Source organism: Pongo pygmaeus, chromosome 11, assembly GCF_028885625.2.
Source record: "Pongo pygmaeus isolate AG05252 chromosome 11, NHGRI_mPonPyg2-v2.0_pri, whole genome shotgun sequence".
Taxonomy (NCBI): domain Eukaryota; kingdom Metazoa; phylum Chordata; class Mammalia; order Primates; family Hominidae; genus Pongo; species Pongo pygmaeus.
This window is the reverse complement of record NC_072384.2, coordinates 135555333-135699511: the sequence shown is the minus strand read 5'-3', so window position 1 is coordinate 135699511 and position 144179 is coordinate 135555333. Positions and strand designations below refer to the sequence as shown.

The 144179-nt window shown below is 49.1% G+C and overlaps 1 protein-coding gene across 4 annotated transcripts; it reads right to left on the bottom strand.

Annotated features, from left to right (window-relative positions):
* Positions 1 to 39439: 39439 nt before the first annotated feature.
* SH3BP4 (SH3 domain binding protein 4) lies at positions 39440 to 143021 on the bottom strand. 4 transcript variants are annotated; one of them, XM_054478159.2, is made up of 6 exons: positions 142833 to 143021; positions 99445 to 99518; positions 59475 to 59724; positions 51260 to 53619; positions 42367 to 42555; positions 39440 to 41495 (listed from the first exon to the last, which is right to left on the bottom strand). In XM_054478159.2, exons 3-6 carry the CDS (start codon positions 59590 to 59592, stop codon positions 41271 to 41273), a joined length of 2892 nt encoding a protein of 963 aa, XP_054334134.1. In that variant the 5' UTR covers positions 59593 to 59724; positions 99445 to 99518; positions 142833 to 143021; the 3' UTR covers positions 39440 to 41270. The 4 variants fall into 4 exon arrangements, with proteins under 4 accessions (XP_054334134.1, XP_054334139.1, XP_054334140.1 ...); XM_054478164.2 differs by lacking the exons at positions 99445 to 99518; positions 142833 to 143021 and adding an exon at positions 66783 to 66937; XM_054478165.2 differs by lacking the exons at positions 39440 to 41495; positions 42367 to 42555 and adding an exon at positions 48248 to 48666 and having other exon boundaries at positions 142833 to 143002.
* Between the last annotated feature and the right edge of the window lie 1158 nt (positions 143022 to 144179).

Genomic DNA, 144179 nt, shown 5'->3' with positions numbered 1-144179 from the left:
GCTTTCACATACAGTCTGCCTTTTGCCCTCATTGGTATTTAGTCATTTTCAGTCAAAAATATTGAGCCTATATTTATTAAATATATTTAAGAAATTTAATAAATACATGAAATGCAGTTAATAAATTTAATAAATACATGAAATACAGTTAATAAATTTAATAAATATATTTAATAAATATAGGCTTAACATTTTATTAAACAAATCAGTCCTTTTATTAAATAAATCAATCCATTTATTAAATAAATCAGCATTTATTGAACATTTTATTAGCATTTACAGTGACAATAAAAGGGGGACTAGACACAGAGAGTAAATAAAAGCATATATGTTAACCTAAAGAATTGGAATTGTGATCTGTCATTCTTTTTTTTTTTTTTTCGAGACAGAGTCTCACTCTGTCACCCAGGCTGCAGTGCAGTCGCGTGATCTCGGCTCACTGCAACCTCCACTTCCCAGGTTCAAGCAACTCTCTGCCTCAGCGTCCCAAGTAGTTGGGATTACAGGCAACTGCCACCATGCCTGGCTAATTTTTGTATTATTAGTAGAGACGGGATTTCACCATTTTGGCCAGGCTAGTCTTGAACTCCTGACCTTGTGATCTACCTGCCTCGGCCTTCCAAAGTGCTGGGATTACAGGCATGAGCCATCACGCCCGGCCAAGAGCTGTCATTCTTTAACAATGATTCTCATGTGACTACATACACTGAGCCTCAATGCAAGTCAGCCTCAAGTGCAGCCGGGCTGGCCACACAAGCAGGCGCCCCTTGGGGGGCAGGGCCCTGACCTGGGTGAATTCTTTGCACCCCAGCTCTGGTTTCCAGAAATCCGATTTTGTTATTACACTGACAATGCTGTCTTTCTCAAGGACAGACACAAGTTAACTAGACTCATAAAAACTGATGTGTAAACCCTAAGGCTTATTTATCCATCAGTAAGAAGAGAGGTTATTGTTGATGGGACAGAATGGTGTCCATGTGACATGGCTCAGGGAACACTTTCTTCTGTAGGCTGGTTGCCAGGGCAGCTGGAATGATGACACTGCTTGACGCACAAAGAATTGGAAGAAGGTTGACCTTGGGATGTTCCTCTCATCCTAGGGGGTATGCACCAAGGATGCTTGACTGCACAAACCCCCTGAGGCAAGCCTCATTCAGCCCCAGGGAGCTAGAACGGTCCTGCCAATGCTTGTGTCTAGGTTTCCACACCTGCCCAACACCTTTTCAACTCCAGCATGACCCAGTTCAGTTGACTGGGTTTCTTTTGATTCATTTAAGATCCCGTTCTACCTTGCTTCCTCAATGTCACTGCCAGCTGGTATCTGATGTGCTCCCAAACTCTTCATCCTCATCTTCTGGGAAATCACCTAAGTTTGCTGCCTCAGTGGCGAATGAAGTCCAGGGTGTGGATTTTACCAGCACTACTCCAGGTGCTTGGAAATCCCCATCAGTGCTGCCTCAGGTTCTGGTTATCGATGCACGTATTGGGTGTCTACAGACGCTGGCATAGGCTCTCTGAAATGAGAAATGGAGATTTGGGGGAAAGAAAGCTCTTTTAAAAAATAATAATAACAGTACTTTGTTGTGTTTTTGTTTGTTTGTTGTTTTTTTGTTTTGGTTTGGTTTGGTTTTACATTGCCACGGGTGGACCTCTAGTAATTCCTCCCAATCCCTCATTCTGCCGCAGCTGCTCATCAGCAAGATGAGGTAGATGGTTGCAGAGCAGCGCAGGGACCCAGGCACAGACAGTGAGGCCTGCCCGCCTGTACCGGCAGAAGCCAGCAGGTTACCCAGAGCACACTCTTCCTTGTTTATATTGGATCACTCTGGTCCTGATGAGTTGAAGAATACCTGCAATTATCTCCAAATTCCAATGGGTTCTTCCAAGGCTTCAAAGTACAAGGAAACCCACTGCGGCCAAGGGCAGGCATTCAGCTGCATGGAAGGCATGGGGCCTCATTAAGAAGAAAGCAGTTTCAAACTCTCACAAGCTTCTAATTTCATTTAGTGCTCATAATCACCCCATGGGGCAGACAATCCATCCCACATGAGAGACGAAGGCACCAGTGATGAAATAAAAGCCTGCCCAAGGTCACTCTGGAACTGAGACTGGGACCGGACCTGTCTCCAAGGCCAGCACGCCCTTGGTGTGCCGGACCTTGATGCACATGGCAAAAGAGCAAACAGGATTTGCTGCATCTGTGAGGACTCCCTGGTGCTTGTGGGGAGGAGGAGGGAGCATTGAGCTCGTGAACAGCATGAAAAGTCCAAGCCTTTGCAAAATTATTGAACTTGTGGAATTTGCATGGCCTTCAACAAATATGTATTTAGATCTTGCCCTCTTCTGCTAACAGAGTCCTAAGAGAACTAAACGTGGGGTTGGGATTCCAAATGGGCCTGGAGGACGCCTGCAAGGCTTCCAGGAGAGGGGCCTCCACCTCCTCACGTTCTTGGCGCCTGGCGGGGACTCTGTGGTCACTGTGTCACTCTCACTCACCTCTGGAGCGATTTTAGGTTTTTGGAGCTGAGGAGCTGCCCCCAGAAGACCCACTGGCTGGGCAGGAGCCTTCCTGGGATGGCTGTGGGCTGAAGGCTGCCCTCTGCCCCGGTGCCACCTTCTAGGCAAATGCCGGCTGATGGGGACTGTGTTCCCAAAGCCGTTGTTTAACGGTGACCTGGCAGCCTGGTCACTGAACTTCCCTGCAGTCAAACGTGGGTGTTAGGAAAGGATTTTGAAAAACACTCATTCCACAATGTGGCTGCCAGGGTTCCACACTGGAGGGGTGAAGTGTTAGGGCCAGGTCCTGTTTTCAGAGACTCTCAGGTTGGGGAAGGTGGAGCTTGTTCTTTTGACGAGGGGCATCCACTCTGCCAGCCTCCCGCCCCATGCCACTGCCTCTGTCCTCCAGCCACGCCCTGAATATATTCTTATCTGAATATAGTATGACATTGATGGCTACGAAATGGTAACTTTTTTCTAATTCTATTGTTTCTTACCTATTTATTACCTGAATTGTTCTGTAAAGAACATCTGCCCCCCAACATCACATTTTTTTGGAATTATTTTGGATTTGTAAATGCTTTTTTAAAAATGAAATGTGTTGTAATCCATTTTTAGAAAACACTCAAACCATCCCAGATGCTGCCAGTTGGAGGCCCTTTAAGTCTGCTAATTTCACATTCTTTGCTTAGTCTTTGGGTACACCCTTCCTTCTAACACTAGAAGACATTTCAGGCTGACCTCACACTTTCCATGCTCCAGGCCTGGAATCACCCTTTTCCCCTTTGGTGGAGAAACCAAACCAAGGTCTGATTTCTAAACACCATTCTCCACCAATGGGACTGGGCACAGTGGCTCACACCTGCGATCCCAACACTTTGGGAGTCCGAGGCAGGAGGATCGCTTGAGCCCGTGAGTTCAAGACCAGCCTGGGCAATACAGTGAGACCCCTGTCTCTACGAAAATAAAAAAAAAAAAATTAGCCAGGTGTGGTGGTGGTGGGCACCTGTAGTTGGGAGGCTGAGGCCAGAGGATCACTTAAGCCCAGGAATTCAAAGCTTCAAAGCTGCAGTGAGCTATGATCGTGCACACCCCTGCACTCCAGCAGAGTGAGACTCTGTCTTAAAAAAAAAAAAAGAAAAAAAGAAAAAAAAAGAAAGACAGAAAGGCAGACAAGAAGGAGGGAAGGAAGGATGGATGGATGGGGGAGGGATGGGGAGGGAAGGAAAGAAGGAAGGGAGAGAAAGAAAGAAAGAGGAAAGAGAGAAAGAAGAAAGAAAGAAAGAAAGAAAGAGAAAAGAAAGAAAGGAAGGAGAGAAAAAGAAAGAAAGGAAGGAAGGAAGGAGAGAAAGAAAGAAAGGAAGAAAGAAAGAATGAAATAAAGAAAGAAAGAAGAAAGGAAGGAGAGAAAGAAAGAAAGGAAGGAAGGAAGGAGAGAAAGAAAGAAAGGAAGGAAGGAAGGAGAGAAAGAAAGAAAGGAAGAAAGAACGAACGAAAGAAAGAAAGAAAAAGAAAGAAAGAAAGAAGAAAGAAAAGGAAGGAAGGAGAGAAAGAAAGAAAGGAAGGAAGGAGAGAAAGAAAGAAAGGAAGAAAGAAAGAATGAAATAAAGAAAGAAAGAAAGAAAAGAAAGGAAGGAGAGAAAGAAAGGAAGGAAGGAGAGAAAGAAAGGAAGGAAGGAAGGAGAGAAAGAAATGAAGAAAGAAAGAAAGAACGAATGAAAGAAAGAAAAAGAAAGGAAGGAAGAAAACCAACCAAAGTCTGGGTGGCAAGTGTGCTCTTTGCTGCTATTGTGTCACTGTTTCTCCCTTTCAATGGGCAGAGATATGAAACATAGTTTTTTTTAATTAAAATCATGAGTTCATGTGATGATGCCTTTACCTCCTACCTCCAATCCCACACCAACAGGTTCTTCACATTCCCACACCTCATATATGTTTATCTCTCTTCTCGCACTGTGAGGACCTGGGTTTCCAATAACTACATATTTCTTCATTTGCCCAGTCCTACAAACCCACAAAATAGTTTTGTAATTACTACACCAATGTCACTGCTGAAAGCAAACCTATTAAGTAAATGTCAACATTTCTTTGAAGCTCTTTTGTCCTTAAAATCTATCCCACTGGAAGGTGCACAATCAAAGTACACTTTTCAAAAGTCACCTGAATTAATTGTTATTTTCCTGTGTGGTTAGAATATCAATTTGGCATATAGTTAGGCTCATCTGGGTTTTTTGTTTTTATTATTATTATTATTGAGATGCAGTCTTGCTCTGTCACCCAGGCTGGAGTGCAGTGGCATGATCTTGGCTCACTGCAATCTCCACCTCCCGGGTTCAAGTAATTCTCCCTGCCTCAGCCTCCTGAGTAGCTGGGATGACAGGTGCCTGCCACCATGCCCGGCTAATTTAGTATTTTTCAGTAGAGATGGAGTTTCACCATGTTGACCAGGCTGGTTTTGAACTCCTGACCTCAGGTGACCTACCCGCCTAGACCTCCCAAAGTGCTGGGATTACAGGCGTGAGCTACCGAGCCTGCTTGGCTCATCTGTTTTTGCTTGTAATCAATTGCATTTGATTCCAATAACAAAAGCCAAGGAAAAATAGAAGAGTGTCACCTTATATAAAGCATGTATAGAGCACCGTGACAATGGAAAATATTACTCAAGATATTAAAGTGGAAATTTCAATTTCAATTAAAGGTAAGATGTTTCTCAAGAGATGTAGTGCTATGAAATTATCTGGACTTAGAGAACATTGGTACTTTGATTTTCCTTCATTGTTTTCTTGGGCAATTCTCAGAGAGCTAGGAAGACTTAAATAGGGCCAGATGTGGTGGTTTATGCCTATAATCCCAGCAGTTCGGGAGGCTGTGGTGGGTGGATTGCTTGAGCCCAGGAATTCAACAGCAGTTTGGGCAACATAGTGAGACCCCATCTCTAAAAAAACAATTTTAAAAATTAGCTGAGTGTGGTCACACACCCGTGGTCCCAGCTACTTGGAAGGCTGACGTGGGAGGATCGCTTGAGCCCAGGAAGTTGAGGCTGCAGTGAGCCGTGATCATGCCACTGCACTCCAACCTGGATGACAGAGCAAGACTCTGTCTCAAAAACAAACAAACAAACAAAAAAAGAGTCACACAATCAATAAGAGCAAAGACGAACCCTGAGATGTAATCATGGATCAACCAAGACAAAATATTACCTGCTGAAAGAACACAAAGGCACCTGGTGATTTCTGTAGCTTAACAAAACAAAAAAAGATTAAAACTCCATATCATTGGAAAGTCAGACTTGCCAGGCATTTTTGACTGGCAAACAGAGTAGGAGTGACAAGTGAGCTGGAGCCACAGTTTTGGCCATTTCTCCCTGAGCTCATTTGCCATTCTGCCATTTCTGCTGGAGACACCACTGCTGTTTGATTCGCATACTGTTCTGGCCACAGTTTGGCAGCTCAGTTGCTACTTTAAATCTTTATTTTCCCTACATGTAATACATAATGTTAATTAAAATTTTGATTCCCATGGGATTCACAAATTTCATAATTTAAAAACTTTGTGTAATTTCTTTAATTGGGATTCAAATAATGCTGACCTCCCTGAGGAGCTACTGTACATGAAGCTGAACTAGTAATAAAATTAAAATGTCAGATGAGAGTGAAATATACTTTTCTGCCTTGATACACAGCTGAATACTTGCACACTGTGAATCCAAATATGTTCCCCCGTGTTTCTTCTTAAATTTACCTAGCAAGGCCTCTATTCATCATCATGTGTTTCCCTGGAAACCATTGATAAGATTTCAAAACACTTCAAAACAATATAACCCTTCTCTAGAGATGTTTCCTCGGTTGCTGAGGAAACCTGTCTCTCTTATTTTGGTTCCGGGAGTGGAAAGAATGAAGATTCCTATGCCAGGAACAAAACCATATCTAAAAATTTTTGAAGACAAGACCTGCCCTGAATAGGAGGATCTTCAGGTGCTTCTGTCCTCCACCCACTGGATTTTGTCTCCTGCCCTCTTGTTAAGGTCCCTCATGCCGCAGGATGAGGGGGCTAAGAGTTCTCTCCCCTGCAGGCCCAGCCCTCACTCACAGCCTCCTCCAGCCCAGCTGGAGATGGAAACTTTCGGAAAATGTACAGGTAGTGCAGTGTGGGGTAGTTGCAATGCAGTGTGGCACTGTGAGTCTCTGCGTCTCTATCTGTCTCTCTCTCTTCTCAGTTTTTCATTGTTATCCCAATAATTAATGGAAACCAACCCTGCAAAACCCGGCCCCACCCTCTCCTGCCCCAGCCCACCTTCCTGGTTGTGGGAAAAGGCCTGGGGTGGAGACAAGGAACAGCTAATGCCACAGGGAGGAAATGAAAGCCGGTCGGGAGAGGGAAAGCCTCAAAAGAAAGAACTAAATTAAAGCCTCTCCCATCCCCTCTAGCCAGGGGTCAGCTCCTCCAAGTCCCCAGGCAACAGAAGTGAATGTAGCAGCTAAGGTCAGCATCTGGTCAGATGGTACAGCAGGGGCCCTAGGAACTGGGCAGGGCCAGGACCACTGAAAGGCTGCCCCACCAGCGGGGACCAGCAGGATGAGGACAGAGATGGGAATGGGAACAGGGAGTGGGAGAGGCGAGGTAGAGAGAGCTGTGTGGAGACCCACCTGGCCATGTACGCGCAGGAGTGGGCACTTGGCCAAGGCAGGGGTGGGACTTCTGAGTTACCAGCGTTCACCCGCGCTGGTGGGAGGACCCATGGTGAGGAGGGGCAGGTGCAGAGGAGGGTGCTCCCGGGATGAGCCCAGGAGGAAGGTCCAGGAGTCAGAGGTCTCACTCTGTAGCTCAGGGAGAGAAGGCTCCTCACAAAACGCATGACTCCACTTTTTAGAGGAAGCACCAAGATTTTCAGGAAAGCAAAACTGTGTATAACTCTTAGAGAAGGCACCAAGATTTTCAGGAAAGTAAAACTGTGTATAACTCTTAGAGAAGGCACCAAGATTTTCAGGAAAGTAAAACTGTGTATAACTCAGCTCCATTGGCCTGAGTTGGATTTGGCATCACGCATAATGCTTGGTTCCCCCAACTCTTCTCTTAGAAGGGACAAGGATTTGGGGGCAGCATCAGGACTCTCACTGCCTGGGAGGATAAAAGAGGCCTTTGGAAGCCTGCCTGCTGTGGGGCACATAACGACGACCAGGACATGGCTGGGTCCCGGGGAGAGCCCAGCCCGGAGCAGGTGTGGAGGGGGCAGGTGGGCAGGGCCCATCAGAAATGTCCAGATGACACGAGGCAGGGGTGTGAAGGGGAGCACGTCCACTGCAGGTGGGGATGTATCATGTGGGAAGCAGCGTTAAACTACGCCTGAAATCATATTGACTGTTTCTTACAAATGAGAAGGAAGAAAGACCCCCCAGGAACAGCGTGGTGGGGGAGGTTGAATGCCCAGGTGTCTGCAGCTCAGGGTCTGTGAAGGTGGAAGCCACAGGTGGGCCCGAGCAGGTTCGAAGAGCCTGCAGTCACTGTTGATAGGCAGGGGAGGCCAGAAACCAGGCAGGGGAGCCCAGAAACCAAGCAGGGGCATGACAGCTGCGAAATGTGCCTCCCTTGGAAAACGTGCAGTATCTTCCTTCTCCCCAAGAATAGAGATAAAGGCAGGATTTTGAGGAAAGGCAGGCAGGTGGAGGGGGATTGTTTGGGTTCATGGATTTCTGCAAATAAGAATATGTCTCCGTGGGAAGGTAGGCGGGTCTGTGAGACGCACAGTGTGTGGGTGCAAGGTGGATGTCTTAGGTTACACCTGACACCCACATTCCTTTTATTTGAGATGACGCCTTGCCAGGCAAGCAGGCAGCTGCCCCTTCTACATGGACAGGACATTCTGTTCCACAGAGAAAAGCTCGTTTGACACCACTTCACATTCCCTCTTGCTTCCTCACAGTGACAGACCCGGGATTGTCCCTCGCTTCTGCATCATCAGTTCCTGGATTTTTTCCATTAGCAAATGCACTAAAAACAAACAAACACACAAAACAACATCCTGGCCCTGTTCACGCCCCTCTGCTGCTGCCTTCACTTTCTTCCCCCTCTGCAGCTCAGCTTCTTGGAGGAGCTGCCTCTGCCTGCTCCTGCACCTGTCCTCCTCCCGTGTCATAGTCTCCCTTTCTTTGCTCGGCTGGGCCTCCTGTACCCGGCTGGATTAACCACAGTCCTTGCTCCCCGACATGCCCTCATCGCTGACCCATGGATGGTGCACATTTGGATTTTTACTTATCTAGTTATTTTTAAGCACCAGAAAATTCACCACCCAAAACAAAAGCTCTAACTTTGACATCTACCTTCCTGTATCAAGATGGTTCTCCTTTGACCCTCCTGCATTTCTCCACCTGAGGCTAATCATCACCTGAGTCCTGGCTTTCACTGGCCTGCTTTCTTTTTCATACAGTTTTATTGCTGGTATTTATGCCAATGAAGACTTCATCTGCCCACTTGTCTTTTGACTGAGGCATGAGGTTGTTTCCATGTTTTTGCTAAAACCAGCAGGGCTGCAATGAACATCCTTGTACATGTTTCCAGTTGTATGTGACTGTTATCTCCTGGGTTTTTCTCTCTTCTTTTAAAATTACTTTATCCAGAGCTGCTTTCAGTGGACACATGTCTGTTGTTTTCCACAACAAGTGTATCTCAGCATTTCCCCCATCTCTCCTGTGCTCTCTGCCATCACTGTAAGTGGTCACATCCTCCATCATACATGTAGCCATTGACCTGGTGGCCTCCCTACTGCAGGGCTTATGGCCAATGCAATGATTCCACCATGAGTGTTTTGATAATGTGACTTCCTTTGTCTTCAGATTTGTTTTTCCTTTCTTCCTATGTCATCACAGATCACTGAAAAGTAGAGTAAGTGAAGTCAGTGGCCAAATGGAAATCTTTCAGCCACCTTCACTGCATGTGCCTTGTATTCATCCATTCTCACACTGCTATGAAGAAATACCCGAGACTGGAGTATTTACAAGGTTTAATTGATCCACAGTTCCGCATTCCTGGGGAGGCCTTAGGAAACTTAGTCATGGCAGACGGCCAAGGGGAAGCAAGGCACCTTCTTCACAGAGCGGCAGGACAGAGTGAGTGCAAGAAGGGGAAATGCCAGACACTTATAAAACCAACAGATCTCATGAGACTCACTCATTATCACGAGAACAGCATGGAGGAAACTGCCCCTATGACTCAAATTACCTCTACCTGATCTCACCCTTGACATTTGGGGATTATCGGGATTATAATTCAAGGTGAGATTTGGGTGGGGACACAGAGCCAAACCACATCGTGCCACTATGGGTTCTCTGTTTGGCATATTTGTATAGATCTGCAAATAATTGACTATTTATCGCTGATTATCATTGAAAGATGCTTCTTTGGCTTTTCTAGAAGGAATTGGAAGAGTTCAGGATTTCTTCCACAATAATAGATGTCAAGTAAAAGAGAAGGAAAACAACATAAAAGAAAAGATACAAAATAAAGATTTTTATCCTTGCATGGAGGCAAGGAGCAGAGTTCTCAGTGTTTCCGCTATTAGTTGCTAAGGGACAAAATTCCCCAAAACTTACAGGAGGAAAACAACAATCATTTTATTATTATCATGGATTTTGTGGGTTGGGAATTGGGGCAGGGCACTGTAGAGTTGGCTTGTCTCTGTTTTCTCTTTCACAGTGTAAAAGACTTGAATGACTGCAATCTTCTAGAAGCTTCTTCACTCACATCTCTGGTGCCTGAGCTCGGCTGGGACTGCTGATCAGAGTGTTTCCACACAGCCTCCCCATGTGGCGTGGGCTTCCTCAGAGCATGGCAGCTTCAGAGGCATTGGTCTTTTTACCAGGCAGTCAGGACTTCAAGAGCAAATGCTCCAGTGAACAAGGCAGAAACCACATGGCCTTTTAGCCCTGGCTTCAGAAGCCACACAGCATCACATTTGGCCTGAAGAACTCTAAAGACTTGATCCCACTGGTCATGTTCTTGTGGGACATGAGAGCTGGATCCAGCACCTCTAACTCAGCCCTGTGTGGAGAAGGGCTGACTATTGAGATGCAAAATTGCTAAGTGGTTCATTTTCTTCTAATGTCATCATTAATTATCACTGGGACTTGGCAGCTCCTCCCTAAGATCAAATGGGTTGGAATTCACTTGGAATCTATTCTAATGAGAAAGAAGACAGTCTTTAACTGTGATAAAATAGTGTTTGGGATCCACTGACTCTTGGTTGGAGAGAAGAAAACCACATGAGAAGCTGGCAGAGGGGAAGTCAGAGGAAGGGAGTGGTATCCAGAGAAATCCAATACAGCTGTGGGCTCAGGAGCTGAGTAGGAATGATGGTTTCCTAATTGTGAAAACAGGAACAGGTGCCATTACAATGCTACGCCAAAAATAAAATAAAAACATGATGTGAATGCTTAGTAATAGAACACTATCTTTGTGCTGCTTGTTTTCAAGGTGTGTATATTTCTCCCTTGGGGACCTTTCTGAGAGGTGTCTGGGATCCCAGGCTGGTACTGGGGGCAAAATTCCACCTTAACAGTATTCCAATGTCATCATGATCCCCAGGGGCATTCCCAGAATGGTTGAACATCATTGCTGCGATGGTCACAGATCTAGCTTGGGCCTGTCCCTGGCCACTCATCACAAGATAGTGGGTGACTAGTGTTGGAATTCCCCTCAGATCAGTGAAGGGCAAGAACCAGTTAAAAAATTCACCAGAGTCCTACATGCATCCTTGATCAAGACCTGAGACTCAAGGGAGTTTCTCTGAGAGGAAAACAGAAATAATGCCAATTGAGAGTCCTCCCCAGTCCCTGGGCAGCTGTTCAAGTCTTTGTTTCCTACCCAATTCCTAAACATATTCCACAAAGAGAGATACTTGGATTACTAAAATGATTTTTTATATTTTTAAAAGGCCTTTTGGAAGAACACCCCTTTGGTAGCCCATGGTTTGTACCTCTCTGAAGGTTCCAATCCCTCTGCTTTCTGCTGCTGTTTAGGCAGGAGCAGAGCTCCAGTGGGTGGGGTTCCCTGTCCTCATACCATGATTCAGATGGATCTGACAGGTCTGTATGTCTTGTCTATGTGGCCTGCAGACTGACCCTATCAAAGACATATTTGCTGAGAGACTTTGGAGCTCCCTGGGAAGTAACTCATCCTAAGAGGAAAGACGGTTGAAGAGCACACGAAGGTACCTAGTGAGTGAGCTAGGTGAGGATCAAGGGCTCATTTTGGTTCTGGACAGCATCTATCCCACAAACTGCTCTATGGCCCAGCCCACACAGACTCATGTCTGTGCCTTAGGAAGAGGGTTCTGAAATAAACAAGTGAAAAAAAGTGAGTAAGAATGAACAGATTAACTGTTTCACTCAACTCTCATTCTGCAATGTTGACTGTGGGAGGGAAAGCATGTTGAACTGGTGGCCCTGCAGATGGTTTCGTGGAGGTTTCATGGTGACTCTTGCAGCTCTCTTGCAGCGCTGGTGGCTTCAAAGATGTTGATCTTGATGTGGCAGCAGACATCTCAGCATGGAGCCAGAATCCAGGTAGCACCTGGATCTCACACCTCCCTGTAGCCTGGAATGTGGGGACAATTCCCAGGAGTAGTGTATGGGATGATTTCTGCATCAAACAGTCCAAAGGGCTTGATGGGAAGGGCAAGGCCAGGACCAGACCAGACCAGATGAAGACCCGATGGGGAGGCCTGACCAGGAGTCAGGGCACTAAATCACAAAGAATCCCCAGAGCTGCCAAATGAGCAATCAATTTACCAACTAACACACACAAGTCTATTTTATCAGCTATCAAGTTCACAAAGATATTTTAAATTTATAATCCCAAGGGAGAGCTAAAACCATGAGGTGAAAAGTTGATGGGAAACTTTATAATGGATGGATCAGGCTGACAACACCTGATTCCTCTCATTTATCTTACGTCACCAAAGGTGGGACCCCAGACATCCTGTGCCTCTTGACTCTCGGCAATAAGTTTCTAGTGTCACCTGTAACGTTTTATTGTCCATAAATTGAACAACCTGAGCTGAATTGAGCCTCTAGATCTAACTATCCATCCATAGGAAATATGAGGGTTGGAAGACAGCCTTAAATGATTCCTCAACGATTCAACCAGCCCAATCCAAAAGTGAGACATTCTGTAAGACGAATGACCTGGACAACGAGCTGATTGTTTCCAACAAAGAGCTGGCGTGGAGAAACCAGAAGAAGAGTTAAAACCATTAAGATCACAGGAGAATTAAGAGACATATCAGCTAAGAGCAATAAATAGCACAAATGAACTGGAAAAAGACACTTTCGAGACAACAATCAGGAAAACTGAAGATAGATTGGTTATTAGATAATATTAAGGAATGATTACTAATCTTTTGGTTATAAGATGGTGTTGTGTGTGTGCATGTAAGCATTCATCATTTATTTGTTAGAGATAAGCACTGGAGTATTTTTCAGTGAATGATATGGCATCTGGAATTTGTTGTACATGCACCAGTTTTGGGAGGACAGATGCAACACAAAGAACAGAATGTGGGTAACTGTTGGAAGGAGTGATGGGCACTAGGGGTTCATTATACTATTCTCTATACTTTTGTGTATGCTTCAATTTTTTTTTTTTTTTTTGAGACAGAGTCTCTCTCTGTTGCCCAGGCTGGAGGGCAGTGGTGCCATCTCAGCTCACTGCAACCACCGCCTCCTGGGTTCAAGTGATTCTTGTGCCTCAGCCTACAGAGTAGCTGGAATTAATAGGCACATGCCACCACGCCCAACTAATTTTTGTATTTTTAGTAGTGATTGGGTTTCCCCATGTTGGACAACCTGGTCTTGAACTCCTGACCTTAGGTGATCTGCCTACCTCAGCCTCCCAAAGTGCTGAGATTACAGGCATGAGCCACTGTGCCCGACCTTGAAATTGTTTTATATTAAAAGATCGTTTTTAAATGTCACCGTGGATTAGCAAAGGTGTGGAAAGACCTGTATTAGTCTGTTTTCATGCTGCTGATAAAGACACACTCAGGACTGGGCAATTTACAAAACAAAGAGGTTTAATGGACTCACAGTTCCACGTGGCTGGGGAGGCCTCACAATCATGGCAGAAGGTGAAAGGCACATCTCATATGGCGGCAGACAAGAGAAGAGAATGAGAGTCAAGCAAAAGGGGTTTCCCCTTATAAAAACATCAGATCTTGTGAGAATTATTCACTACCATGAGAACAATATGGGGGAAATCGCCCCCATGATTCAATTATCTCCCACCAGGTCCCTCCCACAACACAGAGGAATTATGGGAGCTACAATTTAAGATGAGATTTGGGTGGAGACACAGAGCCAAACCATATCAGGATGTGTCAGGCTTTCCTATAGCAGATGTTGAGAAGCAGATCATATGAGGGTGATGGAACAAGACATGCCTCAGAAAAGACTAGTCGGGGAAGGGAAGTGGCACCAGGGATAGGGGGTAGGGGGGAGCAATATCCAACAAAGTCCCCTGGAGGGTAAATGATATGATTTGGCTATGTCCCCACCAAAATCTCATATTGAATTGTATCTTTATAGCAGAGTGAAAACAGGCTAATACAAACTTTGACTCCACCCCACAGGAGAACTCCAGAGGGAGGGGAGCTCATACTTTAGAGTTGCCTCAGTCAGGGGTAAAGAGTGTTTATTCTTAAATTATACACGTGGAGTGTATACACATGGCAACCACACTAGGAAGTCAATTCGCTGGTCCATTGTTTTCCCTAGGTGAGGGAGGCATTTTAAATTTTCATCTTTATACTTTTGCAGATTCTCAATAATGAGTGTATATTGTAATTGAAGAAAAATGATGAAAGATACATAATACAGATTTTTAAAACTTAATGCAGCAGCCAGCATGCTGACAGCACGGCTGGCTCAGGGTGACAATGTCAAGCATGGACATGGGTGCTAGATTAGAAAGAAGGTGCTGAAAACACGCACTGGTTTGTGGGTGAATCCAATGCCTTTGATGTAAATGGGACTCACAAGGAGAGAAGCAGATTTTGGAAGAAAAAGATAGTTCTGTTTGGACGTAGCTAGTTGAAAATGCCGGTGAGTCTTCAAAACTACAAAGAGACACCACTTCACACCCACTAGGGTGGCTAGAATCAAAGTGAGATAATAACAAGTGCTGACAAAAATGTGGAGAAATTGAACCCATGTGCACCGTTGGTGGAAACAGAAAACAGTGCAGCTGCTATGGAAAACAATGTGGCAGTTTCACCAAAAAACAAAGATTGAATTAGCATATGATTCAGCTACTCCATTTCTGGGTATATATTCAAAAGAAAAGAGTGCAGAGTCTCCGAGAGATACTTGCACACCCAAGTTCATAGCAGCATTACTCACAATAGCCAAAAGGCAGAAGTAACCCAAGTATCTGTCAACAGATGAATGGATAAACAAATGCAGACTATATTAATACATACAGTGCAAAGTTACTCAGGTTTAAAAAAGAAGGAAGCATTAACACATGCTACTGCATGGATGAATCTCAAAAACATTAAACGTTAAGCTAAGTGAAAGATGCTAGTCCCAAAAGACCACATATTATATGATTCCATTTATATGAAATGTCCAGAACATTTCTACAGAGGCAGAAAGCAGATTAGTGTTTGCCTAGGGCCGGGGGAGGGAGCTGGGAGAGCAGCGTTCGATAGCTAAAGCTTATGGGGTTTCTTCTGGAGGTGATGAAAATGTTCTAAAATTGTAACGGTACTCGCATATACTTGTGGATATACTAAAAATCATTCAATCGTATACTTTTACTGGATAAATTGTGTGATATGTCAACAATAAACTATTAAAAATATACAAAATGAAACATAGAAAACTATAAGCCTTTCAGAAAGTGATGCAAATTCAGGACTGAAGTGAGTGTGACTCAAATATCAGTCAAAGACATATGAAGGTTTCATTTATACCTATCTCTTTGGAGACAGGGGTCTTAATACCCATGCTTTGTGATGCACTTTTAGTGAAATTGAATTTGAGTTGCTCACTTTTTCAATAATTAATTATGCACAGAATCAATTGCATTAGTAAAGACCCAAACTGCTGGCATGGACATGGCGGCAGTCACCTGCCTACCAGAGGCTGCCAGCTGCCAGAGCCGTTCTACAGGCGGAAGGGGTTCAACGAGAAATGCTCATCATATGGCATTGCTCTAGGTTCCGCCAACCACACGTGTGCACAGAGAAACTACCTTGTTCTCAGTCCATTTGGATAATCCACTATGCTACATCAATCCACGAATGCCTGACACACACACATGCATGCACACTCACTCACACACATACACTTCACATATACACACACACATACACTCGCACATACACACACACATACACACACACTCTCACATACACACACATTCACATACACACAGCACACACACATACACACTCATACACTCATACACACATTCACATACACCACACACATACACACTCATACACACACATTCACATACACACACCACACACACTCTCACATATACACACTCACACACACTTGCACATAAACACACACATCACACATACATGCACACTCTCGCATACACATTCACACACATGCACACACATTCACATACACACATACACATTTATACACACATTCACATACACACACCACACACATATACGAACTCATACACACACATTCACATACACACACACGACACACTCACATCCACACACATACATACACACACATACACAACACATGTACACACACACTCACAAACGCACATACTCATGCATATACACTCACATACACACATTCACAGGCATACACACACTTACAAGCTAACTGAACTAGGGGATGACAATTGCCACAAGCTGACCCATCAGATTCTCTTTCCTGGGATCTTTAAATTTGTGGACACTAAAACTAACCTACCAGGGACAAAGCAGGAATATCCTGTTGACTTGAAGGCTGGGCCACCCATTTGAGGATGGCCACGCAGGACCACGTGCAAATGTGTGGGCTGGTTGGTAGCAGGTAACAACGAAAGAGATGGTGGTAAAGGGAATTGACCAGACACAATGTGATGTCACCGCTGCCTTTGTTCCTGACAGCTTTCCCTGTTCAGTCGTTCCCGAGTCCTGACCATGTTTCTTGCCTTTAGGCTGCATGAGGTACCTTTGTCTACATTGTAAGGCTCTCTTGACTCACCTGGTTGAATGGGCTTCTTTCTAGAAACCAAGTGTGATGTTGTGAAATATACATTTGGTCTTCCTCACTGTTTCCTAACACGCAGCTCCTAAAATCCTTGGAATCTCCTGCATAAGAGTGTCTTTTGTATGCTAATGAGGTGACCAGTGGCTGGCCGTCCCTAGATGGCTTCAGGATGGGAGCTGGTCACAGGAAACACCAAGGTATGCTTGAAGGTTGGGACTTTCAACTTCAGCCTGCAACCTCCAGGGAGAGGAGAAAGGCTGAAGGTCGAGTTGATCATCAATGGCCAATGATTCATCAATCATGTCTATGCAATGAAGCCTCCATTAAAACCCAAAAGGACTGGGTTCAGGAACTTCCCGATAACTGAGCATGTGGAGGTTCCTGAAAGGTGGTGTGCCTGTGGAGGGCCTGGAAGCTCGGCACCCGTTCCCCCATCCCTTGCCCTATGCATCTGTTCATTGGTATTCTTTGTAACATCCTTTATAATACAGTCATGTGCCACGTAATGACAGACCACATGTAGAAGAGTGGTGCCCTAAGATGATCATACTGTGTTTTTACTGTACCTTTTCTGTGTTTTGATATGTTTAGATACACATACACTCACCAGTGTGTTATAGTTGCCTACAGTGTTCAGTACACTAACATGCTGTACAGGCTTGTAGCCTCGGAGCAACGGGTTATACCATATAGCCTAGGTGTGTAGTAGGCTCCACAATCTGCTTGTGTGAGTACACTCTATGATGTTTGCACAATGACAAAATTACCTAATGACACATTTCTCAGAATGTATTGCTGTTGTTAATCAATGCATGACTGTGTAACAGTGCATGTGTCTCCCTGAGTTCTGTGAGCTGCTGTAGCAAATTAATTGAACCAGAAGAGGGAATCATGGGAACCTCAATTTATAGTTAGTAGATCAGAAGCACAGACACAACCTGCGCTTGCAACTGGCATCTGAAGTGGCGTGGGGGAGAAGCCTTGTGGGACTCAGCCTTCAACCTGTGAGATCTGACGCTACCTCCCAGTAGAGAGTGTTAGAATTTAACTGCATTAGGGACACCCAGCTGGTGTCCACTGCAGAATTGGTTGCTGGTGGAAAGAAATCCCCACACATTTTGATGAACAAGGGTCACAGAAGTATTGCGTGCTGACTGTGCTGTGGTGAGTAGAGAGTAGGGGAAATGGAGTCTGTTTTTTCCTCTATCCTCTCACCAAGTGATTCATGATTGAGACTGAGAGGCTAATTGTGTGACTAACACATTTTAAGAAGACCGTATTTGGTCCATAAGCCACATGTAGAACAACCAGGAGAATACGGTGAGAATGAGAAGGGCAGAGAACAGAACCTGCATCACCCAGCAATTCTGTTCCTAGTTATTTACCCTAGAAAGATGGAAGCGTTTGTCCATACAAAGACTTGTCCATGAATGTTCACAGCAGTGTTACTCATGATAGCCTGGACACAGGAACACTCCAAACGGCAAATGTAATCAGCAGAGAAACAGATCAATTGTTGTATATTCATGCAGAAAGACACCCCACCTCAATAGAAAGTAAACTACTGACACATGGACAATGTGGATAAAACTTTAAAACTTCCTTCTAAGCAAAAATAATGATTTCTTTTACGTGAACTTTTAGAATGATAATCCTTAGCTATATTACAAGAAACTGATTGGTGGTTGTCCGGGGCTGGAGTCAGGGAATAAGATTAATTGCAGGGGCCAGGAGGAACCTTCCAAGGGTGATAAAATTATTATTCCTCATGGCTGGAAGCAAGGATCCAGCTTTACCATTTCTTAAAAAAAAAAAATCATGGCCGGGCACGTTGGCTCACACCTGTAATCCCAGCACTTTGGGAGGCTAAGGTGGGTGGATCACGAGGTCAGGAGATCGAGACCATCCTGGCTAACACGGTGAAACCCCATCTCTACTAAAAAATACGAAAAATTAGCCGGGCTTGGTGGCATGTGCCTGTAGTCCCAGCTACTCGGGAGGCTGAGGCAGGAGAACGGTGTGAACTCGGGAGGCGGAGGTTGCAGTGAGCTGAGATCACGCCACTGCACTCCAGCCTGGGTGACAGAGCGAGACTCTGCCTCAAAAAAAAAAAAATCGTTTGCCAGTCTAGAAGTCTCTACTAAATGAGCAAGGCAGAAATGAAATCTAGACAAAAATAGGGTCAGTGTTTTTCAGCCGGTATGAGGAATATCTAAGGGAAGAGGCTGATTTTCAGCCAGTGTGAGGAATATCTGAGGGAAGAGGCGATTATTACTCATGACATACTCTTATTTCTTCAGCAGTGATCTTTGCAGAAAAAAAAATGGAAAAATTAAAAAGAGACATAAACCAATAAACAAGAATAGGAAAGGAAACAGGTTCCTATAAGCCTGAAAGACTTTTGAAGAAAATGAATTCCTTAGAATGAATAGTGAGCAAATTAACTAGTGAAAAGCTGACGCATCCTTCCTCCCCAGCCCTGGCCAACAGTAGGTCCAGAGGACGTGGTCTGTTACCTACTTGCAATCACATCAGGATTCAACACCTTGTAAACGTGCATCGTCTCATGCCATGTCTGGAGGGCTTTGAATTTTCACCAACATCACTTGAGTGGATAGGTATTGGCATAACACCACTTTTATTAAGAGTGCGAATGCAAAATAAATGAGCCTGTTCAAGAGCAGTGGACGGAGATGGAGAGGAGGGGGAGGAAAATCCCCAGATGTTTTTCTTTTAGGAAACTGCCCTCTCTCTCAGGCTCTCAGGTCCAGAGCCAAGCAGGCTTCCCTAGGTGCTGGGTGAGTTGTTGGCCTGGCTGAGATCACGTCGGATTTTCCAGGGTGGACAACGGCATGGCCTGAAGTGAAGGTCAGGCCGGGGGATGCCAGCCAGCTGTAGCCAGTTGCTGTCATGAATGCAGCCATACCTCCAACATGCCAGGCCTGCCTCCTTGCTGATTTCCACTTGAAACACCAAGAGTCAAATCATTTCTCCTTATGTGAGGTTCAGGTTGACTTCTCCAAGGCTAGATAATGTTCTGTCTTTCTTCATTCGACTCTGGATATGTATATATAACTCAGGCAGAAAAAGCACAGATGGATGGTATCTGTTGCAGAGCAAATTGTAGCAAGTGCAGTTAAAGGCCGTGAGTTTTCCCAGAAGACTAACAGGAACTTCAGCCGAGCTCTTGGGGTCTTATGGTGGCCTTTCATTTTTGGGCTATGAAGCCACAGGTACTTTAGACACAGGTAATATTAGAACCAGGCACCTCCAGGCATTTTCAGGAACCCACCATACATCCAGGCCTCTGGGTATGAAATTGTTTTATCAAATATGATAATAGTTTTGTTCCTTTAAGCAACTCTAAGCACCAATAGAGGATGCTGCTTAAAAGTGACATTAAGAAAGGTGAATGAGCCCTAAGAGCTGGCTGACTTCTCCAAATGGGGGAAGCCCTCACTGTAGCACCGACAATGACTGGCTGTTTGCATTTGGAAGCAATCAGCCAAATAAACACTGTGTCCAGCTCCAATTTTGAGCTCCACGGGGTTGTCAGATCAGACCGTCCATAGAGAATTTGGATGGCCCAGCAATGGGATCCTTCCTTCCCTCTTTCCTTGCTTCCTCTTCCATTCCTTCTTTCCTACTCAATGTTCAGTGCGCTAACCCCTATACTGCCTGCCAGGGATGCAATGGTGAGCACAGCCAGGTGGGACACCACCCAGAATCTCATGGGGAGGTAGCATTAAGGAAACAGTTATATTAAAGATGGTGTAGGCTCATGCCTGTAATCCCAGCACTTTGGGAGGCCAAGGCAGGAGGAAGGCTTGAGGCCAGAAGTTTGAGATCAGCCTGGTCAACATAGTGAGACCCTATCTCTACAAAATATTTTAAAAATCAGCTGGGCTTGTTGGTGCATGACTGTAGTCCCAGCTACTCGGGAGGCTGAACAATGGGAGGATATCTTGAGACCAGGAGACTATGGCGGCAGTGAGCTATGATGGTGCCACTGCACTCCAGCCTGGGTGGCAGAGCGAGACACTGTCTCAGAAAAAGAGAAAAGAAAGACGACGTAATTATAAAACAAGGTAAGTTGTCCAGAGTAAAGGGTTATGGGGCCTGTGACACTTTAACAAAGAAGCCTCCAGGGGTTCAGAGGGCATCCCTAGGGAAGTGTTAGAGGGAATGACCTAGGGGAGGGGGAGGAAGGGGTGTGATGGAGAGAGTCATCTCCGGGGATGGGACCCCACCGACAGCCAGAGAACCAAGAGCAGCTCCCAGATGTGCTTTTTCATGTGTGAAATGTGACCCTTCCGTTCATCTTGTTCTCACAGAGGCCTCTGCTAAGGAAGTGACATCCAGCTTGACAAGATGTTATTTTGAGTCCTCTGCAGTCCATTCAGATAAGAGATTCTGGCTGCCTCTAATCAGAGTGAGCAGGCCAGGCAGTCACCCTGTAAATGTAGGCTGACTTTAACAATGGCACTTGCGGGCCCCTGCATTTTTGATTGCATATCTCTTTAATTTTTTATACAGCTCCCACAAGGACATTTTAAAGCTTTACAAGCTGTTTGCAGGATGCCTCAAGATACTCGAAAGCATCAGACTACGTGAAATATACCTGTTTTAAAATATTGTAGAGAGAGCTGTGATAAACAAAGCATATGTTAAAGAAACATGGCTTTCAATTTATCCTCACAACCTTAATGGAAGAACTAATATTTTCCCAAATTACAGCTTTTGAATTGCCTTACCGCTATTTCTTTGGGTGTATAGAAAATGTAAATCAAAGGTACTTCACATAATTTTTTAAAATACCATCTTGTGTAACAATGAAAGAGTAGCCATGATCCAAAATCATTCTCCAATAATTTCTCATAAAAGGCTGAACAAGTATCTGTGTATTTTGGATTTTCTCTATTGGAAACTAAAAAAGAAACCTTCCTTTTTTTCTTAGACTGTGGGTTCTTGCAAAGATATACTCAATTATTTTGCCTCATGTATTAAGTCATATAAATTTTCTGATTCCGGCAATTTCCACCACATTCAGAACAATCATTTCATTGCAATAAACAAGAGGGAAAATTTGGAGACTGTACTTTCCAGTAACATCTATTTAAAATACAAAGGTCTCAGGTTAAAATTTTGGAATTAATGTAAAGAACACGGAAAATTTTCAAGGAAGAGAATGCTTTTAAGTTTATATTCATAATAGTTTCTGGTGAAATGTTACTATCAATTAGTAAGTTATTGTCCTTTGGAGAAATATCACACTGCAAATATTCCATTCTTGTTTTTCTTTCTTTTTTTTTTTTTTTTTTGAGATGGGGTCTTATTCTGTCACCCAAGCTGGAATGCAGTGGCACTATCATAGCTCACTGCAGCCTTGAACTCCTGGGCTCAGAGGATCTTCACATCTCAACCTCCCCAGTAGTTGGAACTACAGGTGCTAGCCACCGTGACTGGCTTTTTTTTTTTAATTAAGTTTTTTTATTTCCGTAGGTTATTGGGGAAGAGGTGGTGTTTGGTTACATGAATAAGTTCTTTACTGGTGATTTGTGTGATTTTGGTGCACCCATCACCTGAGCAGTATACACTGAACACAATTTGTGGTCTTTTTTTTTTTTTTGAGATGGAGTCTCGCTCTGTTACCCAGGCTGGAGTGCAGTGGCGCAATCTCGGCTCACTGCAAGCTCCGCCTCCCTGGTTCACTCCATTCTCCTGCCTCAGCCTCCCGAGTAGCTGGGAATACAGGCGCCCACCACTACGCCCGGCTAATTTTTTGTATATTTAGTAGAGACGGGGTTTCACCGTGTTAGCCAGGATGGTCTCGATCTCCTGACCTCATGATCCACCTGCCTCAGCCTCCCAAAGTGCTGGGATTACAGGCGTGAGCCACTGTGCCCGGCCAATTTGTGGTCTTTTATGCCTCATCTCCTTCCCACCCTTTCCCCCTGAGTCCCCAAAGTCCATTGTGTTATTCTTATACCTTTGCATTCTCATAGTTTAGCTCCCACTTTTGAGTGAGAACATATGATGTATGGTTTTCCATTCCTGAGTTACTTCCCTCAGAATAATAATCTCCAATCTTTCCATATCGCTGTGAATGCCATTAATTCATTCCTTTTTATGGCTGAGTAGTATATGTATATATATGAGATACATGTATATATCTCACAGTTTCTTTTTCCACTCGTTGATTGATGGGCATTTGGGTTGGTTCCATGTTTTTGCAATTGTGAATTGTGTTGCTATAAACGTGTGTGCAAGTATCTTTTTCGTATAATGACTTCTTTTCCTCTGGGTAGATACCCAGTAGTGGGATTGCTGGATCAAATGGTAGTTCTCCTTTTAGTTCTTTAAGGAATCTCCATACTGTTTTCCATAGTGGCTGCACTAGTTTATATTCCCACCAGCAGCGTAGAAATGTTCCCTGTACATCACATCCATGCCAACACCTATTATTTTTTGATTTTTTGATGGTGGCCATTCTTGCAGGAGTGAGGTAGTATTGCATTGTGGTTTTGATTTGCATTTCCCTGATCATTAGTGATCTTGAGCATTTTTTCATATGTTTGATATTCATTTGTATATCTTCTTTTGAGAATTGTCTATTCATGTCCTTAGCCCACATTTTGATGGGTTTATTTTTTCTTGCTAATTTGTTTGAGTTTGTCGTAGATTCTGGATATTAGTCCTTTGTCAGATGTATAGATTGTGAAGATTTTCTCCCACTGTGTGGGCTGTCTGTTTACTCTGCTGACTGTCCCTTTTGCTGTGCAAAAGCTCTTTAGTTTAATTAAGTCCCAGCTATTTATCATTGTTTTTATTGCATTTGCTTTTGGGCTCTTGGTCATGAAATCCTTGCCTAAGCCAATGTCTAGAAGGGGTTTTCCAATGTTATCTTCCATAATTTTTATAGTTTCAGGCCTTAGATTTAAGTCCTTGATCCATCTTGAGTTGATTTTTAAGTAAGATGAGAGATGAGGATCCAGTTTCATTCTCCTACATGTGGCTTGCCAATTATCCCAGCACCATTTGTTGAAAAGGGTGTCCTTTCCCCACTTTCTGTTTTGTTTGCTTTGTTGAAGATCAGTTGGCTGTATTTGGGTTTATTTGTGGATTCTGTATTCTGTTCCATAGGTCTATGTGCCTATTTTTATACCAGTACCATGCCGTTTTGGTGACTATGGCCTTATAGTATAGTTTGAAATCAGATAACATGATGCCTCCAGATGTGTTCTTTTTGCTTATTCTTCCTTTGGCTATGTGGGCTCTTTTTTGGTTCCGTATGAATTTTAGGATTGTTTTCTTCTAATTCTGTGAAGAATGATGATGGTATTTTGATGGGAATTGTGTTGAATTTGTAAATCACTTTTGGCAATATGGTCATTTTCACAATATTGATTCTACCCATCCATGAGCATGTGATGTGTTTCCATTTGTTTGTGTCATCTGTGATTTCTTTCAGCAGTGTTTTGTACTATTCCTTGTAGAGATCTTTCACCTCCTTGGTTAGGTGTATTCTGAAGTATTTTATTTTTTTGCAGCTATTGTAAAAGGGGTTGATCCATGCAGTTATCCTGCATAGAAAAGGCTTAAAATTCAAGGAAACTCACAGGAATAAAGTTGATCTTACTTCATTCGACTTGAACTCTGTGTAGATGGAAGTCTTGTGCCCCACATGCAGTCACTCTCTACACTCTTAAAGACTTATTTGGTCATTTGGTTCAAGATCATTTCTTGTCGATTCAGCTCCCACTTTCTCGGTCAATCCACCAGACTCATTCTCTGCTCCACCTGTGTCATGTAGTTTTATCAAAATAAAATTTGAGTAGTTAAAAATTGTGTCAGTAACTTCATCTTAGATTCCAGTGGCACTAGCAAATGCAGGTTGTGAGTCATACCCTCTGGCTGCACCTTCACAATGGGGTATTAGGCCAGTTTTTAGCCCCAGTTGATCCAGGAATCTGTGCTTGCCAGCTCACAGGGGAACAAAGCCATACATGGCAGACTCCACTCTGGGCCTGAATAATTTCTCTACACTTCTATTCTTCCCAACAAGCAGCACCTCTAGGGGTACATGGTTAGATTGTAACCAATGAGTGAACCTAATCCTCCCCACCTCACCCCAGGCTCCCTATAACCAGGGGCAGCCATGGGGCACAGCTCTGCTAATGCAATACAACAGAATTCCACTGAATGCAGTCACCTGCAAGGTCTTTGTTTCCCTTTCACAAAGAGACAGACTGAGCTGGCAGAGCCCCTCCCCTTCCTCCTGCCTGAAAAATGGGCCTGACACCCAGAGGTGCAGCAGCTGTCTTGACTGTGGGACAAAGCTGCACTCTAAGGGAGGCTATGCATTCTGAGGAAGGGACGCTCACCCACCCTGGACAACACATTAGGTGAGAAAATGAAACCCTTTCTTTGCCACATCTGCTCTTGGTTGGGTTCCTGCTGCAGCCAGTGGAATGCAATCCTGCAGACTGGTAGAGGTGCAGGTGCCTGTTGTGGGTGTGCTTTGCCTGATGTGTATTTGCTGAGAACATCTGGGCAAGGTGTGCCTGGGCATCACAGCCAGTGAGTTGGTCCCTGGAGACTAATGGCCTTACACCTTCATTTTGTTTAGCTTTGTATGAGACAGTCCCTCACCAATACTCATTAACATTTGAACAATATACTGACATCCTCCTTTTCCTACCTCCAGGCTAATGGTTATTAAGTTTTGTGGATCACGAGCCTGTGTGAGACTCTATTAAAAACTCTCGTGGATCACGAACCTGTGTGAGAATCTATAAAAAACTCTGGATAACCTCCTCAGAAGATGCACAGGCCAAAATTAACAAAACACTTGTGCATCATTTTGAGGGTTTCGTAGACCCCCTGATATGGTTTGTCTGTGTCCCCACCCAAATCTCACCTTGAATTATAGCTCCCATAATTCCCATGCGTCGTGGGAGGGACCTGGCAGGAGAAAATAGAATCATGGGAGTGGTTTCCCCCATACTGTTCTCATGGTAGTGAATAAGTCTTATAAGATCTGATGGTTTTAGAGGGGAAACCCCTTTAGCTTGGTTCTCATTCTCTCTCTTGTCTGTTGTCATGTAAGATGTGCCTTTCGCCGTCCACCATGGTTGTGAGGCCTCCCCAGCCATGTGGAACTGTGAGTCCATTAAATCTCTCTTTATTTATAAATTACCCAGTCTCGGGTATGTCTTTATCAGCAGCATGAAAACGGACTAATACACCCCCTAAAGCCCATCCATGGACCCTGGCTGCAGAAGTCTTGTAGGCATACACAATTAGTTTTGATTATCTGTCTGTATATGCCCACTTTGTTGATTAACAACATGTTAATTAGGTACTTGTTTGATTTTTAATTTTGCAAATTGGGATATTTGCTCTATTCCTTCAGTACTTACAGCCAATTCTAAATTGCTCTCATTTCATAAATTATCTGTCGCAAAAAAGTCTGTAGAATTATGAAAATTACATTGGCACTGAGAAAGATGCTAAACAACATAAAAGGATACACAGTGGAAACTGGGTCCTTCTCCAAATGTTGATCTGCAGGTCCCAGCAAACCCATCACTAAGTTTCTTGAGTGTCACTTTAGAAATACTTCACGTACAGCTCTATTTTTTTTTCTTTCTCTATAAATGAGATATTTTATACTCACTGCTCTCTTTTTTCCTCTTACTGTATCTTGGAAAGCCTTTCACACCAATAATTATAGAGCTGCCTTTTCCCTTTTAACAGTGGAGCAGGATGCCATTGTATAAATGTAGTGCAAGCTATTTAACTACTCCATTATTGATAGACATTTACGTTGCAGCAAATTTTAAAATCACTCTTGGTTCAGGAGGTCTGTGGGCTGTCTCCATGCCAGCCATCGGAGTGTGCAGAGAGAATACAAACTAATTATATCTGCTTGGCCAAAGGAAATGAAAAACAAAAAGCATCAAATCGACGGCAAATCTTTCTCCACTTCTTACTGTCCTCTTCATGTCAGGAGTGAGAAATTACAATTTTTGCTATTTATCCCTTTGGAATAAGTCCCTATTGATTTCTCCTGCTGGGGTTTTTGACTCAGAAAACTATCACCTGAGCATGATGGCAGCAGGATACTGCATGCACATTAGAGCTTTGGAGCTGCATTTAGATCTCAGCTCCACACTTCCTAGCTGTGTGACCTTGGGAAAGTTACTTAACCCCTCTGTGCCTCACTTTTTTTTTAAATTATACTTTAAGTTCTGGGGTACATGTGCAGAACGTACAGGTTTGTTAATTCTGTCTACTTTACAGGCTATTGCCAGAGTCACATGAGCTAAAAATCTCTAAAGTGCTTAGGACTGTGATGGGCACAGGGTATGTGCTAAGTGAGCCGTGGCTGTTATTAGTCCAGGTGGCCTAGGAATAAAACTGGAGCCACTTTTGCTTCTGTAGTCGTGGTATTGCCCAGGGTAAGGAATGCCAGGAACTGGGCTTGTCTCAGAACCCTCCTTGACCCTGGTGGAGACACACACACAGACACACAGACACACACACACACACACACACACACACACACGAACACCTCACCTGCATACCTCCCAGGGACTTACAGAGGCCTACTACGCAGGTACCAGTGTGCAAAAGGGACGTGGGCAAAGTCCTGTCTGAAGATTGGCATCAGCCAGATGTGAGGACTGTGGATCTGCCCATGTGGTACCTTCCACAGAGACAGGGAGCCTCTGTCCATCCAAACAGCCATGGCCCTTAGTCCCTGAACACATAGCCTCAGGTCAGCCCCAGGCCTTAGCCTGGCCAGGGGCACACACTGTCCTGTTTCGGAGTTTCCAGCAAGGGGATAAAAATCACTCTCTCAGGCCAGGTGCGGTGGTTTATGCCTGTAAACCCAGCACTTTGGGAGGCCAAGATGGGCGGATCACAGGAGGTCGGAAGTTCAAGACTCCCCTGATCAACATGGAGAAACCCCATATCTACTAAAAATACAAAAAATTAGCTGGGTGTTGTGGCGCATGCCTGTAATCCCAGCTACTCGGGAGGCTGAGGCAGGAGAATTGCTTGAACCCAGGAGGCGGAGGTTGCGGTGAGCCGAGATCGCACCATTACACTCCAGCCTGGGCAACAATAGCAAAACTCCGTCTCAAAAAAAAAAAAGAAAAAAAAATCACTCTGTGATGCACAGAAAGCCTGAGACAGACACTAGGTAGAGAGGGGTCCATTGCTAAGCCCTGGCTGGCTTCTTTATCCCTCTCAGCAGGGGCAGCCCAACAGGTCCCAGTCACGTGGTCTGCATCAAGAGGGCTCCCTGAACACAACTGCCTGGATTTTAATTAAAGTTCAGCAGGAGGTGACTGCAAATCCGAGGATGATTGGAAGCCAGGAGGTGCAGAGGGAAGAGGCTGGAGCTGTGGCTGCTGAAATATTTAGAAATCACAAACAGAATCCCCCTCCTCCCCTCCTCTGGTGACATGGAAGTCATTCGTTTCTTTTCTATCTAGAATTTTACCAAAAAAAAAAATCAAAACTGGAGCTTGTCCTCACACTTTAGGACATGGAAGAATCCGATGGAAAGCTTGCTAAAATGCAGATTCCTGGGCCTCCACAGGCATCGGATTCAGGAGGCCTGGGAAAGCCTTGGAAGCTGCATTTTTAGCAGGCTTTCTCCGGCTGAGTTTTTTTCAGGAGCTCCATGGGCTACACTTGAAGACACAGACGAGTGGTCACAGCAACTATGCTTTCAGAATGATATTAAATAGTGGAATTCTTTCATTTTCTCCAGATTACTAGGCTGGTAGCCAGTCAGCCTCTTCTCAGAGCTGTGAATGAAAGAAAATACATGGAAATCCAAGATAATAATTATATTTCAACCAGAGCTCTGTTGTAATCTGGCTGACTTGCAAAATACCCAAATAAGAGAATTTTATAAAAATTTCAATAATGTGGCTGGGTGCCATGGCTCGTGCTTGTAATCCCAGCATTTTGGGGGTTTAAGGTGGCAGGATGGTTTGAGGCCAGTAGTTCGAGACCAGCCTAGGAAACATGGCAAGACCTCATCTCCACTAAAAGTTAGAAAAGAAAAAATTTAGCCTGGCATGGTGGTGGCACACAGCTGTGGTCCCAGCTACTTGGGAGGCTGCAGTGGTAGGATCACTTGAGCCCAGGAGGTTGAGGCTGCAGTGAGCCGTGATGGTGCCACTGCACTCCAGCATGGGCAACAAGAAAGAGACTCTGCCAAAAAAAAAAAAAAAAAAAAAAAAAAAAAAAAAAAAAAAATTCAGTAATGTAAGGAAACCATATTTTTAAAAAAATTTATTTATTTATTTATTTTAGAGATGGGGTCTCATTATATTGCCCAGACCGGCCTCGAACTCCTGGCTTCAAGCAATGCTCCCATCTCAGCCTCCCAAAGTGTTGGGATTACAGGCGTGAACCACTGTGCCCAGCCTAGAAAACATATTTTTAAGACATTTTGAAAATATTGATACTAATAATGACACTAAGAAACTGCTTTGTTTGAAGTGAAGTGTGAGTAACCATACAAAGCTCTTTCATTGAAGGAGAGAAAGCTGCCTGACTATATCAAAGGACTTTAATATTTGAAGTAGAATTTTGGAATATTGTTACATGCACGTCACAAACAGAAAATGGAATTGTTTTTGCTTGGATATGAATTTCTGAATGCAAAAAAAATTATCCTTGTTTTGATATTCTTGTGCCTGGCATAGTGACATCAGCCTTTGGTATATCTCTGTATATTTTGTACAAACCTAATATTTGAAAAATGATAGCTGTCTCCCAGGTCCTGGGAAAAAATCCATAAATCTCCAGGGTCTGTGTGAATTATTTTTAAGTAGGTCAAGTGCCCTGAGTCCCTCAACACACATCCCCTTTCCTGTCTTTAATTTCTCAGCTCATCTATCACGTGGAAAATGTGATAATGAAGAATATATAAAGGTGTTGTACAAAGCTCCTGGAAGAACTGGAATCTGACTTTCTAAAGAGATTTTTAACGCATAATTATATACTTAGGAATTCACTGGCTGTGCAAAGAATCCACCCTGTCCAGCACTCCTATAAACAGGCACAGAGTTGCGTTTGTACCTGTCAATGTTACAGGTTGTTATGCTGATCTGTCGGTGTGAATTTTGCTGTAAATTCCTCATTCTGTGTATGTTGGTTCTAACCAGGCTCAGGATAAAAAATGTAAGTGACTCAGTTCTCTGGACCTTTTCTCTCCTAGACGAAAAGGATGGCTCTGAGCCTCCTGGAGTTGCCAGGCAACCTCCCTACCCCACCTCTACCTGCCTTGGGCTAGCTCACGTGTTAGGGGACTGTAGAGAGAACTTTCAACACCCAGAAAGCTCACCTGAGGCTACAGATGTCCACCAAGTGTACCCACACTTGCTATTCTCGCCTACGTGGAATCATCTACACCCTGGGTGTGAAGTGATTTTGCACTTCGAGTGCAGAAAAATATGTGGGTGTGTGAAAAATAAAGCAAGCACTTGTTATTCCAAAGTGTGAGTTTCAGCTGAGTTAAACATACGTAACATTATAGCGGGAAGACCAACAAACTAAAAACGAGTAGAGATGAAACTTTCTAGAACATGGTCTGTATTCACCCACAAAATATGTATTTGTTTGATTAAGAAAGAAGGAGTCGGCTGGGGGTGGTGGCTCACGCCTGTAATCCCAGCACTTTGGGAGGTAGAGGCGGGCAGATCACAAGGTCAGGAGTTCGAGACCAGCCTGGCCAACCTAGTAAAACCCCGCCTCTACTAAAAATACAAAAAATTAGCCAGGCATGGTGGTGGGCACCTGTAATCCCAGCTACTCCGGGGGCTGAGGCAGAAGAATCGCTTGGACCCAGGAGGCAGAAGTTGCAGTGAGCCGAGATTGTGCCACTGCACTCCAGCCGGGGCGACAGTGCGAGAATCCGTCTCAATAAAAAAAAGAAAGGAGCACCACAAGGTACTCACAAAGCTATTCGGGCACTGGGACCTGGCCTCCATGCCCCTGAGGGAATTTCTCTGAAGATTTCATTCATCCAAGAATGTATTGAGTGTGAGTCCAGCGCTGTGACATCCTCCTTGTCCAGTTCACAGTCTGTGGGGTACACCAGGCAAAGACTCAGCTGTGATACAGAGAGATTCAAGTTCTACTTGTGGTGAGGTCAGAGAGTTATGGGAAAACAAAGGAAGGACCTTTTGCAGAGGCAGCATCTGAGAAGACTCACCTAGGAGCGTGATTTGCAGAGCTGAATCCTGAAGGAGTAAACAGAGCAGGAAGTCAAGGTGTTCATTTGAAGGCAACAAAATTGCCAAGTGTTGATTCTCCACCAAAGGGGCTTATTAAAGGAGACTTGGGCAATTCACAACAGGGTTGGGAGAGCTGAGCTCCACACTCAGTGCTAAGCTTCCAGGAACCCTGTCCAGAACTGGCCTGGTGACAAAAGCGTGGCTGCAGTGGGCGTGCGTGGCACTAGAGCAAACTGCCATGGCCGTGTGTCCCCCATGGACTCTCGGCCGGGTCAGGAGCTCACCCCCGGACCACTGCTGCCCTGACGCTCCCGCCAGCTCTCTTCCCTCCTTCTGCATGAATCAGAGCCTCAGAGTCCAAGCTCCACGTGGTGGATTCTGGTCATACGCTTATATTTAGCTGCTAGGGAAGCTGTGAGTTTGTGTTTTAAGGGTCCCAAATATAGCAAGAGAGTTTCCAAGATGCTGAGCACACAGAAGATATGACAAAGGCCACCCTCCCAGTGAGGGCAGAAATAGCCACAAGGGCAGACAGCCGTGGAAATGCGGCAGGCAGGCATCCCGTCTCTCCCTCCCTGTGTTCAACAAGACAAGTCCGGAACAACGTGTGATATATTATTGGCCAGCCTTTCAGCTTGCCAAGCAAGGCATTAAAACACCAGAACAACTCCTGCCACTACAATCCCCTGTCACCTTCAGTCACCACGATATAGGACATTTTAACACCAGAAAGGAGTGAAGGGCTTAATCTCAGGATCAGAGACAGTTATTTGATTTGCATCAATGTAGCTTCATGAAAATCCTCTGTGTGCTGTCTTTTCTTCTCTCACTTTTCACGTACCAGTGAAAGCTTCATCGGGACCCACAATGACCTCCAAGCTGGCATTTGGGAGCCTCCATTCATCGGCTTAAACCAGGGGACTGCTGATGGCAGAGGCTAAGCAGGAGAGGGATATGAATCCTTTTTTTTTTTTTTGAGTCAGAATCTTGTTCTGTTGCCTAGGCTGGAGTGCAGTGGCACAATCTCGACTCCCTGCAGCCTCTGCCTCCTGGGTTCAAGCGATCCTCCCACTTCAGCCTCCCTAGTAGCTGGGATTACAGGAGTGTGCTATCACACCCGTCTAATTTTTTGTGCTTTTAGTAGAGATGAAGTTTCACCATGTTGGCTAGGTTGGTCTTGAACTCCTGATCTCAAGTGATCCACCCACCTCAGCCTCCCAAAGTTCTGGGATTATAGGTGTGAGCCAGTGCACCCAGCCTGAATCCACTTTTTAATTTATTTTATATTTTATTTTATTTTAAGACGGAGTCTTGCTCTTGTCGCCCAGGCTGGAGTGCAGTGGCGTGATCTCTGCTCACTGCAACCTCCACCTCTCGAGTTCAAGTGATTCTCCTGCCTCAGCCTCCCAAGTAGCTGGGATTATAGGCACACACCACCACACCCAGCTAATTTTATATTTTTAGTAGAGACAGGGTTTCACCACGTTAGTTAGGCTAGTCTCAAACTCCCGACCTCGTGTGACCCACTCACCTTGGCCTCCCAAAGTGCTTGGGATTACAGGTGTGAGCCACCGTGCCTGGCCTGAATCCATTTTAGAAGGACCTCTCTGGGGGCCATGGAGGATGAGCTGATGGGACAAGGCTGGAATTGCAGTTACAGGGAGAGGTGACAGTGCACAGAAGTACAGCAGTAGCCGTGGAGAGGGAAGAAAAGAGGTGGAAGGCAGTTGAATCAGACGCCTAATGACCAACTCAATGGGTAGATACATGAGGGGCTGCTGACCAGGTTTCTACATATTTTTACCTTTTCTTCTGACTGGCCGTCTCTCAAAGGCCTTTACCCTCAGGTCCATGATCTTCCAGCTACACCTTAGATCCTCCCATTCAGAGCCCAGTCCTAGATCTGCTTCCCCTCCCGCTCCCCCATCTGTGTCTTACTCAGCTTCTCCCCCCACCACAGCCTCCACCCCTCCTCTCCCCCAGTCCAGCAAAGCTGTTCAACACAGCCTGGGCCACATTCTCCCAGGACACCAGTCCCTCTTGGCCTAACCCACTCCTGTCCAGCCAAATGGCAGACTGAGTTGACCCTCCCTCCTCCATCTCTGTCTGCCTTCTCCATTCCTGGGACTCTTCAGGCCGAGCCAGGCGTTGCTTGAAGGTCCCATGGCCTCTGCCTGCCTGTCTGCCATTCCAGGCTGCTCACCTCTGGCCCGTCTTCCCATCTCCCTTAGTCCATTTGCGCTGCTCTAACGAATGCCCAGCGCTGGGTGGTGTCAAGACAACAGAAATGTATTTCTTAGTTTGGAGGCTGGGAGGCCAAGATCACAGCTTGGGCAGGTTCGTGGGCTGGTGAGAGCTGCTCTCTGCTTCCAAGACGGAGACTTGCTACCGTCAAAGGGGAGGAATGCTGTGTCCTCAGCGGCAGGGCAGAGGGGCAAGTGTGCCAAACGCTACTTGAAATCTGTTTTTTTGTTTGTTTGTTTGTTTTTTCAGACGGAGCTTCGCTCTTGTTGCCTAGGCTGGAGTGCAATGGTGCGATCTCGGCTCACCGCAACCTCCGCCTCCCAGGTTCAAGCAATTCTCCTGCCTCAGCCTCCCAAGTAGCTGGGATTACAGGCATGCTCCACCATGCCTGGCCAATTTTTTGTATTTTTAGTAGAGACGGGGTTTCACCATGTTGGCCAGGCTGGTCTTGAACTCCTGACCTCAGGTGATCTGCCTGCCTCGGCCTCCCAAAGTGTTGGGATTACAGGTGTGAGCCACCGCGCCCGGCCAAAACCTCTTTTTTTAAGGGCCGTAATCGCATTCCCGACGGCAGCAGCCTTCCTGATCTCATCACTCTTTAAAGACCCACGTCTTCATCCCACTGCACTGGGCATTACTTTTTAACACCTGGTGTTTTTAGACCATCCAAACCATAGCTCATCCCACTCTAATCCCCCCTTGCCCTTTTAAAAGCAACTTACACTCCAGCTTCTCTGAGCTGCTCACTCTTCCCCAGACTTCACCTCACTGGGGAGGCCTTCCAGGCTACCCTGCTCCAGCCTTGCCCCAGCCAGTGAATCACTGATTTTTCTTCCCAGCACCTCCCTCTCCCTGATCATATGAATTTAGTTCGTTCCTATTTCCCCACTAGCATGTGGGCTCCATGGAGACAGGGACCCTAACCCCAGGCCTAGAACAATGCCTGGCAAATAGAAAATCAGTGTCTATCAATTAATAAACACCTCTCCCTGCCCTTTCTGTATCTTCTCAGGACCCCACCCTGCCTTGGGAGGCTCTTCTCACAGCCTTGGCATACTCAGCCGCGGTAGCATCCAAATCTCCATCACACAGCAGGCGCTCTCCTCTTCCTCAAGCACTTTCTCTGTCCACTGATGACAGTGCTGCCGTCTCCCTTGAATTTCAGGTGTTTGTTCCTGGGTCTTTTCTTCTTCCTTTTTTTTTGAGACGGGGTTTTGCTCTGTCACCCAATCTCGGCTCACGTTGGCAACCTCCACCTCCATGGTTCAAGCGATTCTCGTGTCTCAGCCTCCTGAGTAGCTGGGATTACAGGCACTTGCCACCATGCCTGGCTAGTTTTTGTATTTTTAGTAGAGACAGGGTTTCACCAAGTTGGCCAGGGTGGTCTCGAACTCCTGACCTCAAGTGGTCTGCCTGCCTCTGCCTCCCAAAGTGCTGGGATTACAGGCATGAGCCACTGCTCCCGGCCTGCTCGTGTGTGTTGATCTTCGTTATTGGATACAAACTCCTAGAGGCCCAGGAACCATCTCTTTTCTCCTTTGCTGTCCCTTGGACCCTCTGTGTGCCCAGGACTGACATGGGCCGACCTGTCTCTGATGAGCAGCGAGTCGGCCCTCCATCACACTGCCCGTAGCTCACTAAGACGTATGCTGCACCCTCCCAAAATGAAAATTACATTGAAAGTTGTAATATATATATATGACATAAGCACACAGATTTTTTAAAAAGCCAATTGAAATGGAAAATTAAGAAAGATGACTTTAGATATTTAAAAAGTCACAAGCGCAACCAATTAATTTCTTCACATTTTCCTTCTCCCTCATTAAGCAGAAAATTCTATCAGAGAAGTAAAGCTTTAAAAATACAATTCTTGCTAGCCTGGAGCAGAAAATACTAATACAAGCATTTAAAAAATGTGTATAGCAAATCTGGGTGACTTCAGTTTCCTAAGGACGAGCTCTTTTTTCTTTAATAAAGGGAAAACACTACATCTTTATTTTCATTAACCTGAACATTGGCGCTTCCTTCCAGAATGCACCTAGGCAAGGAACCTCTCTAATATTAGGAGTTCCTGTGATGTGCCAAACATAGAAATCTCTGATATTTTTATTTCCATCAATGCTTTTGCAGGTATCTAAATGCTCATCACTATTTTGAGTTTCCGGGGGATGTAAGATGAACTACTAGATTGTGTTATTTAATGCATAAAGAAGTACATATATTACACCACAATTTCTAAAAATCGTTGGTAATTGTATGTAAACATAATTGCTTTCATCTGTGATCTCAGGGTTTTTATGTGCATTTCCATAATACTGAGGAGTTTATAGCCTTTATCAAACTGCCAGAGGGGTTGACCTATAGCACAGAAAGAGCTAAGTTGTTCATTTCAATCTATTTTACATAAAGCCAAATTTTATTGCAGCATAAATCATGGACCAAACTGACAATGTTTCCCTCATGCCGGAAAATGATTCATTGAGGAATATAATGGTTCTTGGTATACACTTCAATGAGCTCCATCCCTGCAAGCTTCCTCTTTGACCTCTTAAAATCCAAGCTGGTTTTGATGCATTCATTGGTGGACAACTTTTCGCTCATCTCTTACATTGGTTGTAAACACAGCATGAAACCCATTCTATTCACTCCAATAGCCAAAGCCATCTTATTTGGAGATGGATTTCTATTGCAGAGATAGGAACAATTCCTTCAAGAAACCAATATTGATTGTACTAGGCTCTTGGGATTCAGAGATGAGCCAGGACAAGGTCGCTGTCCTTAAGGAGCTCAGTGTGTGACTCTGCCAGGTGGGGAAGGAAAGGTGCCACAGCCTGGACACAGCTTAGACCAACACAGGGAGGTTTACAAAAAGACGGTCAAGGGAGTGCTGGAGGAAGTCCGTGTATGCGAGGACACAGCAAAGCGGGTGAGCCCAGAGTTGACCACACAGCAGGATGCACGAGGGGCTCCTGTGAAAGGAGTCCTTTGTCCTATGGATAGGGGAGGACAGAATTGGAGGGAGGACCAGGGGGAAGGTGTTGGAGTAGCTTGGTCAAAAAGAAAGAGGATGAGCATCAAGGAAAAAAAGAAAGTCTTAATTCTGGTCATGGCAGTAGGAATGGTTGTGAAACCTATGAGTTGCTGGAATCTGGACCACTGATGGGGAAAGGTCCCAGGACCGAGTCTGAGCTTGGGCACTACTGTAGGGTGATGGATACTCAGAGGGACTGGGGGCTGGAGGGTTACAAAATAACTGACTTGACACATGCCCCAAGTGACTTGACAGAAAGATGACCAGGTGCAGACCAAGGCAAGAATTAATCAGGGACAAAATTGTCCTTTCCTCGAGAAGTCAGAGCCTAATTCTTTTCTAACTAAATCTTTTCTCCTGAATGAGGTCCTAAAGAACACCTACAAATACCATAACATCATGTTAATTATCATTCTCAACAACGTCAATGTCAAAATCAATATCAATGAAAAACTGGAGGTTTAACTGAACTGCTTGGGCTGGCCTCAGAGGAGTATTAGGGAGAAAAGTCATTTATATTCAGACTGGTATTGACCAATTGTGAACACGCGTAGGCCAAGAAAAAATAGTGTGAAAGGGATGTTCTTGTTGCCGGAAATAATCTGGCTGTGACCATCTCACACCAGTTAGAATGGCAATCATTAAAAAGTCAGGAAACAACAGGTGCTGGAGAGGATGTGGAGAAATAGGAACACTTTTACACTGTTGGTGGGACTGTAAACTGGTTCAACCATTGTGGAAGACAGTGTGACGATTCCTCAGGGATCTAGAACTAGAAATACCATTTGAGCCAGCCATCCCATTACTGGGTATATACCCAAAGGATTATAAATCATGCCGCTATAAAGACACATGCACATGTATGTTTATTGCGGCACTATTCACAATAGCAAAGACTTGGAACCAACCCAAATGTCCAACAATGATAGAATGGATTAAGAAAATGTGGCACATATGCACCATGGAATACTATGCAGCCATAAAAAATGATGAGTTCATGTCCTTTGTAGGGACATGGATGAAGCTGGAAACCATCATTCTCAGCAGACTGTCGCAAGGACAAAAAACCAAACACCGCATGTTCTCACTCATAGGTGGGAATTGAACAATGAGAACACATGGACACAGGAAGGGGGACATCACACACCGGGGCCTGTTGTGGGGTGGGGGGAGGGGGGAGGGATAGCATTAGGAGATATACCCAATGTAAATGACGAGTTAACGGGTGCAGCATACCAACATGGCACATGTATACATATGTAACAAACCTGCACGTTGTGCACATGTACCCTAGAACTTAAAGTATAATGAAAAAAAAAAAAAGACAGCATCTTTAACTTGGTTGCACCCTCGGCAATGAATAACACGGTTCTAAGCTTCAGTTTCCTTCTCTGAAAATAGGAATAATAATAAAATTAATAATAATATTTTTTAAAAAATAATAATCCGGCTGTGGTAGGGATGTTTCCCAGTTAAGAACAAGCTGCATTCCCTGCCAGCTTGTGGATTACATGATCATCTGGGTCTAATGTACCCGAGATGAGGGAAAGCAACACCAGCCACTCTAACAGGTAACTCTCACCTTCTCGGTGGCCAATCATAGTTTTATCTCTCTAGATACCGTGTGACAGATACTTTGCTGAACAGAGCTTACTGGGGGTCCCTAAGGGACCTGGGGTCCTTCTGTCTGCCCCCGCCTCACCTTTAGGGACTTGGAGTTCCTCCTGATCAGTTGGAAGAAGGGAGGATTTTTGGAAGGTTCCTCTGAGCTAGACTCAACAGCAGGTGGCCCATAGCATTTTGGTTCCCATCCCCCAGCTGGACCGCACCTGACTGCAAGGGAGATGGGGAAAGACAGCCCAGTTGCTGGCTCAGGAAGAGGATGGGTCTTGGGGGAACACGGCAGCCCATCAGAAGAGCTTTCTCCCTTTAAGAATTGCCTTCCTCCACCCTGGCTTTGCTTTGTGTTGGGCGGAGGGCACCAAGATAGATTAAACCTGATTTGTGCACCATTCTTCCCAAGCAGGCTATGCCCAAAGGGCCAGGCATGGAGCAGGGTGGTGGCTGAATTGTGCCTCTCAAAAAGACATGTCCAAGTCCTCAACCCCGCTGTGAATGTGACCCTACTTAGAAACAGGGTCATCATAGGTGTGATCAAGTTAAGATGAGGTCTTGATGGATTAGGGTGGGCTCTAAATCCTATGACTGGTATCCTTAGAGAGAGATTTAGTCACAGACACGGAGAACAAGCGACCATGTGATACCTTGATTTCAGACATCTGGCCTCAAAAACTGTGACAGCACACATTTCTGTTGTCCTAAGCCATGCAGGGCACTTTGTTATGGCAGTCCTCAGTTAAGGTTCCTGCCTGTCTTATTGGCTGTGTAAATTATGGGACCACATTGAGCCCTGTCCTCAACTGCAAAATGGGTATGAGGACCCAGCTGGTAGGTGATGCAGGGTGGAATTAACACAGGTACAAGCGGTGGAAAGCGTCCAGGTAACAAAGGGCTTATGCTCACTCCACAAGTCCCAGCCACGTGGAGGGTTTAGCCTCTCCTTGCCCCACGTACCCTGTGTCATCAACGCTGCCAACACACTGGTCCCCAGGTCTGGTCTGTTGGTCGTCTAGCTTGCTCCCACTCAGCCTTCAAGACTTGCATCAAAGTCATGTTCCCAAGAAAGATTTCCATAAGCCCCATTCCTCCCCCTACCTCCAGGTGGAGTTGGTCTCCATTAGGAGTCCTTCACTCCGTTCTCCCCCACAATACGGTCTTCCTGAAGCATGGTCTGCCCTTGTTTGCTCCAATCAGCACTTCAAGGCTGACGCCTGACACACAGAAATGACTCCATCCTAAACTTTCTATTGCGGGACTGGAGTTGCCAATTCACGGGACCCAGAAAACAGCAAGTCATCGATGTGTTTTCCTTTGAGTGCCTGGTATAACACCAATTCCCATTTGGTTAGTGGTGACTGAGTGACTCGTGTTTCAAGAGCAAATTAAATGAATAGCAAGAAAATAGACACCTGCCACACCAGCTGTCATACTGTCATCTAGGGGTGACTATTTTGGGGAGGCAGCCATTGGTCTATGTATAAATACTTACATTAGGTTTCATTTTTGATTTATTTAAAGTCTGGTTGGGTACAGAAATCACACACACACTTAACAGGTTAAAATATCCAAATAAAATTTACTGCAACTTATGTAGAATTTTATTTGTGCTACAAGACACGTTGCATAGGAAACTATTTAAAGCCCCTGAGGAAAAAACATCCATGGTTTAAGGTGCAACTGGTTTTGTTTCTTCTTTGGGGAAAAGGTGATAGATGATCTCTGGGAGAAATTATGGGGTGGAGTTGAGAAGCACAATCGAAGGTTATATGGTGGGATGATTGGCGAATTGTGTGTCCTGGTTCTTGCAGCATAAAATAGCTAGTGTTTGTTCTTTTTTTCAGTCCGTTGGTCTTCAGTAGCTGAATAAGTAGCTATACAACGTTTCAGGCCAGTAAGGGAGTATACATTGATTATACTAAGGAAGTAACATGTTTCAAGAAAGCAGTTTTAGAGAATGAGATTCGGGATCCCAAATGGTCCCTGACAACTGCAGGCACACAGGATGTGTCCTGGCACGTTGCTGAGGATCACCTCACTCTACTGATTTGCCAGTATCAGTCCATCCTCCTGCTCCCTTCCAACACGTGACATCTACGACGCATTGTGAGATTCACACAGCATGTCTGCACCCTAAAGTTATTAATGCAACACTGTGCCAAGTTCCTGATTTTATGTGAGACACATTTTCATTTTTACAAAATGCTCATCTTGCTCAGATGATCTTTACATTGTACAAAAAATGGTTTCATCTAAACTATTACCTCTCTCCGAGGAGACACAGGTACACCAGGAAGGAAGAGGGGTTAAGCCTTAGATGAAATGAAATGCAGAGTTTGGCAAATGGCAGCTGGCACCTCTGCACATCAGCATAAGGCGTTGCTTGTGAGGCCAACAACAGCATCTGCAATAAGCACGAGAGAGTCGGTGGCCACCAAGGCTCTGATTCGGTCGTGAAGTTTTCTTCCTGTCCACAGAAGAGGCAGCAAACTCTATGGGAAGCACTGCTTTGACCCCAAGGAAAAAACAGTACAATGGCCTCGTAGCAGCAGGGACCACCTCACTCTCAAATGGCATTGTTCTTGTCAATGACTAATTGCACACTGGCAGGGGCCCTAAAGACTGTCAACTCAGGACTGCTTTCTAATCTATTGGCAGAAACAGCTCAGGGCACCTAAATGCTAATGCGGGACTTCACTCTGCCCACTGAAGCTCACCAAAGATTCACATATTCTATGGATGGTCATTTACTACGAGTGAGGCAAAGCACAGAAGACAATCAAATCCGAGGAGGGAGCAGGACCTGGGGCCTTCTCAGAAAGAATGAGCTGTACCCGTTTACTGAAAAGCCACTTTTTCCCACGTGATTCACCTTCTTACACATGAGGAGTGAAAGAGGTCCAATAAGTGTCTTTCCGGGCTGAGTGTTGAAATGCAAAGTGTGGCTGGGAATCAGAAATGCCCCCAGTGACCTTTAAATACCTATATACATCTCTAACATAATTTAAAAAGGTCTATAACAACATAAAAACCTCAACAGCCTGTGCCCCTATTAAGTTTTCTTTTAAACCTTTATGGTCCATAAAAAAATTAGATACCACCTTTCTCATAGATCCCTTCCCCCCATTCATTAAAAAAGTGATTTTAAATTTAAATTTATACTTAACAAATAGAAAGCTATGTGATTGGCAACAACCTGCAGTAGGCAGTCCCTTCAGGCCTCTCCCTCGATGGAGGAGGGCAGCGCATGATGGGTGTAGCTTAGCTGGCAGGCCCTACATCTGTCTGAGCAGCCGCCCCTTCCTCCCTCTTCAGCTCCGCTGTGACAGCAGGGCACCCAGGGCAGAAGAGGGCTTGCACTCCAGAGCAGCAGGAGGGGAGGGGACCCATTCAAATCACAAAGTCATCCTGGTCTGCAGGGCTGAAGGCGGCTGCTCTCAGAATGTCCAGGGAGTTCACCAAGATCAGAGTCCCAGTGAGGTGCTTCCAGCGCTTGGTGATGGGGTTTTTCATCTTGTCCAGGCCCAGGTGCAGCTCCTGGATGACATCCCGGTAGCTGTCCCCGATCTGATGGCTCCAGGTGAGTAAGAAGTCATACGCAGGCTTCCACATGGCCTGGGAGGTGGAGTCGTAAAAAACAAAAGAAGGGAGAGAGGAAGAAAGATTAGGAGACAGAACGAGATTTGTTCCTATTACTTGGTGCAGCTTCTGTAGTCACTATTTGGGATACTCTTTCATGAGTGAGACAAGCCCACAGAAGAAACAGTGGAACCATCTCGGGGCCAGGGTCAGCACATTCCAGAGGGAAAAGCAGGGCTTTGTGCAAGAGTAGGTGTGCAACAAATGAATAAACAGAAAGGATTTCTCTTTTCTTACAATCTTTATGGTACTTTCTCTCTGTGCCATTTGTTTGGAAATTCATCCCATTCATAAAAGACAGCTTTGTCCTTGGGACTTCCTGCTTCTGGATCTTGCAAGCCTGAACCGTCTTCCAGGAAGCTTACTAGGGTGCCCTCCACAAACATACGAGAACACAAAGGACCTCTGAGCAAGAGCCCAGCCAACCAGCTTTGGCCCAAGTTATGTAACATACCAGGTATCACTCCAGTCCAGAGCGACTCACAAAGGCCTCTGTGTATGTGTTACTGCATTATTCAGTCCTACGGATGGTAATTTAAGATCAAAATGAAGAAGGGACAGGCAGTCCTGTTTGTCCTTCCCATGCAAGGGACAGGCAGTTCTGTTTGTCCTTCCCATGTCGTGTGGAACAGCCTTGACATCCTAAAGCCAAGGCTCACGACAACCAATCCAGAGGACGGCTCCCACTCAGTGAGGCGCACCCAGTGCTGGGCACATGCGTGCACATTTCACCTGTCACACCCTCACAGAAATGCCTCGAGGCAGACTTTTTACGGCTGTACTGCATGGGTCCAAGGAGCCCAGGGACAGAGGGGCTCGGTGAGCTCGAAGCTCAGCCGCTGCTCACCTCGCTGTCCACAACCCCGTTCCTGTCCCGGTGGGGAGACTCGTAGGCATCCATCTGCTGCTTGGAGACCTTGGCCAGCTTCTCAGCCAGCTCCCGCCAGCGCTGGGCCACCTCTACGGCCGTAGTCAGAAGCACAAAGTCCTGGATGAGTCTGACCACCAGGCCCTGGCAGTCCATCTTCAGTAGGGCCTGCAGAGGAAGAGGCACAGCGTGAGACAGTGTAGGGAGTGGGGCAGGCTCTGCTCCCCGCAGAATTCCAGCAGGTGGCGCAGGAATGGCCATGGGCTCTCTATTCTCCATGTTCCCTGGCCTACCAAATGTCCCCTGAAATCGATCACTGCCAGGACTCCCAGGAGAGAAGAGATGATGTGCAGAGCGTGTCAGGTTCACCAGTGTCTCCCTCCAAAGCCCACATCCACCCAGAACCTCAGAACGTGACCTTACTTGAAAATGGGGTCTTTGCAGATAGAATTAAGATGAGGACCTTCTAGATTAGGGGAAGTCACCAACGACTGGTGTCTTCATAAGAAGAGAAAGCAGACAGAGAGGCAGTGGGAAGAAGGCTGTGTGAAGACGGAGGCAGAGACTGGACAGATGCGGCCACAAGCCAAGGAATAGAAGGAGGGTTGAGCCAGTGGGGCCTAGGAGAGGCAGGACTGCAACACCTTCTCCCCCACCACTTCCAGACGGAGGCCACCCTGGGACCCCTGACTGAGACCTGCGGCCTCCTAAATGGTGAGAGGACAAGTGTCTGTTGTTTGAAGCCCCTTGGTTTGTGGTCATTTGGCTTGGCAGCCCCAGGAAGCTAACAGACAGGGTGAATATGGATTATATTTGTCACCACTCCCACTCTCTGGGGACACCAGAGAGAAACGAATGCATTTCACCAAAGGGACACCATAGCCTGAGGCCGAGACGGACGGAGGGCGAGCTGGACCTGCTGAGCGTGCGGTGCTGACATTGGCCAGTTAGAGAGCACTGCGGGCAGAAGGGACGAAGGCTCGGGGACTCAGACAGGGACCACCCAGGGAGAAGAAGACAGAGAACGGAAGAGGCCCGGGGCAGAGACAGAGGGTGTACCACCAAGAACCACGGTGACCAGGAGATCCACAGACCTCCCCCAGGACTGTGCAACACGAGAAAACAGTTTCCACAATTGGTGGGACTGCTCCCACGTCAAAGCTGCAAGAACTTTCTACTGTGTCTTTAGGACAGGGATTACTAATCACAGAGGAAGTCAGAGGGGAGGTAACAGGACAGCCAGCCCTGCTGGGACAGTGAAGTCCCAGCTGAGGCTGGAACAACCACATGGCCGCCTTGGGACTCAATTCCCTCCTAAAAACGGGGGCTGGATGGGACAGGCATTGAACATATGGCTCAACAGCCTAATATATCCGGGGGACCCCAGGCTGGGGTCAAACTCACATTTCTGGTTTAAAGAAACAAATCAAATTGGCTAGCAGGAGCCAGCAGGCCTGCTAGTCCTGTACACTGTGCCAAGTCACATGACTGCCACTGGGTGTCATGCAAGCGACTCTGGCGCCATCCTAATTATAAATGAGGCCACACATGGTTAGCGTGCGGCTCTGAGCCAGTCAGGATGACGTCATCAGGAAGGCAGGAGAGCCGCATGCTGGGTCTGATTCTTGTCTGAGTCTCCTCTGCCATAGAAGGCACAGCTCACCCCCACCCTTAAAGCTTTCTCTTATCCAACAATGGGAAAGGCTTGGCTTCCAGGGCACAGTGGCCCGAGGCAGCCCAGAGACGGTTTCTGAGGCTCCCGTGAGCCCTTGGACAGGCGAGTTGCTAAGAGGAGATGAAGTCACCAGGCCTGGCGTTCTTTCTCTCTGCGCTCTGTTTCAGCACCTGAGGTTGTCATTTTAGGACTCCAAAGTGTGCTAAAAAACAAACAACCCCCCACCCCCGCCAACCACACCGCTGGTACCAGCACTCTTTGGCCGACTATTTTGTGCCAATAGCAGGGTCGTCTTGCTAGCGCTCATGCCGTCGGCTGGGCTGCTTACTTCAAAGCGAGCCCAGCTGTTTTAGACTGAGCATTCTAATGTACACTTTATGTTTATTTGGGGGGAGTCTAACAATACAAAAAGGTGATCTTTTTGGCGACGTGTGGCATGCATTAGCCAGAGTAGGTGACTCACGATCCTTCTAGGTGGGCCCCCAGCATCTCAATCCATGCAATTTAAAAAGAACCAGGAGTGACAGATCATTCTGATGCCTCCCTAGATATGAGAGGCTGACAGCTGGCTACCAACGAGGCTGGCCAGAAGGGGGTTTGAGGACCTGGTGGCCGTTTCTGTTTTTGTAGAAGCTACTAGAAACCCAGGGCTTGCTGAGAGCCAGACACTGGGCTCCTCCACTCCCCAGAGCCTCCCATGAAGCAGAGGCTGAGTTCAACCCACTTTACAGAAGAAGCTGAGAGAGGGGAAGTGGGTTTCACACCTAGAAATGCCAGAGCCAGAACTGCCTCCGGGCACCCAACCCCAGCTCCTCCCTGCTGTGTGGGCGGCAAGGCATCTGTTCTACAGATAAGCACAGGAAGCCTGCAGACCCCAGGCTTGTCCTGGGTCCCACAGCTGGAAGTGACAGGCATGGAGGCAAATATGCAAACTTCTCAGCACTCGGCCAGCGGCCTTCCCAATTCCGTGAGCCCCACATGGCATTGGGAATTGAACCGAATGTAAAACTGGTCTGGATTATGCTTCATATCAACTATTTATATATTTCAGAAGAAGGTCTGTTTCAATTTGAATTTGGATATATTCAAAATAAATTGTTTTCAAAAATTAAATGTTGACTAGATTTGTTTCAGAAGATAAAAGCATACAGGTGTGTATTCACGTGTCAGGAGGGTGTGTAGTAAGCTGGTAGGCTGTCAGATCCTAATTTTCTTGCTGTGGTGGCAGCCTCGTCTGCGGTCCTGGGAAGGTGTGCTGGACCACCACAGGGTTTGACATGAAGTCACTCAATGTCCCCACTCAGCTCTTTCGTGGCTACTCAGCACACAACAAGCTCATCTGGCTGTGTGCACAGCTGCCTGGCTCCAAAGCGGCCTCATTTTCTAGGTAACAGAACATGTCAAAGTCACCTGCTTCTGACTCGAGTCATTCCTGGCACGAGTGATCAAAACCACTCTCTCCCCAGGGGAACTGGGTACAGGTCCCCAAGGTCCTGGGAAACACAGGTGTTCTCTGGCCCCTGGGAAGGAGAGCGTCTGGACTCCATCCAGGGGCAGCCAAGGTCCCATTTCCATGGATCCTGGATGAATGGAGAGGTCGGCACTTCCAACACCAAGAATGAAGGCGTCTCTCCCTCACTCACTTACACAACTTTTACTGAGCCCCGCCCTGGTTTAGTTTGTTACAAACCACTCACACCATCAACAAGGCATAATTGATGCATATTTTTAAAGGGCAAATTTTGGGTGCCCACCAATTCTTAGCAATAGAAAAATTTCACAGCAGGAGGCTCTAGCTCTATGAACCTGATCCTTGCAGCTTCCTCTTTTTATGGGCACACAGGTACACCAGGAAACACTCGATGGACTGATGCACTACCCTGGTTTCAGCTGGAATTTTGTTAAAGTGAGTACACCATGATTTCAGTCAGGGTGACTGAACTTTATAAAGGAACAGATAGTATTTTTGGCTTTGTGGGACCCACGAAGCCTGAAAGCCACAGACAATGCATATGGGAATGGGTGTGGCTGAGTTCCAACAAAACGCCATTGACAGGAATAGCAGGTCTGGGGGCCAGAGTCTGGCAACTTGCTTCAAGAGAAATTCTTGTCCAGCCACGGTGGCTCACCCCTATAATACCAGCATTTTGGGAGGCTGAGGTGGGAGGATTACTTGAGCTCAATGAGTTCCACACCAGCCTGGGCAACACAATCAAACCTTGTCTCTACTACAGACAAAAAAAATAATAATAAAAAATATTAGCTGGGTGTGGTGGCACCTGCCTGTAGTCCCAGCTACTTGAGAGGCTGAGGTGGGAGGACTGCTTGAGCCCAGGAGTTCAAGGCTGCAGTGAGCTGTGATCACACCACCGCATTCCCGCCTAGGAGACAGAGCGAGACCTTGTCTCAAAAAAGGGGTGGGGGGAAATATTCTTATAAAGTACAAAGAAATACAATTTAGGCTTTTTTGCTTCATGTTTATTCCACCCTGCTTCCTTCCCAACATGTCCCAAAACTGGAGGGGAAGCCTTCTGCACATGGCACCTGGACAATGGGCCCAGCCTCCTTCCCTCTCCCACGTTAACAGCCACAGGCTCTGGCTTTGGGGCTGCCTGGGAGGAATCCCTCAGGACCCCATCCAATGCACACTGTCCATCACCTCCTCTTCTGGCGGTTAAAGTGGGTCTTCTCCCAATTCACAGAGAGTCCCTTCACACCACACCATTCTTTCCCGCCCCAACGCGCCCTATGCACTTGCTAGCTTCCTTATTTCTGTTAGTTTCCAAGTCTCTTTGGGTTTATTCCGGCCCCCACTCCACTCCTAAAACAACCACCCTCCCTTGCTTTGCATCCCACAGCAACTCCTTCTCTTTCTTTCTCATAGAAACTTCTCTACAGAGCCCGACACACCTATTTCCCTACCTCCCGCAACTTGACCAAAACGCCCCTGCTACAGCCATCACCGATGGCTCCAGGTCACCACACCCCACGGCTTCGTTCTTATGGTGGATCCAGGACCAGTTGTGACAGCTCACTCTGGCCCCTTAGGAAGTTCTCCCTGGGCCTGAGGCCACCATGGGCTGCTTCTGCTCCCATGGCTGATGGCCACTGCCCACAGCTATCTCCAGCTGACTCCCCTTCCTTCCCCACCATGATAACACAGACCACGTGCCAAGTGCTGACAGTATCCCGAGAACTGGGAATAGTCTCCTGCATCAAAAGGGCGCTGTTGAATGACTTTTCTGATTCTTAAAAAGCTGGGTTCCCTTTCAAAGGCCTCCACCACTGCCAGATGCTGCCCCTCCTCTTTGCCTGACAGGAGCCCACCAACCACACAGTGTTTCTGGCCAGTCTACAGAGGATGCACAGCGAGGGTTTCATGTCCCCTGCTTCACCTCTGACGCGTCAGGGGGCTGAAAGAAAACCCTATCCTGGAATCATGCCACCGCCACCATTTTTTGTACATGGGACCCCTGAAGGAGCACAAGGCTTAAATGTGAATGTGCATGTTTCTCCTTTCATAAATATTCATGACTCCCCCTATGGCTTATTGAATATGTATATTTGGCCACCAATATCCATAAATTCTTGTTGCCTTTGCCCCTCCCTTGAAGTGTCTGTTTTTGGCTTCTGGCAGGAGGCTCTGCTTCCCAACCTGTCAGAATAGCCACCCGCAGGCTGTAACCCTTTATGAGGAATGAGGCTCTCCTTTCCAAAAGCACAAACCTTGTCATTCTTCAGCTGACACCATCATGGACAGAGGCTCTGGTGGGAGAGAGGTGGCCAGGACAGAGGGGTGCTCTGAGTGCAGCCACAGCCATGCTGCTGGGAAGGGGCAGGCAGAGGCACTGGGATGCCTCACACACGGGCTCTATCAAAAACAGGCGCAAAAAGAATGGAAAGAGGAAATGGAACCACAGAACAGAAGCACGGTATGGCCACGTGAGAATGCCTCCAGCTTGGATTCTTAGCCCAGCCCAAGGCCTGCATTCATTCATTCATTCATTCATCACTCATTCATTCATTCCTCACTCATTCACTCATCACTCATTCACTCATCCATTTATCACTTATCCATCTAGTACCTCAGTGTTTCTTATGTGCCGGGGCCCTTCCTCTCATGGGACCTATGTTCAGTTAGAGTAATAATGAGAAACAAGTGCACAAGAACATAAACAAACTTGTTTCTTTTCTTCTCTTCCTTTATTTTCAAGACAGGGTTTCAGTCTGTTGTCCAGGCTGGAGTGCAGTGCTGCGATCATAGCTCACTGCAGCCTTGACCTCCTGGGCTCAAGCAATCCTCCACCTCAGCCTCCCAAGTAGCTGGGACTATAGGTGCGCACCAACACACCTGGCTAATTAAAAAAAAAAAAAAAATTGGAGAGATGAAGTCTCACTATGTTGCTCAGGCTGGTCTTGAATTTCTGGGCTCAAGCGATTCTCCTGTCTCAGCCTCCCAAAGTGCTGGTATTACAGGTGTGAACCTCCATGCCTGGCCAAAACAAACTGCTTCTGATTCAAGAAACACCATGGAGACAGAGGATGATGGAGGGCACGGGGCTGCAGAGAAGGACGTCCTGGAGAGACGGCATTTGAGCCGGCAGCTGAGGGAGATGAGGAGGTCTGAGAAAGGGAGCTCCAGGAAGAGGAACAGCATAGCATCTGCAGGGGCTGGAGGCCAGGTGAGCTGGGTGTGTTCAGGGCAGGGATGCACGGAGCACAGTGGCCCCCACGGGTGGGATGGGTAGGGCCAGATCTTACAGGACTTTGTAGGGCAGGGGCAGGGGCAGGGGCAGGGGCTGACCCAGGAGAGAGGAACAACCCAGGTCTCATTTGATTCCTTTTTCCTTCCCATCTCCCTGCACACTGACTGTCTCAAACTCTCACACTTTCCCCATCATTTAAACACTGTTTCCAACCCAAGGCATCAGAACAAGGACACCGAAAGCTATGCTAAAAATGAGAGGCAGGGGGTGGCCTGGCTGTGACTCTCTGGGAGGGGCAGGTAAAGCGGTGGCAGAGGCCGCAGAAATCGTGGCAGCCCTGTGATGACAAGCGGAATAGAACAGCCAGTTTTCAGGGTCTCCTAATAAATGCTCTGGGAGAAATCCGTCTGTGGTTTCTATAAGTTTGGCCAAGATGATGACTGACACAGGCGTGGGGGGCGGGTGGGGACACTGCAAAACCAGTTTCACTTTATCACCACAAAAACTAACCTTGCCTCAGGGAGCCGACCTGGCCAAGGGCAAGTTTCACTTCCTCCTCTCTGGGTAGAGGAAGGACTCAGGCACAGAGGACACACCCCTCCCTGGAGCGGACGGGAAGGCCCACCAAAAAATCCCCTCCCAGAGATGCTCACCAATCGAATTGAAAGAGTTTGATCATTTACGTCTTTTGGAAAAAGATAAAAAAGCAGGAAATGAGTGTAAAAGCCACCTCCTTGGCGGTTATTTTCCACAGCTGGTGTGGTACTCCTGGTTGTGTCATTTTTCCACCTCTGGTGCAACGTCGAGGTGAGTGTCCTGGGCTCACCAATGCTGTCAGGCTCCACGACAGCACGCACGGCCATGGCTGCGGTCTCGGGGCTGCCCACACAAACGCTCTCACAGGATGGAGGTGCTTTGTCTGCCACTGTGCTGGGTGCACCCGTGAGGAGACCAGGCCACGGCCAGGCACCAGGTTCTGGAAAGTTATTTTACTGGAGAGCCGGGAGGTGTGCTCTGAATCACACACGGGTGATGGCTGATGGGAGGGACGCAGGCCATCCCCTCCCTGCAGGTGACCCCACGTGGGGGCCCGGAGGCTCCCCTGCTGCGTTTGTTCGCTTCTTCCCCACCCAAGTGCAGTGACTTCCTGGTTGCCAAGGTGGCCCCCCTGACGGCCGCTTCCAGTTCCATCTCCCTCCCCTGGGCAATCTCGTGGCTGCATGCTTCTGGCACTGCACACAACTGCAGGCCACCCAGAGAGGGTCTCACCCGACTCCTGCCCCACTCCTGCCGGGCTGCGTCCCTTCTGTCTCCTGGCTCAACATGGGCAGCCGAGCCGGGTATGTGCCACGTGTGACCCTTGCCTGCACACCTGCGTCTACAGGACACTCCGGGCTCTCCCAGACAAACAGGGCTCAATCCAGGGGAGCCGGGGAGGTGGCAGAAAGGCAGGGCACCGAGAACCACACCTCTCAGAAGCTAGGACGCAAGAAAGCCTGCGGGCTCAGAGGAACGAGGAAGAGCGGTACATGCCAAGGTCACAGGGTTTTCCCACAGGAACGAACACCAGCGATGCGCCCCTCTCCGGAGGATGGGGGTGGACTCCGTTCTATCACAGGGAGAAGTCCACAGGGACTCTCCACCACAAACACCCCTGGGGATGCCAGGACACGGGTACGGCTAAGCCTAGCCAAGGTAACCGCCAGGACCCAGCTCTGCTGACGGTGGGGCTGCCTGCGGGGAGCGGTGCTGAGAAAGCGTTGAGCAAATGCTCCCCAATTGGCTCGTGGGCCAGGGCGTAACCCACAGTCTGATGCTTACTTCCCCCTTTTATTTCTTTGGATTCCAGTTCACGGTTGTGCTGGCAAAACAAATGCTGTCCTCGCCCCAACTCAAACCAACACAGAGGCGGAAGTGGAAACAATACAGAGATGTTGGAAGCTTCAAGGAAGCAAAGGCGAGAAAAACTCACATTACAATGAACACAGGCTTTGGGGCAGCGGTTCTTGAGACTCTGGAATCTGACACCCTGTTGGGAATCTAATGAACCACAGATCTGCTCCCAAGAGATCTAAACTGAAGTGCCCCCACCCCCACCGGGTCCATTCTGGGACCCTCTTGGAGCTCACAGATTCGGTGGGAAAAGTGACTGGAATGCTCTTCTTTGCAGGGTCCTTGGGTTGTCTGGGGCCCCCCAGGATCCCCCGTAAACCCCTATCTCCAGATGCACACTTCAAACCCCACACGTATATCCCAGGCAGTGGGACATCAGCCACAGACACTGTCCTGGTGACTTACAACAGCATGGCCCACGCCCACGCATATTGGGAAGGCTGTGCTGAGTCGCATCTATCTCAGGCAGCGGGACATCAGCCACAGACACTGTCCTGGTGACTTAGGACACCATGGCCCATGCCCACATGCACTGGGAAGGCGGAAAGGCTTTGCTGAGCCGCATCCCTGAACACCCAGGCACCTGCTGAGCACTCACCATCACAAGCTCCTTCTGGAAGGACTTCCGTTCTTTGTTCTCAGTGTTGTTACAGTCCTCCTTCAGCTTTTCCAGGACGGATGCCACCCGCTCGGGCTCACTGTCCAGTTCCGCCCGGCAGAAAAAGGTGAGCGGCAGGTTCACGTAGCCCAGGGCGTCAGCGAAGGAGCGCCAGCTGCTGATGTTCTCCATGAGGAGGGTCCTCACAGAGGCATAGATGTACGTGAGGAACTTGCAGGGCCGCAGGATCTGCTCCAGCAGCACCGAGGTGCTCAGCTCGGGGCCTGAGCACAGGCTGGGCCGGGCCCTGCCGACCACCAGCACGTTCTTGGCGTGCACGAGGCCCACCCTGCCCTGGTAGTAGCCAATGTACCACTCCTTGGTCCACAGCTGGCCCCGGAGCCTGACCCGCTCCTCACTGAGCAGGGCGATCCCATCGCCCTTCTTGTACTCCAGCAGGTAGTGGTTCTTGTTCTGCCGCACCACAGTCTTGAGCAACTTACCAAACTTGAGGCTGGACACCGGGCGGTCCTGGAAAGTCGGGTACTTTGTAGTGGTGGCAAACGGGGACAGGATGATTTTCCCGACTTCGTTCTTCTTGAGAAACCTCCTTTGCCCGGAAGGCTTGATGGCACTTTTAGGGGGTGGCTGAGGAGTCTGGACACAAAACTGGGTGAGGATGGCCTCCTGGTCGTCCTTCACCTGAACCCGCAGCGTGAAGTCAGAGAGCTCGTTGGGGTTCTGGGAGGTGATGGGGAAGATCAGGCGGCTCACCTTGCCCAGCTTCAGTTGGAATCCTCGCACCACTTTGGCCTGCTCGCTGGCTTTGACCTCGTAATTTGTCATATTGGAAAACATACAGACCTTGAGATCCTGGGGCCTGGACAAAACGAACTGGTGCTTCCCCCACAGCTGCAGGGCCACAGGGGCAGGGTTGGGTGCCTGGCGTGTGACCTCGCTGACCAGAAGCGTCTTTGGGGCACAGTCATGCCCAAAAATGGTCACTACCGTCTTGAAGGATGGGTGGATGTGTTTAGGGCCGTAGAGCCCCACTGTGACTTTTTTATGGATGAAGTCCCACACGGTGGAAGGGTAGAGGATGCTTGGGCCATGGGCAACGATAGCCACGTACATACAGGGCTCCAGGTTGTGCAGCTGTGCCTGGACCGTGTCCCCACAGCTGCAGTTGAGCGGGACGGAGACATACGGCCCTTCCTTTGAGTCACTCCTCAGGCACTGGAGGCCCACTGTGCTTTTGCTAAAAACGTCATTTTTTATCTCAGCTGACACTTTCATCTCCAAGATGATAGAGGTTTTCACTTCCAGGTTGCTCAGCTTGACCTCCAGCACAGGGCTGATGCTGCAGGACCTGTCACTGTTGAGCTCCAGCGGGGGGTCCAGCAGGGCTTTCATGGAGATCTGCTGGGTCTCCCCAGGGGCGACATGGCCCTCGGGCACGTGGATGCTGATGCTGGTGTCAGGAAGCTGGACAGCACCCCCGGAGCTATCCAGCTTGCACACGATGTTTGTCTCCACGGCTTGGGTCTGGCCCCAACCAGGGCTTTGGCCAAGCAAGTCCAGGTCATGGCAAGACCGGGCCAGCTTCCGGTGGTTTAGCCAGGCAGTTCGAAAATCCTCCCGGCTCTGAAATTGCTCGGGGGCAGGTGATTTCAAGCCGGTGAAGAAACTCGACGATGTGGGAGCGTCGGACTTGGCTTGGAGGACGGAGAGTTCCGAGAGACTGTAGGAGCGCTTGCTTCTGAAGAAGGGGTTGTCCCGCCTGACCGGCAGCTCTGCATGGAGTCCGTTTGTGACTGGAAGCTCATCGAAGATGTTGCCAGTGCTATTCGTGGTGGCTGAGCTGGATTCAGTGAAGGAGGATGTGCCCGTGTCAAAAAGGAGCAAATCCACAGTACTTTTGGGATTCAGCTCATCCAGGCTGGGCATGACAGGCATGTTCCCATTCAGAAACGGGTTGGTCTGGACCCCATTCCAGAAAGGGTTATTACTGTACGTTCTGCCTGGTACTTTTCTGTCATCTGTCCATCCCCCGAGCAGCTCCAGCTCCTTGGCTACCTCATCTGGGCTGTCTGGAAGATTGTCAATCATACCGCTGTCACTCAGTGTTGAGTTCCGGTAGTTCAAGGGCTGCACATAGGAGGAGGGGATGTAGCCCATTTCAGTGGTGTTGTGTGCGTACCACCACTCACCACCAGATGTGTCCAAGACGTAGAGATGGTCACCCTTGGAGAACTTCAGTGTGGTGAAGTTGGTGGGGCAATAGTCCTTGATCGCAATCACTTCCTTTGCATTTCCGAAAGGTGTGGGGTTGTCTACTAGCAAGGCACTGGGAGAAGGCACTGTGCAAAACACAAAGAAAACAGATGGTGAGGGCAAGGCCGGCGGGGTGTCCAGAGAGCTTCCCAAAGGAGAGAGGAAGGTGGTAAAACAGACAGGTGGACAACAACCCAGGCAAGTCACCAACAGAAACAAACCAAAGTGAAATTCGGTAGGTAATTTACCTGGCCAACAAACTGGTTCCTGAGAGTACCATTGCTACTTGGTCACTTTCAAAATCGACAGCCTATGCCCGGCAGAAAGACCACAGAGGAGCCTCTCTATCACTCACAGAAAGGCAAATCAGTGCAATGGAATATTTAACATGCGCTATGCCCTAAACATCTCATTTTGGGCAACGTTAAAGTTCTTCTTAAAAGAACTGCTAGTAGATACAAAGAGAAACTGAATGTGATTAACTTAGAAAACACGGTGACATGATGAGTTAGGTGACCACTGCATGTGACCACGGACTGGAAATGAACAGCTTCCCAAAACTCCTGCGATGACATGTATGAGCTGATTCCAAGCTCTGCCTCTGGATGGAAAGGTTCCCTCAACCTGCTTCTTAAATTTCCAAGCTCCACCTGTTTCTCACCAAACTGTTTCCTCAGATAAAGTAAGAATTCTAAAGTCAGTTCCTCCAACCTCTTTTATTCTTATTTTACTTTATTTATTTATTTGTTTATGAGACAGTGTCTCCCTTCACCAACCAGGCTGGCATGTATTGACATGATCTCAGCTCACTGCAACCTTAGCCGCTCAGGTTCGAGCGATTCTCCTGCCCCAGCCTCCAAAGTAGCCGAGATTACAGGTGTGTGCCACCATGCCTGGCTAATTTTTGTATTTTTAGTAGAAATGGGGTTTCACCATGTTGACCAGGCTGGTCTCGAACTCCTGACCTCAAGTGATCCTCCTGCCTCAGCCTCCCAAAATGCTGGGATTACAGGTATGAGCCACTGCACCCGGCCCAACCTCTTTTAAATTATTATTCAAAATCACAACATGAAAACAGACTGTCTACATACCTTGAAAATGAGAGATTATGCCTAGTCATAGCTCATAGTATCATTGAACAAGTGTTGAAGCAGTCTGAAAAATTCCAACCCTTTAAAAAGTGAATCAAGTTAATTTACGGCTCCTGCCATTAAACTCTGTATGTTACCAATGCAGACGGCAATTGAAACAGCAAAAATAAGTCAGCTAAACAAGTGGTGTGTTTTGAAAAATAATGGATATGATTAAATATCCAAGTGTTTTCTCTCCCTCTCATACATGAGAAGGTATATTCAGAAAATGAAGAACATTCTTTCTGAAGAAAATAAGCATATATACTTCTCCCCAGGACTCCCCTCCCCTACCTCCCAAACTGCCTCACTTACGGAGTCTGCTGACATTCTGGCTTTCTGTAATAAACAATTGAAAGAAAGAAAGGAAACGTTTCTTTTCTTTTCTTTTTTTTTTTTTAAGTTGCCAAAGCAAATGACCAAAGAAAGGAATCCATTTTTAGTTGAACTAAACCTACATCTTTCTAATGTGATGAAGTCCACAGTCATCGTATTCTATCAAATTGCCCTCCCCACCCCAGAAAATCACCTGCCAGTTTCCTTTTCCTTTGAAAGGAAATAATCACACTTCCTTGGGAAAGTGTTAGGAAATCAGGTAGACAGTTTCTATTCATTTACATTAACTGGGTTACAGAGATGCGCTTAGCTGGGAGCATCCCTGGGCCTTGAAGCCCCACCTACCTCCTCCTGTGAAATTACAGCAGGCCATCTATCTGGGTGTCTCAGAGAACCCGGCTCTGGGATCACTAAACCTAGACTTGAATGGAGCCCTTAGAAACTGTGTGATCTCCAGAGCCTAAGACCCCACTCATGATGGACAAAAAGTATATTTCCTCAATGAGCTTTGGAGAGGACAAAATGCAAAGACGTGGATAAGGCACTTGTCATAATATTGCTTGACCCAACTTGAGGATACACAGGATGTTATGTGAAATAGACATCTCCTGGCCCCAATGTTATCTTTTTCCATAGCTCTTACCACCAACCACTACATCATGTACCTGATGGGGTTCAGAACATGCTACCCCAAAATATAGCACCATGCATATTTTAAGCTAGAGGAATTTGAGAAACCACAGGTGCAGGAAGGACTCCCTACCCGCCCCCTGAAGCAGGTCATAGACCCTCAAGTGGGAGGGGCCCTCCCTATATGTGGGGGACAGAGCATCCTATCTCCAAGGACGCAGGGAATCTGCAATGCCCAGGCCTTGCTGTCCTCCAGCTCATGACACTTGCTTATGCTTTTTCTTGTCCCATCACATTTTTCCAGGACTCTCCACACCTCATCAAACCCCTCAATTTTAATTACTTCTTTAAGTCTTCATTTCCTTATGAAGAAATAACACATCTGTAATATACATAGAACATATATTAAGTAAGTTTGCATGCTTTTCTCTTATTAATGTCTTTTGTTATAGGGGCCCAAGCCAAGAACTAAGAATTTTTCCTTCTCTACATACCTTATATATATATTTATATATATATTATTTTATATATAATAATATATAATGTATATTGTATATATAATAATATATAATGTATATTATATATATAATATATAATGTATATTATTATATATAATAATATATAATGTATATTATTATATATAATAATATATAATGTATATTATATATAATAATATATAAAACATATAAATTTTTAATATGTATATATAAATTTTTAAATATATATTATATATATAAATATATATATATATATGAAATGTGTGTGTGTGTGTGTGTGTGTGTGTGTGTGTGTGTGTGTGCGCGCGCGTGTTTCTTTTGCAGGGGGAGCCTCTATCTCCCCATTAGGGTATTAGCACCCATTAGAGCCTGTTTTATTTGCTGTTGTATCCCTGGGCCTCGTACAAGGCCTAGCACGTAGCGGGGACTCAATGAGTATTTGTGGAATGAATGATCATCGTGCGTGCGTAAACGACACAGAGAAGCCATAATCTATGCTATTGGATCCTGGTGTTGGTGAAAGCAGTGTCTGAATTCCCCCTGGCTGTGCCCTTGTGCTCTAAAAAAATCATAAAACCAACAAATTATTTAATATGAGATGGGAGTGAACCAAAACCTGTGAAAGAAAATGGCTTTGATGGAGAGGGGGGAAGAATTGATGTGGGTCAGGCTGAGGCCAGAGGATACAGAAGCTCTTCTCCCTCATTTCTGTTTTGCTAGTCATGATCTCCAGGAATATAAACCATTTTATCTCCTTGACACAATCTACAGGAAATGTCACATAAAGATGAAAACTAAATGAAAATTAAATAGAGCTTGCCGGCCATCAAAATCTTGCTAGAATCCCTCAAAAGTTATGTCCTTATTATGCTCCCTCAGAATAATTCCCTTACACTAGTTTCAAAATTAAGAAACCAAAGCAATCAAGAATGCTTTGTGCATAGCCTAGAACGTATCCATGAGAATTATCGCTCAGTTTTATCCAACTGAAGAATAAGAATGGTTTCACTTAAAATTCCCAGCACTCTCCTTGGAAGAGAAGTGGTAACAGATTTCACTCAAGGGATCAGGCTTAGCCAAGGGAAATCACCCCACTCTTCCTTTCCAGAACCCTAGGGAGGTGGACTGTTGTGTGATTCCCCCTTCTAGATGAGGCCCTCCATCAGTCAACTGCCACCAAGCAGCTGGGGACACTGGGGAAGGGCTTCCATCCCATCAAATGCCAGAGAATCCCTATCGAATTCTATCTTAATGAATTCTGAGGAGTGTTACCCAGATTCATAGCTATCTTGATTTTAATACAAAAAATCTCCCTGGGTGTTAGGAAGTTCAATGTACTGAATAATACATTTCCTATCCCTCTGCCTACGTTCTTCTGCAGGCAAAACATTCATCAGCGTAGAAGGTTTCACAGCAGAGATTTTGGCTGAAATAAATTCCCACCTTGAAGTCTGTCTATCACCGGGATGTGCGTGAAGCTTCTGGCTAGCACACTGCCTGGGTCACATGTGGCACCTTGGAGGTAGATTCCCCAGGATCTCTGGCCTTGCCCAGAGATCCCATGGTTCTGTCCACCTCAGATTCTCAAAACACCCTCCCCTTCATGTTCGAGGCTGTCCTCCTTCTCACGTTCGAGGCTGTCTTGTTTGCCTTCCTCCTCTAAATTTGGGATTCTTTTAGGGATAACAGCCAATATTTCCTCCAGAGCACTGTCATTATTATTATTGTTATTTAGACAGAGTCTCAGAGTGCAGTGGCATGATCTCGCTCACTGCAACCTCTGCTTCCTGGGTTCAAGTGATTCTCCTGCCTCAGCCTCCCAAGTAGCTGGGATTACAGGCACGCTCCACCATGCCTGGCTAATTTTTTGTATTTTTAGTAGAGACGGGGTTTCACCATGTTGGCCAGGCTGGTCTCGAACTCCTGACCTCGTGATCCGCCTGCCTCGGCCTCCTAAAGTGCTGGGATTACAGGTGTGAGCCACCACGCCCGGCCCACTGACATTTTTAAAAATTCACTTCACTTTAAGACTCTGCCCTCCTCACTTTAACACTCTGCCCAAATCACACAATTTATGCTCCCAAGTTCTAGCTTTGACTCTGATGAGTTGGGCTATAAAGCAAAAAAAAAAAAAGTCCATTAACAGAATCTGAAAAATAAATGCTTCAGTTATTTATGGCAACACCCAATCACTGTTGCTCTCTTATTAATAAAATCTCACACTGGCTAGACATTTCTTTTAAAGAACATTTACAGCAATGCTCAGGGATGCCAGCATCAATCAGAGGCAGGGAGAAGATGTTTGGGATAAAGGGGAAGGAGAAGCTACTCAATTAGACAGACATAAACACAGTGCATATACTTTTTGTACAGCAGGGTAGAGGATTACAACTTTATCTGGGGGATAGCGGTTTAGTTCAAGAAACATTTACTTAGCACTGACTTTAGGCTGGGGCTCAGGATACAAATGGTCAAAGTCAAGTTCCTATTTTTCAGCTGTGCTCCAGGCAAGACAATTTCAACAGCTAAGAGAAAGCCAAGGGATGATGATATTGATGATGATGGTGCTGTCACTGCAGCTGCCAAGCCCCAACGGAGCATGTGACAGAGACTGAATGTGGCCTAGGTTAGGGCAGATGTCCAGGAAGAAAATGACCTGCTAGTATTCACCTTGGTGTCCAAAAGATAGGTTTTCTCATGAACTCAATTTTACGAGGCCACTGGAGAAACCCGGAGACCCAGGGTTATTAAACTTTAGAACCACCTTCTAGATCAGGGGTTGGTAAAGCATGGCCCTGGGGCCAAATGAGGCTATCTGCAAAATAAAGTTGTCTTGGAAACACGACTTTGGCTATTTAATGACTTACTTCTGTGGCTGCTTTCATGCAATAAGGCAGCAATGAACAGTTGTGACAGAGATGGTATATGGCCTGTAAAGCTTCAAATATTTCCTATCAGACCGTTTGGAGAAAAGGTTTGCTGACCCCTCCCCTAAGCCACCTTTTTTCTCCTCTAGTGGTTCTCAATATTTCATCTATTTGCCACACTCTCTGTTCCCCTGGGTTTCTGTACTACCAAGCTCCCTACCACACTGTCACCGAATTTTATCAAGTAAAAAGAAACATACCCTGTATTAAGAAGGGGTTTCACTAATAAGGAGGAACCAAAAAATAAGACAAGTGACTATGATGCCAGGGCTAAATCTATTACCATGATGAAGTTTAAAGAACTAAACTTTAATTATCTGAATGCTAAACTGGCAATCTTTAAAGCAGAAAAGTTCTTGGGTCCCAACTTGCAAATCCCAATGTTCTCCCTCAGCCACAGTCCTGTTCCCCAGAAGCTCACCTTTGACGTCATTAAAGCTCGCCTCTGAAAACCCTTCGCTCAGGTCAATCAGGGTCCCCTCTGACTTGCAGCGAGGGAGGCCGTTGGAGTTGGCCGCTCGGATCCGCTGAGCCGCCATCTTGAAACTCGCTTCCCGGGTAAAGCCGCTAAGGCTTCATATTTCTTCCTCCAGTTATCCCAGCAGACGCTGAAGCTTCTGCCTCAAGCAAACACGCTGCGCGGCGGCATCCACTCGGCAATATGCTTCTTCCTGAAAGTAGAGGAGGAAAAAAAAAAAGTCCCTCGAGCAAGCGAAACATGGGTTCAATGGTAATTTTATGGGAAGTGGGAATCCTCTTTCTTCCAGGCGGTTCCAATGAGGATAGACCCATTTCATCTTTCCTGGCCCAACGGAGCAGAGCAGCGCTTGCTCCTTGGCCTCTGTGCCCACTTTGTGCTTGTCTCATTGGCACCCTGGGCACACACAGCCCACGCAGTGTTTTCTGGCTGGCTGTTTGCACCTGCTCTTCTTAGGGGCACAGGGGGTTTGTGAGATGTGCTTCGGCACCTGGCCAGTCCATTCACCGCAGTCAAAGAGGAGGACACAGCAGGACTGTACAGTCCACGCTGCTAGCTGCAGGGCTCGGAAAAGGAAAAATCGGCCTCTGCTTGTTCAGAGTGGCTGATCCCAGCGCAGGAGCAGTCATCATGGTGACTCGGCCCCGGGAAGCAGCCATCAATGAGCACAGCCCAGCAGAGGCCCCAAGGGTGATGCTCCCTACCCATCCGCTCCTGAAATCCCCCTGCACCCCAAATAAACAATTCTAAACACAACACAGAGTGGCCATAAGGTATTCTCAATGCAACGTATGCAGATGAAACCAGGGCATATTTACTGAACCACTGTTACTAAGCAGGAAAGATCTTTCCGTGGAAGAGACCACAAGAATCACCCCTAAGGCCTCTGCTTTTTCTTTCTGGAATGGCGCACAGACAGGACTGAAGCATGTGGGGGGTTCTGGATATGAATGAGGTGACTGGCTCTGAGCAGGCCCCTTCACCAGGGTCCAGGGAGAAGGGACAGGAACAGCAGTGAGTCGATTTCAAAGCGGTGAATTTCATGTGCTCTCCAAGAGAAACTGGCAGACACTGTCATAGCTGGCCACAGTACTTAGAGCTCTGAGCAGGCAAATCTCACCCCTACATAACCCGGCACATATACGATGGTCTGAGGTCTCTTATTCCTCAGTTCCTCTATCCAGAGACAGCTGAGAATGTAGCTTCTGACCCAGTGTGCTGCCTTTACCATGCAGAGACCCGGAGGCCCTGACACCACCCTTTGCAATGTTTCTGCAGCAGCCAGGTCGGAGCCTGACCATCCCCACTCTTCCCCCAGACTCCATGTGCAGGGAGCATGGCTTGGAGGGCCCCCCGTGCGGTGAACAGAGCCAGGCGTGTGTCCACATGCTGCTATAGGGACAATCTTGTGTTCAATATTTAACCCTGCCAAGTCTCAGCCACTGTCACCACTGCATCAGAAGCTGCAATCCCAGCTCTGAGTGACCGGCGGGCAGTGGCTCAAGGGAGGTGTCCTTTCCATCTCAAGTCCTCAGAAGGCTGCATTCTGCACCTGAACACTGTCTGGAGAGAAGGCAAGTGTTACGGACTGAACTGTGTTTCCCTAAACTCCTGTGTTGAAGCTCTGTCTCCTAATGTGATGGCACTGGGAGATGGGGCAGTGGGGAGTAGTTAGAGTTAGAAGAGATCATGAAGGTGGGGGCCCCATGATCAGATCAGTGCCTTTATTTGAGACACCAGAGAGCTTCCGTTCTCTCTCCCTCTACCACGTGAGGACACATGAAGCCAGGAAGAGGGCCCTCCTAGGAACAGAGCTGGCCGGAGCCTTGACTTTGGACTTCCGGCCCCTGGAACTGAGAGATGAGCCTCCCTTGCTGGGCCACCGGGGCTGTGGTGCTTGAATGCAGCAGGCGGCAGGAGAGGAGGGCGTGGCGGCCACCTCTCTGGGGAGGGGCAGAGCTGCCCTGCTGGGGGCCCTTCCCTTAAAAAACACCCACCTGAGCCCAGCCCCGCTGTCTCTCCTACCCAGCAGGGTGAGGAGGGGTGGAGTGGAGGCCAGCACTCACCCAGGCCAGTTATTCACAGGAAGGAATGAAGCTGTTCTCCCCAAACTGGGTGGTCACAGATGTTTCCATCTTTCTGTATGAAGTTACGACAGTCAGGTCTGCGCGCTTATTCCCTATTCCCGGCCCCTGAGAACTGTGCGTCGGGGAGAACCCCGGACGCCCTGGACCCAGACTCCCCGACTGGAAGTGATGGTGCTCAGGCCAGGAGGAGGCCTCCTTCCACCCTACACTCCACCCCTCTGCTGGGGTCTGGGACGCTGAGGCTCAGCACTGACGGCACAGCACCCTTGCCCCCTACCAGAAGCAGCGACCAAGTGGCTCTGTCTGCACAGCCTGCGTGCAGAGATGGATGAAGGGGTCTTGCCGCCACGTGAGAGACCATCCTACCACAGCCAGGCAGCCTGGCAGCCCCCAAATGCAAGGGCCGTGTGTGCCAGCCCCCGGGCTGCTTGGAGGCCACTGCGGAGACCCCAGTGACAGCCACCTCCAGAGCAGCCTGACTTCAATAGGCTGAGTGAGGAGTAAAAATCTTTCCCACACAAAAATGCGGGATCATTTACTGAAGAGAATCGATGCAGAGAGAAAACGAAGAGACCCATGAGTGGGTGAAGGGAGGAGCTTCAGGACAATCTCCAGCCCACAGCTGGTACTTGCCATGTGGCCTTTCACGTGTGACGGTGACAGTTCCTTCCAGAGAGTCTCCATCTGACTGCACCCGAGGAGGAGGAAAAATCAGGGGGTGTTAGCTGTGAGGGCAACTGGAGCCCACCTGCCCATCCTGTCAGGGACTGGGGTGCCCCCACCCCCACCAGTCCAGAGCTACTCCGAGGACTGCGCCGGGTGAGGCTCTGGGTCACAGTGGCCGAACGAAGACTCCTGTTAATCACCAACGTGTGCTCTTCCCACTGGGCCCACGACTCTCCTGCAGAAGGGAAAGGGCTGCCTCGGCCACCTCGGCCACCCCGCCCCCTCCTGATTATAGCATTGCCTGGTTTCCCATTCACCCCAGGAGGAATTATTTCATGGAGGATTAACAAAAAGTCCGTCTGGGCACAAGAGGGAGGCATTCCCAGAAGCTTCTTGGCATGTCCTGGCTCTGCAAAGCTGTCAGCAGAGATGGGCATCAGGCACCTGGGGCTCCACGCAGACTGCTCAGGGCATCGCCAGCCCTGGTGGGGCCTAGGGCGGTAACAGGAACTGTTACCTGGAGAGCACGACTGGCCACCTAGTGGGGCCCAGAGAGCTGCCCATAGAAGGTGAGATGCCAGTGAGTGTTCAGAGAGGAGGAGGAGGCGGCCCAGAGGCCTGTGGAAGGCCTAAGAACAGGTGGGCACAGTGAAGACCTGGCTCCACCAATGTGGAGGGGCTAGAGGGATGGAGGGGCTGTGGTGGAGCCTGCAGCGAAGGCGGGAGGCCAGGTAAGCGGGCAGAACGCGGTGGTGAAGGGTCAGTCTTGCCCAGGAGACCCTGGGAAGCCACTGCAGCTTTCCGATTGAAGAGGAGAACTCTGGCTGTAGAAAAGGGAAAAATGGAAGCAGCAATGTCGTTTTCTTTGAAAACTACTGACATATGGACTCCAGCGCCCTGGGAGCAGAAGAAAGAAGTCACAGAACTGCACACGTGCTTTCTGGAGATGCACCAGTGTTTGTGTTTATTATTGATGGCGGGGTGTGGCCACTCCCCTGAACCAGTGATGAGACAAAGGGCTAAAGTGTTTGCAGTTCTAGAAAGAGATCTGCAGTCCTCTCCCCATAGAGGAAACCATTCAAGGAAGACGAGTCAACAACTGTGGACCCTGCCACCCTCACCCCTTTTCAGGCCGACAGAAGCCAAGCAGGGAAGCCCCATTCCCAGGGCCCAGAAGCCATCATGTTCCCACGGGTACCACTGAGCTCACTCACAGGCAGCCCTCCCCTCCGCACAGCAGGTGGGAGACGTGTGTCCTGTGGCCCTCAGTGCTCTGTAAATCCCCAGATTGACAGCTTCCTCCCCAGGGCCAGAGGGAGGCCATCCTTGAGTGGAGCTGTAACACCCATCCAGACATTCAGGGGTGAGTAACAGAGGTGCCCACTGTCCGAACCCTCGGGGCCGTTTTTACAGTACAGAAAGAGGGCAGCCAGCCCTGGTGTGGACTGAGTGCAGAAGGCTCCCCACTCCCAAAACCTTCCTGAGCAGGTGGAGTCACCCCGAGGGCTGAAAGGGAAGCTCTGCTCCTCCAGACACCACCGCATCTACAGGGGGCTGGCACGGGATGGAGATTGCAGCCAGCATCCCAGGGCTGCCCTGTGTGCTCCTCACTGGGATGTCACCTCTGTCCTCTTTCCTACAGCAGAATCCTCTCCCCTCCCACCCCTCCTCCTCCTCCCAGCTCAGCCTGGTGTGGCCACGCTCACTGGCCACCTCTGGGTGATAACCTCTCAATCTCCCCTGGATCACCCACTTCCCCCGATGGATTCTAATAGCATCTAACGAACAGACGTGGATGCTGACGGTTATGTGTCCTCCCCTTACAGCACACATACAGGCTGCGCTCCAAGCTCCACCATGCACCATCCCACTGCGTCCTCAAGGGCCCTAGGCAGCAGGTACCAGACTTGGCTGCACTTTGCAGATTCCATGAAAACGGGCTTGGAGAGATCACTAAAGCAACTTGCCCAGGGTAATGCAGCCAAGACATGAGCCTGACAAAACACTCTCTGCTCCCAGTCTTGCTAACTATTTCTTCCCACGCCCAGAGTTGCCCAGGCCTTCGCTGCCAGTGGCTGCTGGGCCCCTGGAGGTCCTCAAGCTCCTCACCATCCACCTCTGCTGAGCCCTTGATTTTCTCAAAGCCATGCTGCTGCCCTGCTCGAACACCTCTGGACAGTGCTCACCGCTTTTAAAAAAATCAGTCTGCTCTCCCCTGGCCTGAGATGCAAAGCCCCCCACTACTCAGTCTCCGCCTGTACCTCCAGGGTTATATATCGCTGATCTCAACCCTTCAATCAATCACCGGCCACATTCGCTGGAGCTTGCTGTGTCTCCAGCCGGCCCAGCACCGTCCACCTCTGCATTGTTCCTTCAACTGCTGCTTGGAGCATCCAGGCCTCACCCAAGCTTCCAGGAGGCCCGTCTTCTCTCTCCCCATCTCTTAGCTCCGCTGTTCCCCAGCCCTGCAAGGTCCTAGAGTGACTCACCAGTGCATGGCCTGTGGAGCGCAGGTAGCCCAGAGCCCACGGCCCAGAGCCTCAGATCCGACTCGCCCATCCCGAGTGCCACACCCGTGAACTGGTCCTTGCTTTATTAGAAAAGGAGTATTGTAAAAGGCACAATGCTGTGATTGACTTTATAATGAGCTCCCAAAGGTTCATTATGCTATCTTTCCTAAAATTATGTACTTGTATGAAAATGTGCACAATAAAACATTTTTAAAATTAGAAAATATTAGGAAACATACATTAGCTACCTTCCCAGGCACGTACCATGACAGAGAACGGTGTGTCCGTGGGTGTGGCTATCTCCCCTTGGCTAGGAAAACTGCTAAGGAGCCACCAACTCAAATGCCCAGGCAGCCTGAGCCCCCTCAAAGCACAGGTAGACATGGCTGCATTCCCATTCTTTTGACAAGTGGCTCCTGAACCTCAGACTCAGACACCCCCCTGCCCACCAAGTGCTCCCTTCAGTACCTAAGATGCATCTTGAATTTCCTGGATCCAAAGCCAACTCTGGAGCTTGCCCCAAACCCCTGCCCCTGGCCTCACCCATCTCAGCCATGCACGGCAGCTCCATCCAACCAGCCAAGAAGCCCAACATCCCTCCCCGTCCTCCTTGCTCCATCCCTCTCTCATGCACTCCTGGTGGCTCCACCTGCAGAACACAACCTCTGGCTGACTTCTCCCCAGCACCTCCACACCACCGTCATCTCTCGACGCAATTACAGTCATCAGCTCCTCTCCAGCAGGCCTGCCTGCGGCCTGGAGTCCACCCCTCAATTAGCAGCCGGAACATTTTGAAAAGTCAGTCAGACGCCCTCCGGACTCTGTTTGAAACCCTCCAAAGGCTCCTGGGCTCTCATCAGCAGCTTCCAGTGCCCTAGAAGCCCAACATCATCAGCCCCTGTCCCATTTCCTGCTGTTCTCTGCCTTCCTCCACTTGACTCTTCTGGTCTCCATGAAGTTCCCCAGGTACCAAGCCCCTCCCACCACAGGGCCTTTGCACATGCAGTGCCCTCAGCCCAGAAGGTCCCAAGCCTAGACACGAGATGCTCTCGTCCCCTCACTTCATTCAGATCTTTGCTCAAATGTCAACACAACCAGCCCTCACCCCATCCTCTTTCTCTGCCCTTTATCACCGCTAGACACACCATGCACAGACTTGTCCCTAGCCCAATTTCTCTATGATAATCTGAGCATTCCCAGGACATAGGACCATCTGTTTGTCTTTTTCTGTTCCTGTCATGTGCATGGTTGGCTCTCAAACCCGAATGAATGAATGAATGAATGAATTTGGTTTCAACAAAGATGACTGTTTCAGAGGTACCTTGGTAGGTATCTCTGGGATAATCTTTAAAGGAGCCAAATGGCTGATGTGATAGGATTATACTCAGGAGGCTGAATTTAGAATTCTACTCTATTCCTGAAACCTAAGCCACACATTCTCAAAACACCAACAGGTTCCCTTGGTGGGCACCTCGGGTCTACCTGGACAGTCCAACAAGCTTGACCACCCTCTACTCAGCAGGTCCCAGTGGTCACTTCTCCAGGACAGCCTGCAGTTGCAGGGCCCACCCTTGGCAGGGCAGCCACCACTGGATCTCAAGACCCCCTAGAAGACCAGGCTCCATCTCACCTCTTCACCTCCCAGCCGAGGTCAGGTCTAGGAAGACAGGAAGACGCATTTGAGCTCATAACTGATAAGTTTTTCCTTTTTCTATGCAAAGGCTGATTCATTTAGAGACAAAAGAGGCTGCTCTTAGCTCCTCCCCAGGAACCAAGAGGGCAGCCTCTGAACAGACGACATCACTGCATTCAGAAGGAATCACTGACAGATTCCGGCGGCAAACTCAAGAACCCGCACACACCCCCTCCGCTACGGCTGCCATCACGCCACGCGCAGACTCCAGATCACAGAATATTCTCCCTGTGGCCTCTGCCAATGATCTGCCCCAAGGAACAATTAGAGAACAAACCAATCCAGAAAAACCAACCTAACGAGAGCGTGTCTGGGGCGGAGAAGGTCTTACGGGAACCTCAGGCTGAGTGCACAGACTGTTCATGTTCTCCTCCGTTCTCCTGCGGCCACGATCCTGAACGCTGCAGAAGGACAGCAGCCGGCCTGGAGGGGATCGAGGCATAAATACTGCCCTTGCTCCTCCCCTGCCAATTCCCTGTGTGCCTTGTTTAGGATGACTCATTCTCCATGCTTGATGATAATTTCTGGAGTATCATGTTGATTTCATCAGATTTCCTCCGGGTTAGAAAACAAAAAGCGTGAGATTCCACCTGCTCTCTGTAATTTCTGTCACCAGCTCTGTCGATGGAAACTCATCACATCAGCTCACCTCCCTCCCTGAGCAAGAGTGCATTCCGGACGACCCTAAAACCCACAGACATTCCGCCCCAGCAGGTCGGTCCTCCTGTTACTGACAGCCTGACACCCAGCACCCTGTACTTTGGACCCCATCGCTATAGTGGAGAAGCCTTCAGAGCCTGGGGGCCTGGGGTGGGTGGGAGGGACAACTGGCTTTCACAGAGTCACTTGATGGGACCACCAGGAGACCACGGGGTTAACACCCCAGCTCACTCTCTCATTCCAAAGGCAAAATCGTGGAAATCTGCCTCCTAGTCCTGACCCGACTGGTCTGGGCAACAGCCCAAGTGCAGTCAACACACGACTGGTGTCCCTGCCGGGATGCTTCTGGGCACGGCTTGGCAGGGAACGCGAGGCTCCGACTCAGGGCGAGGACCAGCCCAGGTGCAGTGAAATCCAAACCTTTCCCGCCACCTTAGCAGATGCCCCGCCCTGTTACAGAAGCCTGATCAGCAGAACCTTTCCTAATGCGCCCGGAGCACTGCCTATCGTCATACCACCCTGAACGCGCCTGATCTCGCCTAATGTACCCAGGGCACAGGAGGAACATGCTGCCCGGGGCTCGGGCGGGCTGCCTCTTCCTGGGGGAGAAAACAGCACGGCCCATCGGAAGGCACGGGCAGCCACCGACAGGCACGCCAGCCGATCAGACTCACTCACAGTACCCCTCTGGGTGCATTTCCCTAAACAACTGAGTTCAGTTTAGGAGGTGGCAGCGGTTATTCAGAGCCAAGGCCACGCCACAGGGTGAAAGAATGAGGAACGAGGGCAGGACCACGCGTTCCAGTCTGAGTTTGAGAAACGTGGGCATATCCCGGGTGCCACATCTACCTGGGACTACGCACAAAGGTCACCTTAGTGAACATCTACTGAGTGCCAGGCTGTAGCAACGAGGCTCTGTGCTCAAAACTAGGGACAGAAATAAATGGAAGAGAGTTGGTTTTGAGGGAACCCGTATTGGAGACAAACCAACAAAAGAATGGAAGACCTGGAGGGGAAGGAGCGCTAAGGTTCTCCGTGCCAGACACTGGGTTATAACTTGCACACATTCAAGGCTTAACTGTGGGTGCCAAGCTGGTGACTCAGACTCCAGAGATGCGGAGAAAACAAGGGCCATGAGTCGTCACTAGGTGCTCCTTGCTTGCTCAGTTTTTATTGTAAAAAGTGAGAGGGCTAGCGCAGCTGGAGTCACGATTCCAGATGTTTTCACCGGCCAGACTGAGAACATCTGAGGCTGGGGATCCCCCGACAGGTCAGGAAGAGGAGGGGAGGGCGTGCGAGTCCCTCTCCAAGGCCTCAGCTTCTTCTTACCTGGCCTCCTCCCTTTCCTGCCTCCCCTCTCCCCTGCTTCCTCTTTTCCTGGCCCCATCCCTCCCCCCCATCCCCTCTGTGGGGTTGTTCTCAGCACACTGCACAGACCCCAGAATCTCCTTGCATTCAAAGCAACCATTACTTCAGACTTCAGAGGCCCCCACAGTCTGTGGGAGACATTCTAAGCTTTCCAGATTCTTCACACCTTCCTCCGTACATCCCATGCACTCACCAAACACAGCTACTGTTTTTTCCAAAACATCTCCAGACCTCGTGCCTTTCTTCCCACCCACTTTCTTGAAGACCCAACAGGGCTCCCCATTTCTATAACATCAAAACCTACCGATTGGAGAATGACCCCCTGAAACAGTGCCTTTGCCTTTGCAAATGGAAGTCCACCTCTTTTCCTAGCTCTCCTGGACACATCGTCATCATCTCTAGGCATTTACTGCTTTTATCCCCGGCATCACACTGTTCATCATGCTTGTTATTTTTTCTTAGTTCCCTGACTACACTCGTTTCCTTGAAAGCTGGTGACTTGGCTGCTCTGTCTTTATAATTTTCCAGCATTGAGCGCAGTGCCCAGCCCAAGCTTGGATTGTCTCCCACAGACTGTGGGGGCCTCCAAAGCTTGGTGCTTGGTGCCATCTGTGGCACGGGATGACTGTTGTGCTCAGACATTAATTCAGCATCACGTGCATTCACGACCAGTAAATACACAAGGGAAAGCAGGACCCGGACCTTCCCTCGACTGCTTATCATTAAGCTGGAAAGACACACACATGAAACCAACACCACAGGAGAGGGGTGGGGGCCTCCACCATGTCTTCTGGGTGTGGATGGGACCGGAACTTCGCAGACACCTTGGCTCGCTTCCCTAGCGCGCTCCTAGGTCAAAGCTCTTCACCTACATCTTCCTTCCCCACCCTCACCCTGCCGCTGAGAATCACGAAGAGCTTACAGACACACCAGTGTGTACCTGTCAAGTGCTCATCAAGCCTGGGGTTTAGGCAGACGTTTGTGGCAATGGGCTGCTGTCAGCCCCCTTGAATCACATGGGAAGGCTGGCCCGCCCGTGTCAGACGGCTGACAGCAGACAGGCTATGAAGCAGGACCCTGTGATCAGCCCAGACCAGAAATACTTCCAAGCTCTGGTCCCCAGCCAGTGACCAGAGAGAAAAAGTGCAACTGTCTCTGAAGACGTTTTAAGAGCAGCAAGCAGAGAGCCCCATTCATTTGACTGGGGCTGACCAGAGGGCTGTACTCAGACTCCCAGCTCCCACCTGCCACTTAAGACCGCAAAGCATCGGCACTGGAAGTATTTGTGCCCTCCAAACACTACTCACTGACTTACCATCTTCTTTTAAAAAAAATCAAATGTTATTAATACTTCTTTATCAATCAACCTGCTTTTTACAACTTGATAGATCTTTTCTAGTACACATTAACTCAAAGGAATGTTTTAAAGTGCATCTTAGGTGCCATTCTGAAAACTGCAGAGCTAGCCAGCTCCACACATACATCTTACAGATGAGAAAACGGAGGCCTCACTTTTATTGAAAGGGGCTTTCCCTGATGAAAATGCTGGATCTGAGCAGGCTGGAGAGGGGGAGGCGGCTTCTAGGGTTTAATACTGTTCCTGATTCTACCAACAGTTCTCATTAGTGACACACACATGCCATGTCTGAGGCTCAAGGAATTTCATACTGTGAGGACGTGAGTGGAGCCCTGAAGCCAAAGCAGCCATGAGGATGCCACAGTCGTTGCAAAAAGCCACAAGCAGAAATCAAAGCCCACCCAGTGGATCTGCTGAAAAAGCGCCAACACACCCCAGGATGCCTGACCTGCCAAGCCCATGCATGCAAACTGTGGATGGGCCCTCAGGGCGTCGCTTAGGAGAGACGACTGTGCAAGGTGTCACTCCTTAGTTTATTGTTTTAGCCTCTGCCTCTCAGCCAGACCTTCAGCCACAAAGAAAGGGAGCAACTGCAGTTTTATCCACCAGTTTATCAAGAATCTGGCCTCTAAGCAATGAGTACAATTTGTGAATGAATGAATGAATTTCCTTACTGAAGAGCTCACATGTCCATGAATTACTAATCGAGATATCTAGAGCAACAAAGCAATGAAAAATCCATCCTTGACCAATATTTATTAAGAAAATGAGAGGGGACAGAATTCCTGTCCCTCCTCCCCTCCCACTGTCCCTCAATATACCCGTCCTTAGGAAATCAAAGATGTAGATAAAGTGTTTGGTGACATGGAGATGGGAGCAAGCTAGTTCCTCACACAGAGCTTGAGGGCACCATATCTCCAGAAACAGCCGTGCAGCCATTACAATTCTTCTTAGGCTATTTAATAGAATGGAAAATCCATACAACATAATATTTCAAAATTTAAATCCACAGATTGTATAATAAAATCTTCTTCTACTTTGTTTTCAAAAAAATACCTTTTATAGAAAAAGAAGAGTAAATTCCACACTGAATGCTGACTTTAGGTAGCAAGTGTATGAAGAGCTCTTTTCCTCTTCAAAATTTTCTTAATTTTCCTAAGATTTTTCTATAATCAAAAATGCTTTTTAGAAAATGAATTTCCATTCTTTCCCTCCCTCCCCCCGAGATGGAGTCTCACTCTGTCGCCCAGGCTGGAGTGCAGTGGTGCGATCTCGGCTCACTGCAACCTCCACCACCTGGGTTCAGGCAATTTCCTGCCTCAGCCTCCCAAGTAGCTGGGATTACAGGTCCCCACCACCATGTCCAGTTAATTTTTTGTATTTTTAGTAGAGACGGGCTTTCACCATGTTGGCCAGGCTGGTCTTGAACTCCTGACCTCAGGTGATCCACCCGCCTCAGCCTCTCAAAGTGCTGAGAGTACAGGTGTGAGCCACCGCGCCCAGCCTGAATTCCCATTCTTATTCTGAAATATGAGGCCTTGATTTCAGCAGGTCTTTGCAACTTTGTAAGGCCATGCTATGGGCAAGTGAAAAGGCGGCCAGCTGAGCTGATTCTGGACGCTCTCAGATACTTGACTGAGCACCTCTAATTGTGTACTAATCCCGGTGGATTTAACTCCAGGATTCCCAATTCCAGCTCTGTGATTTGGGGAAAGTCATTTTGCCATTACATGAAAATAAAGGTCCACCTATTTCTCCTGGCCTTATTACTCCACTAAGTAGGAGACGTGGGCTACTGGCTAGAAAGATGTGAGGAGGGACAAGGTCAAGGAGTGAGGCCCAACCAGACCCATAGGGCCCCAACTGCAACTCTGCAGAGGGAGCACCACCCTGACCCTGTTCCGCCCAGCAAGACTGCCACATTTTTGCTAGTGTAAGTGGCACAGCAATGATCATCTTTGTATCTAATCGTACTCAGTATTTTGGGTTATTTTCTTAGGACTGCTTTCAGGTAGAGTAGGAAGGGTTACCAAAAGCAGTCCTGGAAGACTGTGACAATCCATCCTCTCGACAGCAGCGGGTGTCCAGTTCTCACCCCTAACCAGCAGGTCAAGAAAAGCCTTGCTCATCTGACAACGAGGGGATGGGCCGTCAATGTCTCGATTCACCCGCTTTCAACATTTCAATCCACCCTCTTTTGACCATTAGTCAGAAATAGTTCAAGTATCAACTACTACTTTTTTTTTTGGAGACAGAGTCTCGCTCTGTTGCCCAGGCTGGAATGCAGTGGCACGATCTCGGCTCACTGCAGCCTCCACCTCCCTAGTAGCTGGGACCACAGGTGTGTGCCACCACACCTGGCTAATTTTTGTATTTTATTAGAGACGGGTTTTCAGCATGTTGGCCAGGCTAGTCTCAAACCCCTGACCTCAAGTGATCTGCCCGCCTCGGCCTCCCAAAGTGCTGGGATCACAAGTGTGAGCCACCATACCTGGCCAAGTAGCAACTACTTCTTTTGTCCTACCTTGTGGATTATCATTTTGCACTCTCTGCTCAATTACATCCTAAAATCTCAGCAGGTCAGCTGCAAATATCTCCCCCACTCTGTGCTTGCTTGCACTAATCCATTTGGTAACTTGATAAAGTCTCAATTATTTAATCATATCAATCTGTCCTTTGTCATTTCCCCTTGATGCATAGAAAGGCCTCCCTTGATGACAAATTCAATAAACATTCACATCTATTTTCCTTTACTTAAAAAAAAAAAGGTTTGTGGACTGACATTAATGTACAAAGAATTTATTTTGCTTCTTGGGGAGGGATGTTACAAAATTAACTACCAAACAGATGAGCAATTACTCCTGCATGAATTCCTGAACAATTTGTCCCCTTCTGACTCATGTGATGTCATCTTAATGCATTTTTAAACGTGTACAGACACTAGGGTCTGAATCGGGGCTGTTCTGTGTCATTAGTTTGCCTATATTTATCACAATATCAACCTTTATTTAACCATGATAGTTCTGCTGTGTTGGACTACATGGAAGGTCTGGCTTCTATGCACTATTCTATTTCAAAGTCCTATCAGTTATTTTTACCTTTTTTTTTCTTCCAAATAAACTTTATTATTATCATTTTTTTTTTGGAGACAAAGTCTCACTCTTTCACCCAGGCTAGAGCACAGTGGCATGATCTTAGCTCACTGCAACCTCTGCCTCCTAAGTTCAAGGGATTCTCCTGCCTCAGCCTCCTAACTGGGATTACAGGCATGTGCCACCATGCCTGGCTAATATATATATATATTTTTTAGTAGAGACAGGGTTTCACCATGCTGGCCAGGCTGGTTTCAAACTCCTGACCTCAAGTGATCCACATGCCTCAGCCTCCTAAAATGCTGGGATTACAGGAGTGAGCCACTATACCTGGCCCTCTTCCAAATAAACTTTAGAATAATTTAATAAAATGTCTCCCACCATCTAATTTCTGCAAAAACATATTCCCACTGGGATTTCCTGGGTACTGCGCTACAAGAAGTGACATCTTTATACTATTGCATCTTTTCTTCCACAAATGTGGCTGGGTCCCCATTGATTTAGATATGAGTCCCAGAGCAGTGTAGGGCAGAGACAGCCAAACTTTTCCTGTAAAGGGACAGAGAGTAAATTAAGCTTTGTGGGGCCATATATTCTCTGTCACAAAGACTCAGCTCTGCCCTTGTGGTCCAAAAGAAGCTGTAGATGATACAAATAAATGAGTAGGATCATGTTCCAACAAAAATGTATTTATAAAAAACAAGAGGCAGACTACAGTTTGCCCCTCCCTGGTGTCAAGATTATGAGGGTGGGACACTCTGCCTAGAGTCTGGCTGATGGACTTGGGGCCTGGGCACTACCAATCACCACGTGGGAGGCTCAGGGCAAAAATCACTTGACCTTGAAAGGAGTCCCTAACTGCAAAATGGAAACAATGAAAACACAATGAGATAATAGGTACACAAAAAGCACTTCTTCTAGGGTTGATGTTAACTGAAAGCACTAAAAATAACTGTTGGGTAACACCAGCACTACCGCTAACAACAGCTGTAGTAGTAACAGTAGTAGTCGGAAGAGGACTCAAAATGTTTTCTTTGCAGAAAACATTTTCAATACATTACGATATTTTAAATTTGGGTTTGGATGTTGTCATTGCCGTGAATGCCGTCTCTTTTTCCGATTATATTTTCAGGAGATTATTGCTGCAAAAGAGAAGTCACTTATTTTTCTTCTCTTTTTTTTTCAGACAGGGTCTCGCTCTGTCACCCAGGCTAGAGTGCAGTGGTGCAATTTCGGCTCACTGCAACCTCTGCCTCCTGGGTTCAAGCAATTCTCCTGCCCCTGTCTCCTGAGTAGATGGGATTACAGGCATGCGCCACCACGCCTGGCTAATTTTTGTATTTTTTGGCAGAGACAGGGTTTCGCCATGCTGTCCAGGCTGGTCTTGAACTCCTGACCTCAAGTGATCTGCTGCCTTGGCCTCCCAAAGTGCTGGGATTATAGGCGTGAGTTACTGAACCTGGTCAAGAAGTCACTTATTTCTATATCTAGGCATTTTCAATTCAGTAACTAAAATCTTGTTTTAAAGACACCCATTCCTACAAACCTGCTTCAGGGCAAGCCAGAGTCTGCCCAGCTCAGTGGTGTCTGTTTCACTGCCTTTCCCGTTCTTTCTCTTACGTCGCAAAGAAGAATCTTCCTAGATTTGGTGGCTCTCCCTCGGGGGGGGCCACAAACTCCAGCTTGAGTTTCTTTCTCGTAATCTGATCAATAGTCAATTCAAATATCATTTACAACAACATTTCCATATAGAACATGTAACTTGCTTTTCTTTGTCTCTTTTAAAGATTTTTTTTTTTTTTTTTTTTTTTTTTTTTTTTTTTTTAAGAATCTTTAGAGTATATTCTGGGAACTCTGGCCTCAGATCTCTCATCTGGAAAAGGAGGAATGGAATGGACCTCCTTCTAGATTGAGAAGGTAGCAGCAGCAGAAACAGTGGTGACAACAGAACTCACCCTTCCCTGGCCAGGCGTGGTGGCTCACACCTGTAATGCCAGCACTTTAAGAGGCTGAGGCGGGTGGATCACCTGAGGTCAGGAGTTCGAGACCAGACTGACCAACAAGGTGAAACCCCGTCTCCACTAAAAATAAAAAATTAGCCGGGTGTGGTGGTGCATGCCTGTAATCCCAGCTACTTGGGAGGCTGAAGCAGGAGAATCGCTTGAACCTAGGAGGCGGAGGTGGCAGTGAGCTGAGATCACGCCACTGCACTCTAGCCTGAGCAACAAAATCAAAACTCCATCTCAAAAAAAAAAAAAAATTCACCCTTCCCACCATCAAGCCCATCATCCTCACACAAGAGGCTTTCCCTGCATCTCTCCTTTTCTTCTGCCCCCAATCCAGCCCACTGTGTCCAGTCAGTGTGATCGCCAGTGTATTCCAGTCTGATCTCCTCTCTCTATTACCTGCTCCCGGCTGTGTGCACCGTCACTCACCTGAATGCCCTGCAGCGCCCTCCCACCTGGGCTCCCTGGTTCCACTCCCTCCACCCACTCACCAATAAGACCATTCTCCTTAGGGCACCCAGGGCTCTTTCAACAAATTAAGTCCCTCCAAGGGCATCTCGCTGCATTCAGAACAAAATTTCACCTCTTGACTAGGCCCCAAGGCCCTGCCTGACCTTGCTCCTTCCTGGTGCACAACGGAACTATTCCTGCCCCAGGACCCTTGCACTGGCTGTTCCCTCTGGCAGGCAAGCCCTGCTCCAGAACGTCACTTGGCTGATAAGTTTTGCCACCCAGATCGCAGGCCAGTGCCATTGCTCCAGAAAGGTCGATCTGACCACTTGCCACTGCAGCCTTGCTCAGCAGGTTTTGCTGTTTCCTCGAGGGCACATGACTTACCTCAATCAACTTTGTCTTTAGGTCTTGTCTATTTCCTGGCTCCCTCTGGAAGGTAAGCTCCATGAACAAACTCCCTGTTCCCAGATGTGCCCTGATTCCCAGAACAGCACCAGGTATGACTCAGTCACTCAGGAAAATGGGCTTAAAAAAGTAACTGGAACCCAAAGGCAGCATTGCACACCAAAGGGGCCTCCCAGAGCACCCCAGTCCTGCCTCCCTTTCTCCCAGAAGTACTTCACTGTGGAAACAATAGTCATCTAAATTACTCATAATAATACATGTCTTTTTTGCTCAAAACTTTCAGGAACGTTTGCTTGCAAAGATCATGGAGAGGTGGAAGAATGATTTACCTATTCAATAAAGCCTCTCTGAAGGCAAGCTTATGCCAGAATCATGCTAGATGCTACGGTAACTAATGTTGGTGTTTAAGAGGGAAGTGGCAGCTTTTCCTATTCACCTGCCCAGAGGCCTGAACCTGGCTATTGCACACTGGCCTGGGAGGGACAGCCTGTACCCGTGCCCCACAAGACTAAAATATGCACAGGGACTGCTGTTTTGTTTGATTTATTGGTCTATCAAGCCCCCTGCCCAATCCCCTGGCTTCTGGAACTGCACCTCACTCCCAGCAAGCACCCAGACTCTGTAGAATGAACTCAGGGCCATGGTCTGATACGAGTTACACGGAAACAATCATCCAACTCCCTCCCTCCTGCAACCTCCCTGCCCCACACCAAGGGTTTGGCTACACCATAAGCCACTTAGACCCGTGAACACAGGTAATCCAAGACCCTGTAAGCTCTCGTCTACCCTCACTCACCCTGGGCCATGGAGATCTGCCAGGGCCCCAGAATTAGGGCCTGTGTCTCACTTCCGTACAGAATGTTTATGTAGGTGGTGTTGACAGGACCCAAGACTCTAGGTACCTACAGTGCTTTCTGCTCCAGTGGACCCACCAAGAGTCCTGCTGCGTTTCAGAAAGAACCAAAAAAACTGGTTGAATATCAACCATTTGATGTGGTTCAACCTAAAACCAACATTCTAAAATAATTCATTACAGATTTAATGTGGCACTGCCTCTAATTTCCTGAGAGGGATTTTAACGCTGATAACACTACACCCATATGAAAAAGCAGGGGAGGGGGCCTGACACACGGCACCCAGTGAATGACACTGGGCCCCTGGGGGGCAGGGGAGATAAGCACATGTGCAGAAATATCAATGCTCACCCCATGTCGATAAAGCAACTTATGCCCAGTCACTCATCCTGAGAAGACAGATGGGAAGCCAGACACAAAAGCTCAAGATAACCCCACAGATGAGGGTGAAACTGATTAATTAAAGTCTGATCTATGGATGACAGAATGCCAAGCAGCCATTAATATGGCTTAGGACAGGATTTTTTTTTTTTTTTTTTTTTTTTTGAGACTGAGTCTCGCTCTGTCACGCAGGTTGGAGTGCAGTGGCACGATCTCAGCTCACTGCAACCTCTTCCTCTTGGGTTCAAGCAATTCTCTGGCTCAGCCTCCCGAGTAGCTGGGATTACAGGTGCCCACCACCACACTTGGCTAATTTTTGTATTTTTAATAGAGACGGGTTTCACCATCTTGGCCAGGCTGGTCTTGAACTCCTGACCTCATGATCCACCCACCTTGGCCTCCTAAAGTGCTGGATCTCACCCAGCCAGGAGAGGATTTTAAAATATGAGAAATGTGAATATATTAAATCTTAAAGTATTTTACCAAACAATATTATAGCATAGTCTCAATTTTCTTTGGGTACATGAGAAGGCTATATACCAAAAAAAAAAAAAAGGCAAACAGAAACTCGCTGCGGGAAGTGAGATCTGGATAATTTATGTTGTTGCTTGTAATTTTCTCTGTGTTCCCTGTATCTTCTGAAGTCAACGTGTTTTGTTCTTGAGGGATGTGTCACGTGGCATCCCCATCCTCCATAGACAGAAACCCGCATCTCTGCATTAGCTCGGAAGGGATGGATGGATGGATGGTTGGATGGACAGACAGATAGAAGGATGGATGAAAAGATGAGTTGCAGTGGCTCACACCTGTAATCCCAGCACTTTGGGAGGCAGAGGTGGGTAGATTATGAAGTCAGGAGATCGAGACCATCCTGGCCAACATGGTGAAACCCCATCTCTACTAAAAATACAAAAAAATTAGCTGGGCATGGTGGTGTGTGCCTGTAGTCCCAGCTACTCGGGAGGCTGAGGCAGGAGAATCGCTTGAACTCACGAGGGTGGAGGTTGCAGTGAGCCGAGATAGCGCCACTGTACTCCAGCCTGGTGACAGAGTGAGACTCCGTCTCAAAAAAAAGAAAAAAAAGAAAAAGAAAAGAAAGGACGAGTGAATGGGCGGTGGTGCTGAGGGCGGTCAGCTCCCCAGGCCCAGCTTAGCATTCAGCATCACCAGACACTTCCAGTCACAGAGGAAAGTGTTCCCTTTCTAAGTACAACACAGCAGTACACCCAGTACACCACATGCTCAGGTGACTTACAGGAAATTTGCCTGGCCTTCCAAATCTCTTCTTACACAGAAGCAGCAGCAAACAAAGCATGTCTTATTTTCATTCCTCAGATGTGCCTCGTGTTTTTGGCCCAAGTCTCTGTCCACGTGGTTACGTCCATTACAGCAAGCTCCCCTGGGCCCAGTGCAGTGGCCACCTTATCTACCCCTCTCCCCTCACTTCTCCTCCCCCGGCCCCCCCACCCCTTGCTGTGACATCTAAAGATGTCTCCAGACATTACTTAATATCCCTGGGTGGGGAAGCAACTCTCCCAGAATTATCGCTCTAATCTGAGCTTCTTAATCCCAGCCAAATGTGTGTCCCCCAAATCTCTGCAACGTACCCCCATGTGACTGACGCTGATGAGCACAGGGGACCCCACGAGGCCCCTCGTTTGCACCTTTCTCATACCGACCCAGCTCAGCCACTCTCAAGATTAACTAGCAAGGCGCCCATGGCTGTGGTCTCTTTCTGGCAATACCACGCAGGAGGACATCTGAGAGGGAGCTTCCCTGGATGACGTGTTACTCTTGAGACAGACTGGGCACCACATTAAACAACCAGCCTCCCAGATGGTTCACACCTTTATCTATTCTCAGCCAGCCCCATCCTCTGGCCACCCCCACCACTCAGATCCTCAAGAACCTGCCCACAGGCTCTTCCTTCCCAACCTTCCTCTACTCACCTGGGAAACGCTGGCTTACCAGAGTGGACTGTATCCACCACAGTCACTGAAATCCTCTCCCTGCCAGTCCTTCAGGCTAACACTGGACTCAAACCATCCTTGCATTCCCCACAGAGCCCTGCAGTCATGTCTAAGCACTGCAGTTATCAGCCACATGATCTGGGGAAGTTGCTGACCTCTGTGCCTCACTGTCCCCATCGGCCATAGGGAGGGACAACAGCAGCGAGGGCTCCCACGTGAGATAACGCGGCACGGGCCCGGGACATGCCCTGCAGAGGTTAGAAGTTGAGCCTTCTGCAGAGGTTCATCGTGACCCAGCTCACACCCAGGCCCTACATTTTTCCTCAATAATAGCTCAAAGTCTGTGAAAGTTTGTTTGACACACTCTTATTTTTACTCAGCCTTGCTGCTTCCCAAGTGTTCCACTGTGGTCTGGAATGCAAAGAATTACACCAGATTGGGTTAACAGGTGCTTCATTAAATTGGGTAGTATGATTTCTTTATTAACTACTAATCAATTACTAAATTTTACCTCCATTGACAGCTGTGCCCATTAGCTATGGGCTGCACTAGTGAAGGTTTAGGGATATTCACCGCACCTTATTTGCATTTGTTTGAGCCATTTAAGGCCCAAACAAGGGGTTAAAGGATAACCCAGAAATGCTTGTAAACAAGCACCTTTTGGCTAAAACCTAAATGCCCCCAGGCCAGGGAGAGGATAATACTGAGAAGTCACTATGTTCCCATTGTTTTAATACCCTTTGTCCCTTCTAAAGATGCTGAAGTCCTCATCCCCAATACCTGTAAATGTGACTGTCTTTGGAAAGAAGGTCTTTGCAGATGATCAAGTTAAGATGAAGTGACTGGGGGCCCTAATCCAATAGGACTGGTATCCTCATTTATACAAAGAGGAAATATGGACACAGAGAGATGCACACAAGGAAAGATGATGTGAAGACCCAGTGAGACAGTGACCAATCGCAAGCCAAGAAGGGATGCCGAGGAGTGGAAGCCAGGAGTGGAGAATGGGACAAATTCTCCCTCACAGTCTCAGGAGGAACAGCTCTGCTGATGCTTGATTGTGGACATCGGGCTTCCCAAACTGAGAACAGACTTCCACGGGGAAGACACCTGGCTGGTGGTGCTTTGTTATGGTGGCCCCAGGAAACAAACATTTCCCTAAAGGCTAAAACTGAGAAGGCTCGGACACATCCCTATTCTCAGAACTCATTCCCCTCAATGCCATGTGGGCGCTTCTTCCCCAGCGCCTCCAACATCTAACACAATGCAGACTCCAAGAGCACACAGAGGGCGAGCTCCAGAAACAGAGGGACGAGGCCTATACCGCGAAACTCAGGCGGCCTCCATGCTCGCTGAGTGGACTTTCCTAAGAGCCCAAAGTATCTGGCATCGCCCAATCCTGCTCGCCAAACATTCCTGAAGGATCAGGCTGATGTCGGCAGGCAACGGGTAATTACACCTCTATATCCACCGTGCAATTTACAAAATCCTGCTATGTCACCGTAAGAGCCACACAAAAGCATTTCTTTTTTTTTTTTAAGTTGATTAACATATACTTTAATAGCTAATAATATTATAATAAACCTTTTAGTAAATAAATAACAATTTTATAGAAAACAATAGTACATAATACACATACATTCTATATGTACATTGTTTATATATGGTAGATAGTAGTAATCATTTGCTTCTGAAATCAATCCTAGGAGGGGGTTAATATTATCATTCTGTTTTATAGCTGAGGAAACTGAGGCACAAAGAGGTTAATCTTCACACTCCACTTACTCACCAGGTGACCCTGGGCAAAGGCATTTCTTAATGGAAACCAAATCACTGGGGCTTTCACACTAACTTTCACTAAGATACTGGAGCTACCTGAACATTGCAATTAACTAGGAATGCACTCAAACCATTAGAAAATGGGGGGAGGGGCTTGGGAATAAAAAGACAGAGCAGAACGGAGACCCTGCAAGCGACTGCAGGCAAAACCCCCTTGCCCTCAGTCCAGCAGTTACCTTGGGAGCTCTCGAGGCAGTGTTGATCTCCCCAGAAAATCAAGTTCCTCCTGGTGGGGCCCAACTCGTCTGCAGCAGTATATGCACCAACTAACAAAGTAATTACTAATGCAAATGAATGCCCATCCCTAGTCACAGCTCTAAGATCAAACTCCAAGGAGAAATTTCCAGCAGCTGGTAGGAGCTGAGTGAAAACCAGCCAAGGGCGGGAGACCCCAGCCTGCAGGAGTGCTGGGAAGCACATGGACTGCCCAGACACCGGGGACAACTGGAGAAGGGGGAACAGCTCCATACACAAGGTTCCTGCGTGATTGTGGGGAAGACGGGCTGGACCTTCTGCACAGAAGGGAAGAAGGGCTGGCAGCAAACCACGCAGGCCAGGGAGAAGGCCACTCAGACAGCGGAGGCCTGAAGACCTCCTCCCTTCCCACACTGGCCAGATGTGCCCTGCAAGTCAGCATTTAGGGTTTTAATGTGTCTTCTCTCACAACTGAATCTCACCTCTGCTGATTCAAGATTCATTCTGGGAAAAGACCAGGGAACAGAAAGGCTGTTTTGGAAACATTTCTTTTTATTGTGAGTGGGCTGAAGTGTCCACAGCCTGGGAGAAAAGTTATGTCACCATCTGCATTTAGAGAGCGTGCACATTTGGCGTCCGGCCTCCAGTCCCACAGCCGAGGCACAGAAAGGCCAGCCCTGCTCCTGGAGGCCTTTGCACTCATCGGTGTGGTCCTTGGCTTTCTCATCTGATCCTTGGTAAAATATTAAAAACTCATCCCTGTCTCCTTCCTCCTGCTCCTTGGACCACAGTGGGGACTAAGTTGGGACAATGGCATGCCATGAGTTGGAAATGCATGTTGGGGTTAGAAGTGCGTAATGCACTCCGAGATGGAAACGCGTTGTAGGGTTAGATGTGCATAATGCACTCCGAGGAGTAAGGTGGGTGATGGCAAGGGCCATTGCACTCTGCAGGCACTGCAGCCCAGCCAGCCGGGCAGGTGAAAGCGGGGAACTATGAGCGAGGCTTGGGGTCAGGCCAGGCCTGCAGGCACACAGGTCACCCAGCAGTAAAAGGAAGAGCTCTCCCTTGCAGTGCGGCTGGTTATTGTCCCCACTCAGACACAAGGCGTGCTTTCTTTAGGTGGGATGTACAATGATCCAAACATGACAACCAGGATGAAAACTTGGCAGGTAACTCAGGTGTCCCCTTGGCTCCCATTTATAGAACGTTACAGGACACATTTGTAGCTACCACCCTTCTCAACCTGTGTAGGTGGAGCCTGGTCAGCATGACCTGTCTGTGGGGTGAAGACGCTGGGTCACTGGCTGTGGCTGTCAATCACTGAACTGTGCCGTGTGCAGCAGGGACCCCAGGGATGGTCTGCCGAGGTCAGGGCCCTTCCCATCCCAGTTACTGTTCTTGTGTCTCCTCTGGGCTGGCTGTCCCTCCCAGTACCCTGAGCCACTGTCAGCGCCCCGTAACATTCATGAGCAGCTGGAGGGAAGATGCCAGAGTGTTTAAACCAATAAGCTGCTCCCTGCGTCCACACTGAGTGTGTGGGCAGCAGCCCCTTGCTTTCCCTATAATAGGACCTAATCACTTTATTGTAACAGCTTATTGAATTGTGTGTCTCTCCAGCCAAGCTGTGCGCTCCGGGTCAGCAAGGGCTGTGCCTGTCTCTCAGAATCCCATCCCCCAGCCAGAGCCTGGAATGCAGCAGCAACCGCTCAATGGACAATAATCAACTGCAAGAAGGGCTTCAGGGTGGCTCCCATCCATCTCCTTGTATATGAATGGGGCTGCTTCCCAAAAGCAAGACTTCTTATGCTCATATCCTTCTCATTTCCAGCTGGTACAGACATATGTTCTGACAACCAGAGAGTTATCAGAACTGGAGTCTTCCTTAATGTAAGTCGAGAGGAAGGACATTCACTAAATACACAGGTACTGAGCCTTTGCCAGGAATACAAAGAAAAGCAAGACTGTCGCTGTTCTTAGCAGGTTTACAGAAACAGCAAAGACACAGACGAGAGCTATCATAGAGACTATGATCCAGGGAAGACAGTGAGAGCCACTGTTATGGGTGGAACTGAGTCACCCCAAAAGATGTGTTCAATTCCTAACTCCTAGTACCTGCACATTTTACCTTATTTGGAAATAGGGTCTTTGCAGATGTGACCAAGTTAAGATGAGGTCATACTGAATTAGGATGGGCTGTAACTCCAATCACTGGTGTCCTTATAAGAGGGAAATTTAAATCCAGTACAGAGACAGACAGAAGAGGGCCACATAACAATGAAGGCAGACATTTTTTGCAGGAACGCGGCTTTAAGCTAACAAAGACTGCCAACAACCACCAGAAGCTAGGAGAGAGAGGAAAGGTTCTCCTAGGAGAGGGAGGAAGGGTTCCAGGAGAGGGAGGAAGGGTTCTAGGAGAGGAAGGGTTCTAGGAGAGAGAGGAAGGGTTCTCCTAGAAGAGGGAGGAAGGGCTCTCCTAGGAAAGGGAGGAAGGGTTCCAGGAGAGGGAGGAAGGGTTCTAGGAGAGGAAGGGTTCTAGGAGAGAGAGGAAGGGTTCTCCTAGAAGAGGGAAGAAGGGTTCTAGGAGAGAGAGAAAGGGTTCTCCTAGAAGAGGGAGGAAGGGCCCTCTAGGAGAGGGAAGAAGGGTTCTAGGAGAGAGAGGAAGGGTTCTCCTAGAAGAGAGAAGAAGGGTTCTAGGAGAGAGAGAAAGGGTTCTCCTGGAAGAGGGAAGAAGGGTTCTAGGAGAGAGAGAAAGGGTTCTCCTAGAAGAGGGAGGAAGGGCTCTCCTAGGAGAGGGAGGAGGGTCCTCCTAGGAGAGGGAGGAAGGGTTCTAGAAGAGGGAGGTAGGGTTCTCCTAGGAGAGGGAGGAAGGGTTCTCGTAGGAGAGGGAGGAAAGTTTCTCCTAGGAGAGGGAAGAAGGATTCTCCTAAGAGAGGGAAGAAGGGTTCTCCTAGGAGAAGGAGGAAGGGTTCTAGGAGAGGGAGGAAAGGTTGTCCTAGGAGAGGGAAGAAAAGTTCTCCTAAGAGAGGGTGGAAGGGTTCTAGGAGAGGGAGGAAGGGTTCTCCTTGGAGAGCGGGGAAGGGTTCTCCTAGAGTCTTTGGAGAGACACAGTACTGCCAACATCTTGCTTTCAGGCTCCAGCCTCCAGACTGTGAGAATGTGTTTCTGCTTTAAGGCACGCAGTCCTTGGCACTGTGTTACAGCAGCCCTAGGGAACCAGTACGCCCTGCAACATTCATTGGCTGCTGGGTGTGTGTCAGGCACCATTCTAAAAGCTTTCAATGTGTTAATTCATTTGTGTATCACAAGTGCCCTATGAGACAGATAAGGATTATGACCTCTATTTCACAAATGAGGAAACCGAGATGCAGAGAAGCCAAGCCTCTAGCCACCAAACAGCTGGACCAGGTAGTTCTGGGGCCTACTGTGTGCACCTTGCCCTGCGGGCCTCCCAATGAAGCAGGCTGGGCCCAGCACGGGAGGTCAGTGCCACAGGACTCAGACAAGCAACTGGAGATGAAGTGGGGTGGGCCCAGGGACAGAGCAAAGGGGGCTCACAGAAACACCCATTATTTCTGGTGCGCAAAGGTGTACTGGCTCAAGGTTTACGGAGAAAACCTGGGGTGGGAGCCATAGGGACCGTTTGCACCATGGGGAGGGGTCTCTAATCTGCAAGTCAGGCTGCCAAGGAGGGGATGATACACCCTCAGTAGTTTGGGGGATCCCAAGGATGGGATGAAGGGTAGACAAGCAGGAGGTAACCCTGAAAAAAGACCCCCCAGGAAGCTCCAGCACTCACCAGAAGGAGGTGACTGAGCATCTCCATCACGGCAGGGAAGGTTTGAGGAGAGGCGAGACTAACACACTTTCCCAGGAGCAAGAGGCAGGTCCTGGGGGTGACATGGAGGTGGTGAGCGAAAACCACAAAGACGCTATTAGCTGGGATCCCCAAAATAGGCTGAATGTGGGCAGCATGGAGAAAACAGAAGGTAGAGGGTTTTCTCCTGGACATGCCAATGTGGGGTACCCCCAGGAGGAGCAAACACATGGCTCTGGCAGTGAGAGGTAAATCTTGATTAGATCTGGAATAGACATTTGGGGAGAGATCCGCAGAGAGAGGATGAGATCAAGGATATGGGAAGGAGGCAAGGGTCAAGGGCAAGACCCCAGAGAGCAGTTACCATCAAAGGCAGGCCGGCTAGCAAAGAGCAGACACAGATGCAGAGAGAGGCCAAGGAGAGAGAGAAGAAACACAACAGAGAAGCCGAGAAATAATGGAGGCCAACGGAAGGAGGTGAATCCCCAAAGCACTCTTAGACGTAATGACCTAGGAGCTCCGTCCTCCAGGGTCCCAGGCACACCACACCACGGCCCCTCTCCCAAACTCTCCTTTAAGATCCTCTTATCTCTGGCTCATTCAGTGACACTTTGGTCCTTTCAACCATCCCGCCATACTGGAGTGAGCCTCTGAGTTTTGTTCCTTGGAAGTGGAGGGGACAACTGCCTTTGCAGAGTGGAGGCCCACGGCAGACAGACACACACTGCAGGCCGGATGGCACCTGCAGAGCTCAGACGGTAGCTGGGCAGCAGGAGGGCCCAGACAGCACTCTGGGAAGCCTGGTTATCCCAAGTAATAGTGCTTCAGGTGGTAAGGAGGCAAGTATATTCTACCCGGAACCATTTCTATTTCAATAAACTCACCAATGGATCAGTGATGAACATTAAGCTCTCAGCTATGGGGAAACATTCTTATGCAAATCAGCTGATTTCTAGACAATCCCAGAGAACACAAGCTGTCCCTCCACCTGTCCCTTGGGCAAATGTCAGCCCAGCCCCTGTAAGCCAGCTGGAACCCCGGTGTTGTGCTAGTATGCTAGAGCTTACAGGACAGTCAGACAAAAAACAGGCAGGCAGCAGCCAGCTGCTCCCATTGCTTTCCTTTCTAAAGCAAAGCATAAATGAGCAAAGTGTGTGAATCACCCCGTTTTTCAATAGGGCCTCTGCTACAAACCCATACCAGGTGGAGATAAAATAGAACAAAACCTACCCAACAGGTTTCCCAGCAGGAGAATGAGTTCACCAGAGGCCAGTGGCCTTTTGATAATTCACAGCTTGTTTGCCTTGGAGTTTTTACAGCGACATAGGGAGAGATGCTTGGAAAGGGCACCAAGAGTGATCCAGAGCCAGAGGACACCGCCAGAACCAAGGGGAGCTTGGAGAAGCTTCTTTCTTGTCTCCAACTAGAAAGTACCTAAGGAGCATTATTCTACACAGAGGGTACCAAAAAGAGAATCAGGAGAAAATAACCACCTACAAGGAGAAGCGGTACAAGAGATAGCACCTCAAGCGTTCTCTGCCTCCTGCTTTATTTCGCCACGGTTCCTGAGCAGGCCTCGGCTGGTTCTTCCTGGCGTTTTCTCTCCGGCCCTCCTGGTGCCCTGCAGGGAGGCTGCAGCCCAGATCTCATGCCAGGCGACCACACAGCCCCGGCTGCATCAAAGGGCCTCCCTCCCACCAAGGGGCTGTCCCAGCCCAGGGCTTCAGGCTGGCTGAGCTGGGAGGTGAGGGTGGCAAACAGGCCTCCTTCCTTTCAGCTTATACACATCCTGCCGTGGCCCCTCAAGCTGTGCCACACCTCCCCGGGCACCAGCTCCCACCTAATGGCTCACGACACTGTTCCCACCCAGGCTGGAGAGGAAGGCCACACAGACGGCCAAGTCCCAGGGCAGCTTTCCTGACAGCTCTGAAACCTCCGAGCCACCCAGCTGCGACTCTCCCTTTCCCGCGGGGGTGCAGCTCACGGGGCATCCTCCACCCCCCACGCCTGGTCCTTCTTGGCCTCCTTCAGAGGGTCTCCTCACCTGCCTGCCTTGACGTCCAACCTCTCCAGTGTCCATCTCTGCTCTGCTGGTCTCCTTGCTGGCGCATTCTCCTCAGATGCCTGAGTCCACCCTGGGAATGGCTAGGGGCATCTCTGCTGATGCCCAAACCTTGTCTCTATCCTGCCTCCTCAGCACTACCCACAGCTGCCCCCACGGGCTCAGGATGGCCACAGCCTCTCAAGCACTGCACGCCTGGCCTCTTCTTCCCCACTTAGCAAGTGGCAGGCCCAGAAATCCCTCATCCTAAATTCCTCCTTCCTCCAAAACCAGTCAATCAATTCTCTAGGTGAACCAGCAGACTGTCTGGAAAACCATTTCTCCACCTTATCACTGCTGACATTTGGGGCCGGATCCATCTTCGCTGTGGGCTGTCCTGGGCACTGTACGACCTGCAGCAGCGTCCTCAGGCTCTACCCACTCCATGCCGGTTGGAACCTCCTCCCTCCTCCCTGCGTGGTGACAACCACAAATCTCCAGACATTGCCAAATGTCCCTGGGGGGCTGAGAGAGGCAAGGTCGCCCCAGGTGAGAAGCCCTGTGGTAAAGGATCAGAAAGTCAGTAACTGGGGCTTTTCAGGCCTTTGGTCTCCACTGCAACCTGCAGGAAGCAGGGAGGAGCTGCTCTGGACCCCACCTGCCGTCTCTCCATCTCTGACCAGCTCCCCTCTGTGCCCCCTGCCCCCGCCTTCCTGCAGGGACTCACCTGTCTCACCTGGACTCTCCCCCTCAACTGCCTCCCCTCCCCCTCCTCTACTTGATTTCACAGGTGTGGACTCACCCGACCCTAGGAAATGGAATTCATTTCCATTCTGACCGGGGGAAGATGACACCCTTTACCCGTGGCCAGGCCCTGTGCTAAATGTTCCGTCAGCTCGTTTAAGTCTCTGAAGCAGGTCCGATGAGCAGAGGAAATGGAATGGATTTGGGGAATGAACTTGTCTAAGGACACACAGATGCAGCGTGGCACCCCCAATCTTCATCACTAAACACCAGGTGCATCAGCCATGTTGCTGCTGTCACTGAGGTCCTGCCCTAGTCCCCCTCCCTTTATCTCCCCTAACCCAGCCGCTCTTTGAATCCCCAGGCAAAACCCAGATGGAGGGTCAGAGCTGGAGGGTCTTGGCAGCCGTGCAGCAGTACAGACGGACGCTTCCATTTGGGAACAGGCCTCATACCCTTGGCCTTGCCAGTCTCATCTGAGAGCCCGCGGGGTGCTGGCCCAGCAGCAATCTAGGCTGGGCAGCCCCTGGCAAAGCAGAGCGACGGGGTCCCCTGAGTCCACAGACTCCTGAGACCACAGGCCCCTGAGAGCACAGGCCCTCTGCTTCTGAGAGTCCTGCGGTCCCAACTGCAGCCAGCCCAGCACCATCGGGACCTTCATCCGCTGGCTTCCTTCTGGGAATGCTTTTGTATCACAGCTAAAAATCCATTAGGAATAAAAGGCACTATGCTTCGTTTCCTAAAAAATGCTACCCCACAGATTTCTGATGGATCCACTCTTGACCAAACCCACGATGCGTATGATACCCCCCAGGCAGCAAGTGGCCGCTCTGAGATTTTCTAAACACACCCACGCCCAGCCCAAAGGAAAAGGGCAGGAAAGAAAAAAGCCTCGCGGAACAAAGCCCGCGAAGACAAAGGAGACCAAGGCTGACTCCCATCTCCCACCTGCTGTCCTTTTTCCATCCTGTTCGCTAGGTCAGAAAAGCCGTGGCCGGCCTGTGCTCTTGGTACAAAGCAGGCCCCATTCTCAGGTCACTCCGCTCCAGCCAGCCCAGCACCATGCCAGGACAGGTGGCTCCTGCCCAGGATTAGTGGCTGGGGCCAGACAGCTGCAGGGGCTGGGCCGGCTTCCTACTCCCCCAGGGATCAAAACCTCCCCCTGGTGCCTCCCACAGCCAGGAACACAGGCGGGCACGCAACAGCGGGATTCCAACTGCAAGAGCTAAGAGTGCTTGGCTGTGTGTAGCCCCCACCAAGCCAGCCTGCCTGGGAACCTGGGATGGCCAGCGCTGGCTTGTTTACAATGGGCCACCCCTCCCAAAGCCAGCATGCTCTGGCTCTCCTCTCGTTCTGCCCCCACTGCATTTTGTAAGATGTGTGTGAAACCTGCAAAGCCTGGATCCCTGGGAGGGTTCAGCAAACATGTGCTTCCTTTGAAGCTCTGAAAGGCAGAAGCACAAGAGAGGCCAGCCTGTAGCCTAGACACAGGGAAGCCGAGATCAACAACTAAGGAGGGTGGTGGAGGCGGGGGTTCAGCAGCTTTCAGGGGCTCAAGGTACTGGGGAAGAGTTGCTAAAATGCAGGTTCTGGGCCTGCCTTGGAGATCTTCACTCAGCAGGGCTGAGACATCACTCAAGGTCCCAACAGGAAAGGGACAATTTACAACAGTGAAGGGACCCCTGGGGGAAGTGACGCCAGGGAAGTGGGGAAGGGGGAAGCCTCTACTGGAACCTGGGGGAGACAGGGACCCCCAGTCAGGGGAGCCGGCTTCAGCCCCAGGCGAGGGGCTCCCCTGACACCTCCCTCTCCACCGCAAGCCAGAAGTCAGGGGAGCCCCCTGGGGTGCAGCCAATTCAGACCACTCCCCGGGCCAACAGCACAGCAGGGCTGGGAGGGAGAGACAGACAGACAGACAGACATGGCCAGCACAGGGCACGCCCAGGAAGCTGCTTTTCCACAACAAGCCTCCTGTGTGACACCTGGGCAAACACCTGGCCTAAGTCTATTGTTGACTATCCTGCTCTCCACAAGCAGCGCTTCCTCGCTTCCTAGCAGTCCTGTGTTAACACCCAGGGGGGATCTGCAGGCGGATGGCACCTAACACAGGCCTTTATGTGACAGCGACCCTTGCTGGTCCACACCAACAGTGAGTTCAACAACATACCAAGCCCTAGCTCCTGGGAGATTCATAAAATCCTGGGGATAGGCATGGGGTGGAGAAGAAGGAATCAAAAGCCAGGGATCTCTCCAAGAACTTGGAAATGGGAGAAGACAGCTCTTAGAATAGAATTAGACCATCAAATACATGAATCCTAGAGCACCAGTCACAACAGCCAGAACGGGGCAACGACCCAAATGTCCATCAACGAATGAAAGTGTAAACAAAATGTGACATAGCCATACAATGGAATATTATGCAGCCATAAAAAGGAATGGGATTCTGACACATGCTGCCACGTGGATGAACCCTGGAAACACTCTGCCGTGAAAAGAAGACAGTCACCAAAGGCCACCTATTGTATGGTTCCATTTATAAGTCATGTCCAGAATACACAAATCCATAGGAATCCATAGAAACTGAAAGCAGAGCAGTGGTTGTCAGGGGTGGGAAGGACGGGCAGCGACTGCTTATGGGTGCCCTTTAGGGTTGAAAAAATGTTCCGGAAATTGATAGACGTGGTGGTTGCACAACTTTGGGAATATTCTATACAGCACAGAATTCTGACATTTCAAAATGGTAAATTATATGTTATGTGAACTTCATTTCAATAAAAGTTTTTTAAAAAATAATGAAACCCTGTAAAAAAGCAAAGCCACTCTAAAGAGGTCCAGTGCCACCGAGGCGACTACAGGCAATGACACCTTAAGAAGGTGCCCATGAGGAACGCATCTGAGGCTAAAAGATTATGCACATGCACAGAGAACAGTCTGGAAAGATACATTTATTAAAAGTAACTGTGACACCGAGAGCATATTTTTGTTATGAGCAATAACTACTAAAGCATAGAAAAAGAAAACCTATGTTTAGTTAGGAGTTAGGAAGGTACCTAGTCAGTCAGGCACAGGAAAAACGCCACCAACAGGGGAAGCCGTGGCAAACTTCACCAAGTGACGGCCAGGAGCTGGGAGCTGTTGGGGTGCTAACGGGGAGCCCCAAAGCCTGCAGTCCCACTGGAGCAATGCACCCCACAGAGGGCAGGTACCTAGGGCCATCTTGGGTGGGTTTTAGGACTCTAAAAACCCAACTCAAACCAGCTAAGAGAAAACAGGAACAGACTGTGGCCCCTAAAATCACACCGAGGTGAGGACAGGGGTGGGGCCATCCCTGGAGCCAACTGGATGTAGACACTCCAATCCCCCTAGCCTCTAGCGTCTGTCACCATCACTGTGAGTTCAGCTTCTGTATGCCAGAGCCACATCTCCCTGCATAGGAGCGTGACTGGGAAGGCGTCACATGCCCATAACTGCGACTTCTCACTCCCATTTTACAGAGGAGCAAACTGAGGCCCAACAGAGGTCAGTGAGCAGAGCCATGCAACTGTTTCTCACCAAGATTTGACCCCCTCCACCCACCAGACCAGAGAGTTTAGTTCCGGAGTCCAGGCTACACACAGGTGCTGGCAAAATGGGAAGAAAACAGGGTCTGCTTCTCAGCAGATAACAGTAAACGGACACTCCATCCTTCGAATGACCCTCATTCTGCTCTCATGTCCCTGACCTGCACAGTGAGGATGCATTATCTGCACCTCCAAAGTATCCCCTTTTTTCCTGTCAAATGAAAACATTGGTACCCTGGCCTCCGTGGCCTGGGTTTGTAGGATCTAAGTCCACCCTAGAATCTGGTGTTTCAGTGCCAGGCCCTGGCCAGGGGAGAGCTCTCCTTGGTCACGCTGGTTCCAGCCCTTGGGTACTGTTTCCTGGGTCCCTGCCACAGAGGACTGAAAGGACAGGGCCATGCTGGCCCTGCTGCCAGCCACGACCCATCCACCGAAGCCCTGGGCTTATTCGATCAGAAGCCTATTCACGTGTGATAGCTTGAAGATTTTCTAAAGAAACGTAGCATCCTAGTTGGGCAAACTATTTCATAGCAACTTAGATGCAGACCTGCCTCCTGGCACACATCTATGCCTGGGCAGATGGCAGCCAGGTTCAAGTTACTTCAAGTTCTTTTGAAATCAAGAGATCAAAGGCAGAACGGAATCAGCATTCCCGTTGGAGGTTCATCCGGGCCCTCCTTGGAATCTGCTACTGTCAGGCAACTCCTCCCTCTGCTGACAATTCTAGAATCTTGTGTGGCCTTCCGTCATCTGAACCCAGCCCATCTGCTCTAGGGACCCTATGTCACGGCACTGGGTTCAGAAGATTCTATTGGGGTCCATCTCTGCCAAATGCCTGACCCTTTTTGTTTTACTTGTTTTGTTTTTGAGACAGGGTCTCGCTCTGTCATGAAGGCTGCAGTGCAGTGGCGTGATCACAGCTCACTGCAGCCTTGACCTCCTGGGCTCAATCAATCCTCCCATCTCAGCCTCCTGAGTAGTTGGGGATACAAGTGTCACCGGCACGAGTGGCTATTTTTTTGTATTTTTTATAGAGACCAGGTTTTGCTATGTTGCCCAGGCTGGCCTTGAACTCCTGGACTGAAGTGATCCGCCCGCCTCAGCCTCCCTTGGATTACAGGCATGAGCCACCGCATCCGACTTGACCTTGGTTTGATGACTTCAGCTTCTCTGAGGCACAAGTTTCCTCACCTGTAAAACGAGGCTGCTAATGAACACTTGGCTCAACCCACCTGTCCTTGAGAAGATTACACAACATAACAAACCCAAGAGAGCTTGGCAAACTATAAACCACTGTGCACGATTTAAATATAAAATAAGCTTGCAGGAGAGTTCTTCAAACCCTGTATACTAACAGTTCTCTCCCACAGCTTCTTCTTCACCAAATCTGACGATGGCCCCAGAATTGCATCATTTAAAAATGTACTCTCCAGTCCAGTGTGGTGGCTAACACCTGTAATCCCAGCACTCTGGGGAGGCCGAGGCAGGCGGGTCACCTGAGGTCAGGAGTTTGAGATCAGCCTGGCCAACGTGGTGAAACCCTGTCTCTGCTAAAAATACAAAAATTAGCCAGGTGTGGTGGCACACACCTGTAATCCCAGCTACTCTGGAGTCTGAGGCAGAAGAATCACTTGAACCCGGGAGGCGGAGGTTGCAGTGAACTGAGATTGCACCACTGCACTCCAGCCTGGGCAACAGAGTAAGACTCCATGTCAAAAAAAACAAAAACAAAAACAAAAAACAAAACACCTCACCCTCCTTTGAGAGCCAATTCATAATTCCTCTTCAAATGCAGCACTGAAATGTCCAGGCCTGAACACCAAGTAGCCCGAACAGTCCGTGAGAACTCATCTCTCCAGTCACCTGTCCACAGGCTCCCTGGATGTTGCCTCTTGCCCTGGACTGTGGGTTTCTATTAACCTATCTAGGGCAGCACCTTCGACGTTCAGGTATTGTTCAGAATAAGACCAAATTCAATGAAAAACCTAAAGATAATTTTCAGAAGCCAGGTCTTCCCTGTTCTGTAAGCGGGCAAAGAATATCTCTACTTAATGAAAAGCACAAGAAATAAAAGCTAAATAAAGGGAAGGAGAGAGTTTTACACTGGTTTCTGTCAAGTGTCATCTCCGTTTCAGCTGTGCACTCCGGCCAAGACATTCAGGCCCCATTAGGTCCCGCCTGGGCTTATCTTATCTCCAAGTGCGATAGGCTTGTCTTAGGCCTTCCTCCAGCTCAGAGGTTGTTAACGTTTTTTGAGGGTGCAAATCATCTGAGGAATCTGACAAAGTCTCTGGACCCTCTCTTTAGAAAACCACCTCCATCTGTAAAGTTCTGCATGCAGTTTCAGGGGTTTCACAGACCCCCTCAAAGGGCCATGCCAAAGGAGCCCAGCATAAACACATCTGTTCTGTTACTGATAACAGTTACCTTCAGAAGACCAAGGCCGGGAAGAGCAGCAGATGCCCCAAGTCAAGCCAGAGCCTCTGTCTAACACTGTTTATAATTCATTTCTCAAAAACTGGAGGCAGAGACGAGGTTGTACATCCCAGCTCAGACACAAAAGTGGGCACTGTGTAAATGGGATTTATGGGCAATGATAAGGTAAGAAGGAAAAGAATCAAGTTGTGTTTACTGAGAGCAAAGTCCAGAGCTGCCTGGGGGAAGGAAAGGGGTCAGAAAAAGGTGATGCCTGCCCACGAGCAGCTGGGGCGATGGGGAGACACCACCAGTGCAGAAGAAGGCAGAACCCACACAGAAGCTGCTGGCAGTGGGGACAGGCCCCAGTGTGTGGGGCACCAGATGGCGGGTAGGACCCGGGACAAGTCCCTGGCCTTTATGTCTCTGCTTCCACCTCTGCCAAATGCAAGGCTGGGCTCTGCGATCTTTCAAGTCCCTCTGACCCTCCAACAGAATGGAAAGGAGATTCAGAGCACACCACATGTGGGACTACAGGACCCACCTTTACCCAATGGGGACATGAACATCGCAGCTTGACGTCCTCCGTGTCAGCGGCTCAGAGACAAAGCATCAGAGCCTGACCCCAAGATCCAGGCTTCCCCTTCTGGCTAAGCCTCCTGCTGACCTCTTCGAAGGAGGGGCCCCGTGTTATTGACTCTGGCCAGTGGATCATGCTAATCCCTCCTCTGACCTTCATATCCCCTGGAACCAAAGGGCGGGGCCGAGATCAGGAGAGCAACCTGCATGGGAGAACGGCATGAATGAAATGTCAGGGACAGGGGCGGCCCCCCTGGTCACATCAATAACATGTTAACAGTGAAGCCACACAGCTGAGGCTCGGGGGCCCTCCATAAGCAGGTGAGAGAAGTGAGGCCCAGAGAGACTACAGGACTTGCTTAACGTGATAGGGTTGCAGGGAGTTCCGAAAGGAAGGAAGAAGGGAAGGAGGGAGGGAGCCTGCAGAGAAGCCCAGCTAAGGATGAGTGAGTGCCACTTCCCCGATTGCCTGGGGGTCCCAGTGGCTGTCGTTGCCTGGCCCAGGCACACCCCCAGCCCGGAAACCCCTGTGGCCTCACCCCTCTCCAGATGGATCAGTGGTGGAGACCAGGTACAGGTGAATCAATCCACAGTGGACCCAGAGCTTGAGCTGGCCCAACCAGCTGCTTCTGAGACTTGGATGCTCAGAAACTCAAGAGGCCCAAGGGCAGGTCCTGCAAAGGGCTGCTGCACATTGGCTGGCAGCCACTCCCAGGCCAGGTGTGTGCTGGTGGTGAGTAGCAGAGGCCGGGTGACAGAGCCAGCTGCACAGGTGAGAGGAAAGTCTAATTTTTGATGACCAATTCATTTCTCAAAGTTTGAGAAGACTCACTATGCTCTCTTTCTGGATCATTCCAATAACGCTGCCCCCTTTTCTTCTTGAGCAAGTCTGAGGGTGTCTTCGATTCCTTTTTAGTCTCTGAGAACCTTCGGAGACCCAGGTTCCATCTTTACCAAGGAGGAAACTGAGGCCCAAGGAAATTGATTTATGTAACATGCTATTGTGCCAATAATTGAAATCTGTCTATGCTTAGTCAGAAGCTCTTTGCATAGGTATTTTTCTGACCCAAGAATGAAATGTAACCAGGTGCCCTTCTGAAATTGCAGTCTGCCCAGACAACTTTAAGGAATGAACTAACAACAGGGCAGGGGACAATTCCAGACACAGAGACAGGAAAATCAGGGCTTTTCTGATTTGATGGGAAGGTTCTTCAAAATGGGAGCAGATTTCAGCAAGAGATTCAAAGGCTCTTGAAATAAGTAATGCGGAATCTTTCTTTGACTGATATCTTTTGTCCCCAAAGCCTCAAGTATGTTAAAAATCCCTCCTGTGAACTCACAACATGCTTGCTTTAAGAAAGGTGTAAGGCAGGCTAGTCATGACACCACAAAACAAGCCTCTTAAGAAGGCAGGCGCCGTTCTTAGTCCAATGTGTTGCCGGAGTGCGGCTCACTTTTCTTTCTCCTCTGTCCAGATTCCCCAGCTTCCCTTCGGCAGCTGATGGCCTCACCAACGTGCATTTGCAGCGGTTTATTCACTGAGGCCCTGCGGACGTTGTCACCGGAATGCAGAGGCTTGGAGAGACGCTGAGCACAGCTTCCCGTTCAGCCGCTGCATGGCCTCAAGTGCCCTTCTCCTCTATTGGATTATCTGCTGATAACGGGGAGGTCAGGCCTTGGCAGGTGCAGAATCAGTGCCTGCAGGTCACCTCAACGGACAGTCCAAGCAGACCTGGTCATGCTATTAAGGACACTGGCCTTAGTTTCTCTGTCCCAAGGATGTATGAAAGCCAGGATCTCTGTCACAGATCGAAGGCCATGGGGACTTAGCCCAATGCAAACCTCAAAAGTAAACCAATTAGTGGTTGCCAGAAGCGGGGGCAGGGGCAATGGGAGTGGTGACATAGTGAGTACAGGGTGCTCTTCCAGGGTGATGAGGAAGTTTTGAAATGAGAGAAAGGCGGTGGTGACACAGGACAAAGAATGTACTCGATGCCCACTGCAGTGTTAAGCTGGATGTTATGTGACTTTCACCTCGAAACCAAAACCAACAAACAAAAAGCTCACCAAACACACAAAGGGACAGGAACTTTGGAGACCCTCAGTCTGACGTGACCCCTGAAGACTTTCCACATGGTCCGGGCAGGAGGTGCCCAGGCAGAGCCTGTGTGGCCAGTCGCCCTGTGGAGAGTGGGTGACTCTGCTACCACCCATTTCTTCACTGCACCTTCAACTGTCGTGTGAATTTACAATCCTAAGAAAAAAAATCACGTTTACCTGTTCATTTTTATGTCGCCTGTTTGTAGCTCACAATTTATTCCCATTGGCCAGTCTAGAGGGGGTGTGGTACCAGCCCATGTGGTTCATGTACCCCCCCAGGCATCCAGCTAAGCTAAAGGAACAGAGGAGTGGTTCAGGGCACACACAAATGCAGCTGGATTGCAGGCTGGGCTCCGAGACTTTTTTTTTTTTGGAGATGGAGTCTCACTCTGTCGCCCAGGCTGGAGTGCAGTGGTACAATCTCAGCTCACTGCAATCTCCGCCTCCTGGGTTCAGGCGATTCTCCTGCCTCAGCCTCCCAAGTAGCTGGGAATACAGGTGCCCACCACCACGCCCGGCTAATTTTTTTGTATTTTTAGTAGAGACAGGGTTTCACCGTGTTAGACAGGATGGTCTTGATCTCCTGATCTCGTGATCCGCCCGCCTCGGCCTCCCAAAGTGCTGGGATTACAGGCATGAGCCACCGCACGCAGTCCTCCAATTCTTCTTAATCACCCTCTGAACTTGAACTTCAATGAAGTATTCTGGGTTTCTGAGTACTCTGAGATGAGCTTCTCATCTGTGAAACAGGCAGGGTGTTCCCAGGCCTTGAGCAGACACAACTACAGAGGATGTTCAAGCCACCGAGGGCTGGAGCTCACCCTTCCCAGCCATCAGTGGGACAGTGGGAACAACCACAGGGGCAGGCCTTGTGGGGCCTCGGTCTCTGCACCGGCTCCACCCCCTGGCTGACACTCCCCGGAGGAGCAGTCGGCTGTGCCCTGCTGCAGGCCTCTGTTTCCTCGGTCATTCTGGTCTTAAGAACCGAGTCAGGGAGCATTTCTGCTGCCTCCTTCGTCCTGAAGGACACCAGGCACCAGGATAAACTACCTCTGAACCTCTGACGGTGATGACTGTGGGAGCAGGATCAGGTTAACAACTTGAACCCATGAGGCGGGAACTACATGCAAATCACAAAATTTGCCATGGGCAAAACTCAGGGCCTGGAAATGGAAACCCTGGGCAGCCGTGTCTCTCACTGACCCCCAGGCAAATCAGACTGTGACAATTCAGAGGCACCAAAAAAACACTGCATGTATGCCTCTGGGAAAACAAGGCAAAACGAAAATCAGCTCAAAGTGCGGTGGCCTGTGTGGATAGTCTCTAACTGCTGTGGGGACCCACGCCCCCAAGCACCCCTACACCCCACCCAGAGGCACATGCAATGCTCTGCCCACTGTATCCAGGGCAAGTCTAGGTGCACCTCCCTCACCAGGCTCCCAGAAGCCTGTGTGCCTGCCATGGAGACAAGCGGGCACCTCTGTGGGATGGCAGCACCCGTCCCACCCTCCCGTTCCTCTTCCCAGACGTCTTGCTGCCCCAGTAACTCTGGCACAGGGTCAGAAAAAGCAAACCACATGTGTGCCGCCCAAGGAACTGCTGGAGCCCGAGAGGGACCCCATTAACCTCCTCCTGCTTTGCTCAGGATGGGGCCTGCTCTGGCAATGCCCCGAATGCAAAGTCCAGCGAGGCGAGTCCATGTGGGGGCCCACAGAGAACCACGCCGCACAAACCTCTGGTGTCTCTCCAGTTTATCTACAGACAAGAACCATGCTGCAGTGCTCGCCTTTGATTTTGGAAACCCCCGCTTTTTGACCAATGCCAGGCCGAAAGAATGCCAGGAATGTGGATGCCTTTCAGGAGGGTTCACCGCAGCCCAAAGAGACCACAGCCTCCAGGGCCAGGGGCTGCACTTATAAGGAAAGGCCTGCTGGTGGCCTCTGCCCGGCCTGAAGTGTTTCAAGTCGCTGAGGCCCCAGTGGGCGGAGGACTGACCCTGGGACCAGAGAACCCCTGAATTCCTCACGTCACTATGAAAAGCCCTGAGCCTCCTCCTGAACATCTCAAACCTTCTCTCCATCCTAAGGCACACAGGCAGATACTGGAAAACAAAGAGACAGGACAGAAAGGGTGGGGGGAGAAGTTGAAACAAAATCCAATCAGCTATCCTCAGTTTACAGTATTTAAAGAAAAACCTGAAACAGTGCAAGTAGCTGCCTGCTTTATTTAGAAGGGCTTTTAAAATTCCAACGTGGCCCAAAAAGGAATCCCAATGTGAGCTGTGGCTTCTCAACTCCCCCTTTGGCCTTGAGCATCCAAATGTTTACTTAGATCCAATCCTTTCTACTTGGTGGGGAAAGACTTGTATGCTGCTTTTTAAAAAAGTAGAGGCTGCGCCCGCCCTATGAGGTAGGTGATCCTATCCAACCGACTTTACAAAGAAGGGTGTCCCTTCTATTGCCAACCAGGAGTATAAAAGCCAAGAACAGCCAAGAAAACCTCCAGGAACATTTTATCAGAACACCATTTAATCCAGCTCTTCCTCACGAACACCAGCCAAGGCTTCCTTGGAACATTTTCTGCCAGCGTGTTTCAAGGACAAATGCTCTCCTGACGCCCCAGGGAGGGTGACCTCTAACCGCGGGTCCATCCCCATCTCGTCCTGCGACATGAGAACAATCCCTCCTTTGCGCACACACCACCCAACCTGGGCTCTGTCCCGCGGCTGCTGGGGCGGGGATGAGCTGCTAGCCTGGCTTCTTGGAAGAGTGAGAACGTTCCACGGGTGGCAACAGAAAGGGGATTCGCTGAAAAGAGAAACACGGGGCTGTTCTAGGAATGCGCCGGGGCTGGGCTTCTGGATGCCAGGATGACAAATGACCTTCCCACACTGGGGACAACACTGTGGGCTTCGAGGACAGGAGGAGAGCACCATGAGGGACAGGCCTGCAGTGCCTGAGAAAGGTCAAGTGTCACCAGAAGCTTCCAGAAGCGTTCTCCCTCCTGCAGCTGCTCTGCACACGTTTGGGGCCATCTCCCCATGAGTCCGGCACCTTGGTCATGACATGGTAAAGTGGGTCCAGGTACGGCAACCCACTCACACCATGCCTGCACTGCCTACCTGGTACAGCCGCAGCGTCCCGCCGTCAGAGAAGTCCCAGGACACGGCCTTCTGTCCAGCAGAGAAGGGAGACGCTGCAAAACAAGAAGGAAACACGAGTGAGCTTCAGTCCTATCCAGCGCAGAACTCAGGCCTGCTTCACGTCCTGGAGGACAGACGGGCTCTGCAGTGCATTTCCACGGCAGGTGAGGACGGTGGTGGACGCTGCCACGCGGCCCCCAGGTCCCCTTCTGAAGCCAACTCTGGAGTGTGGCCAGAGGAAGGACCTTCACCGAGGGCCACCCAGAACTGTCTCACTGGAAGAGCCCTTCTTGAGGTCACATCAGTCCCCTTCCTGAGCCAGCCTGCACCCAATGACCAGGCCAGTGACCAACGCAGGGTAACAAAGCCTGCCCCTCACCCTACTCCTGAATCAGGCTGACTCAGCAGTCTGGCCCAGGCCAGAGCTCCTGTGGGGTCAGCGACAGGCTGCATGGAGGCTGCGTCCCAGCCTCACTGTCCTCTTCCCCTGCTGCTGTGCTCCCCAGCAAACCTAAACGTCCTGCCCAGTGGCCTCTGCGTCATGGTCTGCTTCACAGGGAGCCCTGCCTGTGACAATAGCTTATTGTGCCTTTTCTCACCCCAACACGGAGTCTCCCGTCACCTGCCACTACTTCTGCTGCAATGACTGGCATTGTGAGCGCAACAGAAGCATCTTATCAGCTGCGCCCTGAAGATGAACCCCAGACACACCGCAGCAATGGGGTCTCCTCAAGTCACACGGCGCTGACATCACTACAGAGCCGGCGCCTTTGAGAGCAGAACTAGCCAACGTCGATGCGACAGACGGAACTGCAGGTGCCACCACGACGCCCTCCCCCTCAGGCTGACTTCCTCCGCAGGAATAACGGAGTGGGCCCCGGGGCCTTCAGAGGAATCCAGGACCTCATCAGACTGTGAAAGAAGGAGTGGGAACTTCCTTCTGGACACCTTCCCTCAATCATGGCCACTCATCCTCCGCAGGAACCAGACAGCCCAGAACAGACCTCCATCCACATAAATACTTAACATGCAATTAAAAGGAGCATCACAATCACCCAAGAAGGAAAGAATCATTCCCTGTGATGCTGGGACAACTGGCTGGTGTTCAGAGCACAGACCACCCCCCTTCAGGGCTTCAACTCATACCCAAAGACAAAATGAATTCCAGATCAATAGAAGGGTGTGGAGGGGAGAGGGAGGGAGGAAAGGAAATCGCCCAATAGGTAACAGAAAATCTGGTTGTATAGTTGATCTCTACGTAGACACGGACCTTCTAAGGGTACAAGCGATGTGCAAAATCACACAGGCAAAATGAAAAGAATCAATGAACGCTACGAAAAAGGCCGCAACAATGTGACAAAATATATGCACAAACACAAAAGATCTGAAACCAAAGACAAAAACAAAGGGTGGGAAGAGACAGGCAGGACTGCAGGTGCCACCACGGCTCCAGCACAGCCACCTGCACCCAGGCTGATTTTCTGGACAGGAATCACAAGGCGGCCCCGTTCTCAGCAGAGAAGGCAGGACGCCGCCATCTGTCCATCCCCCTCCTTTGAAATGGGTCTACCATGTTGCTCAGAGCTCTTCAGAATATCTCTCAAAGTACTCGTTCTCCAAAGAGTCATGTCAAGACAGAACAGTTGAAAATCTCATCATCTTAAAAGAAATAAAAGGACACTGAAAAAAACCTGGGGGAAGTGAAACTACGAATGAGGCTGGCCTCATGGTATATGTCCCTGCCTTTTTCAGACTTCGCAACTTCTCCCATTTCCTCTACCGTGAGTGTGTATTTCCCATTTTTTCTTTCTGATTCTAAAAGCCACTGCACCAGCATCTCTGAGAACCTAGTGCCTCTTCTTTCCTTTGTACCCCAAGCCCCTATGCCGTGGTCAGGGTACTCGGAATCTCCATCCTGAATTCTAGGCAGGCACCGGCACTGCTGGGCCCCTTCATCAGGTGGGTCCATCGCAGGCCTTCATAAAGGACAGATGGGAACTGCCTCAGTGGGGACCCGCCTCCAGTGGCTGCAGTTACTACTGGGCCAGTAAGGAAATGAGGGGAGGGAGAGTCCAGTGACACAGAACGGATCACCCCAAGAGAACGTGTGGCCCGAACATCAGCTCTGACGGGGGCTTCGAGAAACCGACCCCCGGGGCTCATCTCAGCCTCCTCACTCTGCCCGGGGCCCTTCCTGAGACAAGCCCAAGGCAGGGACAACAAGCCCCACCGGGCGCTTCCCAGAAGGACCCAGCTCCCTTCACAGGAACTCCCCAGCCTCCCAGGCTGTGGGCAAGGCCTACCCCAAAGCCTGCCAGGTGCTGCCCAGACCCAGAGCCCACATGGCAGGAACACATCCATCTCCAGGTACTTCAGACCCAGAGCTACACGGCAGGAACACATCCATCTCCAGATGCTGCCCAGACCCAGAGCCACACGGCAGGAACGCGTCCATCTCCAGGTGCTGCCCAGACCCAGAGCCACGCAGCAGGAACGTGTCCATCTCCAGGTGCTGCCCAGACCCAGAGCCACGCAGCAGGAATGCGTCCATCTCCAGGGGCTCCAGTCCCAGAGCCACACGGCAAGAACGCATCGATCTCCAGGGGCCCACAATGCCTTCCTCCTTGTGACACTCCTCCCACAGCTCACTCCACTACACTCGGTCATGGGGGCTACTGAGGCCACGGAGCTGCCTGAAGATCCGCCCTCCAGCCACCCTGAGGAAAACGACCTGCATGTGGCCCAGGGCCTCAGCCTCGCCATCCTCACTGCTGCCCAGCCCTCCCCAGGCTGCCCAGCTCCTGCCCCCCAAGGCACAAAATAAATCTTTGCTGGATAACTCCAGATGCCACCTCGCCCCAACTCCAAAAAGCTGCCGTGCTCCTTTCTCTATTTAAAGAGAGGCTGTGCTGACAACACCCTCTGTCACTGTGGCTTTCAGCACTGATTACTTTTGCATTTTTGGATAAGGGCCCTGCAAGCCCTCTGGAGCTTTCCTTCTGGCAGGTTCCTTAGGCAGCGTCTTTACTTAACAGCCTTGTGGTCCTGAAGCTGAGCCTGGCAGGCTCCCTGGACAGGGGGATGATTGGGTAAACTCATACCTCATGCCTAAGTATGGGAGGACCCAGCTGCCCTGACAGGGGGCTCAGAGACGCCAGAACTGGACCCTGGGCAGGGACAGGTGCACATGTGGCACCGCTAGCCCCTCAGTGCTGGAGTGGAGGGAGGAGAGAATCTGGCTCAAACTGTCATGTCCGGGAGGTCCCAGTTGATGGATTCAGTGGACAGGACCGCTGGCCCCTTTCCACCTCCCCAACTCCTGATCAACCTCTCCAGAGGCCCAAGGTCTCTGGACAAGGACCGCCTTGCTGAGAAGAGGGGGGCACGATCTTTCAGTCAAGCACTGTTCTCCTGTGGGCACCACCAGACACCAATGTGGACCCGTCAGTCTTCAGGGGCCCCAAGAAAACCACACGGTTTAGTGTGGGTGGATGGAATTAGCATAAAGTCTAGAGGATGTCTTATTCTCCGGTTGTTTCAAGAAACATCAATGTTGTCATTAACCATGATTTGGGGCAAATCTCCAAAAACCACAATGCCAAGGAGACAAGATTCTGTTGCCTTCAGCAGCTCAAAACACAAGTGTCTTCTCCCACGGTGCAGAGAGAAGGGCAGTTATGTTGCTCTGTCCATCTGAGTAGCTGTTTTAACAATGGTTGAGAGTCTCAGCTGATGACAAATCTGCAGAGAGTTCATCCCACCTCAGTGGGTCTGGGAGGGCGAGTGGATAAATGATATGAGGCTCATGGTCCTCACCCCACCACATCCAGACAGGAAGCTATATTCATACACAGAGATGACCACCGTGTCCTAAATCCTCATTCCAGGACAGTCACTAAGACAGCTATTCACCCCATTTCCCAAATGGTATAGATGGAATTGCGTCCCCCCAAATTTGCATGCATCCCCAGTACCTCAGAAAGTGACTTTATTTGGAGACAGAGTGTTCAAGGTGCAATCAAGCTAAAGTGAGATCAGCAGGGTGGGCCCCAATCCAATACGACCCAGTGACTTTATAAAAAGGGGGAGATTCAACAGACAGGCACACAGAGAGGGACAGGTGACAGGATGACTAAGATGGGGGGGTGAGGCTTCTACAAGCCAACAGCTACCTGCAAACCCCCAGATGCTAAGGGAGAAAGGCCTGGAACTAATTCTCCCTCAGCCTCAGAAGGAACCGGCCCTGCTGATACTCATCTTGGACTTCCAGCCTCCTGACCTGTAAGACAATCCCTTTCCGCTGTGCAAACCACCCAGCAGTTTGTGGTTCATTGACAACAGCCCTGTCAAAGTAATTCATCAGAACTTAGAGTCTCTATCTGCAAATTGGGAAAAGGAATTCTCACGGCTCTGCCCATCTCAGAGGTTGCTGAGGGAGTGACAGATTTGAAAATGCTCCGTGAACTCTTCACCCAACTCAACCTACAGGCCGGCCTGTGCTGACCACACCAAGAGCTGGTCCACGCTGCAGAGCTGAGTCTTTCAGGGCCAGACCTGCATGAGTTCCTAGGGAATATGCAGGAACACACAAAACTAATTTTGTTCCAGCAACTTCAGGTATGGGCCCAAAAGTCCAACCCACTTAGTTATGGGACACATTCTTGAAGGACTGAGGTGAAGCAATGTTAGGCTGGTGTTGAGTAAACTGGAAAATGTGTAAGCCTATTTCTTAGATTTTTTAAGCCTCCACAGTGGACATCAATGGAGCCATCAGCTAGAGGAACCTCTACAGCCTGCATCCCCGACAGCTGGATGACTGGGGTCGCTCCAGCCTCACCCACCACCATACATCAGAGCCAGTCAGTAGAACCAAACTACAAAGTAGAACTAAATACATGCTGAGTACCATTTATCCAAAATCCCTGGGACCAGAAGTGCTTTGGATTTCAGATTTTGGAACGTCTGTATATACACAATGAGATATCTCGCAGATGGGACCCCAGTCTAAACACTAAATTCATTCATGTTTCATCTGTACCTTATACACATAGTCCAAAGGTGATTTTATATAACATTTTAAATAATTTTGTTCTGGAGTTTTGACTGCAACCTATCATGTAAGATTAGGTGTGAGATTTTCCACTTGTGGCATCACGTCGGTGCTGAAAAAGTTTCAGAGTTTGCAGCATTTTGGATTTCAAATTTTTGGATGAGGGGTGTTCACCCTGAAAATTCTTGTCCAAACCAGAGGCAAACTACAGCCCGCGGGCCAAATCCAACCTGGCCACCTATCTTTGTATGGCCCATGAACAAAGAATGCCTTTCTATTTTTAAACAGTTGGGGGGAAAATAAAAAGAGTAATATTTCACGACGTGAAAATGATACGAAATTTAAGTCGCAGTGTCCTTACCTAAGTTGCACAGAGCCCAGCCCCACCCGTTTATCAATAGCTCTTCTGTGCAACCAAAACAGTGTAGCTGTGACACAGACCTTATGGCCCACAAGGCGGAAAATATTTACTCTCTGGCTTTTTACAGAGAAAAGTGTGCCAAGCCCTGTTCTCTACCCTTCCTACTTACGCAGTGGGCAAAGGGCCAGGCGGGATGTAGGCTCAGGCCAAACGGAAGTGGGCATTCACCCGGGTACATGGCTGCATGCCAGGAGTGTTTGCCAAGAGACCAGCTAGGGTAGGAGATGGCAAGAGGGAAGGAAAGAAAAGCAGACGTAGGTGTGGTCAGAAAGGGAGATGGGAACGGGCCCAACATCCATTTCAAGGTTTCTTTCTAGAGCTGGCTCCAACCTCAAAAAGAGGGGAGGCATCTTTGCCCCACTCTGGCAGCACAGTGACGCCATCCTCCTCCAGTTTCCGGTTCACACAAAGTCCTCATGCACGGCACGTCCAAGACTACACAGGGACTTCATGGCCTGGCCATGGACCCAACCCCAGGTTTTTCATTCTCTATGAGGGCAGACCATTCCACTCTGAGACAACCAATTTACAGAACTGAGAAAGCGACACTCTGATAGATGGACAAAAGCCTTTATACTTCATGCTATCAAAATCAACACTATTAAAATTTACACACTGACAACGTATTTGGGCAATGGATGGATGAAGCAGCCAAGTGAGAGGGCCTGAAATCTCACCTGATGGACGTTACATTTTCTTATGCAGAACACAGAACTGCTTCACTTACCTTTCCTACAATTACATAAAATTTCCAATTTTACAGAGAATGTGATAAGGAATGGGATATAACCTTCCTCTCTGCTGTGTTAAACCTAGAATGAATACTAAGCATAAAAACAGAGGAGGAGCGTTGAGACAACCACCCACCCAGCACCCGCAACGGCTTTGTTCACCTGTTCATGCGTCCCCCCTCCACACCGTGAGCTCCTCCTGGCACCCGCGCAGCACCGAGTGGCTGCCTTCTCTGAACGTCATTCCTCCCTGGCAGGGCGGTGGAGGAGGCGGAGGCTCCCTGCCCTTGAGTGTGAAGACAGGAGGACAATGAGACATGGGGCCCACTACACCTGTGTGGCCGAAAGACCACTTTCTTATTCCCCTTGGGGCTCTGCTCCCCTGGCTGGAGCTGGGGTCCTTGTTGTGGAAATTTTACATATTTAATTACTACATAAACTGATGGCCAGGGGTGAGACAAGGGCAGCTCCCATGGCAATTCAAGTGGAATGTTTCAGAAAGACTCGCTAAAGGTGAATCACTTAAAAACGTGGCTGGCGGGCCGGGCGTGGTGGCTCACGCCTGTAATCCCAGCACTTTGGGAGGCCAAGGTGGGTGGATCATGAGGTCAGGAGATCGAGACTATCCTGGCTAACATGGTGAAACCTCGTCTCTACTAAAAATACAAAAAATTAGCCAGGCGAGGTGGTGGGTGCCTGTAGTCCCAGCTACTCGGGAGGATGAGGCAGGAGAATTACTTGAACCTGGGAGGCGAAGGATGCAGTGAGCCGGGATTACACCACTGCACTCCAGCCTTGGCGACAGAGTGAGACTCTGACTCAAAGAAAAAAAAAATGTGGCTGGCAAGCTAAATGACATTCAACACCTGAGGAAAATGCAGTCAACTCTAGGAGAACTCTGGGCATGGATGGCTTCACCAGTGTCCCTGTGTCATGGTGCCATCTTGGACTGGAAATCAATGACGTCATCATGCATGTGGGTCACACAAGAGACACCATGGCCAAGCCCACACTCAGAAAAGACCCACACCCAACAGAAAGACTGGAAGACCCACGCACACTCGGCTTTTCCTTGTATTTTTAATGATTCTTCTAGACTTTGACTTTTTCAACTCACTGACCAATCACTTCTGGAGCCTCACAAGATCCAGTTCATCATTCTGGACTCTACTGTGACTGTGGGGGGTGAAGGTTTTAATCCAAGGTTTCGACAATCACCACCTAAAAGCTAGCCAAGGAGAGCGTCTCAAGGAAGGCGTCCTAGGCTTTGATTCTGACCTCAGAACTCTCTCCCATAAATAAGTAGGGGGACACCATGAGCCGCCCATGTTGTGGGGAGGCGGCCTGGGGAATGAAGGGTCTGGAGATTGTCATGAGTCAAACGTGTGGGTTCATGTTTCTCACACCAGCTCCACCACCTTTGCTAAATGACTTATCTTTCCTGGGCCTCGTTTTCCTCAACTGTAATGTGGGGCTCTAGCGTACATCCAGTTTGTGTGGGTTTCTCTTGTTTTAATTTTTCTTCCAGCCTGTAGACCATATTGAGGGCAGGGACCCTGTCTTTTTTTTTTTTTTTTTTTTCTTTGAAACATACCAGACACTGAGTGCCAAATACATAGTAGAAATTGCATACAACACCCGTGAAATTCTGTGACTAAGGCAGTAGTTCTCAAACACCAACATTCACTGGAATTACCTGGAGGGCTGATTACAACACAGGTTGCTGGGCCCAACAACCCTCAGTTTCTGATTCTGTAGGTCTGGGGTGGGCCTGAGAATGTGCGTTTCTAACATGCTCCCAGCTGATGTTGATGCTGCCTCTGAAAACCATTAGCAGCCCGGGCGGGGTGGCTCATGCCTGTAATCCCAGCACTTTGGGAGGTCGAGGCGGGTGGATCCCTTGAGGTCAGGAGTTAGAGACCAGCCTGATCAACATGGTGAAACCCCATCTCTACTAAATACAAAAAATTAGCTGGGCATGGAGGCACACGCCTGTAATCCCAGCTACTTGTGGGGCTGAGGTTGCAGTGAGCCAAGATTGAGCCATTGCACTCCAGACTGGGCAACAAGAGTGCAACTTCATCACAAAAAAAAAAATAATAAAATTATTAGCATAATATATCCTAGTTGATAACATACTTTCCCATCTGGCCTCTCGGTCACTTTTCACAACCCTATGAGGTAGGCCAGACAGGTATCATCATGCCATCATTTAGCAGATAAGAGAACTGAGGCTGACCAGGTTTGAAAGACTCACCCGAGATCAGGAAGTGAAAAGCTGGGATCCTAATCCAAAGCCAGCAGCCATGACATGCAGAGTAATGACAAACACAAACAGAACAATCCCAAGACCACACAGGCTGCAGTAAAAGTCAGGACGTGGACAAGTGAGGGTGTAAGATTCCAGACCAGGCTCCAATCCTGCATTTCCTTTTCCCATGGCAGGTTATAAAATCACAAGTCTTTAAAAGTAGAAGTTAACATTCCTGCCTGAATCAGACTAAGAATGTTTATGATGGAGCCTTGAAAGAGTTTATGTCCCCCTAATAAACCTTTAGGAGGCTGAAAATATCTGGGAAACATCAGTATATTGAAGACTTGGACCTTATTTGAATATGGACTCAAATCCTGGCTCTGCCACTAAATGCTGGGACCACAGTTAAGTCTTATCCTTCCTCCTTAACTCAGGGTAGGGAGGGAATGACTGGGCCTCCTCATGAATAATAGAGATAATGCCTGCACCGTGGTCTCTGTGCTCATAGGTGTGTGTCGAGGGCTGGTTCACGTGCACATGGACCCTGAGCTCACAGGTGTATATCAAGGGCTGGTTCACCTGCACATGGTCCCTGTTCCCATAGATGTGTGTCAAGGGCTGGTTCACCTGCACATGGACCCTAAGCTCATAGGTGTGTGTCGAGGGCTGGTTCACCTGAACATGGTCCCTGAGATCATAGGTGTATATCAAGGGCTGGTTCACCTGCACCGTGGGTTCTGTGCTCATAGGTGTGTGTCGAGGGCTGGTTCACCTGCGCATGGACCCTGTTCTCATAGGTGAGTGTCAGAGGCTGGTTCACCTGCACTGTGGTCTCTGTGCTCATAGGTGTGTGTCGAGGGCTGGTTCACCTGCACATGGACCCTGAGCTCATAGGTGTATATCAAAGGCTGGTTCACCTGCACATGGTCTCTGTTCTCATAGGTGTATATCAAGGGCTGGTTCACCTGCACATGGACCTGAGCTCATAGGCATATATCATGGGCTGGTTCACCTGCACCGTGGTCTCTGTGCTCGTAGGTGTGTGTCGAGGGCTGGTTCACCTGCACATAGACACTGAGCTCATAGGTGTATATCAAGGGCTGGTTCACCTGCACATGGTCCCTGTTCTCATAGGTGTATATCAAGGGCTGGTTCACCTACACATGGACACTGAGCTCATAGGTGTATATCAAGGGCTGGTTCACCTGCACATGGACCCTGAGCTCATAGGTGTATATCAAGGGCTGGCTCACCTGCACCGTGGTCTCTGTTCTCATAGGTGTATACCAAGGGCTGGTTCACCTGCACATGGACCCTGAGCTCACAGGTGTATATCAAGGGCTCGTTCACCTGCACCGTCCTCCTTGAGCTCGTAGGCATGTGTCACAGGCTGGTTCACCTGCACATGGTCCTGAGCTCATAGGTGTGCATCGAGGGCTGGTTCACTTGAACATACATCAAGGGAGGATGCTACAAACAGACAGTCAAAACACCTGTGCGCAGAGGGTCAAAAATATCTGTGCGCGGAGGGTTAAAAATACCTGTGCACAGAGAGTCATAATGCCTGCACACAGAGGGTCAAAAACACCTGCACGCAGAGAGTGAAAAACGACTGTATGCATTGGGTCAAAAATGCTTATGCACAAGAGTCAAAAACACCTGTGCACAGAGGGTCAAAAATCTTGTGCACAAGAGTCAAAAATGTGTGTGCAGGTGTGATGCATTTTCCCACTTCATTCCCCTTCACTCACGCACACTTTTGACTTTCTCCCATATTCTTCTAAACATCTTCCGCCACACTGACTGTTTGTGAAGTCATTAAGGCAGACGTTGGCAGGTGACTCAAGTCTTGGTGGATGGAGCTAAACTATGTGCCTTTCTTATGACTCCTAGGGGACAGCCACAAAGTGAGGACTTCATGGAAGTGGAAGGCCAGCTATAGTAGATCTTTGTACACTCACTACTCTGTCGCTGCGCTGTCAAGATATTCTGCAAATGGGGGGTGTGATCTGCAGGTGCTCCGCCATCCCAGCACACCACAGCCCCAAGCCCGGGTCAGCCTGCAGGATGGAAGATGCACTGCAGACATATAGCCCCCGGGGCTGCCCTGGGGTCGATGCCCCCACCTCCTGGCCTCCAGAAATACAGTTCTAGGGCACAGTCTCATGGCTCCTCAAATGCATCTCCAGCATGATGGAGCCCTAATAGTTGGTTAACAGTGGCCACTAGCTCAGTAGCTAACCCCTGATTTGCTTTTCCTCTTCTCTCTTCTCACCCTCTTCTGCCTGAACGGACTGCTGTGACCAGTCATCTCCCCAAAAACACCAGCACCCAAGTCCTTGTCTCAGGCTCTGCTTTCAGGGGTTGTAAACCAGGACAGATGGTAAATGGTGCTAGACCACTGGGTTTTCCGTCCACGACACAGGCACTCAGCTGAGTGATGTAACTGAGCATTCGGTCGGTTCTGGTCAAAGCCAGTGGGCTGTTACGGATTGTTAGAAATTCCCAATTTAGAAAGCCAAGCAAATATTTTCTTCCATTAATAAGATAACACTTATACTCAGCAAAGGGGATTGATTCCTCATCTGACATTTTTACATTTAAAAGGACAGGGCTTAGTGGCTCATGCCTGTAATTTCAACACCTTGGACAGCCAAAGCAGGGGGATTGCTTGAGCCCAGGAGTTTGAGACCAGCCCAGGCAACACAGCAAGACTTTGTCTCTACAAAAAGTTAAAAAAAAAAAAAAAAATTAGCCAGGCATGGTGATGTGTGCCTGTAGTCCCAGCTGCTCAGGAGGCTGGGGTGGGAGGATCACTTGAGCCTAGAGGTTGAGGCTGCAGTGAGCCATGATTGCACCGCTGCACTCCAGCCTGGAGACAGAATGAGACCCTGCCCCGCACCACAAAAAACAAAAACAAAAAAACAAAACTCATACACATATATATGCACTGTGGGTCACTTCCAGGCTGAGGACAACTGCCAGAGCAGGGACTCCTGACCCACAGCTAGGCCTGGATCCTGGTTCAGGCTCTGTGGCCCCAGCCCATGTGTCAGCAGGGAAGCCCAGCCCCAACCTCAGAGGGCTCTGCTCAAACGTAACTCCCTCAAAGCCGCAGAACCCTGCATGACTTTCCTATCGATGTTGTAACAAATTACCACAAACTTAGTGGCTTAAAACACACATTGACTCTCCAACAGTTCTGGAGGCCGGAAATCTGAAACCAGGCCCACTGGGCTGACGTCAGGGCCAGTGCCTTCTGCAGGCTCCGAGGGGGCGAGCTGCTTCCGTGGCTCTGCCCTTTTCTGCATCCCATGGCTGCCTGGATGCCTGGCTCAGGGCCCCTCCTCCATCTTCAAAGCTCGGGACTCCACTCTCTGCTCCCACCATTCCAGGGCCTCCTGCTGTGGTCAGATCTCCGTCTCCCACTTAAAAGACTCGTGATAACACTTAGGGTCCATCTGGGTAATCCAGGGCATCTCACCATCTCAAGAGCCTTCAATGAATCACACCTGCAAAGTCCCTTTTGCCAAATAAGGTAACACCTACAGGTTCTGAGCATTAGGATAGAAATACGTTTTTTGCGGAGGGGATTACTCAGCCGACCACACCGTATCAAAAACACAAGCACACCATTGCTGCCCACTCCCTCCCCCGGTCTCGTCCACCGCTCTTGACATTCTTGTATCTATCATTTACTTCTCTCCTTTTTCTCCCAACAGAACAAGCTCCATGAACGCAAGGACTTTGTCCTGTTCACCAGGAACAACCTGGAACATAGCAGGTGCAGTCAGTCAATGTTTGAATGGATGGATGATTTATAGAGTACCCATATGCCAATGCAGGTGTGCAGACAGGAACTCAGAGCTTCTCAAGCACAAATCTGTGGACAAGAACAAGAAGCACCTTGAACGGGCTGTGTGGAGTGCCCTGGGGAATTGGCATCCGGGTGTCTGGAAAGCTGGCCTGTATGGCCTGCGGGCAGGAACCCACCCGTCCTGCTCACTTTTGTATCCCCAGCCAGCCCCTAGGCCTGCACTAGTGCTCAGCAGCAGCTGCATCAATAGCACCTGCTGCCTGAACAGAAAAGGAAGCTTCCCAAGCACCTGTGATCGGCAGCTTGGTCTCGGGTCCACCGATCCACCACCTCCCCGCCAGTCTCAGCTGCATCTCTCCACCAAATTTACAGCCCCACTACCTCACCGTCATTGTATTATCCCCGGCTCAAGAGCACAGGGTGCCCTGCTCCTTCCTGCCCCTGTCTCCCTTGGGGCCAGGCTTCCCTGCCCCATTTCGGGGTTCTCTGCAGTTTGCCCTACCCCATGTGGACAGACCCCATGGCATCCACTGGTCACTCCAGCCAGGTCAGCGGCCCCACCCTCAAACTCCCCTACACATATCCCACCTCCTCCCATTTGCCCACTGCCCCTGTGACTAGGGAATGCCTCCTTGGTCCCCTCCCTGCCTGTGCAAAAACTGCCTCTCCCTCAAGGCCCACACTGAGGCTTCCCCGCAGCCTGTGTTCCCAGGTCTCAGGAATAGCCCACCTGCCACCCAGACTCTCAGCCCCACAGCACTTCCTCCCTGTGTGTGAGTTTCTGACCATCTTTTTTGCTCCCCAGGGAAGAAGACGGTTTAATTTCTCCTGTGCCCTCCAGCTGCTGGGCTTTGAAACCTACAGACTAAGAGTTCCATTTACGAGCTGCACACTACTGGACAGGCTGGTAACCCTCCGGCCTCTCCATTCCGCCTCCATAAAGTGGGCACACGACCCAGCCCAACACCAGCAGGAGGACGGCACCAACACAGAAGTGGACAAAACCCTGCAAAGCCACAGGTGTGCCCACTGGTGCCAATAGCCCGCCTGGTGCCAGCGATGCCCCTCTCAGCTGGCAGAGGCCCAGGCACCACCAGAGACCAGGACAGAGGGGGCTTCAAAGTGTAGCTGGGCCAGGAGAGGTCTCTAGACAAAAACCCAGAACACCCGGTTGCATCGAATTTTCAGGTGTACAACTAATAATGTTTTAGTGTACATTACCCCAGATATTCAAATGGACCTGGGTATTCTGCATTTGTATTTGCTCAACCTGGACCCCACTGCCTGTGCCAGTCAGAGGGGGTTTCCCAAAAAGCCCAGCCTCAGGAGGCGACATCAGAGGTGGCCGCCCAGGAAGGAGACGGGGATGGGAAAACAGCAGCCAAGCTTACAAAGAGATGCGCTCCACAATATTTGCTTCCCACTAAAAAGCTGTTTTCTAGAATAAATAAATAAAATAATCTTCTTGCTAACTATCAACAAGGGATTGTTTCAGTAATATTTTTCCATTCCGGTATGATTCTGCAACAACTGGGAAAACAAAGCAGTGACTCCCACGACAAAGATCCCTGTGGAAACTACTCACCTCCATCCCGAAAATCGTGACTTCACCTCGCATTCCGCCAGAAACCCACTACAGACTGTTACCAAAGAATCCTTGTGCAAACAAACACCAGCCAACTGCGACTGAATGGCAGGAAATGTAGCAGCTTTTTCTAATTTTAACTTTCTCCAGGAATGCATTCCTTCTAAACACGCTGGGCAAATTCTCCTCAGACCCGTGCATTCCTCTGCGGTCAAGCAATCACCTTCAGGGAGCCTAAGACAAACTGCAAATTGCAAGTGCGCGCTGGACTGGCTGTGAGGGGTCCCTGGGCTCCAGGTCCCGTGCTGACTCACTGAACGAGGCTCTCCAAAGTGACTAAGAGGTTGGAATGAGCTATCTGAACAGGAAAGCACTCCCAGACTAGAGGGTAAGCCACAGACGGGAACAGAGCCCAGCAGTCTCCACCTCAGGAAGGCAGCATCAAGCAAAAGCGATAAACAGGGGCCGAGTCCACAGGCACCAGTCCATGACCCAGAGACCGGGACACACAGGCCAGGACTGGGAATGCCGCAAAAGTGTAATTCTGCAAATTATCCCCCTGGGACAGAAAAATTCAGAATTGTGCCTGATTTGATTTTAAAAGCCCATGAGGGCAAGGGACAAACTGGGATGCAGTATCTGCAATGCTCATAACTAAGAGAGGCTTATTTTCCAGAAAATTCAAAGCACTCCTACAATTAGCCAGGCATGGTAGCACAAGGCTGTAATCCCAGCTACCCAGGAGGCGGAGGTTGCAGTGGGCAGAGCTTGCGCGCCACTGCACTCCAGCCTGGGCAACACAGTGAGACCCTGTCTCAAAAAACAAAAACAAAAAGCACTCCTACAATTCAATAAGAAAAACGGGCAAAAACCACAAAAAGGATTTCCGCACGGGAGGAAATCAGAATGGTCAGTAAACATTAGCTTCTGGCAGAACATAAAAACACTCAGATACCATCTCACACCCATCAGACCATCCCCCCAAGTGAAAAAAAGGCGGACAATATTGAGGGAGGGGAGCATGTGGAGGAGCCTGGGCCAACCTGAAGGCTGCTGTGGGAAGTGGAGCTGGATTGGCAGCCAAGGCCCAGCCGTGCTCCCTAGATAAACATTTGCACGCTGAGCTGGAAATCATGTACAAAGACCTTCACAGCAAGTGTGGTTTCTGATAGCAAAGGCTGTAAACAACCTATTGTCCTTCAGGAGCAGAAAGAATAATTAAGCTAAGGCATTAACATACAGCAGTCCCCCCTCATCCCAAGTTTCCATGGTTTCAGTTACCCCTGGCCAACTGTGGTCCCAAAACAGGTGCTACGGTACAATAAGATATTCTGGCAGGGAGAAAACACATTCACACAACTTTTATTACAATATAGTGCTATAATTACAATATAGTGTAATATAATTTATTACAATATAGTGCTATAATTCCATTTCATTATTCATTATTGTTCACCTCTCAGTGTGCCTAATTTACAAACTAAACTTTATCATAGGCATGTATACACAGAAAAAAACATATAGTATATACAGGGTTTGGTACTATCTGAAGTTTCAGGCACCTTCTGGGGGCCCTGTATCCCCTGCAGATAAGGGGGGACTACTTACAGGGGAAAGGCACATAGTAATGAGAACAGATGAACTACAACTACAGATATCAACACAGATGAACCTCAAGAACATAATGCTCAGCCAAAAAAGGAACTCTTGCAAGACTATGTATTAGCTCCCTAATGCTGTGTAACACATTGCCCCAAACAACAGACTTCTATTATTGCACAGTTTCTGTGGCTTAACTGGGTGAAGAAGAGACTCTTTTCTTCAGGGCCTCTCACAGAGCTGCCATCAAAGTCTTGGCCCAGGCTGGGGTCTCATCTCAAGTCTAGACTGGGGAGGGGTCCTCCAGGGTCACCTGCTTGTTGTAGCATCCAGTTCCTCGTGGCCGTGGGACTGAGGCTTCAAGTGCATGCTGGCTGCTGGGGGAGGCCACCCTCAGTTCCTTGCCACGTGGCCTCTCTATATGGCAGCCTGCTCCACCACAGCCAGCAGGGGAGACCATCTGTTGTCAAGGAAGAAGTTTTAAGCCCACATAACCTAATCACGGGAGGAAGGCACAGCATCAACTTGGATGCATCCTACTGGTTAGAAGCAAGTTGCTAGCTCGGCTCACGCCAAAGGGAGGGGACTTCACAGGATGTGAACACCAGGAGGTGTGGATCACTGAAGGCCATCTCAGAGTCTGCCAGCCACAAAAGATACCGCATGATTCCATGTATATAAAAGTTAAAAACAAAAACAAATGATGTTGCTTAGAAACACAACCCCATGTGATAAAACTAAAAAACAGCAGAGATGACAACTGCGAAATTCAGGACAGGGACTCCCTTGAATGCTTCAGGTTTATCGGATAAACACATTTTTGCAGGGAGGGGAGAGGATCGGAAGCTGGGAGCTGGGATCGGGAGGGGCAAAGGGAATTTCAAAGTTAAGTTCCATTTCTTGGCCTGAGTAGTGGCTACACAAGTGTTCATTGTTTTTGTGATTGTGTAAACATTCCCAAATATTTTCAAATATTACCTGTATCTACTCAAAGTTCAGGGACCACACAGCTTGCTCCCTTGGCACCCCACGGAACAGTGAGGACAGGTGCTCTGCACCCTGTGAAACCTCAAGAAATGCAGCAGATGCCTCCCCAGCATCCCCGCCTCCTGTCCACCTTGCCCTGCAAAGAAACACACCAGCTCTGACCCAGAAGCATGTCCAGCACCCAGAAATCCTGCTGTCTCTCCTCACCAAACCAAATGCAAAAGCCTCCAGCCTGACCTGGAGGTAGAGCCGTTCCTCCAGAGGTTCAGCCTGTTCCTCCGCTCTGCGGCATGACTCTCGGAGCTCACCAGCCTCTTGCCCTTCAGTTTCAAATGCAGGCCACGGATGCTGCACGACTCGGTCTCTCTCCACGGGGCCAGGGCTCCCCTCCAGGACCTCGAAGCACCCTGCTGTTGGGGTGCTTGTTTCTGTTTCAGTTGTCCCTCTTAAGGTAACTGAAAACAACCATGGATTTGCTGGAAGTTGGGAGTCGCCCAGAACCACATCCTGTTTGGCTCTGGCACTGATTCAATCACGCCAATGTCACCCGGACAAAAGAACTTTCTACACAGGCTTAAGAAAGAGACGCAGCACCTGGAGCAGGAAAGGAGCCCAACCAGAGAGTTCACCGCACCAGTCAGCGAGCACAGAGTGCTGGACAGATGACCAGTGGGGCCTCAGGGTGCTGTGGGGTGCAGGAAAAGAGTACCTGGTCCTGCAGTGACTGCAGTGAGAGAGACCCTGCATTTTTACCCACCCTCCTCACCTGGCACCACTGCCGTACAGGCTGTCAGGTACTTGTTGAATGAATGAATGAATGGATGAATGAAAGAATGAAGCTCTTCTCCAGGTGCAGTGAGGAAATGCCAAAATAGAAACAGACTGCCAGGCACGGTGGCTCACGCACGCCTGTAATCCCAGCACTTTGGGAGGCTGAGGCAGGTGGATCACCTGAGGTCGGGAGTTTGAGACCAACCTGGCCAACATGGTGAAACCCCGTCTCTACTAAAAAATACAACAATTAGCTGGGCATGGTGGCGCATGCCTGTAATCCCAGCTACTTGGGAGGCTGAGGCAGGAGAATTGCTTAAACCCAGGAGGCAGAGGTTGCAGTGAGCAGAGATGGTGCCACTGCACTCTAGCCTGGCCAACAAGAGCCAAACTCCGTCTCAAAAAAAATAAAAAATAAAATAAAATAGAAACAGACCATCCAAGTGGGACAGACTGGCCACTAGCAGCTGCAGGACACAACCTCGGTGACACCTTTCTTGCTTAAGACTAGAAACTCAAGTGCAGGGTCTCAGGGTCTCTGTGTGGAAGCATATGTGTGTGCCCATGTGCGTGCATATGCGTGTGTGTGTCTTTCTCAGTGCAGGGCTCACTCTGTGCACTAACTGCATAAGCAAAAAAAACATCTAAGGAGCAGGTGCCTCGGTGTGGCCGTGAATATTCATACTTGAACCAGCCCTCTTTGGGGGAGAGACACTCTCATCCTGTTTTCCATCCACTCACCCCTAAGTCGCTAACGGGATTAGTGGGGGCTGGAGCCATTGCCACAGGTCCAACACCTGCCAATCGCCCCACAGCCGGGTGCTCTGGACTCTGAGTTTCAGAGAAGTTTAATAATACACCATTGTCCTTGCAGCTCTGCTCCGGTTCTCAAGTTCACTTGGCAAAAAGCTGATCTGCCTCTGTGTTTAGAAGCTCCTCACTGGCCAGGAGGGTAGCTCACCTCTACACGTCTGGGCTGGAGAGAACAAAGGATGTGCTGTTGGGAAAAGAGATGGGCCTCGGCCCAACTGGGAGGCCTGGGCCCACCTGCCATGGCGCACCAAGCGAGGGTCTGTAGGAAAGGGAAGTTCCCAGCCAGGAAGTGGGGACCCTGGGCTTCTCCCTGGCAGGGGGTACCCAGTGTCACCTGCCTGAAGCAGACACGGGTGCAGAGGGTCAGGCCTGGAACCCCAGCCTCTGACCAGCCTTCCTAACCACTCTTACCTATTTTCTTAAATAAGCTTTTTCTTTTAGGATAGATTTAAATTCATAGAAAAGTCGTGGAAATAATATAGAGAATTCCCACAGGCCTCCCACCACCCGCTTCCCTGTGAATGTCTTACAGGAGGACGGCACCTTTGTCACAATGGATGTCGGTGCACTATCATCAAACAATAAAGCCTGTCCTTCATCCGGGTCTCCTATGTTTGTCCCTGAGGTCCTTTTTTCTGTTCCAGGATCCCATCCAGATCACCACATGACATTAGGTGTCGTGTCTCTTTAAGCTCCTCCCGGCTAGGGCATCTCCCCAGACATTGCGTGTTTTGGGTGACCTTGACAGTACAGAGGAGGCCTGGTTAGGTATTCTGTAAGACGCCCCTCGGCTGGGGTTTGTCTTATGTTTTTCTCCCAGTTAGACTGGGTTGTGTGTTATGGAGAGGAAGACCACAGAGGCAAGCGTCCTCGCCACACAATGCCATCAGCGTGACTTATCCCTGCCATGGTGACCTTGGTCACCTGCCCAGCCCCTCTTAACCCCTTCCGCAGGCCCCTGCTTGCTCTCTGCTCAGAGATGCCCCTATGTCCGCTACCAGAGGGGGGTAAACATCAGCTTCTGTATTCATCATGAAACAAGAAGCCCTGGGCCAAGAGACGGTAGCCCTGCTTAACTGCAAGCAGCCACCCATAAAATGCAAGAGAGACCTTAACCTGGTACACACCTGCCCTGTCACCCCATAAGGATCTAACTTAGTTACTCAGAACTATCAGTTGACTATAAGCTCAACCCAAGTTTAAAATCTAAGTGACTGAATGAATAAATAAATAAAGGTGACAGCCTGGCCTGCATTTATAAAAAGGCAATGTCTCGGAGAAGGGCCCAGATACCACCTGTCCTGCCCAAGCCCTTCAAACCTGGCCAGGTGGGCTGCTGCTGGGGTAACCTGGGCCGCCCCGCAGGAGCCGCTCTTCATGGGTAGATGGGGAATCCGCAGGAGTCCTCCACAGGGGTCACTAGATGAAAGCCAGGGCCCCTGTCCCTAGAAGATACAACCACACACATCATCCCTGGCGCCAAACTCGGCACAGACTCCTGTGTTCTGGGGTCCTTGTTCAATTTGGAGAGCTCAGTTTCTATGGGGCTGACGAGACAGGAAGCTGAGGCTGGAGAAAAGAAATAGCTTCTTTTAAGCAGAGAAGCAGGGAAGCCACTAGAGGTTAGGGGGAAGCTAAGGTTGAATGTTCCTGGTCAAACTACTTTTATTTTTTTTTTGAGAGAGGGTCTTGCTCTGTTGCCCAGGCTGGAGTACAATGGCATGACTGCAGCTCACTGCAGCCTCAATCTCCTGGGCTCAGGTGATCTTCCCACCTCAGCCTCCTGGGTAGCTGAGTCTACAGGCAAGCACCACCATGCCCAGCTAATTTTCGTATTTTTTGTAGAGACGGGGTTTCACCATGTTGCTCAGGCTGGATTTGAACTCCTGGACTCAAAGAATCCTCCTGTTTCAGTCTCCTGAAGTGTTGGGATTATAGACATGAACCATGGCGCCCAGCCTCAAACAACTTTCGTTCAATTTTTGACCCTCAAAGCTTGAGCGAAATGCTCGGTGCCTCAGTTTCCCCATATATGAAATGAAGCCACTTACAGCGCTTGTCTCGCAGGTAGGATTCTAGAATTAGGCCCGATCCTGAGGTTAAAGCCACATTAGATGATGGGACCCAGATGCTGGAGGTAAGAGACACTGTGCTTAGGTGCAGACAGAGTTCTGGGCTCCAGTCTGGCCGCTGTGACCTCAGCAAGTGCCTTCACCTCCCCAGGCCTGGCTTCTCCACCAGTGAAAGGGAGAACAGCAGCAGCTCCAGCCAGAGCACCCTGCACCCTCAGTGACACGTCTGTCGTCCTGCGACTGCTGCTGTCCCCGATGTTACTGCCATTTCCTGGAAGCAAGAAACCAATTCCCTGTGGGATAACGATGCAACCAAGCACAAAATGCCTGTCTCCCCAGGAGCTCTCCAACAACTGTCTCCACCAGAAATACTCAATCCCGGCACCAAAGGAACCCAGAGAAATACATCGCAAGCCAACCTTCCCCTGTCCAGTTCCTGAAACTCCGAGAATTGCAAGGCAGCTGCCTGCCGCCCGAGCTTGGCCTGCTCCGAGGGACGTGACTGAGACATGTGCTGGGCATGCTTCCCACATGCCTCTAATCAGGCTAAGTTTTATTATGATCCCCATCACAAATCGCCACATGTCACAGGCAGGCAGGGTGTGCCAGGGTGAAACGCGACCTGCAGCACCCCCAGTGTGGGCACACTGACTGGCTCAGATTCCTTCCCCTCCCCTCACCCTTGGCCAGAAAGCACCCCAACACCAGCCAGGGAACAAAGAGGAGGCAGAGAGGAGCCAGAGAAGCTGGCAAGGAACCCCTCGATTTTTCGGAGCTGAGAGCTTGTGAATGCCCTGGGCCGCGGGCTGCATGGAGCCTTTGTTACTGTAAAATGTGACCCCGGAACGGGGTCCCTGAGCACCAGAAGGCCTGCGCCAGCCCAACACTAAGGCAAGACCGGAAGGGCTAAACATGGAGGCTTTTTCTGGGCTCCCAAGTGAACTCAGCACATCCTGTGGTGGGATGAAGGATACTCCTGTTAGCTCCAGGGCTGCGTGTCCACAGAGCAACTCATCCCGCCCATTTCACCAATGTAGCATTTTATGGAGCAGTGAAATGGGCTGGAGCTCATGACCTTCACAAGTCTCTCTTTCTCTCTTTCTTTTTTTTTTGTTTTTTGTTTGTTTGTTTGTTTTTGAGACAGTTTCGCTCTTTGCCCAGGCTAGAGTGCAATAGAGTCATCTTGGCTCACTGCAACCCCAGCCTCCCGGGTTCAAGTGATTCTCCTGCTTCAGCCTCCTGAGTAGTTGGGATTACAGGCGTGTGCCACCATGCCTGGCTAATTTTGTATTTTTAGTAGAGATGGGGCTTCACCATGTTGGCCAGGCTGGTCTCGAACTCCTGACCTCAGGTGATCCACCTGCCTCGGCCTCCCCAAGTGCTGGGATTACAGGGGATGAGCCATTGCGCTAGGTCCTTCACAAATCGCTAAATGAGTTTTCCCAGAGCCAGTGAGGAGCTGCTGAGTTCTGAAAGCCTTCCCTGTTGACTTACTAGACCCGGAGCACTTGGAGGCTGGCTCATGTTGGCAGTGCAGCCTCAAAGCCTCCCAAAAATCCAGGCTTGGCCAGGTGCAGTGGCTCACACCTATAGTCCTGGCACTTTGGGAAGCTGAGGCAGGAGGATCCCTTGACCCCAGGAGTTTGAGACTAGCCTGGGCGACATAGGGAAACCCTCTACAAAAACAGTTTTAAAACTTAGCAGGGTGTGGTGGCACACGCCTGTGGGCCCAGCTACTCAGGAGGCTGAGGCAGGAGGATCCCTTCAGTCCAGAAGTCACTCATCCTTGTGCCCTCCACTCCAGCCTGGGCAACAGAGCAAGACCATGTCTAAAAAAAAAAATCCAGGCTTTACATAGAAGGGCTTCTGGGAGCCTACAGCTGCCCTGAGAAAGGGTAGGTACTGTCTGTTCAGGGGGGTACGTATTGCATACGACTGCCTCAGAAAGTCACATTGCTTTGGGACTGGTGCCTCCCGCACAAGAGGTGGTCAACAAATCCTCGATGACTTGATTTCAGGACAGAGCACTGGAATGACTTCTGCAAAGTGAGGCTGTACATACTGCTTAGAAATGCTGCAAAGATGCCAATTTTAGCAAGGAAGATTGGAAGGGAAATGTTAAAACCGGGAGGGCGCAGGGGTAGGTGAACCACTGTGTTCCATCGGTGAGGGGTCACGAAACAGCACTGAAAATAATTTCCCTGGAAGATGGCCTTCCACCTCCCACCAGGGATGGCTTACAGGTGGATGGTGTGTGGGCGACGTCAGCACTGCCTGTGAAACCACCCAGTGAAAGAAGCAGGGTGCAGACATGAACACAAATGACCCCATCTAAAAAGAATGTCTCTGTGATTTAGCTCACAGTAATGGAGTTAAGGAGAGTCAGATGATTTTTAATTTCTTTCCAAGGCTCTATTTGCTACATCTTCTATGATACACATGTAACTCACCAACAGACAAAAGGACAATGGCTGGCCATACTTTAGAGTCACCAGGAGGCTTGAGTCTCAGCCCTCAGGTCTGGTGATGTCTGTGTTCTGCACGTGTTTTCCAACACAACATACTTCAACTACACTCACTCAACAATCTGCAAAGGTAAAGGTGGCTTTGGAAGAGTGAAGCCGGGAAAAAGGCTTGTTCCCACTTTCCACGGAAGGAACTTCTCTCTGCAGTCTGTTCAGAAATAAGCTCCCCAAGCAAACGTGCAATGAAAGAAAACACACGCTATCTAAAACAATTCACTTGAGCTTTATTTTTTTTTTTTTTAACAAGGTCTTGCTCTGTACACCCAGGCTGCAGTGCAGCGGCATGATCACAGTTCACTGCAGGCTTGACCTCCTGGGCTCAGCCATCCTCCTGCCTCAGTCTCCCCAGTAGCTGGGACTACAGGTGCATGCCACCATGCCCAGCTAATTTTTTGTATTTTTTTGTAGAGACAGGGTTTCACTATGTTGCCCATGCTGGTCTCACACTGATGGGCTCAAGCGATCCTCCTGCCTCAGCTTCCCTCCTCCCTCCTCCATCTCTACAAAAAAAACATACAAAAAAACTGAAGGGATTACAGGTATGAGCCACCATGCTTCCCAGCACTTTGGGAAGCTGAGGCAGGTGGATTACCTGAGGTCAGGAGTCTGAGACCAGCCTGGCCACATGGTAAAGCCCTGTCTCTACCTAAAAAATACAAAAATTAGCCAGGCATGGTGGTGCGTGCCTATAATCCCAGCTACTCAGGAGGCTGAGGCATGAGAATCACTTGAACCCAGGAGGCAGAGGTTGCAGTGAGCCGAGATGGTGCCACTGCCCTCCAGCCTGGGCGACAGATTGAGACACTGTCTCAAAAAAAAAAAAAAAAAAAAAAAGGCCGGGCACGGTGGCTCACACCTGTAATCCTAGCACTTTGGGAGGCTGAGATGGGTGGATCATGAGGTCAAGAGATGGAGACCATCCTGGCCAACATGGTGAAACCCCGTCTCTACTAAAAATACAAAAATTAGCTGGGCACGGTGGCACACGCCTGTAGTCTCAGCTACTCTGGAGGCGGAGGCAGGAGAATCGCTTGAACCTGGGAAGTGGAGGTTGCAGTGAGCCGAGATCATGCCACTGCACTCCAGCCTAGCGACAGAGCGAGACTCTGTCTCAAAAAAAAAAAAGAAAAGAAAAAAAGAAAAAGGAAAACTTTACAGAAAATTTAAGTTAATAAATGCAGTTTAAAGAAGGGAAGCCGGCCAACATCATGAGTCATCAGAGAGATGCAAATCAAAAACACTTGTGAGAGACCACCACACACCTGTTCAGATGGCTACTGTCAAGAAACCAGAAAATAACAAACGCTGGTGAGGATGTGAAGGAGCCGGAACCCTCGTACACTGTCGACGGAAACGCCAAATGGAGTGACTGCTACGGAAAACAATATGGAAGTTCCTCAAAAAATTAAAAATAGAATTACCATATAATCCAGCAATTCCACCTCTGGGAATATACCCAAAAGGGCTGAGAGCAGGGTCTCGAAGAGATATCTGCACACCCAGGTTCACGGCAGCATTATTCGCAATAGCCACGAGGTGCAACTCAAATGTCCATGGACAGATGAATGGATAAATAAAATATAACATATACATATAATGGAATATTACGCAGCCTTCAACTGTAACATCATAGGCCACAGCATGGATGAACCTTGAAGACACTATGCTAAGTGAAAATACCAATCACAAAAAGACAAATATTGTATGATTCCACCTATGCGAGGTACCTGTAGTAATGAAATTCATAGCAACAGAAAGTGGAATGGTGGGTGCCAAGAGCTGGGGGAGGAGGAAACGGGGACAGAATTTTCATTCTGCAAGATGAAAAAGGTGTGAAGATTCTGCTGCACAACACTAAGGCAACTGAACTGTATGCTCCAGATGGTTAAGATGATAACATTTATATTATGTCTTTTACCACAATTTTAGAATTTTTTTAAAGGCAGTGGGGGAAGGCCATATTGAGTAGCCTATTTTGTTGTCTTCATGTAGTCTCTGAAGAAATTTGTGTCCGGTAACTCACGCTGCAGCCATCACCACATCTACCTTCTTTCAATTTGGGCCTGATACCCTACAGAACAATTCTAAAGCAGTTAAAAAAAAAAAGTCGACCCTCTCTCCAATTGCTTTTACGAGGCAAAAAGTGATCCTGATCCCCAGCGCTAACAAACAAAAAAGAAAATGACACATAAATCCCATCTGGGAATACAGACATGGAAACCTACGCAACAGAAGTCAGCTGAAGAGTGCACCCCAATTAGCTGGAATTAGTGGCGGAATGCAAGGCCGACGCCCCGAGGGAAGGCGCTCCAGGAAAGGAGGGTGACTCACTGTTCACTTTCTATGTGTCTGTAATGTTTGGAATGACTACAAAGGCTTTTATTATTCCTACAATAAAGAGTTATGCACACCCGAAGTTTTGTAAAACCATGATCTCAGAAATGATACCACTCAAGACACGTATTCCAAAGGAGGTAACTGTCTAAACTGCTCATTTTCAATCCCAGATGGGCTTATCGAGTCACCTAGGATGCTTTTAAAATTAAAAAGCCAGAGGTCCCAGCTCCAGGCCAATGGAATCTCTAGGGGAAGGACCTGAGCAGTATCTTTAACCTTCACAGTTGATTCTGATGCACAGAAGGAGGGGAAGTCCCGCCAAGGTTTACAGATGGGTTAAGGTTTCTCTACATTTAAGATTCCATCCAGCCAGTCCTTCAGCATCAGCGTTCCCAAGTGTTTTGAGTTCTGACCAACACAGCTAGAACTAAAGCAGAAGCGCTCTAGAAACAAAGGGGGAGTGTGAGTGAGTGTGAGAGAGTGTGTGTATGTATGAGTGTGAGAGTGTGTGTGTGAGTGTATTTGTCAGTGTGTGACTGTGTGTGTGTGTGTGTGAGTGAGTGTGTGGGAGTGTGTGTGGGAGTGTGTGTGTGAGTGTGAGTGTGTGTGTGTGAGACAGCGAGAGTGTGTGTGTATGTGAATGTGTGTGTGAGTGTGTGTGACACAGTGTGTGTGTTTGTGTGAATGTGTGTGTGTGAGAGAGAGACAGCGAGAGTGTGTGAGAGACAGAGAGAGGGTGTGTGTGCACGCGCGTGTGCACGCACGTGTCTCAGCCGGAAAGCTGAGAAGGAAGGTCCCACTGGGCAGAGGCAGTAAGGGAAAGGCTGGGGTACACACATGCTTCCCTGAGAGGACCCACAGGCATCCTAGGGGCCCACTGGAGGAGGCAGGGCAGGGGCAGGCTCGGCATAAAACCCTCCAAGTCCAGCCTGCCACGCTCCGTGTGCTGTGTGGAAAAGCCAGAGGCTTATTCTGTAGAACCACGAAGCCCTCGGAAGTCTGCAGGCCAGGAAGAGGCACGATCAGATCTGTGTTTTCAGTCCTTGGAATAGCTGGAAGGCGACAACTGGCGCTGAAGGCAGCCTGTGCGTGTCTGCTGAGCGAATCAATGAATGAATGAGCAAGAGGAACAAGGGTGACCTCCCAGTCAGAGGCCAGGGTCACAGAGCCACCTACTCAGAGCCAGCACACACTGGGACGTCCCAGGGCTGCACGTGATGACATGCAACTTCCAAACTTCAGGGGAGGGGACTCTGAGCATGAGGAGGGGGCATAGACCCAGACTCTACCGTTCCCCAAAGCCACCCGCAGATCAGAGCACCAAAAGTACAAAACCAAAACCACCCACAAAATTCTGCAAAAAGCCAATAAGTGAGATATCCTAAGCTGTCAGTCTGCCTAACAAGACTGGCAGCTTCAACAACACAAAATTAGAACCTCTCAAATGAAAGCTCCCCTGTGGCTACAGGGAAGAGGCGCCCTGGGGGAAGTATCCCTGGGCTGGGACGAGCTTGAATGCTCTCCTTTCTAAAGCTAACAGCAAAGTCGCCTGGAACCAGGGTGGCTGGTCTCACCTCCAGATCACAAAGGAAGAAAGAGCTCTAGAAGACAGCATCTTCAAAGAAGAGGGCAGTGATCAACTGTGTGAGTTACAACACCAAATATGAAAACCGGCAGAAAGAATCACTTGCACACTGTTTGCATAAAATAAAACCACAACGAAATGACCTAGAAAGCGAGGCAATAAAAGGGTATCAGGAAAAGTATGAAATACACACCCACAGGATTTCTCTACTGGTAAAATTGCAAAGGAACGGAAACATCCAATTATGCCGAAAGAACTACTAAAACATATGGTAAAAGCTGTGAGTGTGGATCGGAGAAAGGGCAAGGCAGCAGCCACACAGGGAAACCCAAGCCCGTCTCTTGAGACCTGACAGTCCAACAGACAAGACACATGGCATGCAACGTGAAATACGATATAATCAAGCTTGATTTAACTGATCTATCTGAAACCCCATGTCCCAGAGAAAATACAATTGATTTGCAAGTATCCAAGGAATAACCACAAACACTGAAGGCATTCTCAGCCAAAGAAAATTTCAATACATTCTCCAAAGTAAAAAACTGTACTAGACACCACCTGGCCCCATGCAATAATTCTAGAAGGTAACTAGAAAATAAAAGTAAACAACTTGAAAAAAAAAAAAAAGAACAACTCTGTTGAGTTAAAGACTCCTTGGAAGGTAGAAGGAGAACAAACACCCCAGGGTCCACCTGATTCTACAAACTCATTGGGCATCAGGTGGCTGTGTTTCTGCAGCCTCTCATGGAAACACAAGCCCCCAGTCCCCACCTCATGAGTCTACTGATGTTGCTACTAACAAATATTCCCTGAGTAGAGTTCAGATTTCCAAAGGGGAAAACCTAGAACACTCCATCTATTATCATTGCTACCACCAAGCTGACCAGATCCCTGACCACCTGGCTACAGCCCAGCTGCTCCCTTCATTCCATCAGCTACGGACTGGTTGGCAGAACCAGGTGGACCTGGGTGTGGTCGCCCTCACCTGAGCAAGGGAAGGAGCGGGCTTCTCCACAGGTGGCAGGAAACCCAGCAGGTGTCTTCACCATCTGGGTGGGAGCTTCCGGTCCTGCACTAATTCTTAGATGAACACACAATGGCCAATCAGAGAAGCCGCACAAAGTACAGATACCTGAGGGCAAGCTTCTCAGGTATAAAGAGTTGTCTCTGCAGCATGCGCCACTCAGGGTGGCAGGGATCCTGGCTCTGATCATCTCCACCAAGGGTCCACTGTGGCTGCCCCTGTGCCACACCTCCCAAAGCAGGACTCAGCATCACTGGGTCACTGGGTGAGGGGCTTCAGTGACACCTGTCTGTGCAGAGGTGAGCACCAAGAACCTGGGGAGCCAGGGAGGCACGGGAAGGAGGAAACCTGACACGGATATGGAGCCATGAGAAGAATTCCTTGTTGCAATGAGCGCAGCTCCAGTACCACTTAGAGAAGTGCAAGGCTGCAGCAGAAGCTGCAGGGCTGGAAGGTCGAGGACTGCTGCAGGAGACTCCAAGCAGGCAGGGAAGATGGGAAGCCCACGTGTCAGGGTGCAGTGGTGAGACCCCAGCTCCACACCCTCTTGGTGTCAGGGCCTTCCCCTCATCCTCCAAGGAGTGTCTCCTGCTGTAGGTCTGGACTCATCCTCCTGATTACCCACCTGGCAACCTCCAGCCCACCCTCACACCTCATCTGCGATCTTAGGTTCCCCACCTGCCACAACACAGCCCTATCCTGCTCCCCAGTCTGGTCCCGGTTAAGCACCTTGTTCACCCTGGAATTGAGACCTGGCCCCCTGTGTGGGGGAGAATAGTATCATGGCTGAGACAGTCTGCACTTTACTCCCGGCTCCTGCACTTCCCAGCTCACGCAAGTCCCTAAACCCCATGGTTCCTCAGTTTCCCGATCTGTTAAACAAAGACAGTAAGGGTCCCTCCCATGTGTTGTAAGGTTGTAAAGTGCTGAAAACACAGGATAGCATGCAGCCCTATTCTATTACTATTATTACTGTAAGCATAATATATGTGTTATGCATGAACACCAAACAAGAATCAGAAAGAGGGAATACATAAACATGATTAGTTAGCAAAGAAGGATTACGTATTTTTAATATTTCTACTATCAAGAATAATGTTACCTTGATTAAGCAAAGCTTTTTTTACATTTTCTGCCAGACAGGCAATGTTCACATTAGTTTGACACCAGGGCTATTTGCCGCCAATGAAAATAACTATTTCCAAAGTTTCAAAAGACCCTTGTAATTCAAAGGAATATTAGAGAGTCAAAATGATGTCCAAGTCACAGGCATCCTCAAATGCAGAATGTGAAATAGAGTTCGCAGAAAATTAAAATCAACATGCCGGTGCCTTGTGTCTCCAATTCCCCTCGGTTAATATCCAGACCTAAGTGCCACACACAAGATTTACTGCGTGGTATTTCAGATAACTTGCTGTGTTCACGGACACATTAATTATCCTCTTGGCTTTAGTTTCATCATGAAATTTAAACAAAACCATTTACTCCACTGAGTTTTCCCGAGGATTAAGAAAGTGAAATAACCTAGTACAGTGACTGCCTGTAGCTGCTCTACAAATTTTAGCCACCACCTCCCTTTCTCCTCTTTTTTATTTTTATTTTTTTAAACAGAGTTTCACTCTGGTTGCCCAGGCTGGAGTGCAATGGTGCAATCTCGGCTCACTGCAACTTCCACCTCCTGGGTTCAAGCGATTCTCCTGCCTTAGCCTCCCAAGTAGCTGGGATTACAGGCCATGCCCGGTTAATTTTGTATTTTTAGTAAAGATGGGGATTCACCATGTTGGCCAGGCTGGTCTCGAACTCCTGACCTCAAGTGATCCACCTGCCTCGGCCTCCCAAAGTGTTGGGATTACAGGCGTAAGCCAACGTGCCCAGCCTCTTTCTCCTCTTTTCTCCCGAAGTATTTTAAATTTACAGTTTACTTTGTTTCCTTAAAGACAATGGGAGGGGTCAGGTGTGGCTGGGCAGATGACCATCCTCAACCTCGCCAGACCAAATCTCAACCCAAACAACAATTGTTATTTTTGTACATTTCCTTCCAGACCCTATTTGCAAGCTCTACTGCATTGCCTATTTGCAACTCCTAGTAGCACAAAAGGACAACCACAAACAACCTGACAATCGAAGTCACACAAGCACAAGTTTTTCCCATAATGCCTAATTGGCAATCGTCGGCTGAGCAGTAAATCGGAATTTTGTCCTGAATGTTACTCACCTGTTAGTCGCAGCCCTCCAACACAGGTTTGCTGTGGGAATCACTGCCATTTTACCCATCTTCCTGCTCATGAAAATAACCCCCATCTTCCCAGAATAACAATCTGACTCCCAATTTAGCAAGCAGCCAATTTCTAGACAATTTGACTAATGACAAAAAAATCAGTGTTTATGACATCATCTCCCAGCTTTTCACTATTTCCTTTTCACCTTGAAAAACTAATGGTTTTCCTCTGAGCAAGCTGAGGACAGCCAGTTTTCCTATTGCAAAAGGTTGTATTCAAGTTTTCACAGAAGAGATGGGATTAGCCAGATTAATGTGGGTTCAACACAGAAGTCTCTCTGGATGGCCAGTACACTCAGCAGCTCATAGGGGTGCAGAGACAGTGGCTGTCAGGAGTCTCACCACCCAGCCTGGCCAGTTTCAGAAACTGACAATTAAAGCCAGGACACAACCTGCCCGCTGACCTTCCCTGAGGGGGAACTGCCGAGGAGTTCAAGGACTCAGCTGACCAGAGAGAGGTGCATTGATGCTGAGTGCCTCTTATGTGGTTTTCACTGGACAGTCTCCTCTTCTTCATTACCTCTTTTCTCGCTGGGATGAAAGAATGCTGTGACTCCTTTAATGATTCAACCGTCAGCTTAGTTTCTGAAGTGTTGTTTTGGGTAATAAAAGTAACTTTTAAAAGCTGTACGGGGTGGTTAATCAGGAGACAGTTTTATAAGAATCTCACAGCAGGCTGGGAGGGAGAAGTACCACATGTGGGTCACCTGTGGGGTCACGGGAGCACTGGGCTGGAAGACCGACTCTGCTACACGTAGTGCCAGGGCTGTGAAGATGGGATCTGGAACAGGATGTGGTGCACAGGGTAGCCTCCCCGCCAGGCCTCAATGATGGATGGGTCACCCCCTGTGCCAGGGAACCCGGAGCAGGTCACCCGGCCCCTTTCAAGTCGTGCTTACACATCTAATCACGTCTTCTCGGTGCCCTTAGATACAAGTTCAAAGCGAGGGAAGTGCAGAAGGACCTGTCCGATCCAGCCACCTGCCCCAGAATCCCTCCCAGGTGCTCTTGGGAAGGGGTCTCACTAGGGCCCTCTTTTGGTTCCTTGGACTCACCAAGCCACCCTGCCCAGAACCCACCAGAGTCCACTGCCCCCCTAAATCACCATGCACTTCCTGGCCTGCTCATTCTTCAGGTCCCCCTACTTAGTGGGGCTTCTTTAGGGATCCTGTCCTGACCCCCAACACAACCTCATGAACCCTGACCTTTCCCCTGGTGCACTTGAATGCCCCTTCTCCCCGGCTGGGCAGCGAACTCCCTGTGGGCAGACGCTGCGTCTGGTGGGCTCACCATTTATCTCCCCCACCCAGAATGCAGAGGGGATCAGCAGTGAGTCAAGGAATTAAAAGGGGTTAAAGCGTGAACAAGAGGAGGGAAAGAGCCAGGAACACATCCCAGAGAGTTAGAAAAGGGGTCAGCTCTCAGGCTTCATGTCAGGGCCCCTCCCCAGCCTCCTGAAGGTGTCCCCCACACTCAGAACAAAAAACCAGAACTCATGGACAGTTTCCCGCTTCTAGGCAGCCCCTGGGGTGTGCTGGGAATGCTGGCCAGTCCCTTATCCCCCTAGCTGGGGTTTCACGAAGCCCCAAAGTGCTGCCTCATGTTACCTATAGGTGGATGACTCACAAATACGGTGGTGCCAAGACCTGAGGAGGCAGCCAGGCCCTTGTGCAAAACTACACACAGGAGACAGGCCAAAAAATATTCCACCCATAAATTAGTTTTCCTCTCTTGCCAGAAAGAAGGCTTGCGACACCAGACCGCAGTCAAAGATCCAAATTACAGTCTTGCAATCAGCAGCAGGCATGACAAACTCTCCCCTTAGTGAACCCAGAGGTCCTGAAAACCAAGTCTGTGCTTTTACCAGATCAGATCCAACTGCAGTCCGTCTTGTCACAGCTGATCAAGTGACACAGCCACAAAATCACTCTGGACACCCATGACGACATGACCCTGGAGAACCTTGCAATGACAGTTCCTAAGCTGAACGCATGAAAACCATCACTCATCCCCTTCTAGGAGGGAGTGGGCCCTGAAGACTTCCCAGCAGAAACACCTCCTGGACTCTAGGACACACAGTTACTCCCAGATGTTAATGCTTCTGAAGCTGGCATGTTTGTGTGCATCGTAAAACTGAAGTATGCGCTTAAGGCATCAACATTACTCTGTTGACCCACCCTCCCGCTCCAGAAGCGCAGGACGCAAAGCACGTCAGGATCTGGAGAAACAGAAAGCATTCCCCCAAAAACGATGGGAACAAGTAAGGCTGCTCTTAAAGTTCACCAAGTTTTATACAACAGATTCTGGAACTCTTCCCAACGTCACTCCCTTTTGAGGTGCTTTTCTGTATAGTAATTATACAGTCACCCAACAATTAATATAATTATAAGTCCTTCATAGATCTTAAGCACAATAAAAGTAAAAGATTCATTCAAATGAGAAACTTAACATGCACGGAAAAATCTATATATCAAAGATGTTCATTGCAGTGTTGTTTATGATTTCAAAATAACTGGGAAGTGTCTATTCATAATCACTTGTTAAACAAACAGAGTACTTACCTATACAAACCTGACATGAAAAATGAGGATGCAAATCTGTATTTATTGATCTGAAAATATGTCAACAATTTTAGATAACAAGCTATTTTTAAAAGCATAGTACTGCTGGGCGCGGTGGCTCACGCCCGTAATCCCAGCACTTTGGGAGGCCGAGGCAGGTGGATCGCTTGGGATCAGAAGTTTGAGACCAGCCTAGCCAACATGGAGAAACTGCGTCTCTACTAAAATATTAAAATTAGCCAGGCATGGTGGCAAGTGCCTGTAATCCCAGCTACTAGGGAGGCTGAGGCGGGAGAATCGCTTGAACCCAGGAGGCAGAGGTTACAGTCAGCTGAGATCACATCACTGCACTCCAGCCTAAAACGTCTCAAAAAAAAAAAACAAAAAAAAAATAGTATTCATTCAATAAATACTTATTGAAAAATTGCTATGTGCCAGGTACACAGGGAAGACCACTCACTGTCTCAGCCTGTTTTTGTTTGGAAGCTCTACACTTCAAGCGAAAATATCTGAAAGACGCATACGAAAGGTCCAGGGTGGTCATCGTAGGTGGCAGAATTCCACTGATAGGATTTTTTTTTCCTTTTACATTTTCTAGTGTTTCTAAAACAAACATGTACAAACATGTAATTTATTGAGTAATTTAAAATACATAAGCAGAAAAGGTTTTATTTATTTATTTATTTTTGAAAAGAAGAAAGAGGCCAGGCACAGTAGCTCACACCTGTAATCCCAGCACTTTGGGAGGCCAAGGCGGGCAGATCACTAGAGGTCAGGAGTTCAAGACCAGCCTGGCCAACACAGTGAAACCCCCATCTCTACTACAAATACAAAAATTACTCGAGCGTGGTGGCATGCACCTCTAATCCCAGCTACTAGGGAGGCTGAGGCATGAGAATCGCTTGAACCTGGGAGGCGGAGGTTGTCGTGAGCTGACATTGGGCCACTGCACTCCAGTCTGGGTGAGAGAAAAAGACACTGTCTCCAAAAAAACAAAAAGCTGAAAGAAAATCACAAGGAACAATTCTGAAAACAACTCATATGTCTATAAAGTACTTACAGTGAACAAAAGATGTTTATCACCTCCCCACCCCACCCAAGAAGTCAGGGCAGGTAAAGACCTCTTGCAAACAAAGGCACAGGGGCCTCCGGCACTTGCTGCTGGTCCTTCTATGCTACCCGCCAGAGCCATATTCCACCCCAGGTCTGGGGACCTGTGGCCTCATCAAACACATCCCCCTCCTCACCCGCCCCCCACAACCCCACCTCCTCCAGGAACTTCAGGAACTGGGCAAAGTCAGCGTGGATGAGCCCTAAACCTTATTTAGACACTTAGGACTGCATCAAGCCCCTGATCCACACCTACGTGCTTTTTAAAGGTCAAGTTGAGCATCAAAAGAATATCAAATCCCTACACTCTGTTCAACTCAGATGCTGGAACATCACAGAAACTCTATTAACTCAATATCTAAGAATATACTATGGTACATGTACACAAGACAAAAGAAGCAAGGCATGAAGAACTGCACGCTGACAAGCATAGGGCTCAAAACCAACATGGGGGCCGGGCGCAGTGGCTCACGCCTGTAATCCCAGCACCCGGGGAGGCTGAGGCAGGTGGATCACCTGAGGTCAGGAGTTCGAGACCAGCCTGGCCAACATGGTAAAACCCCGTCTCTACTAAAAATACAAAAATTAGCTGGGCATGGTGGCGCACACTTGTAATCCCAGCTATTTGGGAGGCTGAAGCAGGAGAATTGCTTGAACTTAGGGGATGGAGATTTCAGTGAGCCAAGATCGCACCACTGCACTCCAGCCTGGGCGGCAGAGCAAAACTCCATCTCAAAAACAAACAAACAAAAACCACAGGGACAATGATGCAGCCAGATCCACAGCTAGCAGTACAGTGGCATTTAGTGTGATCTCATTTAAACTGCCCAACTCCAGGAGCGAAGTACGATGGTCATCATTTTAGAGATCAGAAGGCTGAGCCTCAAAGATGTCCAAAAATGTGACTGAGGTCATAACAGGAAGAGAAGCCAAATATTCGGACACAGACAGGTGTGTGGGGCTGAGACACCCCCTGCTCTTTCCCACTGTGATGTCCCCGCAATGAACCAGGTCCCAACAAAGAGCCATGGAGCTGCCACTGGAAAAAGGAACTTCTCATATTGCGGTCTGTGAAAAAGTCATTCCAGCTATTATTCCCCGACAATGGCTGGGAAACAAAAAACAATGTAAGAAGAACATGATGCGTGAGCCATGTAATTCTTACCAAGGATCTTCCTCCATACAACAACTTTCAGTTTTTGCAAATCAGGCTGTTTCATATTTGATTGATTTCGAAGAAACAGCTGTGTACAGAAGTGTCTCAGTGCGTAACACAGGGAAGAGACCAACAAATCTGGGAAGAATCCGAAACCACGGAAAAGTCCTACATTACACAGTGCAACTGAGCATTTCAAGTGTGTGTGCATGTGGTCCCAAACAGGAGCGTCTGCTTTCCCCCAATTTAGCAGTTCTGAAAATCACAGGTGGCTCCAGTAAGATACACATATAAGCAAAAATGGGCACTAAGTGAACTCTTGGAATTCTGTTTGTGATGACTAGCCAGTGCCTGATCTCCTGATGTCACCCAGAGGCAGCACCCCCTCACACAGGCCTGAAATGAGACCAAAATTCAGAATTGTGTTGATGTCCTAGTCCCACACTGTAAAGGAGAGAACCAATGGCTGCTGCTCTGTACTGAACCAGAACAGAGCATTCCTCTTATAAACATCTGAAATATCGATTCCCCAAACCACAAGATAAAAACAAAAACCCAACTTTCTCGAGGGGATATTTGGGACAGGGGTAAGGAAGAGTGAGACCAGACCACAGCGGTAAGAACCACAACCATATCTGTATTCACCAGTTTGCACTGGGGCATAGGCCCTGGGCCTAGCATTCTACATGAATTATGTATAAGTATTACATCAACTCCAATCATTATTTTCAGTTAGATCTGAACACAGTACCCTTATTTCCCATTTATGCACAGGACACATACAAATATTTGACGGCACTTGTCCATCAACTATGATTGTTAGGAGGATTTAAAAATGCTTAAATGTACATGCATTTTAATAATACTCCATTTATCTCTTAATCTTAAAGCTATTAAAAAATCAAATCCTCACCGGGCAAGGTGGCTCATGCCTGTAATCCCAGCACTTTGGGAGGCCGAGGTGGGCAGATCAACTGAGGTCAGGAGTTCAAGGCCAGCCTGGCCAATATGGTAAAACCCCATCGCTACTAAAAACACAAAAATTAGCCAAGCATGTTGGCATGTGCCTGTAATCCCAGCTACTTGGGGGGCTGAGGCAGGAGAATCACTTGAACCCGGGAGAGAGAGGTTGCAATAAGCCGAGATCGTGCCATTGCACTCCAGTGTAGGCAAGAGTGAGATTCCGTCTCAAAAAAAATAAAAAAGTCAAATCCTCTTACAAAGGGCAACAGTGGAAAATGGGTAAACAAAGGCGAAGTAAACCTACCTGAATTAAAAATTAAATTGCACAGAACTATGGAGACGGCCACTTGACTGTATTTATAAGTAAGCTGTTTATTATTCATAGGGAGGAATTACTTCTATCATATATTGTAAGTTTTACTGCCAAGATGTCAAGAAGAGAATATTGGAGTTGTCACTACATGGCTGTATGAAGTCACTACCCTAAGTTTTCACCTTGCCCAGCCACTCTCTCTCTCTCTCTCTCTCTCTCTGCCAGCTCTTTCATGCACTGGGCATCGTGTCTGAGGGGCTCCTGCGTATGGAGGATGCAGAGATAATAAAATGCAACTGCCCCCAAGCAGCGCCCTGCCTAGGGGGACAACAGACAGGTAAGAAAGCTAGGACACAGGCAGACCCAGGTGCAGGATCACTTGGGTGTGTCTGAGAAGGGAGTGTGAACTGGGCCTGGAAGAGAAAGTGAGTCCGGTGGATTGCGTCTTAAGGACAAATGGGCCCCCCTGCCAGCCCTCCACAAAGGCTAGTGGGAAAAAGTTGCAGATGTTATGATCTGAAAAAGCATTTGGGGAAGGTCTTTTAACCAGCTGCTCCTGGTGATCTACTCACACCCAGTGCTTCCCTCTCAGTATCTGCGGCCACTCCCCAGTGCACGGGTACCCCAAGGAGAATTTTCCGCCCTTGCTAGAATCCCAGGCTGACCCAACCCTGGCTCCCTCCTGCCCTGTCTCCACACCATCAAATAAAGTCCAATTTCTTTTATCACCAACATTCTTCTGCGTGGCCGCCACTCTGTGCTATTTCTTCTATTATAGGAGTTTCTCCACTACCACAGTGACAGGGTTCCAGTCCTCCCGTTCATAAATCCTCTGCACATGATAGACCCAGAACTGTCCCGTCTGCTTTGAGCTCTCAACCCCCTCTCCCCCTACCCCCATCTTTCTCCTCCTTGGCTTCAGGGCCACGCAGGGCACTTGTTCTCCCATCCCAGCTGCTCCTCCACTGGCTCCCCCTTAGCCTTCCTGCCGCTTCCGGGGGTGATCCAGCAGAGTGATCCTGGCCCCTGCTCTTCACGCTAGGTTCCCATGTGTGAGCTCTTCCACACTCACTGCCCAACTCTAAGGAAGTGAGCCCAGGCCCACCCTCTCCCAAACAGCCCTCCTCTGGCCAGCAGGACAGACCCTTCCCCAGACACCCCCCAGGGCGAGCACCTCCTTGAATCCTGCACCCCAGGGGCCTCGTGTGCCTCTCCCCAGTCCCAGCCCCGCTCACCACGGCTGGCTCTGAAGTTAAATGACGTTTCCCTCCCACATGCTTACTGCCTCCAAAGAAAGCTCTCACATTTTAAAATAATTTTACTGGTAATTATGATGGAGAAAAAATAATCAGCTTATGTGTGCACCCAAGCTCAAGGACTCTTACGAAGTGTTCAGCTATGGTCCTTGAGCGGTAGGGTTTCTCTTTCCTTCAACTGGGTGGTCCCAGTAAGCCCCTCTGCTTTAATATCTGAGAACAGCTCATCACACCCACCCAGGGGGTCTGCCTGGCTTCATCCTGACCCCCTGACTTCCTGGAAGGAAGATCCTTTTCCTTTCTAGACCAGCAGAAGCAACCAAAGCCAAACAAGTATGTGGTCCTCATCAGCGTAGGACACGTGCCCCTGGAGGAGGACAGACCTGCTGGGGGGAAGATGGGCTCAGCCTGCCTCTCCTAGCCCAGCACTTCCTCACCCGCTAAGAGGCTTCAAGGAAAAACATTCCCTGCTCTGCAAGGGAGATCTCACCTCCTTGGGCTCAAATACTGGGTCTGCCACGCCCTGCCCCAAATTGCACCCCCCCCTCAACTTTCTTGTTGAACAAATTCATCATCACATCCCTGGTGTTCAACGTGGATATACATTACAGTCACCCGGGAAGCTTTCCAAATCTACAGAGGTCTGGCCCCACACCCAGACATTCTGATTCAACTGAGGATGGGCCTGGAACATGGATTGTTGTTTTTTTAAGCTCCCGGGTGATTTTAAAATGCAGCCTGAGTTTTGAAGCCTTCTACTCTTGCTGGCCAAATTTGGTTACTCAGTAGTACCCAAATCCTTTTTCCTTACTGCTCCTAGGCAGACATGGACCAAGCAGAAGTGAGGCCACGATTTCTTCCATTAAACTGATGGGGGTGACGGAAGGGGAAGCGGGGTGTCGTGTGGGTGGGCTCAGTGCAATGAATGGTGAGCAGGACCCAGCTCTTCTTGGCTGACACAGATTGTTAACTATTTAGTAATGTTCCCAGCCCAAACTGGCAGTTTGAAATCAGGCTGGGCATGGTGGCTCACATCTGTAATCCCAGCATTTTGGGAGGCCAAGGTGGGCGGATCACCTGAGGTCAGGAGTTCAAGACCAGCCTAACCAACATGGGGAAGCCGGTCTCTACTAAAAATACAAAAATTTCCTGGGCGTGGTAGCGCATGCCTGTTGTCCCAGCTACTCAGGAGGCTGAGGTAGGAGAATAGCTTGAATATGGGAGGTGGAGGTTGCAGTGAGCCGAGATTGCACCACTGCACTCCAGCCTGGGTGACAGAGTGAGACTCAAAAAAAAAAAAAAAAAATTAGCCATGGTGGGAATATTTACATCACAGAAACTGGCAGATAGTGCAATCGAAGCTCTGCTTTCTCCTCAGAGAGCAGGTTTACTGGCACACTATGGGCTCAGGGACCTCCTACATTGGAGGGGCTAGAAAAGCTTCCTTCAGGCCTGCAGACTTCAGTAGCTCATAAAAATGGGGCAAGGGCAGGGCAACATGCCTCACACCTGTAAGCCCAGTGCTTTGGGAAACCAAGGCTGGAGGATCACTTGAAACCAGGAGTTCAAGACCAGCCTGGACAACATAGCAAGACCCCATTTCTACAAGAATAAAAAAAAAATAACTACCTGGGCATGCTGGTATGCACCTGTAGTTCCAGCTACTCAGGAGGCTGAGGAAGAAGGACTGCTTGAGCCCAGGAGTTGAAGGCTGCAGTGAGCTATGATTGAGCCACTGTACTCCAGCCGGCAACAGAGAAATCTCAACTCAAAAAAAAAAAAAAAAAAAAGAGGCAGAGTTGTCCTTAGTTATGCTGCAGATTTAATAAAAACTTGGAACCATAAAATCCTTTCAAAGGAAGTATTGTTCTCAATCTCTACAGAAGAGTTGGGCTAACAGGCTTCAGCAAAGAGAGCTCCCCTGAGATAAGCTTTTATTGCGCAGATAAGAATAATCTCATTAGTATGTCATTTATTTGATTGTAAAGAGGAAGGTGGAACCCTTATTGTACATTTACTTAACAGCCTTCCTATAATCTTAATCTCATTCTAGTGACCTCATGTGCCCAAACACCCTCTTTTCACAGGACAAGGAAAGACGTCGTACCAAATCCTGGGTTATCCCAACTTCAAAGTCACAATCTTCCAAATAAACCTTGCTTCACCCTGGCGACAGGGTGAGGGTTTCACGAACAAAGGTGCAAAATGGCTGTCTTCCATTTAGGCTGAGAAAGCGTCACATGTTTTAAAGATTTCATCACCTTCAGAGTACAAGCTATTTTCTAATTGTGTGAGGGAGGCTGGCACCCTGCTATTTGCATGCCTGTATCTTCAGGCTCCAATGTGTGACTGAGAGCCATTTGTTTCTTTAATTTCAGCACCCTGGGAGATGTGATGACGAACTCTGGACTTGGACAGATCCAGGTTCAAATCCCAACTCAAGCACTCATTAAAGTCTAAGCCTGGAGGAGTTTCTTAAATTCTCATAGCTTCCCTGTAAAATGAAACCCCTGGTAGTTTTCATCAGGATTCAAAAGGGCACACATGCAGCCTAGCATATGGTAAGCCCTCAACGAGTGGTACCTATTTCCATCCCTCAAAATACCCCAAACCTTAAATTAGAGGAATTCCGTACAGCAGTTCTACTTCCTCAAATCCACATGCTTCCTGATGACTTCAGGAGGCACTGTTCACCTGGAAGATGGCAGGCTGTGATGTTCTACATGGGATTTTACCTTTCTTAAAACACGGCACACAGCCTCTTTCTAAAGCGTATTCTGCCTTCTCTCGCCCTCTGAAGACTGATTATTGAGATTTTTCCCTTTAGCGAGGTCAGGTGGCATCAGGTGCTGGGTTATGTAACACGCGGATGCCCTCAGGGCCCACGGAGGAGCTGGTTTCAGCTTCCTGGAGGATACTGAATCAAGTAGCTGGATTGTTTCCTGGGTATTTGGGGGCTAGATGAATTGTTTTTCTGTCACTGCTCCACAGGGTGGTGGCAGAATGTGAGGCTTCTTTCGTGCAAATAGCTGGGGAGCCCAGAGACCTAGCCCAGCTCCCCAGAAGCTGAGTGTAAACGCTGCTTGGCCTGAGGCTCGCTCCTGGCCAGGAGCAAAGCTGACCCGTGCACTGAGAGTGCCCTGAGAACTCTATTTAGTGCTCGGTGACCTTTTCGGATTCCTGGTTGTCAGGCGGTGACCTCGCAACAGAGAAGACCTGATGCCCACCTCCAGGGCCTTGGGAAATGTCCCAGGGGCCTGACTCCAATTTTCAGAAGAAAAATCACAACACAGCCCAATTTAGGTGTGGAATTTGAAAATAATAAAGCTAAGGGAAATCCACATGGCTGGCCAATTGTAAACAGCAGCTCCTACTCGGTCAAAACAAGGCATGGTACCTGAAACAGGGAACTGGGAGGTCTGCCTGGAGCCAGGGACCAGGGACGAGGTCTGCAAGGGCCGCACTCTGGAGCTCTCAACCTTGTTTGGGTCAAGGGCTCTGTAAGAAGCTCCCCAGGAAGAGAAAGCACACACACCTCCCACGCAATTTCAGGGGAGCCAAGGGCTCTTAACTGGCCAGGATCCCAGGATTTAAAACCAGGAACACCTCCCAGGATTCAAGGGCGTAAACCACATTCACCATTCGCATATCTTATGATCAGACTAGAATCCAGCATTAGAATAAGAAGAAAGTCTATTCAAGCAGCCCAGAGGGAAATAATTCCAGGCTGCCGGATTAGCAAACAAGAGCAAGGGAGAAAATCCAGGAAGGTCCTCCCTCCACTGAGAAAAGTAAGAGCACAATACATTAACAGACAAGGCACCCGGTGAAGGATACTTTACCAGCAATTTTTCAGCCCACTTTCTGGGCTGAAAAAACCCCCTCTTGAGCTGTGATCTGCAACTAGACAGACCCTGATCAGATCCACGTGCTGGTGGAAAGGACAATTTAAAAAATGAAACTATCAAACGACAAACGGTTACAGAAAGAGGATCTTCTACCCTGATTACTTTGTTGTTGTGGGGGTGGCATGGGTGCTTGGGGACAAAAGGCATGCTGTGAAGTACCTCTCCCCACCTGGGCCTTTGGTACCCGGAATTGACAAATGGCATGGGTTCTTATTTATTGTTTTATAAGATCACTAAAATGTAGTCTTGGGACAACAGGAAAAAAATAATAATAAAGCTCACAGAAGTGTCCTGGGCTTCTCCGCAGCCAGTCATTGTTCATTTAGTAAACAAGTGAGCCATACAAATCCCTAGGAAGCCAGGTTTGTTCAGTTTATGCGTCCTCCCAGAACTAACTGTTCTTTCGGATAAGCACGGCCCGGGCACTCCACAGACCCACAAACATCAGGCAGTGGGCAATCTGGGGTCCCGCCTAAATGTCACTGCCCCCTTACTTTAAGAAATCCGCCTACATGCAGAAAGCAGAGGTGGGGGAGGGGGATTTGAGAGCGCTGCCTCCTCCCAAGCTTCCCACTCTGAGGGATTTGGCCGAGTCCCGAGGGCACTGAGCAGGGAACCAGGAATATTGTCCTCAGGGCTCCACTGGACATTCCTGGAGTCTGTTTCCTGGGCAGGACCGCCAGGTGAGAGGCAGCCTATTACACTGGATGACCACTGCAATGAGGAACAGTAAAATGTTCCCCAGCGCCTTAAAGTACAGCCGCTGTCCATCCACGGATGTCAAAACGCTCTGCAAACCACCCATTAATTTTTATGGTGGCCTGAGAAGCAGATAGAGAATCATTACCTTCATTTTTACAAGGCAAGGAACCAAAACCACAGAGGGCGGTGAGGATCCAGGCCTCTCCCATCATTCCATCTGGGCCACGGATCTCAAGGAAAGCCCCAGCCCACTGGGAAGGGGACTCGTGGCCAGCAGAGATGCTGCCCGGGTAGGGAGCAAGGAAAAAACCCAAACTTTGGAGCTCAGAGACGATCACGAGGGTGAGAAGGGGCGGCTGCATTCAGGGATTCTCTGGTTTAGGCAAGAATGGCTCCAGTTCTAACTTAATGTTCAAATTTGCCAGGCTGTGACAAGGCTGGTAAAAAATGTGGGATTGGGGATGGTTTCCTGTTTGCTGTTTATATTTCTCTTTATCTCTAGCTTTCTGCCCTGAGCATACATTGTTTCTGTAATCAGAACAAAAGTTATGCGAACTTTATTATTATCACGGATAAATTCTATAGTTCCAATCTGCCTACTAACTTGGAAAGAATAAGCAAGAATACAATCTCGCACAGTGTTCTTTTACGTATTTCATTGATCCATCAGGTTCCACGACCCTCTGCTCGCTGAGCCCGGCGGCTCTCCCGCGGCTCCTCCCGCGCGGCATCTCTGGGCGCCCGACACCCGGTCAGGGCCAGCTGGGCCTGTCCCCAACCCCCGTCTACACCGCCGGCCCCGGGCTAGGAGCCGCGAGACCCAGGGTTGGGGTTCCAACAGACACCCGCCCGTGCCGCGGAGCGGGCTTCTCGGTAAACATCACTCAGAGAACAACGCGCCTCTATCCCAGCCGGTCCCCGCCCGCGGGCCGCCGGCGCTGTCACCTCGCGGCTGCTCAGTCACCCGATCGCCAAGCCAGAAACCGGAGTTTTCAATTTCATCCTCACAGGAGGGATCTCCGAAGAAGTTGAAATATGCATTGTCACCAACAAGTTTAACCGGAGACCGCACGTCCTTCCCTCCTCCCCAGCGCCGCGCGAGGGGGGCGCCCCGACCCCTCCACGCCCTCCCGTGGCCCCCACGGCCCCCACGAGCCAAGCGCGCCCCCCGATTCGCGCCCGAGGACGCGTCCGGTTGCCCAGGGAGGCCACCCCGCAGGGCCGCCCGCCGGGAAGTGGCCAGAGCCGGGGTTGGGGGGCGGCCCGAGCGCACGCGGAGGGCTCCGAGAGGGGCTCGGCGTCCGGAACCCCGGGCCGGATCCCTGCCCGCCAGCACCAGGGAGACCCGAGCGCCCGGGGGAGCAGCGAGGGGCGCGCGAGGCTTCCCCGAAGCCGCCCCGCGCCCAGGCACCCGCGCAGCCCCGAACTCAGGCGGCGGTGGCACGATCGGCGCCCGCAAGGGAGTGCAAAGCCCCGAGCGCGACCCCGCGCTCCCGCCGGCCCCCAGGGCCCTGCCGCCCGAGGCGCTCCCCCGCCGCCGCCTGCCTACCTGGCTCGCATGGCGTCCCCGCCAGCTCCTGCGGCTCCGCTCGTCGGCCAGCGGCTCGGCCCAGCCGGGGGCGCGCGCGGCTCCGCGGGACTCACGGCGGCGGCGGCGGTAGTGGCGAGGGGCCCGGACCGCCGACAGTGCCGGGCGCGCTGGGCCCCCGCCTCGGCGGGCGGAGGGTGGTCCCGCGCCGGGGCGGGGGCGGGGGCGGGGGCGGGGCGGGGTCGCTGGGGGCGGGGCCGGGACCGGAGCTGAGGCCGCGGAGGGGTGGTCCCGCTCCGGGGCGGGGCTTCGGGAGAGGGGAGGGGCGGGGCGCGGCCGCCCGAGGCTGGCGAGCGTGGGGCGGGCTGGGGGTGGTGCGGCGGCTCCGGGTGCCGGCGGGGCTCCAGTCTGGGCGCCTCCTCTTCTTCCTCCGCCCGGAGCCAGCCAGGGTAGCGGGGCCCTGGACGCCCGGCACCCTCGGGTCTGGGTCCCCGGTACCAATAAGGTCTGGGTGCTGGCCCGCCCTCCTGTGCCCCCCCGCATCCCCATCTCCCACCCCTTCTCCGGGAACCCCTAGCGAGGACCCCTGGGGCGGTGCCGTTCCCCCCGCGAGCGGGCGTGGGCGAGGGTCGCGCCGCGTTCGGAGACGCTTTACTACACCTTGGCGGAGGACAGTGGAGGGAAGGCAGGCGCGAGGCTGCGGGGGCGGGCGCGAAAGTTACAAACTAACAACAGGGAAGGCAGTCACGGTGAAAATCATAAAAGGAGGAGAGTTTCCTGCGAAGCGGAATGCAGATTGAAGGGCTCTGGTCGGAATCGTTTACACTTCGTCTGACCTGGGCGCCTCTGGGCCCCCGGCGCGTAAAACAGGCCTGGCACGTAGTAGGCGCTCCATCAATGCCCGGTGAGTGAACGCACCACTTAACTATGTGGCCAGCAACGTCTATGCACCGACACATCTAATCCTAAAAAAAAAAAAAATCCTAATTTTGGCTAGTCCATTTCACACGAGTAAACTAGAGCTCGGAGGGTTGGTTCGCCACAGCAGGAGAAGAGTAGAACCAGAATCTGAACCGAGGCCGACTCCAGAGGCTGGGGTCTGACCACTGCGCCACTGCCTGGGGCCCTCGGGACTGCGCCCACCCCCACCCCGGGAACCCGGAGCCCAGGAGAAAGCGCGGGTGTTTGCCGGGGAAGAAGCCAACATTTGTTGCTCCTGGTCCTGAGCGAGACACACACAATCAGTCCTCACCATTAACCCCGAGGCAGATATTGTTATTGTCCCCATTTTATAGGTGGCTGGAGACGTGAAGCACTATATTATGATCGCATGGGGTGTGCCAGAGTCTGAATTCAAACCGGGTATGT

What these genes read in the sequence shown, in the direction of transcription:
- SH3BP4 (XM_054478159.2), bottom strand. Translation starts at nt 59,592, where the DNA reads ATGGCGGCTCAGCGGATCCGAGCGGCCAACTCCAACGGCCTCCCTCGC. An exon ending in GAGCTTTAATGACGTCAAAG is followed by an intron (nt 53,620 to 59,474) that starts GTGAGCTTCTGG and finishes TGTTTTGCACAG; the next exon opens with TGCCTTCTCCCAGTGCCTTG. An exon ending in TCCAGAAGGAGCTTGTGATG is followed by an intron (nt 42,556 to 51,259) that starts GTGAGTGCTCAG and finishes CTTCCTCTGCAG; the next exon opens with GCCCTACTGAAGATGGACTG.